Source organism: Ischnura elegans, chromosome 4, assembly GCF_921293095.1.
Source record: "Ischnura elegans chromosome 4, ioIscEleg1.1, whole genome shotgun sequence".
Classification (NCBI taxonomy): Eukaryota; Metazoa; Arthropoda; class Insecta; order Odonata; family Coenagrionidae; genus Ischnura; species Ischnura elegans.
The window spans coordinates 52,211,124-52,339,583 of record NC_060249.1 but is presented as its reverse complement, the minus strand read 5'-3'; the positions used below and the strand labels follow the sequence as shown (position 1 = coordinate 52,339,583).

General features: G+C 39.5%; 4 protein-coding genes across 6 annotated transcripts in view; 2 read left to right on the top strand and 2 right to left on the bottom strand.

Annotated features, from left to right (window-relative positions):
• Positions 1 to 9,942: 9,942 nt before the first annotated feature.
• LOC124157468 (trichohyalin-like) lies at positions 9,943 to 24,683 on the bottom strand. The gene is made up of 3 exons (XM_046532203.1): positions 24,361 to 24,683; positions 19,488 to 19,562; positions 9,943 to 13,131 (listed from the first exon to the last, which is right to left on the bottom strand). Exons 2-3 carry the CDS (start codon positions 19,559 to 19,561, stop codon positions 11,649 to 11,651), a joined length of 1,557 nt encoding a protein of 518 aa, XP_046388159.1. The 5' UTR covers position 19,562; positions 24,361 to 24,683; the 3' UTR covers positions 9,943 to 11,648.
• Positions 24,684 to 28,739: 4,056 nt separating this feature from the next.
• On the top strand, positions 28,740 to 54,322 carry LOC124157466 (golgin subfamily A member 6-like protein 22). Its single transcript, XM_046532202.1, has 6 exons — positions 28,740 to 28,872; positions 31,854 to 31,927; positions 35,772 to 35,840; positions 46,953 to 47,024; positions 47,137 to 47,205; positions 50,269 to 54,322. Exons 2-6 carry the CDS (start codon positions 31,854 to 31,856, stop codon positions 51,581 to 51,583), a joined length of 1,599 nt encoding a protein of 532 aa, XP_046388158.1. The 5' UTR covers positions 28,740 to 28,872; the 3' UTR covers positions 51,584 to 54,322.
• Positions 54,323 to 87,434: 33,112 nt separating this feature from the next.
• On the top strand, positions 87,435 to 109,866 carry LOC124157465 (caldesmon-like). 3 transcript variants are annotated; one of them, XM_046532199.1, is made up of 6 exons: positions 87,435 to 87,643; positions 93,055 to 93,152; positions 103,621 to 103,695; positions 104,532 to 104,606; positions 107,615 to 107,686; positions 108,153 to 109,866. In XM_046532199.1, exons 1-6 carry the CDS (start codon positions 87,599 to 87,601, stop codon positions 109,513 to 109,515), a joined length of 1,728 nt encoding a protein of 575 aa, XP_046388155.1. In that variant the 5' UTR covers positions 87,435 to 87,598; the 3' UTR covers positions 109,516 to 109,866. The 3 variants fall into 3 exon arrangements, with proteins under 3 accessions (XP_046388155.1, XP_046388157.1, XP_046388156.1); XM_046532200.1 differs by lacking the exon at positions 103,621 to 103,695 and having other exon boundaries at positions 87,436 to 87,643; XM_046532201.1 differs by lacking the exons at positions 103,621 to 103,695; positions 104,532 to 104,606.
• Positions 109,867 to 128,013: 18,147 nt separating this feature from the next.
• Positions 128,014 to 128,460, bottom strand: part of LOC124158136 (golgin subfamily A member 6-like protein 1) — a 4,340-nt gene continuing 3,893 nt past the window's right edge. The window contains exon 3 of the mRNA XM_046533320.1: positions 128,014 to 128,460. This exon is cut by the window's right edge and continues 990 nt beyond it. The gene's annotated coding sequence lies outside the window, so the exon portion shown is untranslated.

Below are 128,460 nucleotides of genomic sequence, written 5' to 3'. Positions count from 1 at the left end.
GCTGAGTCCAGAAGAATGAGGTTCAGGCTTCAGAAATTGTTTATTGCCAAGCCACACTTGAGCCTGATAGTTATACATGCGGTAGAAATATTGCTGAGCAGAAGCTGAGGTTGGAAGAAGACCAGCTAATTGCCCACGTTTTTTATTACGTGATTGTTTAGCAAAGGATAAGTAACGACACTTATAATTGTAGGTGATTTATGCTGGAGCTCTATTGACTGAGAGAAGAAAGCGGATTCCATGAGCGATTAGAGTATTAAAATTTCGTATGAGTCATTTTGAGGTAAACCATTGATGAAAAAATCTGCAAGACCCAATTGTAGCTTGTACTTGAAAGAGCGAGGCCTAACAGCAGTCATAATACTATGACAAATGTTTTTACATACTAATTTCAAATGTTATAAATTGAGCCATTTATCTCTTAAAATAATTTGCTCTAAAAATCTGTCAATGGCTCCAGAATAAGATTATTTATATCTTCAAACATATGTGACCTGGTGGATGATAATGGTAATTATTTATGGCTACTGATTGCATATCTTCTCGAATGACTGCTGCCGCAGCTTCCAGTATCTTAAATCACTCTTCTTTTCTAGATTTAATATACCAGGATGATTATCAATTAAGAAAACAATGTTAATTGCCTGGGTTTTTCAGTGACAATAACCTTATTACTATATTTATACTTAAATGGCAGTTTAACAGTTCAATTATTAATATTTGAATTTTTGCAAACATTTTAAATTCTTCCTGCGTATACTGACTGTTGTCACTACTTTCGATGTATGCAAATATTTCTTCCATGGGGAGATTCAATGCTTCATCTCAGACCATTTTTACTCCCTGAGGGCGGTTTTAAAAAAGACACATAAGAATCATAATGATAACTATATATAGGTCATAACCTCAGCAGCAACTAAATCATGTTTAAACCTCATGCCAGTGATAATAATTTTTGAATTATCATCAGAACGAGAATGAGCAATTTTCAGAAAAGATTCTTTGAATATAAAAGTAGTGGCTTTACATATTCTATGCCAAAATTTCTGAGCTCATTTCCTTTCACATTCTTCATTCCGTTCATCGCCACGAAAGAAGCAATGATTAAAACAAAAGCTGGAAGTTGATGATGCCACTAACTCTTGCATGTCTGCTTACTGCTTCTCTAACCTAACTTTTGTAACATGTAGTAATAATAATATTCATGATGCATATTGAAAAATCCTGTACCCTATAATTACATTATATGTAGCATAGTCAATTATAAAGCATGCAAATAGTTAAAAGTAATAATAATAATAACAACAGTTAAATAGTTAAAAAATAAACACTAAAATTTGTGAAAAAATGTAGTCAAAGTTTAGAATTTTTAAGTAGGTACACTATTTGGGGAATAATAAATAATATACATATTGACATTTTAAACAACATTATTAACATTTATTGTTATTTTATAAATATGAAGATTGATTATTTATATAATTTTTTGGTGCATTACTACATGTTGCAAAAAGTAAGGCTAGAGAAGCAGTAAGTTGCTAGGCAAGAGTTAGTGGCATCATCAACTTATATGTGGCAGGTTTGAGTCCATAGATTTGATTTTTCTTTACGAATTGCTTGGTAAGTAGGCAATGGATCAATAAATAGAAAAATTATCTCTTTAGTTTTAAAACTAAATCTCATTCGAAAATAATTCAGGATGTGTTGAGGAGCCTATTCTCTTGGGGTTGAAATCCTCCTCGAAATTCCACTACCTCCAGTATTCCACGATTCGTGTTTGAAGGAGTTGGATGTGAAGTGTCGCGAGAGGAAAGGATAAGAAACTGTACTTCTGGTAAAAGTGGGTAATTTATAAAGTCTCATCCTGAATAATCTAATCACTGCTACCTAGTACAATTTGAGTCACTTCCCCATACTTCTGCCCACCCCCTACAGGATGGATATTATGGATGGTAATTATCCTTGCTTCTAATAATGAATCCAAGTAAATGTGAACCACATTTTTTCGATGTGTTGCGATGGTCTCACAGTCTCAGGGTTTCCAGCACGAGAATGTGTGTTGAAGTTTGTCTTTCGAGGAAGGAAGTCCCTTCCCCCACCATGCCCAGCACTTCATCGTTCTCCACCTCGCCGTCCACTTCACCTTCTCCGTTCTTCTGTATACCCACATCCTGAATGCCTCCACTCTTTTCTCATTCTCCTTTCTAAGTGTCCAAGTTTCTGCAATGTAAAGTACTACACTCCAGATAAGACTCTTCACTAGCCCTCTATGAATACTCTTACGAAATGATCTTCTCATTCCAATTCTCTTCTTGATGTCTTTGCCACTGTATCCTTTGTCTCTAATTTGCAGCCCAAATAGTTGAATTGCCCTACCTGCTCAAGCTTTTGACCACCTACTTTTATATGAAGTCTTACATTAGTAGCTCAAAATGCTTTAGAAAATCACATTATCTTGGTCTTCTTGTGATTAATTCTCATGCCGTACTCCTCACAACACTAGTCTAACTCATCCACTGGAGGCTGCTACCCTCTCACTGGCTGGCTGATGAATGCCTGATCATCTACAAACCTCACCAATATAAACTCTATTCCCCCTACTTCACCTCCTGTTTCCAACTCATCCCATGTCTGCCTTACCATCTCCTCAGTGTACACATTAAAAAGCAGGGATGACAAGTGAAAAAACAAACAAAAATATTTTGTTTTGACCCTGAGGGAAACGAAAATACAAGGCGAAGTTTAGTTTCGTTCCTGCAAAAAATTTAAATCACCAAGGAGTTTAGTTTCAACCCGGGACGAAACTTTACTCCCAGGAACGAAACGGAATTGATCAAAGATCTGCTGCTCATTGTTAAGTTTCGATCCCAAAAGTTGAGTGGAGGGGCATAAGAGGGAATAGTTTCAACCCATTACGTTTGATAAACGTGTAGAGAGGTTAAAGCATTGAGCTCAAAAATCAAATGGCCAGTATGCATTCACTGCTCTCCTGTTAGTGGTAAAAATATGAGTGTCCCTTGTATCTAATGGTGGTAGACCGAGCCTCTACTTCATTCAATCATACTTCATACTCAGTGCGTGGGTCGAAACTTAGTTGTTCCAAGGGTAAGCACGTGGTCCCTCCAGTGCAAAACATTATCTGCGTTTCATTTTGTCTCAGAGTTTTAGTTTAGCTTCGACCCAAAGTAGTTTTGACTCCAATTTCATTTCAATCCTGAGTTTAGCTCCCCGGGGTCTAATCCATTTTGTTTCCTTTCTACATTTCACTCCCACGAACGACACTATTGAAATTTTACTGGTTCTGACTTTCGTTTGGTTGCTATTGCCATATCTGCCCACAAGCCTTTTTAGGCGGCTGACGCAGGGGGTGACTTTTGTTTAGTCTTGCTTGCCATCCCTGTTAAAAAGCAATGGTAGTACTGGACTGACTTGCCTCACTCCTTGGCCAATTTTGGCTCACTCAAATTCTCTGTTCGCTACCCTCACTTGCATAGTCAGGGCCATTAACAAATTATGAATGAGTTGCACATCTCCTCAATTTATGCCTATTTTCTTGAGAATATACATAAACTTTATCCAGTCCACTCTATAAAATGCTTTTTTAAAATCCACAAAGCAGGCATACATATTTATATTACAGGTCCTGTTCATATTCTAGGTTCCTCTCCACTGAGGACCTCATATCCACTTTTGCTGCTATATTAGGCTAATACATAGTCCTATAATCTCCACATCCTACAGCTTTCTTCTTTTTCCGTAGCGGAAACAGAACCATTTTCACAAAATCCTCCAGCCACCATCCCTCCTCATAGATCCTGCATATTAGTTCGATAAACCTTCTCTTACCATCCCTCCCTAGATTCCTCAGTTCACAAAGGATATTTTCTGCGCTCACTGCTATCCTCACCTTCATTTCCCAAAGGGCTCTCTCGATTTCCATGTCTAAAATCCCAAGCCCAACGTCATCCTCTTCCACTGTGCTTTCCTCCTGTGAAGTCAATCTCTCCAGCCTCTTCCTTCCGTCCAACAGATCTTCCACATATTCCATCCATCTACTCTGTATCTCATCTCACTCATTTAGCATCTTTCCATCTTTAGCCTTCATTTTTGACATGACCTCTTTTGGCCCCGGATGGTCACTTAACCTTGGTGTGCAATGCACCTACCTCTCCTTCCCCCTGAAACAGTACCATTTCCTCACACGGTCTTTTCCACCAAGTCTCCCTTGCCCTCTTAGTTTCGAGTCATAATCCATTACTTATTTCCCTATTTATCCTTTTGTCCTGCTCGGTGTCTGCATTCTTTCTCTTCCTACTCCCCTCCATTTCTTTTATCATTTCTTCCGTTATCCACGGTTTCTTTATCCTTCTACTGTCAACGTACCAATTCGAAATCTACTGATTCGATCGACGGATTTTTCTTCCTCATAGGAAAATCCACTAGGATCGGTAGAATATTAATTGCGTAAGCTTGGTTTCGTTAGTAGTAGGACCCGCCCGCCTTTGTGACGGTGCGGTATTCCTCATCCCCTCCCTTCCTTTCCTATCCTTCCCTTGGAGGCATCGTCGGGCTCTCATCGCGACGATGCCTCCCATCCTTATCCTTCCTCTGTCCTCCCCCTCTCGAGGTGGCACGGGCGTATAAGTCTTGGCACTTGGTTCCCGGCCCTCGAGAGTGTATCCTTTGCGGGGCCCACCCTGGGACCCCCGAATCCACTGTCAACGTAGCAAATTGGCTTTTTGGTCGCTTTAACTATTCCAGTTTTAATGCTATCCCACTCCTCCTTTGTAGCCTGTATATCTCCTATCTCTCAGATACTATCTCCAACAGCTGCTGGTAATCTCTCCTCATAGTGCCCTTCAGAGCTTCTATGGTCCGTTTCACCACTTTTGTAATTATCAGAAGTCTTTTGAATCTTTCTTTGCATTTCATAAACACTAGGTTGTGATCTGAATCCACATCTGCCACTGAAAAGCTGCACTGATTTTTTCACACAATTCCTAAACCTCTGTCTTATCATGATGTTGTATATCTGATACCTCCCTGTAACCCCTGGATTATTCCATGTGTACCTCATGTTGTCTCTGATGTAATTTGTTCACTGAAGATTGAAATGCTCTGGTAGTTCAGTTGTCAATGGCTAATTAGTTTGGAAAATACTGAATTATTCCCGGTTGAAGTACACATAGTATGCATTTGTATCTACAAAGGGAAGTTTTACCCTTCAGGATAGTAGATCTTTTTATTTTGTGGAGAAAATTTTCCTTTACATGAGTTATAGTTTCAATAAGTGTTAAAAAATCCTTTCTTTAACAGTTAACATGTTATTCTCTCAGTTGTGTTTGTCATTCAAAGTGAATTATTAGTTGCACATTCTTTTCATTCCAGGTGAGGCTATTTATTGTGATGACCAACCCCATTATGACAATGAATTATGCCTTGCACTCAAGCTGACCACCTGTGCACATGCAAAAATTGTTGATATTGGCCAGAGACCTGCTTTGTTGGTTCAAGGCGTTCATGCTGTTATCAGTACAGCAGATTAAGATCCTTCAAGAAACAGTTTCGGTCCAATTACTAGGGATAAAGAAATTTTTGTCACATCTATAGTATGTGTAAATCATTAAACACTCTCCCTTACGGAGTAGGTAGTCGTAATTATATCTTTCGCTAGAATTATGGTAAATTATATTCTACTGTTTAGCAAGTTTATGAGTAAAGGATTCCACATACAACTTATTTGTGCCCGTGTATGTATAAGGTTCACAGATTTTGGCCAATATTTACATGCTGTAAGCGTGGGGTTGCTGTTGGGCTGGCACTCCAGAGGAATTATGGGAACAAGTCATTTAGTGAAGGTATTTATTGACAACAACACACATTGCGTCGCGCACACGCCCTCTTTGCACGCCATTTGCACATGAGTACCTTCCGCCGACTGCCCGCTGCCTACGGCGTCATCCGCCGTCCTTTTCCCCCACGTGGCCACCAGCTTCCTGGAAGGTGCTGATGGCAGCATCGCTTCCCATGCAGACACTTCTCATGAGTGCCTATGCATGGGGATCAGAGTACCATTACCATCCGGTCTCACGTCTCCGCGAACATAAGTTGTTCCGCTTACAATGCAGATATAAATAATTCGAAAATCAATATCCTGAGAGATCTTTCCACTGGTCTTTCAATCTAAATGCTTCCATTGTGAATGTACAGTTGAATTCAAAAGTATTGCAACAAATGGAGTGGTACCACTGTTGCCACAGTTTGAAAATGGAGTTTTGGTATTTCTTATACTACCAGTGGGAGGGAAATTTGAACAAAATTCCTATCTCCCACAGTATTGTCATTGCTAGTTCATCAAAGGGAAATGTAAGCATGGATATGTGCAATGTTTAATGCCACATGAATTATGCAGCTCATGCTAGATAATAACTACATCTCCAGTGCTTTAATTTACTTTCTCTCATTAATTGACCGATCCATAGAAGTTTATTTTGCAACCAATGCTGTAGCCTTTTGATGAGACTTAACAAATATAAGATATATAAAAGATCTGCCTTAATATTTTTGCAAATAATGCCACTGTGCATTAAAATTCAGTTTGATTTAGTGACACTAGAAGACTAGTTCGATCCCGCTCATGATTTAAGAAAACTCCTAACGAGACACTAATTCTATCAGTGAGTGAATAGGCATAGTGGTAAAGCAGTGGATATTTCACTGTTGTAACACAAATGTGGTGGTTCGGATATGCCTGAGGGAATATTTTTATAAAAAATCTCTACAAGGTTGTTTTGCTGCTCAAATGGAAGTGGTTACCCAAGTTGTGCCAAATGGCTTTGTGGATGGTTACATAAGTTGTTAAGGCAACTGAATAAGGTTTGTAGCCATCTGCTTAGGCATTTCCTCTTGGGATGGCTATTTTGAATTTTATGTGATATCCAGTTAAGACCCTTTTACTAAAATATTAACTTTGATTAAACTTCAGCTTTGGACAAGCTATTAGAGCTGTTGTGGCAATAGCCACATATAAATAATGAGCTATATACATTGACCAAGTTACAGCTCAAAAAGCATCAAAATTGGTGAATGTTGTTTATGAAGATATAGAACCAATTATTGCAACCATTGAGGTGAGGAATAGTTAGTTTTTCCTATGCCTTTATCTCAAGCGTATGTCATGAATTCATACCGTATTCCTCTGAATATAGTCCCCCTCTGAATATAGTCCCCCCCCCCCCCTAATTTTGAGGCTTCAGTCTCGGGAAAAGTTAAAAAATTCGTTTGAATATAGTCCTCACCTTTACTTTTACCACAGGCATTTTTGGAAAAAAAGGGGGGACTATATTCAGACATATACGGTATTTTATGAATTAGATGAGCATTATTGTAAGTGTAAAAATTATGAATAGTCAATAATTATATCAGTGGACTGTTAGGCTGGTATCTCTTGCTAATAACACTAAAACCAGGAGAAGGTTTCATTTTTATCAATTTTTTAATTAGAAGATACTCTCTTTGTATTTATGGCTGCAATTGTTGTTTCCTCATATGAGTCATATATTCACCAAAAACATATAATTTTCCATTTGAAATGTGTATTGAATACTCACATTTTGAATTTCATTTTTCCATCAAACTAACTTGATAATTTGTTATAACACATTACATTTAAATGAATTACTCCTAGATAACCTAAAATACATCATAAGGTTTGGGCCATATTGTACATTTAAGCAACTTTGTTCCATCTTCATTTATTTCTTATCAAGCTATCTTTATTTAATGTGTAATTGTTGCAAACGGATGGAGATCCTAACATGATTGACCCATAATTTCTTATTTCCCAGTTGCAGCTGGTGAACCCCATCTAGCCTCGGCAATGTCCATCTTCTTTGCGATCAAGGATGCTATCACTTATGCACAAACAGAAGTTAGATAACCGGGACTATTTTGACTAGATTCCCCAGCTACATCTGCTCGCATACAAATGGCTTGTGAAGATCAGTTCACCATTAAGGTATTTTTGGAATTTGTATCCTCCCCAAGACTGAGAGAGTTACGCATATGTACAGCAATTAAACTGAACTGTTTTAGGCTCTTTGGTAGCTATTTTGTATGCTGAGCCTAGTCCTCACACAAGCTATATAGCTTATGGCCTGTGATATCACTTTATTTTTACAAAATCATAATTTCTAGGACTTCTAAAGAAAGGTAGGTTAATCTCACAACTGAAAGTTAAGTCCCTGACTTATGTTGGAATTCCAAATCCAGTTATATGTAGTTTTGAGGGGATCAAAGGGTTTTCTAGCTGGATAATCATGGATGACGTTATTTCTTTTATCAGATCCCAACAGAAGGAGGTCGTTGAGAAATCTGATTCAATTTTCATTGGAAGATTACAGTCGTCTGCAAATGGCTGATCTTAGTTGAAGGGTTGGTATAAAATATTTTTGTTTTAGTTGTAATCTCTTTCTCCTCCGTTTTCATCAAACTATGTTATGCATCTCTGTTCTGTTCTAACTAAGTATTTTTCCATAACTATCATTCCTAAAGCCTCAAACTTTTTGAGAGATGAGCAATGGACACCAATGTCAAAGAAAAGCGGTTGTATTTTTTTATATGAATATCATTAACCCTTAGACTGCAGAAATATTTTTATACGTTTTTATGCTGACTGCAGAAAAATGATTTTAACCCTTAACCCCTGACGTGCAATTCTTGTTACACTACCAGTGACGTGCAGTCTGGGAGACCGCAATAAATCAAAAATTCATAAAATATTGCTATGCCATTTTTATTATTTTGTTTAATTTTTCTTTGAATGCTTAAGTATTTTAAAACTTATATTAAAATTTTTACACTCCCAATACGAACCAATTTGTCATAAAAAATTGTGATTTGAAGCAGGGTCAAAAAACTGATGCCAAAAACACTTGAGTTATAATTATTATATTTATGTATCAATATTTTGCCAGATTCAAAAAAGGCCTTAAATGTTAAAGTTGGAAGGCTAAGTAGTAAGTAGCCATGAAATTCATCCCGCTTATTCCTTTTCTTGATGCATTCTTAGTAAGTGACGTGCGGTCTCACAGACCGCTAATCGAGTTCAATTGCAAATTTACAGAAATTAATAAAAGGAACGTTGAATTATAAGAGTGGGATGTCCTTGTTATGCAAAAATATGAAGCTAACGAGAATTATAGATATTTTGAAATCTTAATTTTGAAAATATTCACAATTTTAGAAATGCAGCGGTCTCTCAGACCGCACGTCACCGGTTAAGGGTTAAACATTCAACCATTGCTTGACTACCTTCTTCAGTTTCTCACAATTTTTATTGTTACCCAAGTGGAGCCCAAGTGCACTTTTCCACACTGTAGGGATTGCCATTGCAGCTTAGCACTCCCTGGCCATTCCAAAAATACAAAACGTTACCGCAGCCGGAGGGCTAAAGATTCTAATTTGTTAATTTTTTTCTTTGTTATTGGAAAAATTTGTTATCTATGTATTTCTATTAATAAAAGCATCAATTTTTAATGCTTGTATTTATCATTTTTGCATGCATATTTTCATTTCTTCTTCTGTCACATTTTTGATGTATTACATTTGTTGTGAACAGGCTTCTTATACATCAACATTTAGATTGACCTTTTCATATTTTTTTTAATTTTCAAAAACAACTCAAAGGTAAAGAAAGTGTTTCTATGAAGTTTTTGTGGACTTTATTATTTTTCCTTTTTACTCTTTTCATATTTTTTTTCAATCAGAGGCAATTCCTCAGGTATGAGTGGTTGTATCATGCAATTTCCACAATCAAGGGAAATTTACGAAAACAATATCTATTTTTATAATTAATTTCATAATTGCAGCATGATAGTTAGATGGTTTACTTTTAACTTTTTTCACTTTATATTCACACTAGTTTCAAATAAAAGATTTGGCTTGACTTTTTTAGGGCTGATATTTTATTAGCTAAACGCATTAAGGCAGAATACTACAGGTTTTGAGTACTGATAAAAAAATGAAAATACTGCTTTGAAGCCATATTTTACTTTATGAAAATGCACTTCTATAGTACATGAAGGGATTGATGGAGGTGATTTCTTAAGCACTCTTCAAATAAAAAATAGTCATAGAGGAGGCATGTGTATTTTGAATGTCAACTGAAAGAGAGTTATTATGTCCAAGTACGTGGTGGTTGGAGAATATATGTCATGCATGTCTTGACATGATCAATTGCACAAGGCACTGGTCGTAGTTGTCTGAGGTCTTTGAGCTTGAATGGTGCTTTTTCGTGGTGCTGGAGTCTTCTGTGCCCTGACTGCCTCAGCAGAGACCTAGGGCAGCAATCTCAGCGAGATGGTGGATAGTACTGGTGGAGCTTGGAATTGAAAGCTTAGCCACTGCAATATAAATATCTGTAGATGACTCATCTTTTGTAATATTACTAATACATAGGATTTTGAAAGCTTGAAATACGTTCAGTTGTGCATATACACACATAGTGGTCGACTCCTTATCTTCCACTTCATCTCTGAAGACAGTGGTTGGGTAAACAGCTGAAACCTACTGGATATAATGATTTTGACCTGAATATAAACCTGAGTAATATATGTGCATAGCATCTACCAAGGATGTGGATGGAAATTAACTCTTAGCATTCATCAGTAATTAAATTTTTCCTCCTCCTCTAATTCGTAACTACATATATCTTCAATATTTGAAGCAGGGGTGGTCTGGCCAGGTCGTCATTCGCCAAGGGCCCCGAGCTTACAGGGGCCCCAAAAACACTCATGTCTATCGTGAAGCATATATGAATGGTGTAATAAAAAAAGACTCAGATTACTTGAACCGAAGTTTTTTCTTGCCATTATAAAATTCTACGTTTTCATTAGTTGCTTCATTTACAGTATACTCATGTCAAAAGATGATATAAAAATTAATAAAATAAAGGTGTCAGAAGATGAAGGAGAACCTGGTGCATTCATGCAAGCATTTTTCGAAAAAGCTATTTTAGAGGTTTTTTTACATTTCAGTGACTTTTCAAGGAACAAAGTCACTAAATATATATAAATAGCACCATAATCCATCATTAAAATTTTACAAGCTGTGTACTTCTCTCTTGTCATAGTATTTTTTATTACGAAACTGCTATTTTTTAATTGACTTTTATCTAGTTTTTAAGTGCCAGAATAGCGTCAAAATCCATTTCTGGGTTTGCGATTTCGTAACATTTTCCCAGAAAGGACACCCAAATCGAAAGCGGTAAGAGGGGCCCCCTCATCAGCCCCAGCTGAGGGCCCCGAATCAACCCAGACTACCTCTGATTTGAACACCCCAATTCAATATTGTCATTTGTGGGGTAGAGCTTACCCCAGACTAAGCTACAAGGTTAGTGCATTTCACACATTCAGTTATGGGAGGGAAGGAATAAATGAACTCTTTTCCAGTTCAGCAGTGCAACAAGTACTCTCTCTTATTGCCTCCCACCTCTCTTTCTCCAGATGTTTCTATTGCACCCTGCAGCAACCCCTCTTAGGCATATTCCACACTGGCTTTCTTGTCCCTCTCTCCATTTATGCATCCGTTGATAGATCATGTAGCATTTCTTTGGTATTACAATGCCACATTAATACCTGGTAGCTAATCTACAGGTTGCCAATACCTGGATACCAATCTTGGTCATTATTTGAAAAATTACCAGATGTAGTCATGTTGTTGTCATAAGTTGTAGATGTACTGCTGTCACGTTGATTTTTCGATTTGTTTCCTCCCCATGGTACCCATGATTTCTTATTCTTTAATGATGATAATTCTTTTTCATTCTCTAATAAACGTTCTTTGAGGCGTTTAATTTCATCATCTCTATATTGAATTTCCAAATCACGAGTTTTTCGTATCGATGAACATTCATTCTCCAGATCCTCTATTTTGGACTGCTGCGATTTCATTTCACGCTGATGCTCTTCCTCCAATCGCTTCTTCTCCCTCTTGCTCTTTTTCTCTATATCATCCCTTTCCCATTCTGCATGCAACTTCTCCTCATCGAGTTGTTTCCGATACCTCTCCTCCAGCTCCTGCCTCTGCTTGGCGTAATCGGCCCTGGCTTTCTCGACCCTCTCCTCTGCCCCCCTCAACACTCGCTGCCTCTCCTCCTCAAGCTCCTTCCCCTTCCTCACCCTATCCGCCTCCCAACTCCTGCGCTCCTCCTCATGCTCCCTCTTCTCCCTCTCCATTAATTTCCTGCAATCAAAGTTCAACTCCTCCATCCTCTTCTTCCACTTGTTATTCATCTCTTCCTCCACAGTCCGCCTTACCTCATCCTCCACGTCGGCGGCGGTGGCCTTTCCGTATCTATTCCCTTCCGCCCGCAGCTTCTCCTCCATCCTCTCCACCCTCTCCTTCTCCCTCTCCAGGTCCGACCTTAGTCTCTCTAGCTCCTCCTTTTCCTTCCTGACCCGCGACCAATCCTCCTGCAGTGACGACTCCCGCTCTTTCAGCTCTCTCCATCTCGCTGCATCCTCTGCCCTCTTCCCGTCATCCACCTCCCTCTGCTTCTTCTCCTCTCTCTCCGCCATCTCCTGCCTCTCCCTCTCGTGTTTCTCCCTCTCTGCCCAGATTTCATCCTCCTTCCTCTTCAGCTGCATGGTGAGAGCCTTCAGCCTCTCATTCATCTGCTTGACCTCGGCCTCGGTCTCCTCCTTGAGACTCTCCATCTTCAGTTCCCTCCCCGCCAGCTCCTTTTCCCTCAATTCCAGTTTCCACTCCTTCCTCCTGACCTCCTCCTCTTTGGCCATGCACTCATCCACCTTCCTCATCGCTCTCTCCTCCCGCCCCCTCCTCTCCATTTCCATCTTCCTCCTCTCCTCGTTGGCGCTCTTCTCTTCTTCCTCTCGTTTCCTCTGCCTGTTCCTCCACTCGGTCTCCTGCTGCTCCACCATCTTCCTCGTGTTCTCTTGCATCTCCCTCAATTCCCTGTCTTTCATTTCCCTCTCTTGTCTCCTCATCTCCGTATTGGTTTGGAAGCGTTGAAACTCCCTCATGGCCTCCTCTGGATTTCTCGAGTGCAGGTGGTAGATGATTTGTCTGCCCCCAATTGAGCTCTGGTCATTGGATCTTGCCCAATCATACCTGCCAATGAGAAATCAAAGGAATAGTGCCTTTTGTCGATGCAGGAGCATTCAAAAATCTTGTGGATAGTGAACTCACTCTGTATTTATAAATTCACTCCCTCAATGATTTGAACCCAAGGATGCTTTAGATAGGTTAGGGCAGAACTCATCCTGTACTAATGTACAGATATGAAAGTTTCACATTTTTAGGGTAGGGGGGCCATTTCCTTTTCCTGGGCCTCCTCCCACTTCATGGATTTCATTTGGGACTGCCTGAAGGCTGCACCTGGGATTTGAACGCAAACAGCCAAGCACTGTACCCACTGGGCTATGATGCTTCCCTTAGAATAAAATATGGAAACATCATGATGCATTTAAAATTGATTCCTTCCATTTTTTAAACATTCCTTCAATGTCTCTTCTCCTAATCCAGGTATTAAAAAATTAACTATGTTCACAACCCACTGTATTCCCTATGCAAATTGAGTGATAAATGCTCTGTAAATGGGGACAAAACCCTGTAATCTTTCCTTCTTTGAATTCAGCATGGATGTTGGGATTAGCAGTAATACATTTTTTATATTCCTAGAAAATAGTACGGAAGAGCAGTTCCATGACCTTAGAAATTAGCTTAGACTCTCTGTGGCAGCCAACTTTCTCTGGCATTCAATGAACTACTTAAGACTTAGATATAGAGGTTAGCTGCGAGATAAGCGAGTTCTCTCGTCGAATAAGCAGTCGTGGACAAAAAGCGGCGGTATTCTAAGGGGGTATTGGGCTACCCTTGGGTAAGGTAGACCATTTAAAAGATACCAAAACCTGTGAAGATACCGTGACTTGGCGACTGGGGGCCACCAACAATTATGCCTCTCATCACCCGGGGGAGAGGGCAGCAGATCTTCTTCACATGTGCGAAGGTGGAGACCATACTGGTCGGTACAGCGACACACATTCCACTACGGGCGTGGTAACATTTACTTTAACGGCTGTAGTACTGCGATGTGGAAGGCAAGGGGAAACCACCACATTATCATTCCGAGGAGTCACAGCTACTCCACTCAATTTATATAATGACATGATGGAATTCTCTCGGGTAAAATATTCCGGAGGTAAACTAGTCCCCCATTCGGATCTCCGGGCGGGGACTACTCGAGAGGGTACATCGGTCAAACGAGATAGAATGTTACGGATAGGAACATGGAACGTCAGATCACTTCGTACCTGCGGTAAGCTAGAGAACTTGAAGGTGGAGATGCAAAGAATGAACCTCGATGTATTAGGCATCAGCGAAATGAAGTGGCCCCAGGAAGTAGACTTTTGGAGTGGAAGCTACAGAATGATACACACGGGATCGCTAAATGGTAATGCTGGAGTAGGCATAATGCTTAGAAAGAGCGCCGGGATGCTTGTTAAAAGCTACCTGCAGTTTAATGAAAGGATACTAATGGTGAAGATTGATACTAAACCCGTAGCTACTGTAGTGGTACAGGTTTACATGCCTATGTCAGATTATGAAGACGAAGAAGTAGAAGATGTCTACCAAGATATAGCGGAAGTTATCAAGCAGGTAAGAGGGGAAGAATATCTTATTATTTTAGGTGACTGGAACGCCGTCGTCGGCGAAGGTCAAGATGGAATAATAACTGGGAAATATGGGTTAGGTAACCGAAATGAAATAGGAGAAAGGCTACTTGAATTCTGCACGGAGCACAGACTAGTGGTTACCAACACTTTATTCAAAAATCCCCTGCGAAGAAGATACTCGTGGAAGATGCCAGGAGACCATAGAAGATTCCAAATCGACTACATTCTAGTGAAACAAAGATTCAGGAACCAGGTGAAGGACTGCAAAAGTTATCCAGGGGCAGACATCGATAGTGACCATAATTTAGTTATGATGAAATGCCACCTTAAATTTAAAAAGTTGAAGAAAGCCGTGAAAAACATATGGCAGGTCGAAAAATTGAAGGAGGTTCAGCATCAACTGGCTTTTAAAGAGGCTGTAGAAAATAAAATAGGGGAGGATACGACCAACAAACCAATGGAAGAGAGTTGGAAAACTATTAGAAGTGGTCTGCAGGCGGCAGCTGAGGAAGTTCTTGGTAAAAGAAGAGTCGTTATGAAAAAACCATGGATCACGCAGGAAGTATTAGATCTCATTGAAGAAAGAAGAAAATACAAGGCTGCGAAAACAGAGGAAGGACAGAATCGTTACAAGAGAATAAGGAACGAAATATGTCGTAAAGTGCGGAGGGCTAGAGAAACATGGATGAAAAGCATTTGCGAAGACGTGCATAACAATCTTAAACATGGAAAAGTAGAGGCCGCTTATAGGATTGTGAGGAACCACTTTAAGGAAAGGGGTAAGATGTAATACCCTAAGGGACAAAAACGGAGAAAAAGGGAAGAGATGGAAGGAATATCTGGAAGATTTGTACAAAGGAAGTCGCCTCAGAACGAATGCTATCGAAAACGAGAGGGAAGTGGATACCGATGACATGGGAGCCCCAATTTTAAGATCGGAATTTGATGCGGCTGTAAGAGACCTCAGGATAAATAAAGCGTCTGGCATTGATGACATTCCTGCAGAGCTAATTAAAAATTCAGGAGAGAAGACGTTGAACCAGCTATACAAAATCATTAGTGAAATGTATACGACAGGTGAGATACCAAAGGATTTTGAGAGGAACATTATAATCCCTATTCCTAAGAAGAAAAGAGCGGAGAAGTGCGAAGATTTTAGGACCATAAGCCTTACTACACATGCGTCAAAGATACTGACAAGGATTATCTATCGAAGAATAGAACGAAAAGCAGAAGAGTACTTGGATGAGGACCAATTTGGATTCAGAAAAAACAAAGGCACAAGGGAAGCAATATTAGCCCTAAGACTGCTCATAGAGAAGAGAATGGAAAAGAACCAGCCAACATTCGTTGCGTTTTTGGACTTAGAGAAAGCATTTGACAACGTGGATTGGAGCACAATGCTTGGAATCTTAAAGGAAATTGGGGTTCTCTATAATGACAGAAGAATCATCCACAGTTTATACAAAAACCAAGTAGCCGTGATAAAATCTGGGCCCAGCCGTGAAGAAGCAAGAATTAAGAAAGGAGTGCGACAAGGATGTACATTGTCACCCGTAATTTTCAACGTTTACATTGAGAAAGCCATTAATGAAATCAAAGAAAAAGAATTGGGAGTGAATATCCATGGAGAAAAAATTAGCATGCTAAGATTTGCCGATGACATAGCTGTTATAGCAGAAACAGAGAAGGATTTGAAAAATATTTTGGCTAATATGGGTAGGGTAATGAGTAGATATCAACTGAAAATGAGCACGAAGAAAACCAAGATCTTAGTATGCAGCAGAAGGGAAGAAGTCAAGACCAACATTAAAATAGGGAGGCAAAAACTGATAGAGTTGGATGAATTCTGTTATTTGGGAAGCAAGATAACCAGTGACGGGAGAAGCAAGAAAGAAATTATCAGCAGAATAGCCCAGGCGAAGAGAGCATTCCACCAAAAGAGAGACGTGCTTACAGCGGGAAACTTAAATATGGAAATAAAGAAACAATTCTTAAGAACCTACATCTGGAGTATGCTCCTATACGGAAGTGAGGCATGGACAATGACCGCAGCGGAGAAAGCAAGGATAGAGGCCTTTGAAATGTGGTGCTACAGAAGAATGATGAAAATCAAATGGATTGACCGAGTTAGTAACGAGGAAGTGCTAAGAAGGGTAGGAGAGAAGAGAAGCCTCATGAAAACCTTAATAAGAAGACGGAACAACCTTATGGGCCAGATCTTGAGACATGATGGCCTGATGAAGACAATCGTCGAAGGGCAAGTGGAAGGCAAGAATGGAAAAGGAAGACCTCGGACAAAATATATGGAACAAGTAAAGAGAGATGTGAAAGAGAAGAATTACGTAGGTGTGAAAAGATTAGCTGATAGGAGAACAGAGTGGAGAGCTGCGTCAAACCAATCCTAGGATTGTTGACCAGTGATGATGATCTTTCCTCATAAAATTTGATTTTTGTTTTGAAACAGATAGCATGGATAAGAGTATGGAATATTTATTAAAATGTCAATTACATATTTTGGTGAGTGGATCAGCTCTGAGAAATTAGGGGGAATTATGATTCTATGACAAATCTGGGAATGTTAGAAGTAGAGTGACTAGATGCTAAGAGATGAAATAGAGGACAGCACCTGGTAAAAAAGGAGGAAAAAGGCGGAACAAGTGGGGCAATTGAAAAATAGCGACAATTTCATAGGTTAAAATCATAATGACCAGAAAGGAGGACATTTTCAAATACTTAAAAAATTCACCCGGACACCTGACGGACGTCTAAAAAGGAGGAGATGTCTGGATTAATGCGGACATCTGGTCACTCTAGTTGAAAGTAATTTGATAACCCTGAAATTCTGTAATGGAGTAATTAGAAATACATATTTGTTGGTGACGAATTGTTGATTTCTTTAATTTCATCAAGGTAACCAAGGCAAAATTTTGCACTTCCGCACTATCAGGGATTAAGTACGTTAAGGAAATAGTGTAACTGGGTTTTACATAGAGAAGAAGATGTATCAACTGAAGTACTTCCTTATATTACCTGTTTTCTTGAAAAAATATCCAAAACGTATGAATACAATACAGGTATGAGTGTGTGATATCAGGAGGGATCAATCATGATGTCTGTTACTGAAAAATGTCTCACAATTTACAAAACTTTTTTCAAAGACTATATTAGAAGTAACAATGTTGTCAATCATAACTTCTTAGTTATGAGTTTCTTCAATTCAAACATAAATATGTACTATGGAAAGTGTGAACTCTAAAAAACGCTACGTACAAGTGAACATGCAAAAAAACAGGTTCTGGCTCGTAAAGATTTCTTGTTGTCAGTTCCCATTGATAATAATTCCTCAATACTTTCAAGACGATATTTTTATTTATTAGTGATAAATGTTATCTTTTAAGTTCTTTTTATGTATTTTTCAGGGAACATTGAACATTCTTCATTCTTCTTAGATTTTATTTAAATACTTGCGCCTGCTTATGTGACCTTCCTTTGGTCTAGTTATGGATTTAACAGGTTTTTAAACTTTTTTTTTTTGAAGTTTAGAATAAATGATGTGTGATGTCAATATACCTCAAGTGAGTATTTAAGGCATCGGAAAATCAAAACTTTTATGTCAAATTTATGGGTAAATAGTGAAATTTGAGATTGATATTGCATTTTTCATTAGAAGCCAGTGATTCAATGTTATTTGGAATGGCAGAAAAAGACCTTTCTGTAATAATATATTTTATTTAAAAATTGAAAATAAAATCCACAAGTCTAGATGCCTATGTTTCAACATGGTCTGCCATTAGTTAATGTTGGGCAGTATAACATGTGAACATTTAAAAAAAATTATATGCATATATTTCTATCCCATTGTTTGCCAGTACTTATTTAGTTATTCTGTTATTCTCAGGATGTTGTTGTAGTCATTGTAATAAAGACGCATTTTCAAGCAACACAAGGATGTGTCCCATGATTCAGAAAGATGTACGTAATAAACTGAGGTCCAACCAGCTCAAAAATAAGCAATATTATGACAGAGGTGCGGTAACCAGGCAAAACTTTCAGCCAGGTGATAATATTGTAATTAAAAATAAGAGAGTCTGGCTACCTGGTGTGGTAGTGGCCAAAGATAGAACACCAAGGTCTTACATAATAAAAAATCAGGAGGATCGGTTGTTGCGAAGGAATTCATTGAGAACTTTATCAAAATCCGACTTATCTTCTTCTACTAGGTCAAACATATTAAAGAGCTCAACTCCATCCTCACCAATTACATTCAGTAAAATGGCAGTCTTAACTTCCTTCGGTTTCGTTTTCAGTCCAGAAGCTAACATATATATCTCCAAGTTTTGCTTAAACTTCCGGAAATTATCACTTATATTGCCCGTTAAGACTAACGGATTTGGTGGTCTCACTTGTGGCATTCTCGAGAATTTTTCTTTTTCACTTAGCTTTGACCCTGTTTGACTACGTACTAGCAATCACATGGTCCTAACCGAGCACTGCCGACTGCACCATGTCATGTTCTCATGAATGTTTATTCAATACTGCGTTACATGAATACAGGGAGCTGTAGACAGCCTTAAAACAAATGACATACACGAAGCACAGTATCATGACATTCTTTTCACCCCAAACTCTGTTTTTCGTCAGTTAATTGTAAAACCTTGGTGAGCTGTGACAACTCTACTTTGAAGATGTATGAATTATAAGGCAATCTAGGGGACTCTGTTTTCACCTGGGGTAACTCATAGTTTAGTCATGCTGTGCTACATGACCGATGTCTGAAAGTTTTATTACCTCTCATCTTCATCACCCGTGGCCTTTTGGAAGTTCGAACCACTATTGTTGCTTTGCCAGTTGTAGCCAGCCATCCTGCAAGAAAGTTTTTTCTTCATTAAGTAATTGATTCATTCAATAAAAACATTTTGAGTAAGTTCTTTTCCTCCTTTTGAGCCTTAAAAAATATTTTAATACATAGTTATGTTCCTTCTGGTATCAAACATCATGAAAATGGATGTTAAAAACAAATGGTTGCTTTGATACTGACAAATTAGATATTTAAGGATTTTTGATATTATGACATCTAAAATATCTTTTTTGCATGAATTCCTTGTGCATCCTTCAGAATTCTTCAAGATATACCCAACAGTAGTTAGTTAATCAGTTATTTTACATTAATGATTTCTCATATTTTAATCAGAATAGTGTTGAGTCTATAACCTGATCGACGATATGTACCTATTTTACTGTAATGTTGTGTTCCTGTTTGTGGATATAATGATTTCTCAGTTATTCTATCAAAAATATTAGTACATATAACTAATTTAAAAAAAAGCATAACCATTCTAGCCCAGAGCCTCTGTTAGGGAGCATCTCAATATTAGCTAACATAGATGACTAGGTAGGTTAAATAAAATTTAACCCAATTCATGTAGAAAAAAAAATATAATGAAAAATAGCAACAACTTTTTCAATTTCTTTAATGGGTGGGCGTGACATAGTTAAGGTGATTGACTGTTTTGTACATTATTTTTCTTAGAAGAAGATTTTTCTAATTGTAATTTGACAGAGCTGTTTTAAGGTCATTAGCCTAACCTCACACTTGGGAATTTTTACACTAACATGTACGATTTAAAATATTCAGACCTAAATGAAGAAAAAAATTTGGGTAAATAATGAAAACATATGAATATTGATATTGGACATTCATGTTTTACGCAATAATATTATATGAGTGAATGTAAAGGCTACTGGTGAAATGCAGTGAGTCTTTATGAAAGCTGAACACCTAGTAACAAATTTTCCAGTGAATAAAAAATTTTTTTACAACTATAGGTGACTTGCTGGTGAAAATGCAAAGCATAATGTAGGTACCTACTATTTCCTCATGGCCGAAAGAAAATAAAATACCTACCAGGAGAAACGAACTTATTACATCTACATCTACATAATACCCTGCGAGCCACCTCTAGGGTGTTTGGCAGGGGGTGATCAATCACCAGCATGCAGCATGCATTTGGACTCCCACATGCACACCACACCGTCCAAAAAACGTCCCGCATAATAACAAACTAAACTACTATATGCTGTTAGAAATAGAATATAGAATAGAATTTCAGAAACATGCATTACGTTTTACATAGGTTAGTAGGCTACACTACAGGTCATGCAATCTATTTACGAGTTCTATTGCTGCCGTTATAATCTCTTATTGATCGTGGAAAAAATGACATTCGGAATCTGTCTGTTCTGCAATCTATCTCTCTTATTTTATTTATATAATCTGATCTTCCGTAGTACGTTGGCGTCCGCAAGATATGGTTAACTTCGTCAGAAAAGACACTGCTCTTGAATTTATCTAAAAGGTTTAGTCTATTTTTATTTTTCAATCTACGGTCCGACAGAGATTCCCATCCGAGTTTATCTAAGAGGTCAGTTACACTAACAAGACTATCGTAACGACCTTTCACATACCTGGCAGCTCTTCTTTGCACGCGACCCGTGGTATTACCCGTGGTTCCACAGCTGAACATGGTAACCACTACATTAATGTGTCAAATAATTGTGCCGTAAGTAAAAGTGTAAAATATGTATGTAAGTTTACCGGAAAACTTAGATGCTGTGTGCATGGAGCAAAATGAATAATTCAAGTTCCAAACAAACTGACATTCATGAATTTTGATTTTTATTCAGATAACGCGATAAATAAACCGTTGATATTGGAGTTTTTTCTCATCATCATCACTGGTCAACAATCCTAGGATTGGTTTGACGCAGCTCTCCTCTCAGTTCTCTTATCAGCTAATCTTTCCACACCTATGTATTTCTTCTCTTTCACATCTCTCTTTACTTGTTCCATATATTTTGTTCAGGGTCTTCCTTTTCCATTCTTGCCTTCCACTTGTCCTTCGACGATTGTCTTCATCAGGCCATCATGTCTCAAGATGTGGCCTATAAGGTTGTTCCGTCTTCTTATTAAGGTTTTCATGAGGCTTCTCTTCTCTCCTACCCTTCTTAGGACTTCCTCGTGACTAACTCGGTCGATCGAGTTTTTTCTAGCATTTTTATATCCTTTGCCGCAATTCATGTGAAAACATGATTCTTTCACCCGGCCGTGGTTTGCCGTCATTTTATAAATGTGAATGATTTTCAAATTATGGCCATATGATGTTATTTCTCCTCATAATGTAGAAGCACCTAAAGTGGAGACATTATTCTTATACGCAAATGCCTTAATTAATACTCTAGAACAATGGAATAATAACAACATCTTGGGAAATGCTGAAAGTTAGGCCTCCATTTTGTCATTACTCTAGATGTTTCTTGGCCCGGCCATGAGAAACCCACATGGAAAGGCTACCCCGTTTACTTTTAATCACTTTCCTAATTTTTTCCTTTCACCTCATCTCAATGACTTATGATGTGCTAGCTGAGGTACCTAGACCAATTATTTAATTATGTTATTGTACTTCAAAATAATTTGTAAATCATGCATCAAAGCAAAGAGAGCTAAAGAGGAGGGGGAAGGCGTGTCCCCGTTGATTCCCTCAAATCCTGCCATTTCGTGAGTACAGAGCGGCGTTGACCAAGTCACCAATTTCTATCCATTTCATTCATCTCTTTTTTTAAAAAATGACTTTGACGGGCACTAGTGGCTTATGAGCTGGAAAAAAGCAACTTTTTGTTAGTAAAAAAGTATTTCAGCCTTATGAAACCCTCAATATGTTGGTACTCCACAAAGTAACACCCCACACCATTCATAAGTTACCTCATCAACTACATTTTTGGTGCCTTTTGTTGCAAGTACACATGACATGGTGATCGTAAATCAAAGACGGAACTATAGTTCCAGCATATTATAATATGCTGAGTAGGTTTGGTTGTAGATGTAAGCCAGGTGTTCACGATTTAGATTCTAAAGGCTTTTCACCCATGGCTTGGGTCAATACCCCCACTTGATGGCAATTATGTGATTTCAAAACCTGAACTACTTAATATGCAGTTAGTATTTAAACAAAGGTTTTTATTTACTGCTATTTTGATCACACAATGCTTCATAAAAAACCACTGATCATCGGTGAAAGGTCTTGTTTCTCACCGTTTTATTATAAAAATGTAATTTAGTGAGCACAACATTTTTTGAACTTATGCAACCAACCTTTGTCGCCACATTAAAACTGTTTAAGCCAAGGGTCTTCAATCCCCGGCCCTCGGGCTAATTTCTTTCGGCATCTAGTGGCTAAAGAAAATACTATATCACGCCACACAATTGAAAACATAGATCGACACAATCATCAAAAATAAACAATGTCTAAAATCGCATTGATTTATTGAACTTTTTAACCAATAAAGATATCTTATCATTGCACTTTGAAAATACATGTTTTTTTATATATTTTATTGATGTGGTGGTAATGTGACGTGGAGTATTGTGTCCCTCCGGACGATGTGAAATGGATATTTTGCCCTTGCATTAAAAAAGGTAGATGACCCCTGATTCAAGCCGACGAGATATTTTTCCTTCCATCGAGGATGCATTATCCTGCTTACTTGAATGAGGGGCGCAGCTAAGAATCAAGGCTAGGGGGGGTTTTAGGCGCAACTAATATTTATGGGTGTGAGGAATTGCATACCCACCAGGGTAAGCAGGAGTTGCGGGGGCCCTCCTCCGGAAAAAAAATTAAGAATAATGGTTTAAAATGGCGAGTTTTACGGCTTTCTGAGGGATATTTGACTAATCCTAACACTATTCTGTAAGCACTAATGATCCAAATAAGTAAAATGGATTAAACTTAAAAATTTCTCAGAGCTCTGGGGGAGGGGGATTTATTCCTCAAAACCTGCTGCGTCACTGAATTGAATGGCCGCCCGTATAATATCCTCACAACTGATGCGGATTATAAAACACACGTCAGAGCGAGCCTCGGGATGGGTTTTACGGAATGAACAAAATGGCTTGGTGGTATAAATGGCCAGGGACGGCGCTAGCAGGTGCGGGGCTAGGGGCGATCCTTCAGTGCGGGGCCCTTCACTTAAAATATTAAACTCTATACCCCGTCTACAAACTCGAGCATTTTGAATCCATACCACTCTCTGGCTAAGTATGTGTTCCCCTCCCAAATTCAGACTTCGTAATTACGCCGTTATGATACCATCTCGCAGTTGAGTTCAAAATAGTATAATACAAATAAAATTTATAATTATATTTATTCATAAAATTATAACGTAAAATAAACATAAAAAGCGCGCTTTTTACTTTAAATTACTGCATTATTATTCCTTTTCCATAATATTATTTTTTGTCTAGCACGGACTTAGCAATACAGTAATAGTTGAAATTGCGTTTTCAAACTATCGTATATTTTAATTTTTTTTCACGAACGCGGGGCCCCCCAAAGCGCGGGGCCCGGGGCAGTCGCCCCGGTCGCCCCCCCCCTGAGGCCGGCTCTGTAAATGGCTAATACGCCTGACTGGCAAAGTGAAATAAAGTGAAAGACTGGCAAACCGCGGGGAGATCCGGGTTCGAATTCCGGCTAAGTGATGTATTTTTTGAGGGCGAACTTCATCCTTTGGTGTATTTAACTTTGCACTCGTGCGCGAGACTGCGTAAAAAGTCACTTGTTTCATGCATTGATCAGAATATATATTTTTAAAAGCTCATATATATTACCTTAAGTGGGGAGCAGTTCAAGGCAGCTATCGTCTGGGCGTCGCGCCGTTTCCTCTGCTGCTCTGTGGCGAACACGGACTGTTGAAGAGGATGTAGGAGCTCGGGCGGCCGATAAAATTTATGACGACACTAGTGTCTCCTGGTTTAAAATGGCCGAATCCTCGCCTCGGATAGGTTCTCGGTACCCCACGATAACACACTCTCCCTCAGCGACGTCTTCGTTCCCAGAATCGGCGTCTGTTCCTCGTAACTCGCCTCTATATCGCTCCCCCAAACGACTACGACTTCTCCGAGAGCGGCTCACGTCTCGCCTGACGTGTTTCATCACGCGCTCGCTCATGGTGCCGATTCTCGAGAAAGAGTTCTTCCCTAGAAATGAACGGATCACGTGAGGAACCGGTCCCGTGATGAACTGCTTTGGTGAGGAATCGGCCTCGCGATAAAGTTCTGCTTCTCTCATTACGTATTTGCATTCAGTAGCGGATTCAGTGGGCAGTGGCGTAGCCATGGGGGGGGGATCCGGGTTACAACCCCCCCTCTTTAAAAGAGGCGCAAAATCCAACTTATATACTTTATTTTAATAAATACACGTACATGGGCGTCCCCGGTGGGGGAGTGGGGGTAGGGGGAGCAACTGCCCCCCATAGAAGCGAAAATATATTTAGTTCAAAACAAAAGTTATGAACAAATTTTCCTTCTGAAGAAAAATTATATAAGTATTAGTAGTTTTTTGTCCCTACGAAGAAGAGGACCTGCACATTAGGGTGGGCCGAAAAAAGGTTTTTTTTCCTGATCAAATTTGCCCTGTGCGGGAAAGTTGCGAAATGATATAAGGATCTCGCACACAAAATTTTTTTCAAATCGGATAATATTAACCACTGCCGCCCGAGCTCTAAAGTTTAAAATTTTGCGAAAAATCAGGCTGATTTCAGAATCAAACGGCTATTAAGACGAATTTTATGAAAATATGGGATAATGGATAATATCAAAGAGTGGATACATGTTTATAGTTTATGAAAATGAAATTTGACGTTTCTTTGACAAAATCTATGGTTAAAAAAATGTCTATGAATTAACAACAAAAGTAGAGTATAGACCACCCGCACAACACAACTCATTTTTTTCCTACATTTCTAAAACTCCATTTTGGGGGCTAAATTGCAGGTAAAATAATATTTATTTCGATTGAATTTCATTTCTTATCAAATAAGTCATCATATGGTAGTAAATAATCCCACAAAAAGTATTAATAAGGTAAATTATTTGAAATTAACATCAATCATAATGACGATTAACGTACCTGTGGAGCTGTTTTCAACAAGAAATTCAGCCAAGGCTGAGAAAAAACAGAACCTGAACACCAAGCATTTCACTAAGTAGCTCTCTGCTAGTTTCGTAAAGAAACTACCCAGAACTCACCACGAGGAAGAGGCTACCATCGAATTCCACCCGTGTCCCCCCAACCAACCCTTCAAAGGGTTACGGTAGGATTGACGCAATAGTTAAAATAGAGGAAAAGCGTACCAGGTGTGGAGTGGAGTGCGTGATATTTGTTGCACCCGAAAATTTCATGGGTAATGATTTGCCCACTTATGAAGGGATGATGAAAATGTTTTTGTACTCTCGGTACATTGAGGAAGAAGAAGAATAAAGTTAAAATGCCATTACTTCTCTGACGGGAATCGCGGAGACAGTGGCTTATGCCATTGAAGGCATTTGGCATAGATCCTCTATCCCAGTTGTTCGATATAGGCAAATTGTTTGACGAATTATTCAATATCATGGAAATAATCGCAATATTCTTCGATCTGTCAACAAGAATGCTTTCATTGATCTGAAGCAAGACTTCCTTCGTCACGCACGTCAGCTTTTTGATGTTGCGGCATGTAAATTGCTTTAGTGAGACTGATTCTGTTTGTGATATTCTTTCGAAAATGCCTTGTTTAGAATGGGAATTCCCTAAGGACAGAGAAGTGGCAGGAAAATGAAGATAGGCGCCATCGATGTGCAGGAGACCAAAAATAGGAAGACGAGGCTTTGCAGGTTGGAAAGAAAAAAGGAACACCCGAATGTTCCACCCTATTTTGTCATAAGACTTCAGTTCGGAAGACTCAGGTGATGAAATGACATTGAACGGAGAGTTATGTAATGCAAGTGAAGGAGAGGATTTCATGGAAAAAGGTTAGTGTAAGTAATTTGAAATTACCTAGATTTGCATCATCCTGTGAATAATTCTGCATATCAAACCATACCTCTGCCGCGCTTGCATCTGCGCACCTAATAGATATCGGGTTGGTTACTCAAGGAGTCAATGTACTTTTTGTTGACAAGAACAAAGTTAGAAGGGAAAGAGAAAGATTGCGTACGTGTCTTCGGAGGAATGTGGGAACTGTTAAACTGCAAGCGCTTTACTTCGACGAGAGGAAAGACTCTGCTTTCGTTTATAGTCAATCAAAGTGAAAAACAATTGGTGAGGAACATGTAACTCTCGTTCAAGAGCCCGGTTCACGCTACTTATGGCATGTCACCTCATGTGTCGGCAAAGCTATTGGCCTCTAAGATTCCATCACGAATTTTCTAGGGGAGGAAATGATCATTACCGATGGACTCCAAACAATTGTGTGCGATGGAACTGAGGTTAACACCGGAAGCCATGCCGGAGTAATCAGGAGAATGGAAATGGCCCTAAGAAGACCTTTGCATTGGATTGTTTGCCTCCTTCATTGCAAGGAACTATCGTTCAGCACCGTCAAAAGAACTGATGACCCTGGCAAAATTTGTTATCGAACTTCGATGATTCTTCTTATGAAATATATAGATAGAGACATCAAATTACGCCGCTACTCTATGATTCAGGGAAATGTAATTCTGCTTGCAATGTTTGCCGATGAACGCAGACAAATTCATGCAATGGCCATCATAAATACATTGAAATCGAAAGAAACTCAGCAGGAGGAATCGAGGAAATTCGAATTTTCCAAAGCTAACCTTCGATGGAGTGAGTTCTCGGGATCGCCACCGGGTCAGGGAATCCATATCTGCCGACGTTTCGATGTCCCACTCGGTCATCGTCCTCAATGCTGTGAATGAACACTTCACAGCCCTGAGGACGATGACCGAGTTGGGCATCGAAACGTCGGCAGATATGGATTTCCTGACCCGGTGGCGATCCCGAGAACTCTTCACTCAGTCCATTCGCCGGGAAAGCACAAAATCTTTCTAACCGTCGATGCTCAAAATTGTATTGAATTGGTTGACTGGGAATCAAATGAGGTAAATCAACCACCAATAGTAGCTGGGATGACAAACAAAAACTTGGAAGACCTTGTTACGGAAAGACCTGAATTAGAAGTACCTTTTCCCTGCCATACACAAGCAGTTGAAAGGATGGTACATATGATAATGTTAGCATCAAAATCCGTGTGCAGTATAGAACGCAGGCATGGATGGGCATTATCGTGTATAAGAGACGGAGAAGTTCAGCCGAAATTTGAAAAAAATCACAAAATAATTTTGTCAGAGTAATTGATGTTCTTTCACAATCGTGTCCTTCGGAAGGTTGGCTGGGGGGGACACGGGTGGAATTCGATGGTAGCCTCTTCCTCGTGGTGAGTTCTGGGTAGTTTCTTTACGAAACTAGCAGAGAGCTACTTAGTGAAATGCTTGGTGTTCAGGTTCTGTTTTTTCTCAGCCTTGGCTGAATTTCTTGTTGAAAACAGCTCCACAGGTACGTTAATCGTCATTATGATTGATGTTAATTTCAAATAATTTACCTTATTAATACTTTTTGTGGGATTATTTACTACCATATGATGACTTATTTGATAAGAAATGAAATTCAATCGAAATAAATATTATTTTACCTGCAATTTAGCCCCCAAAATGGAGTTTTAGAAATGTAGGAAAAAAATGAGTTGTGTTGTGCGGGTGGTCTATACTCTACTTTTGTTGTTAATTCATAGACATTTTTTTAACCATAGATTTTGTCAAAGAAACGTCAAATTTCATTTTCATAAACTATAAACATGTATCCACTCTTTGATATTATCCATTATCCCATATTTTCATAAAATTCGTCTTAATAGCCGTTTGATTCTGAAATCAGCCTGATTTTTCGCAAAATTTTAAACTTTAGAGCTCGGGCGGCAGTGGTTAATATTATCCGATTTGAAAAAAATTTTGTGTGCGAGATCCTTATATCATTTCGCAACTTTCCCGCACAGGGCAAATTTGATCAGGAAAAAAAAACCTTTTTTCGGCCCACCCTACTGCACATCCCTCGTTTAATCTATCTGCGTAAGGAGTCGGCTCACTATGGTGAATGATCGGATCGGAAAAAAAGATTCGGTCACCCTCGAGATAAAGGGCTGTCTATTCGTCGCTATGCGGCTTCGTGTGAATCATTCGCTGCGGAGGAGTCGTCGGAACAGGAGGCTGGTCGCACCATAGGCCCTTGGTCACATCTCGTCAACAGGTTTGCCGGGCGAGGAAAGTCGTCTGACATATCACAGGGTGAGTTGAATCATTTATTATTAAAGATTGCTCCTGTGCACTTGCTGTGTTAGCCTTATTTATGTGTGACGATGGCATGGATAACTTGGAGAATCGAATTTCGTTATGTTCCATTTCGAGTGCAATGTATTAGGTTTTAGCAACAGTCTTCCGTGTTTAGCTATGTTGCAGTGGATCTAATTTCTACATCTATGTACCTTTTGTGATTTTGTTGATTGTTTCGGTAAATAGTTATATTGAGGTTAATTGGCAACACCAAGAGGCGACAGCGCTAAACATGTGTGATATGTATTATGGGGTAAGTCGCATTATTGAATATTGAGGATTGCTTAGGTAGACTGGCAATGTGCTCGTGTGTAGATATCTTTATGTTTGACAATGGAGTGGTGAGTCATCGTAGTATTCCACGAGAGCCCAGTTTTAAATTGTTTTGTAAGAGAATTTGAAGTCTGCAATGAAATTGTATTTCACCGCACCTCCTTTTGTTCTTCCTTTTATCTTTTACGAGTTTGCTCATTGTTCCGGTAAATTATGGACGGATTCCGAGTGTAAGATAAGGATTAATTGGCAGGTGCCGACGTGCCGAAACAAATATTGCATATTATAGTGAAAGTGATGTCATTAGTTGCTGAGGATTGATTTTGAATACCGGCAATGTCTCCGTTTGTAGACCTATGAATGTGTGGTCAAAGGGGTGAAAAATCTTCGCTATGTTTCATTTGAAGCCCACTTAGCATTTTTCTGGCGACTGGTTATGGGTTGAAAATGGAAATATATTTTATTCAATCTTCTTTATACTTCCTTGTACCTTTTACTAGTTCCATTATTGTTTGCTTAAGCATTAATTAGCGAGTGCCATCGAGGTGAAACAAATGTGATATAGGTGCCGACGTGTCGAAACAAATGTTGTAAGGGTGAGTGGAGTCATTGAATTTTGAGGATTGGTTATGCATACTGGCAATGTCTCCGTTTGTTGACCAATGAATGTGTTGTCAAAGGGGTGAAAAATCTACGCTGTGTTTCATTTGAAGCCCACTTAGCATTTTTCTGGCGATTGGTTATGGGTTGAAAATGGAAATATATTTTATTTAATCTTCTTTATACTTCCTTGTAAATTTTACTAGTTCCATTATTGTTTGCTTAAGCATTAATTAGCGAGTGCCAGCAAGGTGAAACAAATTTGTTATATTTGAGGGTGAGTTTAATAATTGTGTGTTGAGGGTTGCTATTGTGCGCAGGCTTTCTTCGTTTGTAGCCCTCTTGAGCGTGAGATGATGGGTTGGATGCTTGAAAGGCAAGGAACCTTCGTAATTTTCCATTTCAAGTGCAGTTTTTTACTCCGGTTTTAAGAGTTTCCTGTGAAAATATGTTGCACTGAATACCCTTAACCCTAGCATTTACCTTTAGAGAGTTTGGTTATAGTATCCGTGGATCGTTCACGAATCCTCAGAATTATAATAGGAGTTATTGGCTCCACGATAAGAGCCGATCACTCAACGAAATATTTTAAAGGACTGGTTTAGACAGAGTGGGAGGGACTGATTGTGAGTTATCAACTGTGCCTTCGCCTGATTGTTAAATAATAAGATCATAAGAAGATAAATTATCATGTTATCGGCAAATACAGAGATATCATATGAAAGAGCTTGATTAGAGCTTGAGACTGAATAATTTTATATATTGTGTTCTCTGTTTAAAGATCGAATGAGTGGCCTGTCATACATTGCTCTTCAAACTCTGGTAGCGGAATTTACCAACGGATGGTGGATGGTTAATGAACTAGTAAATAATCTGGTACCTGAATTTAATGAAAATTGTATTGAAACCGATCGTGATTCTCCATATTGGAAACTCTATCTATAAACTCTCCATATTGGTAATGAAGTTACAAACTGAGATTGAAATGGACTTTAGTACCTGTTATAATCGGAATTTCTTAAATATATCTCTGGCAATGTTAGCGGTTTAAGTTTTAATATCATAGGCAAATTATGATAAAGAATCGCATCATGTTCCCATAATGTCCAGTGACCGGGAAAACTGGGAGAATCGAAAATTATGCGTGAATATTCAGTCTCTGGAATTATGCATGATTAATGCTTGAATTTTTTCTCCAACGTGGAATTTCAAAATCATTTATTTCAAATTCATTTCACATGAAAATTTTTCAGTTCAACATTTTCTGGACTATTCTATGTACATGTGTGCCTTAAAATTTATTGCTTAAATTTTAAATTGCTGTTTTTGAAAATCGATTTTTATCTATACATCATGTATATCTGTTTAACTCTTTAAATTAAGGCGAACGTCTTCAGGTGCCAAGTGAGACATTCGTTAATTAAGTGTAAAATTTCTATTCATGAAGTGTAAGAGTTTCAACTAGGAACGTCAAAAATGACATAAATATAATGTCTTTAAAAAGCATTGAATTAATTGGGTGTTTTAAAATTCTTATATGTCGCCGTATTCTCGTGGGATTAACCTGGTATTTTGCAACAATTCCCTGGAACGCCTGAAATTATGCGCATGAATTTTTCCGCTTTGGTCGGCTGGGCACCTTGCATACTCATAGAATATTGTATCTTCAGCACGTATGAATACTCCCATTTTGGTTCTAGCGATTTGGTCGATGGATTTTTCTTCTTCATAGGAAAACCCACTAAAATCGCTGGCACATTAATTGCGTATGCTTGGTTTCGCTAATAGTAGGGCCCTCTTCGCTTCTATAGCGTTGAGGTGTTTTTCCCTCGTCCCGTCCCTTCCGTACCTATCCCTTCCCAGAGGCGTCGGCGGGCTCCTATCGCGGCGGCGCCTCCATCCTTTTTCCTTCCCTTCCTTCCCCTCCCCGGGTGTCTGGGCGTATAAGCCACTGGCTTGGTTCCCGGCCCCGGTGCGTTGTATCGTTCGAAGGGTTCGCCCAGAACCCTCATACTCTCTCTCTCCCATTTTGGTAAAATATTTTTTGTTTAATTTTTTTCAAGATGGAGGGACTCGATCGAAGCTCATCTAGTGGCACACCCAGTGCATTGGAATCTGGAGACGAGACCAGTGAAAGGTAAGCGTTGGAAATAACATAACCTGGTAAAATACCTGTATATCGGCAGGCTTGATTTTTGTGTTAGGTAATGAGCGTTATGATGCATTATTTCAGAAATCCAAAGCTTAATGATGGGGGTCAATTGCAACGAAATTAGGTTTTTCTCTGGTTCACAGCCAAATTGGATATTATCATCATCATCATAAGACAGCTATCCTAAGATTGGTTTGACGCAGCTCTCCATTCCTCTCTCCTATCCGCTAGCCTTTTCATAGTGACGTATTTCTTCCCTTTCATCCTTTAGAGAGTTTCTATTAATTACGTGAGGTGACGACTTTTTGTAAACCCCCCCCCCTATCCTCCTTTGTGAGATATCGTGAGATTTGGCTCGCCCCCCTCCTTCTAATCTATCGCGAGATTGTTCAAAATGTGTATTTTAAGTGTAAACACGTTAATCTATGGTTTATTGCGGTGGCTTTATTAAAAAATACGATTTGTTTGATCATTTTTATTTCAGATTTGCTAAGACTGCTATTTAAGATTACTAAGATTGCAATTTTACTCCGTTTCTTGCCGAAAAAAATTACTTGATATCTGCCGGGATCCCTCCCCTCCCCAACGTGAGATTGGGTGAGAATCGGCTTGACCCCTTCCCCCCCTAAACGCCTTACGTAATTAATGGATGACCCCTTAATAGCCGGCCACCCGGCATTGATTGGGAAGGATAGTAGATTTAGTAGATTCTTCTTATAGTGAAATGCCCTCTTCGACTGTGCCATTTTCCTTGCTATTTCTTTCTTGCTTCGTCCATCGTTGGTAATTCGGTTTCCTAGGTTACGAAACTTTCACTTCTTCAAGCTTTTAGTTCCCTAGCCTCCTCTCTTTTGTTGCATGTTATATATCTTTTCTTTTTTTGTCATTCTCAGTTAATATTTGTCCATTTCCTTTCTATAATTTAGTACCTTGACAGCCAAGGGGGATTAGAGCCATTGTTTATTTTTGGAGACTAATACAGATGATGGCTGGTAGGATACACAATATTGTTGTGACAAAGGGATACGTATATATAAATCACTGAATCTGTAATGTATATGCTTATCAGTAATTCACTTGTGTCCAAATTCAACAGCATTATTGTGTACTCCATCAACCATTACCTTTACTTATCGCCAAAAATAAAAAAAATGCACTTATCCTCCTTGGGTGTTAAGGTCCACAATTGTCTAATTCTTCTTCAAATCATTCCCTGTCCCGGCTTTGACTGTTATGCCATCAGCATGCCGTAGCATATTTATTCTTTCTCTGTAGGCATAGATACTTAAAACCATGTCTTTGATTTCGTTGATAGCTTTTTTGAAGTAAACATTAAAAATTATGTGAGACAGTGCACAGTGTGCACCCTTGTCTCACTCATTTTCCTATTCTTCCATCTGCGGAAATGGGTACACATTATACCACAGCTATTTTGTTTTTATAAAAACTATGCTTAATTCCACGGTCATTGTAGAACACTAATTTATTGCTGAATTATTGGCGTTGACTTCCAATCCACATTATCAAAGGCCTTCTCCAAGTTGATTAATGGCTCCGTTAGTTTCTCTAATTGCCCTGAGGTCTTCACTGATTTCTATAACTTCTTGTATTTCAAATGGAACTTCATCATAACTTAATTATGATCACTGTCGATACCTGCCCCTGCGCAGCTTTTGCGATAGTTTATGAGCTTCCTAAACCTGTGCTTCACTAAAATATAGTCTAGTTGAAATCTTCTTTTGTGGCTTGCATTTTCTTGTATATCATCTTCGCATGTGATTCATAAACCGTGCGTTGACAACCACTTATTTGTTTTCTGTACAGAATTCCAGAGGCTTTTCTTCCCTTTCATTTGTTCCTTATCCATATTTTTTTTGGTTATTCTTCACTTCTGCCCTTCGCCGGAGACATCATTCCAATCACCTAATACAATATGGTTTTCTTCACCCCATATCTATTTGATCACCTCCGTGATATCTCCGTAGACGTCTTCAAATTATTCACATTTGTATTAATTGGCATTTAAAACTGTACCACTACAGTATCGACTAGTTTAGTCTCTAACTTTACCGTATCTATCCTTTCATTGTACTATAGGAAGCATTTTCTTCACTCGCTTTCCGGATCTTTTTCTCAGCCGTATTCCAACTACAGCATTTGTTGTTTAGGGATCCCGGATGTATATTCCTGTAGCTTCCCTACAAAAGCCTCTTTAGGCCAATCCATTTCGCCGATTCCTAGCACGTCTAAGTCAAATATTTGCATTTCCACCTTAAGGTTTTTTAGTCTACCGTAATTCCTAAGCAACATCACGTTCCATTTTCCTAATTTCATTACTATATCAAGGTTGACCATTGTACTCTCTCGGGTAGTCCCCGCCCGGAGATACGAATAGGGTATTAGTTTAGCTCCGGAATATTTTACCTGAGAAAATTCCATCATATTTGATGTTAAAAAATTGAGTACCTTCGACTCGTGGGGATAGTAACGTGGTGGCTTCCCCGTACCTTCCACATCGCTGTACTACAGCCAATACATTGAATGTTACTACGCCTGCAGTGAAATGAGTGTCGCTGTACCGACCAATGTGGTGTCCACCTTCACTCACATGAAGAAGAGCTGCTGCCCTCTCCCCCGGGTGATGGGAGGCATAATTATTGGCGGCCTCCCGTCGCCAAGTCAGGTCATCTTCACAGGCTTAATGTGTCATTTAGATGGCCCAAGGATTTTACCCAAGATTAGACCCGTACTACCTCGGCATGTTGTCCTTTTTGGTCCACGGCCGCTTATTTGACTAGTAAACTCGCTTATATCACAGATAACCCCTATTTTTCGAAGTCGGCCTCCCATCATCAAACCGGTGGACGATTAAAAGCTGCCTATGTGCAGTCTTAGCCCCAATATTGATTCTCTTGTGCCTCTGATTTTTCTTAATCGAAATTGGCCCTCATCCAGGAATTCTTCCGATTTTTGTTCTAGTCTTCTGTAAACGAACCGTATTAGTATCTTCCACGTATTAGTCATCAAACTTGTGACCCTAAAATTTACATTTTGTCCCGCTCTATTTAATTGGGAATAGGAATGATGATATTTTGATGAAATTCGTTTGGTATCGAAGAGTACATACATTTTGTTAATTATTTTCTTACACCTGGGGCAAGATCATCCATCACAAATTTTTTATTTGTTCTGACAGAAAACGTCAATTTTATATGCGTTATCCATCCGAAAGCCCCTTACTGCTCTGTAAAATTCTGATCTTACAATTGGGGTGGAATTTCTATATTTTGAGCCAAATTTATTTTTATTGCGCTGCCAAGTGATGTGGCAAAGATAACAGTCGAACAGGACTTTAATTTAGCCAAAAAATGGCTTATGAATCACGAAGAAGTTGAATGTGTGCTTTGATAACGGTATAAACACGTAATCTGATACCAATAATCGGCAAATGACGATCATATCGCATGTATCGCTCAGTAATCACATTGATATTTTGTAATTTGAATTAGCGCGCCGAATAAAAACATTCATTTTTATCTGGGGACGTATTTAATGCCATCCGAAAAAGTTGCAAGAATGTGAGTCACTCTACATCACAATTACTATTTTGTCATTTCTCGCAAGGAATAAAAATGTTGTATGATAATATAATTGTCCAGCACTGCAGTATGGGACATGGCTATGATCTCTCTACGCTCGTGGAACAAAATTGCGGAATTCAGTTTAGAATATGTTTTGATATCTGCAGACCAGGCCCCTTTGCTATTTTTACTCGCTAACTAATTTTTCAAGTGCCCGAGCTAAAGAAATATCTTCTTTTTCCTTTCAGGATGCAAGACTTGTTAGATTACCAGGTCGATGAAGAAACGGCTCATAGTATTAACAGCTCTGGCTCAAGGTAATGACAATAATATATTTAATTCATAAGTTAATGTTTAATGGATGTCTAATCATGCTTTCGTGAATACTGGTTTGGATTAATTTTATTATCGTATTCTTATTGCGTTAGCCCTGTGTTTACCATCTAACGTTCTTCATATTTAATTGCAATGAAATCCAAATTGAATTAGACACATCTCATCCTCCAATAAGACGGCCCTGGGATATTTTTAATAAACTTGCGTGGTGAAGGGTCGTTCACCCCTGTGTAATAAAACGCGAACTAAGTTTCACCTCCAAACAAACATACCCCACCAGAAGCAGACATAAACCACCGAATCTTTCAATTGATCATCACGAATATCTTGTATGATGTTGGGCACGATATGGTGGAAGCTCATAATATTATTAAAATAAGACATTGCAATATTTCTACTAAGTTTTATTATTACACAATGCGTTTCGTCGTTACAAACTACATTATCAAGTGTGACAAGTCTTAAAGAGTTCCTCCTTATATATATCTTGGTTCTTGGGGTAAGGCTGAGGATGGGGTTTGGGTGACGAGAAGAGGGGATATTAAAGGTTGCGTGAGATAAAAAACGACCCTTCTTAATTCCTAAAATGTCATTTTGACTGCCGATACCGTTAGTACAGCAATAAGTAGCAGTATTTAAAACGGCGGATCCCAACGGGTGGTATGCGCACTCCTTAGGGGTACAAGATGAACCAGTTGGGGGTACGCCGCAAATAATCGGTAATGGCGGACGCCTGGAACTATTTATCTCATAGCCAGGAAATATGTATACACATTATGGTATGGTATGGTATTTGGAGGAGGCGACCGACAGCTGAGGTCATTTGCGCCATGAGGTTAGGGTAGGTAAGGAAGGCTGGAGAGAAACCCGGCGTCGGCATTAGCCTGCTCTTAACGAAAGGCGCCAAGGGGACCACGGCTTAACGTCCCATCCGACGGACGGAGTGTTACGCTTGAAATGTCCTCCACACAACACTCAAGCAGGGATCGGGCAATCTCTGAGAATTCTCTGCCACTGCCGGGATTTGAACCCGGGCCCACCGGGTGGGAAGCCAACACTCTAGCTACCACACCAACCCGATCCGTATACACATTATATGGGGTATTTAAAGCATATTTTATATTAATACAATTATTCATAACTAAAAGTGTCACCTACCCGTAGTGAAATTATGTAATGAAATGTGCACGTTACATTTTTGGGGATACCATATTAGTTATATTCATATAGAGGGGTACGGGTGTAAAAAAAAGGTTCGGGACCGCTGTTGTAAAGGCTGCTACATCCGACTACTTTGGAAATAGAGCGGGCCCCTTCCTTTTATTTCTTTTCCTTTCTTCGTCATCCTGTATTCTCTTGCACGGCCTCTGTTCGACTGCTTTACTTACTATTGCTTTATTTCCCGAAGAAAACTCACACTTGAAATGGTTACGGGAGGTCCTTATCAATTCTATTTAAAAAATTAGAAAGAGACTAAAAACATGATTTCGGGAAGAATCGTGCGTTAATTCGCGCAAGGAATATCTTATCTCCATTAATCACGTGAGGTGATTTTGGCGATCCCCGCTTAGTGAGATATGGTGAGATTTGGCTCGACCTGATCCCTCTAATTTCACGTGAGCTTGTTTAAAATGCGTATTTTCAGTGTAAATACGTAAATTTTTGCCTCGTTGCGTTGGATTTATTAATAAAAAAAGAAAATTATATTTACTTAAGATCAGTTAAGACTATTGCATAAGATTACTAGGGTAGTAGTCTTGATCGTAGAATCACATTTTAATGTGTTTCTTGCGGGAAAAAATTACGTGACACTTTCTAGGACTCTCCCTCGTGAGATTAGGTGAAAATCGCCATGACCCCACTAAATGCCTCACGCAATTAATGAATAACTAACTGCGAACCACGTGAGACCGATGCGAGCAAGGGAGAAAAAGTTGAGAAGCAGTGTTGAAACTAGACAAGTTGACTGCTGTAATTACCCTTTAAAAATAATTTTTTGACTTTTGAATCATTTTTTTACTATTGTGCTGAGGTACAAATTTGCACTCGCATTTTATTCATAATTGTTTTTGTTGTTTAAATTTTTTTTAATTAATTAAAATGTCACCCACTCGGTGGAGGTTTGTGACGTCACCACCTAATCGTTGGAAGAAGTTTTTCTCGAGAAGTGAGCTGCTAATTGAAAAACGGGAAAAACACTTTTCTTCTTACGTTGCAAACTCTATCACATTCGATAACTAGAAAATATATTGGTGAACTCTCTATGTATTTTATTTGTCAACTTTCTCCATTTCCGATTGTGGCATTGAAGTTGTGCATACCAATGTTGGCCTCAGTTATGTTTACCGTACTTCCACTTTGAGCGATCTTGTTCACGTTTTCTTTGGGCATTCATCCTGAGTCGAGAAACAGCCTGGAGTTCTGAAGCGTAAAGTGAGATAAGGCAGGTTCGCCAAGCTAGCAGACCAGGCAGATGGCGATGGAACTGTTTATGGCTCACGAATAGTTTACGTTGGCTCGAAACAACAGCGATGCGTCTACTGGCTTCGGTATCAGCCTTAGACGGCCAATTTCCTCCCTTATCTTTGCATTCGTCACCGCTACAACATCTTGAAGAGCAGAAAGAACGCGATAAGTTGGTGATATTTGACTGGGCGAATTTTCACGGGAACGCGTCATGTTATGAAAAAAATTGTCGCGGGAAGACGGCGTTGCGGCCTGCGCATTGGCTAGAGCACTCATTTCATATGCATAGATTACTCTTATCGTCATATGTTTCCGGTGAGGGTTATTTTTGCGACGAATTCCTCCTGCCGGAAACACTATGAGTACAGTAGAGAGCCGATTACCCGAAACAATTGGTGCAGAGGGGTGTTCGGATAATCGATTTTTCGGATAACTGAACATCACTGGAAATAACGTCTAGTTCTTTGTTGAGGATAAAAGGGAATGAAGTGGACACAAAAAAACACGTTTTTGTCTAGAAACACACAATACCTTTTAACAACTCACGAAAGTACAAAATATTATGTTTAGGTAACTCATAAAGTAGGGATTGCGCATGCAGTACATAAAATTTTGGCTTAGCTTACGTTTGTCTCTCGGTTAACTGTGAAATTGAAATTAAAAAAGGGATGATGGACGAAAAGACAGAAAACCTTCACTTTGTGAACTTTCTCCATTTCCAATTGTGGTACTGAAGTTGTGAATCTCAATGTTGGCCTCAGTTTGTTTACGACAATAGAAAATGGAGAAAGTTTACAAAATTAAAATTTTCCTTGTTTTTCGTAAAGTTTATAGTCAAATTGATGAAAAAACTTTCCAAAACGCAATCCCTTGTATTTCATTCTTACAATTTTCTTTAGAGCTAGCAGTACGTTAGTTTTCCGTGGCAAATAATATGAAAAGTTTCATTAGAGTAAGTCTGAGTTTTTTTCCACAAAGAATTTTAGATTGCGGTTGCAATCAGCATATGACATTGATTCTTCTCTCTAAGCTGTAAGAGTCCTTGTAAAAATTAGGATTAAAAAAAATTGCATTAAATTATCAATCATTTCTATCGACTCGAGTTGAATTGCCATTGAAGGAGAGTAGTATTTTTGGAATTTCCTTCTCTGTACGTCCGCAGAAAGTCTGGAATAATCAACCCGATGAAATAAAAATATTCGGTTTTTGAAATCGCTTAAGGCAAAGTTTTATAGTTTACGGCTTAGCGTCTCATTATAGTATATTGGTGACGTGAAGAAAAATGTACATTTTTTATATTTCTCTGAGTGTTTGTTCTTATCTTAAAGCTGTTCATGTAACTTCTTCCTCATTGGATCTTCTCTCAGTGATTAGTCGCTGGGTATTCGAATTGCTATAATGTTACACATAGATTCTCTAATGGAACTGATTATAATTTTTTTGGAACATTGTGCATTTTAGTTTTTTTTTATTTGTACAATGGAACTCCTTCGTTGTAGTGATTTCTTGGTTCATCGCTCACAACGAGTGAGTGACTTGATTCCATCATCCTATATTTATATTTATTCTATGTTAATTTTACTACATGATGTTTGTACAGTAAATCGTTTTTGTTCTTAGAGGTCCTAGAGCAATGACTATCGTTTTAAACTAAATCTGAATTCGGCACTATCTATGGGGCGTGTCCATCTGCGCTTTCTCCTTCGCCATTTGTAATGTGTCTGCTCTCCTTCCTGCGGCTGTTTACACTTCAATCGTCAGCGCAGCTATCCTCACGAATTCCCTCGCCGGAAATTCTCAAAAACTCCCTGGTGGTTCTCAGACGGCACGCAAGACTTTCAAGAAAGTTGGTGCGTGGAACGAATCATATTTCATTTCAATGAAATTTTCAACTTGTGCTCAGGCACGTATCGAAAGGGGGTTCTTTGAGGGCTGGAATCCTCATTTTTATCCTCTGTGAAATTCGAGGAATCTAGCGAGATGGAGTGGAATTGATTCATAATGAAAGATGATTTGCAATTTTCAACAAAAATAAATTTAATCCGACCCGAGTTTCGATGTTACTACATCATTTTCAAGGTACAAATGGTGGTAAGTACAGATAATTTATACATATTTAGGAGGCGGGAGTGGGAGAACTGAGGGAGAGAGAGAGGAGAAATGAGATGGAAAATCCTCAAGGAGGTGGCTGGAATGGGTAGAAGTGGAAAACATGGGGGGGGGAGGGGAGAGTGGAGAGGTGTTGCTTGAAAAAACCGGAGGAGGTAAAAAGGGTGGAAATTAAAGGATTTTTTCCAGGGCTAACAAACTTTGAACATAGAAACGAAAGCATTTAAATACACGTGGCGGTCTTCTTATCCTCGGGTGTTGTTTCCGAGGGCCATGGGTGAATGTTGTGGAAGGGGGAAGACATCTTCTGATTATCATCTGATTTCTGGCCATTTCTTTCCATCTACCATAGTGCCATTGTCCTCGTCCTTTTTCTTCTATGCGATCCTATCCCTGTTTTTCCTATCCTATGACCCATTGGCATATACTTTCCCTTTTTGGGGGACATGCATATGTTCCGTTGGTAATCTGAGGGTTAAGACATATGTTCGCGCCTGCGTGATGCAATACATTTACTTTCTCGCAAATTCATGTGTTATATATTGGTATTTAAACAACCACATCCACTAGCAATGAGCCATCACGCTTTAGGTTGTGATATTGGTAGAGGGCATCTAATTTGTTAATGTACGGTCCAATGTGGTCGTAATCTAATTTAGGGCTATCATATTTTGTCTTACATCATAGAGTAAGTATGTATACTTACTCTATGCTTATATTTAAGAAAAAGTTGAAATATCAATGTTTAAAGCTTCAGTATAACGGTAGATAATGAAATAAAAAGCATTATTTACTTCCTTTTGAGCCAATCCTGTATGTTTGCATACCTAAGCTTCCCTCAAACAAACACAAATTCAAAATCGCCAGGGTACTGACGCTTCCACGCAAAGAAAATCCAACACCTTCAGATTTTTCTGCGACGCCGCAACGAGCTGCCGACATGGCGTCATCAATAGGGTAGTTTCCATCATCAAAGAAAACGAAAGGCGTTGATTGTGATTCGTTACCCACCATTGGTGTATTCATAATATACAAATTATTTCTTTTTAGAAATCCCAGTTTAGACGAATGTTAATGGTCAATTTTAACCTCATTTGAAAAAGGCCAGATTGGCGCCCATGCGATGTCACTCCACGTGACGTCACAGGGACCTAGATGCTATACGAGTGGATAGGAGTTTTAGATCGCCTGAGATTACCAATGCATGCATGAGGCTCAGATCTCACGGAAACATGGTTAAGTGTTCCCGCGCAGCGTCGGCAGATCCACTTTCCTCACCCCGACTCCACCTCGGCGTGCCCTTATCGCTGCCCGCCCTCCACTCCGGAATTCTAACGACTCTCCGGGGTGGTCCGCTTTCTTGCCACAGCTGCAACCTAAATGCTCACCTCTCGAGGCGACAAATCTGTCAGCACACCCATGCACAGGGCGCTTCAAGCCTTTTGTTCTGTCAACGCCGTACATCAGCTCGTAAAAGTTAATTTCTAGATGCACGAACGCGAGAATGTACGCCAAAATGCGCCGTGTAACCACCCAACTTGTGCGAATGCATGTTCAGAAAATAGAAACAGTTCTTATTTGGAACATGCATTCGTATGTTATTCTGTTCCGGTAGAACAAAATCATTCTTGTTATTAGAAATTAACTCGCAAGTGTTAATTTATTTTGTAATGCCAGGCCTTACGACTATATCTGTGGATACCGATGTCTCCATTCTTCCGGTGCTACCGCATCGGTTGTTGGTTTAAGGCAATGGTTTCAAGTTATCATCAAAGAAGAATATCATCTTCGATCTGAAGACGCTGGCAGCAGTGCCAGCGAAACTGTTGTCTTAAACCAACAACCGACAGGGTAGCACCGAAAGAATGGAGACATTAGAACCTCAACACCGCAGAAACCTACGTAGTGGTGATATCTTTAGATATGCTATGCGAGGGTGAACGCAAGAGGTCGAGCAGAGAGTCTGGGTTTTTTCCCTTACACCAATTACTCAATGCATGTACTTAATTAAATTTTCACATTGGAGATACAGGTAACACATTTCTGCAAAAAAATAGTTCAAAAATTGCCTCGCTACAATTTAGGGTGTGTCTGGCTAATTTTGGGTCGCTGAATCCGAAAATGACCTCCATTTTTTTCTATCACCCTCCATTTTTACGCAACCCATAAATTGGGGAAAACAAGCCCTTATCTAAACTTATCGCTTTTCAAGGGACTTTTACTAATGCTATCTGCTTCTGATTGAAAAAAACTGACGTTTAAGGGCTATCAGGGTTAAGATAGAGACTAACTTTACCAGGTCTGAAAAGATTTAGGGGGTGAAAATTGAAAAAAAAACTTTAAAAAACATTAAAATAACCATTTTTCTTCGTTTTTTATGACATATGATATGGTAGCTAATGGAAAAGTTTTCAAGGGATGAATACACTGTTCACCCCCTCTATTTTGTGAAGGATTAATGTAACAAAAAATATAAGAGGGGAATTATAATTATTGACTACGGTTTTAATTTATTTACCCTGAAAACTTCCAGTTCATATAATGATTTTAGCAATCTGCCACGAAAGAAGACCGGTCGAGCTGAAGGGATACATACGTTCTCTTGAGCGGAGAAGGATGTGTGTGGATAGTCAGCCGTGACGCTTTTTCTTAAGTAGATAACCCCTTTTTGGGAGCTTTGAATTGGGTTCTTATGCTCGCTACGTAGTCGTGGTGTCTGCCCTTCCCCACTTTAACACTTGGGTGGCCCCTGATTTGACTCCTGCGCGAGCACAAATGAAAACTTGCGCTTGAATGACTGTGTTGTTCTTTTGGCTTCGGATGCCCCGTGTGGCGTTCCCATCCAACAGGGAGGGGGGACTTGTGGTGGAGAGATTAGCAATTGGCGACTTTGCACAGCGATATGATCCCAGTGGAGCAGCGAAGTCGAGTAAACATCAGACGGGAGTACCCAAGCAGACCCCAGTCCGTCTCGTGGAAGCTTGACTAGTGCTGCCATATTGCAATTCTAGAGGAAAATCTCTGGGTCACCCTCTCATAGGATTTAAGCGTCGTGGCTACGATCAAAAATCACAATGCATCAATTCTCTGATGCACGTAGTTTCATCTATATGTACATAATGCCCTGCGAGCGTTCTCTGGGGTGTTTGGTGGGGGGTGATCAATTAACCATCATGCAATAGGATTCCCACATGCTCACCACGAAAACATTACCACCTGGCCTTCTATCTGCCTATCCCTCCCCAGATTTTATACTTTTATGTTTTGACCCTCCCTCTAATACCACCCATAATAATCCCCTTTCACTCATCTGGTCTTCCTCCCCGTACTGTTGTCGGATGTATAAGGCTCGAAATTATAGTGCTCTTTATGTTTGTCTTGATAATGACACTATAGCCGTCGAAACTAGTCGGCAAACAAAAGTTTGTGGAACAGTAATGGGTTTTCGATTCACCATGAAGGTCCAAAAAACGTTACGCATAGTAACAAGCTATACTATCTCCCTCATGTAAAGGCAAAACTAGCCAACTACTCATCAAGGTAATCTGCCAATAAACATAACACAAAACATGCTGTTAGAAACGATATGAAATTATAAGAAAATTCAGAAGCATGAATTTACGTATTCATAAGTTAGTAAGCTGCACTACAAATCATCTAATCTAAATCTTTTTGAAATCATAGCTTCCCCGGCTCGAAAAATCCGTCCCTGCTACGAAAAATGAACTCCTAACAACTCTTTGAGATTGTACCCCATCACCATGTACGCCAAGCACAAAGTCCCCAAGACTGCCCTAATCCCCTCCCACATTCCCACCCTCACTAAATCTAGCCTACGACACTATACCATGATCACACCGCGAAAATAAAACACTAAAAACAATCAAAAGTGCAGAACTTCTCAGTAGACAGCTAAATCAGCTGGGAACTTGAGCTACAATCGAAGCCCGCGAAATTTTAGCGTAGCGTAGCGTATCTAATATAAATGGGAGTTAAAACGCTGCCGCTATAGTCCCTTATTGATCGTGAAAAAACGACATTCTGAATCCTTCTATTCTACAGTCTATCCCTCTTATTTTATTTGTTTAATTTGTGTTCACAATTTCAGAGAAAGAGAGTGAGAGCAAAACTTTATCCGATTAAAATGGGCACTCTGTTAACATGGGTTTATGGGCACTTAAAAGAGGCGCTATAAATATGCTTTGCATTCCGGAATATTCCGTCGTGACCTGGTATTGCAAAAGGCTAAAATTTTAATTAGGTTTTCCAGGGACTTGACTTACAGAACATGGCATACATCTACGCCTTGGGCTGTGAAATACCCCCCTCTGGGACTCAAGCCCATAACTAAACCCAAGGCGAAGACTTTACCCCGCCGCCATGGGGGAGGAAGACGACCCAACAGAGGTTGTTCGTCGCGATATTTACTCCTGAAACATTTATGTGCACGTTGTAGTGATACGACTCGCGATAGATCAAGTGGTAAAGTCGAGGAAGGTGACGAGGAAGGTTTTTTCGTCTCTTAGTTGTAATCGTGGGGTCGTCGGAGGAGATTGATGTAGCTTACCGTTATTTGGGAACAGCACACTAGTAAAATCGATGGTTGGCAAGCTTACTTACTTAGTGGAATTTAGACTGAGTAATACAAAAATTACTTGTTCGATTCCACAAATTAATTTTCACTCGACCGGTTTCAACCGTCACAGGCTATCCTCCTGAGTATTGTTGAGTGAAAATAAATCTGTGGAATCAACTCAGTATTTATTTTATTACCATACATTGGAGAGTAGTGACTGAAAGTCGTGCTGTACCGGGAATTGTGAATGCGGGGTCAAGAATGGGATGAGGCTCATGGTGAAATTGAAGAGCCTGGCGCTTATACCAACTAAGTTATACTGTTCATTTAGACGTAAAATAAATTTACATTTAAAAGTCCTTACGCGCCGGTCGAAAAGAAAAAGGGGTAACAATGCGACGAATTAAAAAAATTAAATAACTTTTGTAGACGCGAAAATAAAAAGTCTGGAACGGTTAGCAATTCTTGCAAATATAAGACCTTTGCATCGGCAATATGAGCATAAAAAGACGCAAAGCGGTAAACTTGGCATTTAAATGCAGTTAAAAATTGATGTTTTTCGATAAAAATAGCCCTTAATGGATTTCTTGCTTCGTAAAATTTATTTCTATAATAAGAAACTTTAAAATTTTTTTGTAATATACATTGGTGTCTATCCATTTGCTATAAAGACGCCATCGAGTAGACAAAGAGTGGTCGGTATCTTTCACTTTTCCATTAATTTATGAGAGAAATCTGCAAGAATTTCAAGTCGAGGATAATGAAAGGTGGCCGGAGAAACATGTTAATCGTCGTAATTTATTTTCCCCGTCCATCAACGCGATACATTCTTGGAATTGTACTTTTAGGTTTGAGTGAATGAATTCATTGAGATGCTTTATCAATAGAGATGGGTACCTCGAAAATACGAAACGTTTAAAACGTTTAAAAAAACCTTCATTCGACCTGAATAAAGAAAGAAAAAACTTTTTCCTTGAAATATAGTGATTCAATTATACTGATATTTCCCGATTAATTTACCATATTGATTGATTATTTTTGCCTCTGTATCGTCACAATGGCTCATAAAGAATGTGTTTTTCATTGTTAAAACAATTTTATAGAGATGTTACTCTTTGTTATGTCGTCTTTATTCTTGGCTGACACAATGGTCTAAAGGTTTAGTGAAGTTTCTTCGGATAATAGGATTATGGTCTTCTCGCCTAAGGAGAGTCGAAATGATCATATCGCTCTTCTATTCATATTTTTTTGCGGTTCGGCCTTAGAGTATAAAGTTCAAGTAGTGCTTTGATAACTCTGTTGTTTCGGCCGCGCTAGCAGCGCTGACCAACGTGGGCATACCCAGCGAGGGGCAAGCAGCTGCCTCCCCCCCTTGAAGCCAAAATCGTTTTAGTCTTTAAGGAAAATCAAGACTGGATTGAATCAAACGTTTTCAGCTATTTTTCTTTAATATTAATTTAGGACAAGTATGTAAAATGTTTTTTTTAGCAAATAATGTTAAAAACTAATAAAATTCCGTTGCAATAGTCTTAAAATGTTGGTTTCATTCATCTTTTCCGTGCTAAAATGTAAAATGTTACAGCTAGAAAGACCATGGCTTGCCACCTTGTTTTGATCCTGGGTACACTCTTGCTGGCCAAATTAAGTGGCAGCGTTAAGAACAATTGATGTCTTGGTAACCAACGTTGGTTAACCAGACAATGGTTATGGGCTAAGATACTCTATTAAAGGAGGCCCAGAACATGGCGGTTGAACGTTATATCTGTTGCCGTTTCGCGCGCGCTGAAACTACCTGTTGATGTGTTAACCACTACTACTTAAAGGTTTTCAAAAGAGTTGACCCATGGTGCAAACTTGTCATCTTATGTAATGTATCGCTGATTCACCATATTGAAGTTGAAAGGCGGCTCATTATCATAATGTTCTTACCTTTTTCTTGTAGGAATCCAGCAAATTTGGGTAATCAGCGCGCAAGTGAACCAGTTGGCGATTCTGATAACAGCTCTAATTCTAGGTGAGATCTTAATAAAAGAGGTTAAATTACTCGTAAATATTGCTATGCTTTTTATCTGTGAGTATTTAAGTTTTACTTATTTCGGACTGAATTTTTTCATTCACTCTTGCAGTGCGCAGAGGTTGCAGGAAGCTGTGCGACTGGCCCAATTGTCTCCTGGGTATAGCGGAGGATCTGGAGGGTAAGATCCCGTAATTAGTCATGCCAGATAAACCTAGTGATCACTAGATACTCTCTTGGCAGTCAAAAGGGTGGTTTCCGTCATCAAAGAAAACGAAAGGCATTGATTGCGATTCGTTACCCACCATTAGTGTATTCATAATATAAAAATTATTTCGTTTTAGAAATACCGGTTTAGACGAATGGCAAGGGTCAATTTTATCCTCATTTGAAAAAGGCCAGATTGGCGCCCATGGGATGCCACTCCACGTGACGTCACAGGAACCTAGTTTCTATACGAGTGGATAGGAGTTTTATATCGTCTGAGGTTACCAATGCATGCATGAGGCAGAGAGCTCAGGGAAACATGTCTTAATAATCACCTATTAAAACTGGCTGAGGTCGGAAAGTTATCTTCGTTTGATGAGGTATTAAAAATTCTTATTTAAGCCAAGCGCTACCAGCTAGCATGGTACTCTGCTACCTGCTAGCATCCTGCGTCGTATCAGCGCTCAGAGCCTCGCCCCAAGGTCACCTTAGTTGCGGCAGCGGAAACCAGAACGACGTCACACGGACTTTTTCCCGGCATTCATACTTACCCGTCGCGTTTTTGCGCGCTTGAAATTTTTTACTTTTCATTTAATCGCGAAAAATAGATATCGTCATTTAAAAATCTAAAAACTTGAAATTCGTACTCCAGGAGTAAAAACCTTTCGATTTAGGCAATAAAAAAATAATAGGAAACCACCCTATTGTCGTCCAAGCTGGAAAAAAATAAAACTCATTCTGTGCTTCAACCCGAAGGCTGGTTTGGACTTGTCTTTGACACTAGAAACGCCACAGCGGTCATTTTGACCGCTATCAACACTTTCAACAGTCGCAGATTAAACGAGGACATTATTTTAAATCTTTGAGGTAAATCCCTAGTAAGGACAGCTACTTGTCTTTAGGAATCGCGTGTACTTTTATGATTCAATCAAGAATCAAGGCTGAGCAGAAACGTCGCAGCGGTCAAAATGGCCGCGGTGGCGGATCTACGTAGAGGTATTGCTTCGGCGGTTCTAGTGTTGATGTTTTCTTTGTGTCAGGGGAATATTTCCCAACATCCATCTATTTCCGAAAAATTTTCACTGGAGAAAAAAACTATAAGGAAATAACAATTTACTATAGACTAATTCTCAGAAGACTATAAGATTAAAAGGTTATCGAGAAAAAACTATTTCAAAACACCCAAGCACCTATATCACGGAATCATTGAATAAAAAAATACAGTTGAAAACATCATATCGTTTTATAAGTTACCGCAAATGATAACTTGAAACTTCAGCTTACCATACTCGATGAAACAGATTACTCTTGTTCTGAAAAGTAGCATACCGTATTTATGGTGAAAATGGTGTAGCTTTGAACTTATTTTAGAATAATGTTTTTCTGTGTAGATAAAGTGGACCTAATTATTGATTTTCCTTTAAAAATCATGGGAAGGAGTGTTTCATTTTTTATTTTGCTACAAATCAGCAATTTACCCATCTTGCAGAAGCATAAAATTCATCTTAAAAATGCTTCTACATTAATATCATTATCAATACTGTAAAGTGAAGTTTAAACGACAGGTTTCGATACAACTGACGATTTAAAAAGTTACATTTCTAACGTACATTAGCATTTAAAGTGGAAAGTTCCGTGAATACAGGTAATTTTTACATGAATGAGGCTTTTTATTGGGTAAGGCATGCCACATTAATTCCTTAATATGAAATTTGCAGGGTGAGAGTAGAGTAAAAGTTTACTTAAAGCCATTTGGTATCGTAATGTGGTGGCATATATATTTTACCTTATTCACTTTAATGAGCATAATAATATTTGAAGCAAAATAATAGTATTCTAAAGCAAATTAAGTGAGAATGATTTGTCTTTTCTTCCTTGCGAAAAAATAAACTATCTCAAATTTGAAGGCATAATTCTAGGCTTGATCGAATATTTTGAAAATTCCTCCGCCCATTATTGTTTCTGTCACTAGTCAAAAAAATACCTTTTTTGCGCATAAAATATAATAACAGATCTCTTAAGTGGCTCTACAAATGGTGGATACCCACATTTTAATGCATACTGCTGCGTATGATCGCATACTTTAAAAATTCCTCCTCCCATTACCATTTTCGTTTTGCACGTTTGGCTTAGGAAGTATGGTCCTTAATTATTAACCCATTTATGCCTAGTGTTCCATTTTTGGAACACCTGACGCGACTTTCTAATTTAATGTCTACGACTTATTATACGCCAATATGCCACGGATTTTCTTTCATTAACTCTTTATAAAGAAATATTTCATTATGGGGCGCAAAGATTTAGTCAGTTTTGCCCATCCATCGCAGCCAGTGTCGAAAAATATCGGTCTTTTTTTTAAGGCAGTTTTTCTGAGACCTACTCTAATGTTATATTAATAACTATTTGTTATTACGCCCAAATGTTATAAATTGTTTCCTGTATGTTTAGTAATAGTTAACCTATACTGCTTAATGAAGAAAACGATGAAACACTATTTTTTTGTCATGAGCTTTCATTTAGCAGTGCTCCATTTTTGGAACACTAGGCAAATCCACCACTGTTATGCGTGAATTCACTCATTCATTTTATTCACCTACAATAATTTTCAAACCTTCGGCATAAATGGGTTAACTTTTACATGATGAATTTATTTAAATAGGTATTTTTATCGTGCAGTATGGACCAAACCTAAAAACTACCATCGTATTTCGCCGAAAAGAAAAGGTAAAATGTAAAAAAAAACTGGGACAGGAGGAAAAAGGGACAGAGTGGAGATATCTCTCGTACAATGGCTTCGTGAGCACGACCTCCGTTTCCTATGTCATTGTATGGATTAGAGACATCTACACATTGTTCCGGAAATCTGGTTTGAAATCCGCATCGTACAAATATTGGTGGAGTAACTGGTGGTAAATTGAACTTTTCACTATTCCCGCGACCACAAGAAAAGTAACTTCTTTCATTCAATACCCTGAGGCTGTAAGACATATTTTCTCTCTCGCAATTTGTCACTAATATTTCGTTAATTTTTTTTCAGGCGGAACGTGGGAGCATTGTCAAGGACTGGAGCAACGAGCACGGTGCTAATGACGGGCAGCGGCGTAAATGCCACTCACGTCCATGTGGACAACGCCGTGGAACTGCTGAAGCAATACGACATCGTGGAGCGTGAGCGCGAACTTAGAGTCGCGGAAAGGGATATGGTAAACATGCAGTTGTCGTTCGTGGAGAAAATGATGCAGCGCATGGACCAGAGGTCGGAAGCTGAACGCGAGGAGAGGAGGCAGATGGCAGAGCGGGATCAGAAGGAACGGGAGAGGAGAGACAAAGAGCAAATGGAGTGGGAGGAAAGGAGGAGGAAGGAAATAGCCGAGACGGTGGAGAGGAGGGAGAAAGAGGCGAGGGAGACGAGGGAGGAGCTCCTGAGGAGAGAGGAGAAGATGCGCGCGGAGTTGAATGAGGCGTCTAAGGAATTGGAAGAGAAGCGAGAGCAGGTTCACGAAGACAGGCTGAAAATGGAGGAAGAGGTGAAGAAGATGGAGGAGGATAGGCTGAAGAAACTGGAGGAGAAGGAGAAGAGTATTGCGGAGGAGAAACGCAAGAAGGAGGCTTTTCTAAAGGAGGAAGAGGAAAGGATAAGAGTGGAGGAGGAGAAGGTGAGGAAGGAACTGGAGACGAAGCGGAAGGAAGAAGAGAAGAGGTCGGAGGAACGGGAGGAGAAACGGAGGCAGAGAGAGGTCGAAGAGATGAAGAGAGTGGAAGCGGTGAGGTTGAGGAAGGAGGAGCAAATAAAGGAAGAGGAGAAGGAGATGAGAAAGAGGATGGACAAGGAGGAGGAATTGAGGAGGCAGAGAGCGGTTGAGGAGGAACAGTGGAAGAGGGACAGGCAGACGGCGGAGGAGGAGGAAAGGCGGAGGCAGGCCCAGGAGAAAAGGGCGAAGGAGGAAAAGGATAGGGAAGACAAGGAGAGGGAGTTCAAAGAGGCTCGAGAGAGGCGCGAGGCTGCGCTGACGGAATCTGAGATGAGGGCCAAGGAGGAAAGGAAGAGGAGGGAGGAAGAGCAGAAGGAGAGAGAGAGAATGTGGCGTGAGGAAGCGGAGAGGCAGGAGAGGATGATGAGGGAGCGGTGGGAGCGGGAGGGGAGGGATATGGCAGAAGCGACGAAGATGGCCAAGGAGATGCAAGAGGCTTACTTCAGGAACCAGAGGGACTTGGAAGAGCTGAGGAGGCAGAGGGAGAGGGAGGAGGCGCAGATGTCTGCCCAGAGGAGGGCCCAACTGGACCAGAGGCAGAGAGACTTGGAGGCCAAGCGGAGAGAGATGGAAGAAAAAAATAAATGTGCCATACAATAATGGACATGCATATACTTTCCGATGCAATGATTCGAGGTGAGGTGGTGGAGCTCTGTTAAGTCCTGGTTGCCGGTACATCAACACGTGCGAGTTAATGGCGAAACGTATGGACGTCGGAATGAACGCATCAGTGTACCATGTATCCACCCAACTTGTGGAAAGGCATGAACAGAAAATAGAACCTCTTTCAATTCGGATCATGCATTCGTGAATTTTCCGTTCCGGTCTACCGAAATCGTTCATGAATTGGCATGCAAGCTCGAACGTGTTCATGTACCGTGTAACCAGGCCTCTTAAGTTCCTCGCAGATAAATGCTCAGAATTCAGGGATAATGCAAGAAAGTGGCCGAGGAGGAAGTTGCTTGTACAGGGAAGGTTGCATTTCCCCTGTGCTCTAGATCTCAAGGAGAAAGCGGGGACATTTTGCGGGCCACCAAAATTGTGTTTAATTAAAGCAGTTGATCTGGTATCACTAATGTCGGTTGGTTTGCACTTTTGGCAGCCAGCACAAGAGTCGTCAACGAAGTCCCGCTATCACTCCACACTCTCCTTGAAATCTTTTAAAGAGCATAAATTTAATTGGAATATGTCTTTATTTTGCTCATTTCTTACCTCTTTATTCTATTCAAACGTAGCTGGATTGTTCGCTATTTATTTCAATCGTCGATTGCACTAGAATGTGGAGAATTAAGAGACACGTATATTTCCATTTTAATTCTATCTGTTGCATACTTCTTAAGCTATTCGCGATGAAAAATCCGAAGTTCACAAAAAGAAATATGACGTCACGTGCTTGTTCCGAGCGGTCACCGCTTCTCGGATATTCCTGGTAAACACGCATCGGTTTCTCGAACTTAATTGTTGTTTTTAGTTCCTCCAATAATGAGCGGTGGCCACTGGACATTATTGCGAAGTTTAACTCCGATGACGTCTCAAACTCAGGCGATGCGGACGGAAACTTTGGCATTTTTTTCCATTAACCTTACGAAAGAATAGCTTGGCGATGAAGATGTTTCTTCGATATGATTTCCATTTACCGAAGTGATTGAATTAATTGCTATTTCTGGTCCTAGTGAACGTGCCAGCGATTTTCGAAATATCCTCGAAAATGATAATCATTGTATGGACCGTGGCTGGTCGATAAAACTTAAAAAGTGGCCCTTACTCTCGGGACAATGATCGGTCAGAATTAAGAGGTGAAAAATATGCTCACTAAACTATGTCTTCCAATATTTAGAAATTAATAGGTAAACGAATGCCAGATTAGTTTGGGAATTATGTTTCCGAAACTAGTTTTTCGGTTGACTTTGATGAAAATTCTCTGGGAATTGAGTTATTGTTATTCTTCAGAAGGTAAGCTCAGAATTTTAGATATTGTGAATACAAACTTGGATGGCATTCGAATGTTCATCTCTAAATTCACTATTATCTTAATATGGTTAATTGGGGAGTATCAGTTAATCGAGGTGCCAATCCGTATTGAAGTTACTCCCCTAAGGGGTTATAGTCCTGCATTGAGGACAGGCTGTGATATCGATATTTTTGCAGGGAATTTTTGTAAGTCGCCACTTTAATAAAAAAAACGTGAAAATTAATGGCGACTGTAATTATTTTGTGGTCATATCTTGTTTAAGCTAGCAAGTATTAGGCGTTATGTGCTTTCCCCATCTTGGTTGCATTTTTTTTTTCACCAATTTTAGGCATTCGCTGATATTAATCTGGTTGAAAGAACAATTTTTGTTCCAATTGATTGTTTTGAATGTCATAATGATAGGCTTAAGTCAATAGATTTTAGTTGAAAACTGATAGGAGTGTGGATTTGTGATAAGAGGCTTGTTTTGATTTAAGAAGTGATGCTATAAAGACAAGATGAGTGTGTACAAAACTTTTCCTTTCTATAAACCTGTTCAGGAGTGGTAAATATGCCCTTTGTGACGAAAAATCCACCTTATCCCTCCCCTTCACCTGTAGTGAATGTAAACAAAGTAAAATAACGGCGTTTTCAGTTTTTCATTTCATACCTCTCTCAATGTACTCATTCAGTCCATAATTATTTGAATGTTTTGTGTGGCACCACATTCATAACTATATTTGCGAAGTCCCCGATTGCTTTCCAAGTGCATATCAACGACATACTTAGTAAACCATACTTTCTTTTAGCCATGCCATGCATTATTTGGTACACTTAACCGTTCTTTCTACCTCATTTTACTCAGGAAATTTTACAATTCATCTCTTCTGCAATGGCATAGACTCGCTTTGCATTCCGTAGTACTTCATCAGATTATGCAAGCATTCTCTTCTTTTGTGATCCTCCTTCCTAGTTTTTTAAAGTGTTAATTGTGGCTTGTGGATTTTTTTGCTCATTTTTGTACTTACAATTAGTTGTATTTTTTCTACATCATAAGTACAACCCCAATGTTGGGATTGTCAACATTTCAGATTTCTCTTTGAGGGTTCCCAAGTCGCCCTTGATACGGGATAACCTGAATGATGATCACGAAGTTATTTGTTCAAATGATATCATCTCGTGTTTTAATTATTATATTTTCAGTTGACATGATAATATTTGGATGTGAATTTCCCGGCTTTTGCGTTAATTGCTCTCCGGGAAAGCACTATTTTATGTACCACTGGTGCAATTTTTTTACGCTTTAATTCTGCATATTATATGTATGAATGTGAAATAATTTGTTGACTTTTTGAGACTTTTCATGCTTTAATTAATAAAGAATGATACAAATATACTCCTATCTCATTTAATTCCGTAATGACTCGCCTTTATCATGAGACTGTATGCAACACATAATAAGTGGCCAGTAAAGTAAGCAGCTAGGTGAATTAAAAATAAGGTGCTCCGAAAAACGGCTTTTTTCAGGATTAAATAAGCCGTATGAGGTAAAGTCACCAACTTATATCAGGGTCTTAGAACCGAATTATTTTTAAAATCGGATATCGTTAAGGTAGTCAGAACGCTTTGGTAAAAGTGATAAGGATTTGAAGAATCTTTGGTCACATGTTCTATGAAAGATGCACTTTCATTGTCCGATGAAAAATCGATTCCCATGTGCCGTTTTTTTAGATATTTGACGGTGACATTAGGGTAATTTAACATGGGCTCTTATGTAGAAATACGGTTTTTTGGAGCTAGCGACGCTGTTCGTAACAAGAGGTTGTTGAGACGGCACTCATTAGGAACAAACTTTCGTGACAAATCCATACGGTACGGTAAAGTATAAGTTAAGGTAAAACAAGAAAGATATTTGCGAAAACCTGCCTGAAACTGGCAAGATAGAATGGTACCTACCTCGCAAAACGAAAACCACTACACCGACTTCGGCTAAATTCCGAAAATATATTTAGTTATCGTCTTTTCCATGCGTCTTACATATATTTTGTTTAAAAATAATTATATTTATTTTGGGTTTACCACTTAGATTGTGAATATTTAGTCAAGGTGTGTCGTCAACAATTCAGTGTGCAAGGGTTATGGTTTTACGAAGGGCGAAAATGATCAAGGAATGTTGAGTGTATGCAACCACTATGCCACCCAAAATGTATGGCAGCGTCTGAAATCACTTCAGATGAAGCCTCTTGGGAGACGAATTTGCGGTTTCTAAGAAAGTATTCTACCGAATAAGGTATGTTCTCATGGGGTACTTAAGAAGCGTTCTGGCAGCTTCCCTTCCTTCATATACTTCCCTCGTCAATTTACAGTAAGATCTCCTAACTATCATTCTATCTATAATTCCCTATAGTCCGGCCCTAAGAGTCACACTTGGAAAGCAGTGTGCGGGTTGCAACTACAAAAATAGAGCGAAATATTGACAAACTTGTGAAAAATAAACAGTGTCAAAAATCGAATTGATTGATTGAAGTATTTCACTTATAGAGATTATTGCACTTTTCAATTAAGTTTAAAAAAAATTTATTGATGTGGTGGTAAAGTGAAGTAGAGTATTGTGGCCTACGGATGATGCGAAATCGATTTTAGGCCCTTGCATAAAAAAAGGTTGAAGAAGGCCCCTGGACTAGAACCTGCAGATTTATCGCTGATTGGCTATTGAACGCCTGATCATCCGCGAACCTCACCGATTTTTAACACCTTTCCTCCCGCTTTTACTCCCGCTTCCAACTCATCCTACTCTTCTCTTACCATGTACTCAGTGTAAATGTTAAAAAGCAGCGGCGAACGAGGATTGGAGGAGATGAGGACAGGAGGAGAGGAGAGCATTGGCGACGATTCCAAATTTTTTAAAATATAGTGTGGGAGTGGAAATGTTAGAGGTTTATTTATGACCACGGATACTACACTACGAAGGAATTTTTAAAAAGCATTTAAAAGCTGTAAGAAATGGCTTGCGGATCTTTAATGTCTTAAGTATCGAAATAGCAGGCCAATGAGGGACATAGCTATGGATTTAACCGTTTAGATGTGCTCCGGGACACTTATTTTACTATCTGTTAATACACCAAGATCTTTATATAATGACTGACGGTACAGCACTATTGAGGTGGTATTTCTTGGTATGAAGAAATCATTGTCTAGTTCTCACAGAGATGGGAACCCAATGGGGGTCCTCTGAGGGTTAAAACACACCGGGACGGGGACCCAGTAACTTACTGATACGACCGCGCTCCCGGGGAGGGGTTTGGAAAGGAAGGATAAAGGAAAGAGGCGCCGCCGCGATAGCCCGACGATGCCTCTGGGATAGTGATAAGGTAAGAAGGGCGGGACGGGAAAGCCCTCGCCGCAAAAGAAGCGGCCAGGGCCCGCTACTAGCGAAACCTGGCATCAGCCACTAATGTGCCAACGATTTTGGAGGATTTTCCTATAAATAAGAAAATCCCATCGATCAAATCATTGGATTGTCTAGTTCTCACAGTGGGAACGAAACCCTTAGGACGGGCTCGCGGGATACACTCAGCAGGGACTATAAGCGATCAGCTTTTTTCCTCCGCCACCAGAAGGGGAAGGACGGGAAGGAACAAGGAAAGGAGGCGCCGCCGCGATGAGAGCCCGACGACGCCTCCAGGGGAAGGACGGGGAAGGAAGGGAGGGGACGAGGAATCCTGCACCGTCACAAAGGCGGGCAGGTCCTACTACTAACGAAACCAAGCAATACGCAATTAATATGCTACCAATTTTAGTAGATTTTCCTATAAGGAAGAAATATCTATCGATCAAATCGGTAGATTGTCTAGTTCTCACAATTCCAATACTTCCCCTTGCCGGTTATCTCACTTCTTTCTGTTGTATTTTATGCATATTCTTTATAGTTATGTTTTGTTATTGGGCCACTGAAAATTAGCAGTGTTACTGTTCGTTGACATTTAAAAAAATAAATAAAAAATAAAAATGAAATCACGATCAAAATCTTTTAATAGAAATTGGCTATAAGGATTGCATAGTTCTATTATGTATACTTTTCATTCCATTCTGGGTAGGCACTGTATTTTCGAAAATACACTAAATCATGGTTTGATTCAAAAAGGGACTCTTTCGTGGTGTTACCAACGTTGACAAGTAACAGAGCAGCGCTTAGTGGAAGAGAATGCCTTGAAATTGGTCATAAATGGATAAAAAGTGTAGTCGAGTAGAACTATTACCGAATAGTCCATTGAAAGAGAAAATAGGACCCCTACATAACAGTACGTGAAAAAGACCTCATAGTTTTAGTATGTAGATATTCGAACCTAATATCCCCATTTAGATGTATAAAGAATAATGATTCTTATGCCAACATTTTAGTGTCATCATCGATTACTGGTTCCTTCCTTATTTTTTTGTAGCTAAAATAAAAAAAATATCTATAAACGATACTTTCCCGATAACCCTAACAATTCATGCATGCATGTAGACTTAGTCCAATGTAACCATGTCTTATATCAGTGGAGAACTTGCACATTTTTTGAAAAAAATAGAGGAGATAGAGGACGTTAAATCTTGCACAACGCAAAAAACCCGAGGGCTAGGTAACGCTTCGTTCCCGAGATAAAAATTCTCAAAGTTGTTGAAAATCCAATGGCGCGAAAAACGGCGTTCGAGAGGGGGCGTGGTTGTTTCCAAGGGTCTGACGTCATATATGCCGTTCCGAGTACTCCGAGGTAGTACTGCAGCGGGGGCCGCCGTTCCGGCCGCTTCCTCCGGGACTCTGGGCGGCACTAACGGGGAAAAGGTGCACGGGCGGAGTTTTGGGGAGGGCAGCGGAGTCTTATATGGTAATGAAATTTAACTTAAATGGCAAATTGTCAGAAAAATTGCGTAAAATTTATGTCAATAAAACAGCTACAGGATTGATAAATTTAGAAAATAAGATAATTAAGAAGTGTGATTAGTTATTGAAATTTAATGAGTCAGTGAGAGCTTGTCTATTATTATAGCAATACTTGTAAATAAAAGCATTAAAAACATTCCACAAACCTTTGAAATCAGTATTTTACCATAATTTTAGAAGCACCTCATATTTTCTCAGGTAACTCATATTTTCATATTCACATTACTTATATTTTGCCATCCAGAATCCAACCATTCCAATTATGGAATACAGAGATAGGTTGTTAACATAGACAGTTGACTTCTGGTGAAATTAAAATGGATTAAGGTTTTAAAATAAATTGCAAAGCAAAATCCATTAAAACATTTTATTGAAATCAAATCAATTTTTTAACAGTGGGAATATATTTTTTCTCCAGAGTTCTCTGGCCCAGTCAACCAGTGTCTTCGCTAAATTTGTATCATAATTCACAATTTTAATTTCAATTTTGGAAATGACTTCGTACTTAGGGTTAGCAACGCACAATATTCCTTTTTCCTTCCCATAAAACAACATTTGGAGTTGCAGTTGTGCATTCCCACATTTGCTAATATAATTCTTGCATGTTTCAGATGTGGGACACTTCACCTTAACCACATATTCAGAACTAATCAGGCGATGCCACAAATTCAGGGAGTTCAGTTTTCAATAAAAGTCCTGTATTTTCAAAACTAACACCCAACTCTCGTCTTAATGACTTAATTACATCACCTTCTAGGTCTTTCCCCCTCTTTATTGGCCCTGTGATTTTAAAGGGTCGAGCACCCAACAGCTGCTCTGCCAGGGCACCACCACCATCCATCGCACAGTTAGCCTCTGTATAAATCATTGAGGCACCCACTCGTGCGTACCTCAACTTATGCCACAGGTGACATGATACCTGCCCAACAGTCAATGATGATGCTCGTAAACAAAGGGGCAGGGTCATTTTTGACTTAGCAAATTGAATGAAGTCCTCATAGAGCTCCTTGTGTAGGCTTTCACGGTGTGGTGAGGATTCAGCAGACAGGTTTTCGGAGTTACTACCGCGTAGATTCATCTCTGCAGACGACAGTTTCGCTGGCATTGCAGCAGGCTTCTTGCACCGGCCTTCGACGGGGTATTTAAGAGACGGGCGATACCACGGATCTCCACTTCATTGACCTGAAGAAGCCTGCTGTAATGCCGGTGAAATTGTCGCCTGCAGAGATGAATCTACGCGGTAGTTAACTCCGAAAACCTGTCTGCTGAATCCTCATAGAGCTTATGGGTCAAATTTTGAGTTTTAAATAAAATGCCCAAATGAAATAAGTCCAACTGCTCAAGGGAGTGAGAGGGAGAGTTGTAAGCCAACAGAACACATTGATCGTTATTTTCCCTGCAGTCCATCTATACCCGGTCCTTGATATCACCAATTCCAAGAATTGGGTCCACAGGCTTCAAATTTCCTAGATCAGTGGCCATAAGGAGTTGGTTTCTCACACCAGACAAAGGTGGTTTGCGCCAATAGCACTCAACTTCAGTTGGGGAAGGCTCTAAGCTCTTCTTGTGGAGCCACACTAGGAAAGCCAAGGAAGGCATGCTTGCATCCCCCTTAAAACATGAAGTGGTAAACATTGCATCGTTAGTCATCTTCCAGAAAAATAATTTATTCATTTTATTTTTTACAAATTATTATTTTACATATTACCATCGATTCTACTTGCATATTGCGTCTATAAAAACGTCGGTATACGTCTAAACTTTGATGAAATTACAATAAATTTAAGAGTTACTGGAAACCATTACAAATAAACATCATAACATAAAGGTACTTATAAAGCCATTAACTGTGGTATTAGCTACTAATAAAGATATGCATGAATTAGTTAATAACTAGTACTAATGAATCATTACGCCGAAGCATTATAATCACCCGACGACGCTGTGCAATCGTGACAGGCAATGCTCAAAATCGTCTTCGACGTTTCGTCGAACACCATGGTGGCATTATAATTTTTGGCCGTAACTTTACGTTCCAGAAAAACACTTCACCCGGCATAAATTATTAGATCTTTGTAATGGCACACGTCAAGTCGCCCTCTCAATGTATTCTTTTTTCATAGATCTGAAATAGAGATTCATAATGTAAACATTGCGAAAAAGTCACATGTATTATCACAACTTTGCCAATAATGACGACCTACAGCAACAGAATTCACATGAAAACAATTTATATATTCATTTATCTTGTAAACAACATAAAATACTTACCGCAAAGCCTTTCCATTTCGTATTTCAGCTGATGTTTACTTGTCACAGCTCATTAAGTACTCCATCATTATGGGAGAATCGACTTCGGGCAGATTTCCGGACTCCGCACGAATATATCCAGCTTCCATGCCGATAATTCTCTTACGTGTAAAATAAAAACAGATAGCGTACTTCTTTAAACTTGTACTACAGCGCAGGAGATGTATATCTCAAGGTAAATCCACTTTCCAGCGTCTCAAACTGATAAACACTTTGTTATGCCTGGTTACCATGCCACGGAACGGCATATATGACGTCACGCGTCATTAATGCCGTAAAACGATTTCATTATTTTCAGGGCGCTATTGTTCAGTTAATATGCGCCACTCAGGTTAAAGAGAAGTATACATGTTAAAGATTTTTGATGTTCTATACGATGCATGAGTTAAATTGCCTGTACAAAATCCTTGCAAGTTCTCCATTATCTTGGGATGAGGTCGCAATTGGATTGAAATGCATTCTACAATAAGAACAAATACGAGTTTTAAACTGAGGTGAATTTTGAGACTCGAGGAGAGTGGGCGACCAATCATTATGTGAGGTTATTTTGGTGATTTTTGAACCCCACTCCAGTGAGATATCGTGAGAGTTGGCTCGACCCCCTCCGCCCCTGTAATCTCTCGTGACATTGTTCAAAATGCGTATTTTCAGCGTAAATACGTTACTCTATGCTTCTTTACGTTTGATTTATTAAAAGAAAACAATTTGTACATATTTTTAATTTTTGATTAGTTAAGACTAGTATTTAAGATTACTAAGATCGTAGCCTCGAATAAAATTTTACTCTGTTTCTTGTGGAAAAAAATTGATTGTTATTTGCCAGGATCACCCTCCCTCCGACGTGAGATAGGTTGAGAATCGGCTTAACCCCCGCCCCCCCCCCTAAACGCCTCACGTAATTAATGGATGCCACCTGAGCGATGAATGACTTCCGGAACAGATATTTTATTCTAGTTGAGAATGATTGTTGAATGGTAAAATTGAAATTTACCGGTGCATATCTAAACACGGTGCATATCTATCATATACTAAACGTCGCAATTTTATGCATGAATGCAGACATACTTCAAACATTATTACGACACCTGAGACCAAAATCAAATGAGAAATCAACGTTGCTGCGTTGGACACAGCGTCTTTTGGATTTGCATTCACTCCGATGAGGTTTCCACGCCGCGCTTCATTTCCTCCGGCTAAATTTGGCTCCAGTTTAAACCTCGTAAACCTCCCGCGCTTCTTGGAAGTCGGTCATTGTTGCGAGGCCGGTCCTCTTCGGAGCGCGGTGACGCCACGCAACAGACACGAGCTGAGCAAACCGTCGCAGACACAGCAGCTCAAGGTCTGGGTCGGGGACTACGACTCGCCAATCCCTTTGCATGCCACGGTATGGAGTGGGAGTTTGAAAAAAATTCATTCCACACCATTTTTCAAAGCATAATCCAATCAGCAAAAAGGCTTCGTTTACAGAATTTTTAAAAACTGTTGATGGTGATTTTGAGAAATGAAGTATGAAGCATTTTTCTGTTTTTCAATCCTAGTTCAATAGCTATTCTCCACGAAAAATCGACAGTCTAGACCAGTGGCGTAACTAGTAATTTTCTAAAGGGGGTGAGTAAAGGCAAGGGGGAGGGGACCCCCCCGAGGCATCTTCGGGATAACCCATAGTTACGCCACTGGTCTGGACCATATAATGACGCCGTCAAACACTTCTGCCAAGCTTGCTACGGCTATTCTACTTCTCTACATTTTTATAACTTAGAAAACCCAATTATAAACGGATAACTTCAAAATAAAATCTAACTTAACAACCGTTAATCAGTCACTGCTATTCGTTAGTTCGAGAAATGAAGTGTCAAGCAATTTTTCTGTGTTTCCATCCTAGTACAATAGCTATTCTCCACGAAAATTCGACAGCCTTGGCCATAATTTTATGACGTCACGCACTCCTGCCGAGCAGGGTCTGTCTGGCCAGGTCTTCTCGTCGGCAATCGCCGAGGGCCTCGAGCTTAGGGGGCCCCACAATATTCGCGTCTATCCTGAAGCGCAAATGAAGGGTGTAATAAGAATATATTCTAAGAGCCCGAAGATAAAAAAAGTGGAACCTGATGCTTTTTTGAACCGGTTATTCTTAAAGGTTCTTTTTGAGGTTTTTTTAGATTTCGATGCAGTTTCAAGGAAAAAATTCACTAAATATATATAGCACCATAATAAGCTATTAAATTTTATAATACGTGAAATTTTTACTTTTCCCTTTTAGTGCGGCGCGCCGATACATCGGATTTTACGTAGTTGTTGTTAAATTTGAGGACATTGTAATAAAAAAAAACTAATACATCAGTAAACGTATAAAAATGTTGTGATTGTTGTCCAATATAATCTCATTAACTAAAAAAACTGCTTAAAGATACCTAAAAAATTAACTATAAAATGTTTATTTTTCCTAGTTGCCACATTTTATTAAAATACCCTCCCCATTTTTCGACTGTACCCCGGGAAGAAGGGTAGCACTAAAAGGGTAGTATCTTTGGTTACGAAATTGCTATTTTTATTTCCTTTTGTGTAGTTTTTAAGTGCCATAATAAGGTCAAATCCATTTCCGAGTATGTGAATTTCTAAATTTTTCCACGGGAGGACCACCGCATTCCCCGATAAGGAGGGCCCCATCATGAGCCTAGGCGTAGGGTCCCCAATCACCCCAGAAAGCCCCTGCTACCGAGCACGCTACGGCCATTCTTAGACTCCTAATCTTTAAGCTTCGTGTCTTCGAGCAGATCTCATGGCTGCGGCCCAAACAGCTTCCCATTTCCTTCATTTCAGCTCCCTTCCTCTGGTTCTTCCTTAATTAAAGTGATAACCTTAGGCCATCAAGGCGCCGTGCTATCGGTGGACATGCTGCGCTGTCATTCTGGGACGGAAGCGTACCCAGATCGCAGACGGTGACCTCATTCGCAGCGAAGGAGTCTAAACGCTCCTTTCACACAGCACGGTTTCGCCCGTACGGGGGAAAACCGTACGGTTGTAAGTGGTTTAAAAGTAGTTTTCACTCAGCACGGTCACGTCGTACGGTGAGAGACTTCAGTTGAGCATTGGCTTGAGTCGGATGTGCACCTGTCTGTGTGCACCGCTTAGCTAAAATGGATCGAGAACAAGCAATTTTTTAAATTAATTATTACCTATCGATGACATCAAAATCAGGCTTCGGCGCCAAACAAACTCCAAGCATTTCACGTCGCATTTCTATATTCAAATACTGTAAGAGTCTTGTCCCACAACACAGGCTTAGATTCTATCAAAGATATAAGCACCTGAGCGTCAATTTCATACATTTTTCCACAGTGAACTGAGCAGCGTGCACTCGCTAGCGAACCAACCGTACGACTGAAACCGGGCTGTGTGAAAGGGGCTGTTTACTCCAATGCGCTACTACGCAGTTCGACGGGGACGGCGACCGTATGGTTCTAGTGGCAGACGGCAGCTGTATCACGGCGATAAACCGTCGCCGTATCAGTGTGAAAGCTCTTATCTGATTCTTTGCGCCACTATTGGAATGTGCCCCGTACGGTTTTCTCCCGTACGGGCGAAACCGTGCTGTGTGAAAGGAGCATAAGCCGTTCGAATCGGTCAAGTCAGGGCATAATACAGAAGGCCGGGCTTATTTTTTCAAAATGATCCGATTTAAAAATTAGTGGATTTAAAAATCCGACTTCGCACCAACCTGAAAATTTGTTATATTTTTTTCCCTCACCATTTCGCACATTTTGATGCCACGAATTTTTAAATCGGACCATTTTGAAAAAATAAGCGCCGGCCTGATAGGACAGGGGTCTTCTAACTTTTTTTTATGCAAGGGCCGTCGATTCGAAAAATAGATCACACATCATCCGGAGGGCTAAAATGGTCCGCTTACATTTACCACCACACCATTAAAATTAAAATAGAAGGAATGTAATTTCAAAGTGCGACAACCTTTATTGGCCAATAAGTTCAGTCAATCAATGCGATTTTTATTTTTAAGTTAAGACTAGTATTTAAGATTTCTAAGATCGTAGTCTACAATAAACTTTCGATCAAATTTCAATCAAACAATTCAAAAAGCGAGCCCACTAGTGTATCTCTTGTAACTAGGTGTCGCTAGCGTCCTTGGAGTGTCGTTCGCGGGAGCGGCGCTATACAATAATTTCTTTAGCCTTTGGGGGTTGCAAGAAATTAGCCGACGGGCCGCATGCGGCCCTAAGCATGAATATTGAATACCCTAGAATACTCTAGCCGTAGGAAATCCTTGTCGCATCTCAACCCTCCGATCTCCACTGTGAATAAAAGGGAAAGGATTTCCACTTCGAGTCAGACGGCTGGGTGATGTTCGGGTGACTCTTTGGTGCTGGTAAGCGGGTATCCATTAACCATATACAGACAAATGTTCCCATTTGGGAACAGGTTTATAAAAATTCATGAAAATGTCATTTAGTATCTGTGATTATTTTTATATATATAGTTATGTAAATAAAGCATGAATGTATTTTTTTTAAAGTGAATTGCATGGCTTGTGTGCATACATTGGTCGTTAATTGTACCTTTTCAAAATTGGTTATTTTTATCACCTCTGTAATGAGCATGCGGTTATTCGATATTTTTCCCTACATTAGCTTTCCAGAAGCGGATTCCCATTTATTCAAAAGATAAATATATATTTCGTAGTTGAAATCAGTTTTTTGGTCAAGTGGACATTTATTTTCCAAGCAATAGCAAAATTTATTGGCGTGTTCCCCTTTGAGAACATGCTTGAAAACCCATTAAAAATTTTCTGTTCGGGTTTTGTGTTATAATATCTCTTAATTAGTTGCTAAATAAGTAGGATATGCAAAAAATAATAATAAAATCAGTTGGTGAGTTAGTTCGGCCTTCAAAGGGTTAATTACATGAGGCGTTTAGGGAGGGGGGGGGGGTGAAACCGATTCACACCCAATCTCAGTTGGAGGAAGGGGTGGTCCTCGCAAGTATCACGTGACATCGTTCCTCAAGAAACAGTGCAAAACGTGATTCCGGACTAAGATCTTAGTAATCTAAAATACTAGTCTCAATTATTGCTAAATGAAATTAATAAAACAATTATTTAAAAATTAGCCAGCACAATGAAGCATAGATTAACGTATTTAGTGTGAAAATACGCATTTTTAAAATGTCACGAGAGTTTGGGGAGGAGAGGCTATTTTCACCATATCTCATTATGGGGGTTAGAGGGGTCCAAAATATCATAATAAAATAATTTAGAATAATATAAAAATATAATAATTTAGTCCTGATCCTGCATTGCATCACTACATACACTTAGCATGAATGTCACTATTTTGATGAGTTTCTTGGTAGGTTCCTCAGTCGAAACATTTGGCCTAAGTGTTCAGTAAGATGTGGTCAACCAACGTGCTTCATTTAGTTTTCCAAGCATCATAGTAACGAGCCCTTCTGGACATGTTCTTGACGCAATGGCGTGGGACAAGGTGCGTATAATAAGAGGTGGTCTCAGCTGAAACTCCGTGCGGGCGTGACGTCACGAAGTTCCCAACGTAGACGTATGCCAGGGAATAACAAGCAGGAACCGGGTCGTGATATCGCCTTTCCGCATCAAATTCTTATGAGTTACAACAAAAATATCGTTATTAGCCATCAGATTACGTTGTTTACTCTTCCGGAATGACCCTGTTTCCTTTTCAATCGCATCGTAAGACTAGCAAAGTAAGCAGAATTACCGTATTTTACATCCTATAGTTTCACCCGTAAATATCGTAATGATCATGCTATTTGGAATTCTAAACTCACAAGAGGAATAAGCTACCGTAAAAAATAGATAAACTCGTTTATTTTATTCAAGTATTTCCAGCTTTAAAATTTAAACTGAAAACCACGGCTGCAGATTTGTAGCCACTTCAAAATTGCAAATGGAATTCTATTGCTATCAAGATAAAACATCTACATGTAATGTAAATATGTATCACAACTATCATTTTGGCTAAAAATAAATATCCTCTGATAGTTGAAGACTGTAATCTGAGCTAAATAAGCACCAGTAGCAGTTAATTCGCCACAAAAAATTAATAAAGTGAAAACTACAAGCCTGCCTCAGCCAAGTTTGGATGCTTTAACAGGACATTTTTCCGGGTATGGAACTTACATATTTACATGGTGAATCATATCTGAAAGTACTAATATTAACCTTATGCCCATAAGCAATGCTATGGAATAATTTGATCTTTAGGAAAGTAAAATATAGGCTGAGAAACAAGATCGAAGGGATTCCGCACATAATTTCCATGTAACCTTCCATTAGGGTAGTGCAATGAGCAGAATAGAGGACGAATATTCCCCAAAATATGACAAGAAAAACTACAGAAACCACGACCTAACATGCAGTACATGTGCTTTTCATGAGAGTTGCATCATGGAAAACAGCTGCATGAAATGAAATCACCGACAGAAGTATTAAAAGGGAAAACAATTTTCATTTTTCAAACTTATGTAATGTACACACACGTCAAATGATACATTTTCAGATTTCCAGAATGATATAAGAACTCCATTGAAACTATAAAATTATTTATACAATCAATGCAAAGTACGCAAATTAAAAATAAATCTTAAGTACAAATGATGGAATATTTATATTGAAATGGTTTCAAATTAGTGAGAGAATCATGAATAGGAGATGAAAGCCGTAACGCATATTCCACATTGTCACTGGAATAGCTGAACCTGTTATTGAAAATGTGTATAAATTGCCGAGCTTAATTAGACGAAAAAATGGAATTTAACAATTTCAATGAATATCATAAGAATGATATGTACATCAAATGGTCAGTATCATCAATCATCATACATTCTAAAACCTATGGATCTTTATCAAACAAGCTATCACTCAAGTTTTCTATTTCATCTTTCAAGGTTTGTGCTACGAGAGGACTATATAATTAAGCACTTTCAATTTGCACACAATTTTCTGAAAATTAATTCTAATGCTAAGATGGTGATCTTCCTGCTTTCAGTGTCTTTCTGCTGGACTTCTCCCTTCTTCAGCTTAGGAGCTGCAAAGTACTTATCCAATAATTCCACGAAAAAGACATTAGTCCATTGGACATAGAAGATCTTCTGGCATCCAGCATTACTATAAGAAGACATTAGAAAACCGATATTAGAATTACATACAATAATAACAGTCAAATGAAACTATAAAACATAGTAATATGATGTAAGCATTACACAACAACCATCATTCCTCGACACAAAGATTTCAACATTTACCAAAATATCTGCATTTATAATTACATTTAATAACTACGGTCATAAAAAACGATTACATTGCTTAATCATGAACATTGCATTTGTCATGACTATTGAAAATAATAAGGTATAAAACCTGACAACTTACCAAACAGCAGAATAGATAGATGAATTTCACATTCAATAGGCATTTCCAATCATACCCTCTACATTAATCTTTCTCACCATGAAGATATAAAAAAAGAAAAAATCCACATAAAGCCTTAACGGAATGTTAAGTACCTATATATCCTTCAATCACTAACAAAACATACTAATTCTCTAGATAGGCTGAAACAATTTACATTTGTGTAAATAAGTGAAATTAAAAAGGATCCTCAGAATTTATCTTTAGCAAAACAATACTTACCTGTTCAAAGAAATATTCTCAATTGTTATAAAGTTACTTGAACCTCATATTCCAGTTCCCGAAAGATTTCAGCCAAAGTACATAGTAGCCTCAAATTGCTGAGCCACGACGCCAGGAACCTAGGAACTCTGAGGAACCGAAAGGCAATGTGGTACTTCGTGACGTCACGCACTTCCTCCCCCACTTTCAGCTGAGACCACCTCCTATTATACGCACCTTGGGCGTGGGATACCTTGATTAAGTACTTCAGGTCCTTATTAAGGTTTGAGATTTCATCTGGGCTGTGGTTTGGTACGTCACAATTTATGGGATGAAATGATACCACTGGGAGCTTTCCACATTCTGGCAGTTTTGAACCAGTCTGGCAGATGTCACCAGTGTAGGTATGCATACGGCCTTGAACAAGCACCGTCAATGTGTTTGAAGAGAGCTTGAAACCACTTGAAACGGCTACTCGATGGAATGCAAAAAGCATATAGCTCAATACATAGATTTTCCCTACATTTCTCCTAATTTTCGCAGGATGCCTCTTGGTTTGGTGAATGCAAATCTTCAGTGCAACATTCCTCATGATTTTCCTCATATACTTAACTTCCTCTCGCGTTCGTACATAAAGACATGAACTTGTACGAGCTAATGCACCGTGTAGTGCACTCGGAGGCTAGACTAAGATTGCTTTGACAATTGAAAATAGATATCTTTAAGGGCGACACCGAGAACATCATCTTAGAGCCCCAATATATTTCCTTGTACGACGGAAGCGATAAATTAAGAGAAGTATTGTGTTTTCCCCCAAACCATAAAGGACTCTAATGATTGATAGTCGTAATTTTGTTTCAGCATTTGCCTTTTACATGTAGACGGTTGGTATCCTAACACTCCCTGCCACGCGCCTTTTTAGGCCGCTTGCGGGGTAGTATGTAGATGTGTTAACAGACCAAAAGGCTGAAGCGTCCTGTGCATGGGTGTGTTGGCAGCTTTGTCGCTTCGAGTGGTGAGCAATGAGGTTGCAGATGCGGCAAGTGGGGTTATAGACCCAATCCGAGAGTCGTTAGAATTCCTGAGCGGAGGGCGGGCAGCGATAAGGGCACGATGACGTGGTTTCGGGGTGAGGAAAGCGAATCTGCCGACGCTGCATAGGAACGCTTAAGATTCTGAGATTGAGAAGGTAAGTTGGCTAATTTTATCTTGATCATATATTAACGAGCGTGCTGCGCCCGCTCCCAGCGGGCTTCCCCCGATCTTTTCAATGCAGATCCACAGAGGGATAGGCGCGTTTCTAATTTTAAAATGTAGAAAAAAAGGCAGGGTCTTATGTGCAAATTTAATTGGAATGTTCATGTAAAAATTGAGGTCAGAGGACCTCTTTAAACACAACATTGGAAGTAATTACACTATCCTCTGATAAACGCACATGATGACTCATACTTACGTATCAACAGGAGGCTTGAATGTGGAATCAGCCGCATTTTGATAAAAGTTATTTAAAGAATGCGAGATATTGTTGCAAATGAACAAATGTATCAGTTTGTGCGCCGTTAACGTCAGGAATATTTACCGGTTTTTCTTTTCTTTTGTTTTTTTTTCAATTGTTTAAAAACCAATTTTAGGAAACAATAGCAATATTTAAGTAGTAAGGTATGCCGTCGCATGTTCTCTGATAAATTCTGTGCATTTTGGTACCTCATTTGTAGAGTTTGGTTGCGTATAAGTTGAGAAAAAGGTATCTATACAGTTGCGATAATATAGAAGATTTGTATTTGTTTCTATAAGCTTTCTATAAATATTCTATTCTCTAATGTTGTTGTCGTATATATTTAAGAATTGTAAGACATACTACGAAGACGAATAATTTCAAGACGCCTACAAAGATGTCACGGAAGTAATCAAACAGGTACGGGGTGAAGAAAACTGTATTTATTAGGTGATGGGAATGCTGTCGTCAGCGAAGGCCAAGATGAGAGAATAACAGGAAAATATGGAATAGGAAATCGAAATGAGGGAGGTTATAGGCTCCTGGAATTCCGCAACGGAACATTAAGTAATGATTGCCCTCACAATGTTTATAGATCACATGCAAAGAAGATATGCATGGATAATGCCAGGGGACAAAATAATACTTCAACTAGATAATAATATTAGATATATATATTTTAGTGAAGCACATATTTAGACGGCAAAAGCTACTCAGGGGCCGGCAGTGATCATAATCTAGTTATGATGACGTGCTGTTTGAAAGTCAAGAAGTTAAAGAAATCAGTGAAGAACTCATGTCGACTAGAGAAACTAACGGAGTCATTAATCGCCTTGTAGAAGGCCATTGATAATGTGGTTTGGAAGTCAATACCAAGGATTCTGAAAGTAATTGAATTGCCCTACAATAACCGTGGAATTGTCCGAAGTTTGTATAAAAACAAAGTAGCTGTGATAAAATGTGGACCCAGTTGTGCAGATGAAAGAATGAAAAAGGAGTAAGACAAGGGTGTACGTTGTCCCTCATAATTTTTAATCTTCACATCGAAAAAGCCATCAGTGAAATAAATGGATGACTTTGGAAGTCAATATGTGTAGAGAATGAATAAATTTGCTGCGGTCTACTGATGGCATAAAAGTCAAAGCCGAGGCAGAGAATGATTTGAAGACTAATTTGACAATTACGGAGAGGATAATCGACAGACATTAGCTGGCAATAAAAAAAGAAGGATATGAAATATGTAAGCGTGCAGCAAAATAGAGGTGGCTTAGGCAAAAATAAAATTAGGAAACGAAAAGTTTGAAGAAGTGAAAGCATTTCGATACCTAGGAAACCGGATTGCCAACGATGGACAAAGCAAAAAAGAAATCGTAAGTAGAAAGCACAGGCGAAGAAGGTATAAGAATAATCTACTTACAGGTGAAAATGCAAGCATAGACAATCATAGATATAGGGAAAAATTATGAGCATGATCGAGTAAAAATGTTCTGCCAAAATTCACCAAGATATATTTCACAATGACTTATCAAGTACAAAATTAACAAAAATTTCCTGAAGAGGATGAGAATGAATGTATGATAATGAAAATTCATGAGAAGATGAGGAAGGCGAAAAAATACATGAAACAAAAAAGTGAAAAGCAAAACGACCTTTACCACCCACCAAATTTTGATATAAGTTACAGAAAAGTGAAATAATTAGTGGTGGGGGTTTCCCGGTGAGGTAGGGTTACGGTTCGGGTACGGGGAAAAGTGGGCCCTCAGGTGGCCTAAGAAAAACTAGTTCAAAATTGATTGATAGTCATTCCCTCAAGTTATACTTTTGGAATGCAGGGTGTTAGACCTTAAGTGACGCGACTCATAATACGGGGAAAATGATTTCCGCGAGCCGTTTGCTCTTGGATTAGCCGGCCGCGTGGCTTTGCGAAAAGCGTTAGGGGGGGGGGGGGTTCGCGGAAGATTACGCTCTCTTGTTTTCTTTCTTCGGAACGGTCTTTGGCTCTTTATCAAATCTACACTGCCAGCCTTCGAGGAAGTCGGTCGTTGCTCTAAGTACCGTCTTCCAAGTTGAGGAGTGAGACCATTTGAATCGCGAGATCACGTAATTCTCGTTGGTGGCAATTACAAAGCGCAAATATTTCTTTGAAACGGATTTTAAACCTCTAATATTAAAATAAAAAATGACTAAGCTATTCAGGCAGGTCGCCTGATTATTACGTAGGGGATAGCCAAGGTTCTTAAGGCCGTTTTACGCGGTACACGGAATTGCGCAATCTGACGTGCGAAGGCGCAAATAAAATTGCGTCGTGTAAAGCGTTGAATTGCTAGAACACATGCGAGAATGCGTCCATGCGAGACGGCAAAATAGCCCCTGTTCTAATTTCGTTCATGCATTCGCGCAATTCCACGCCATTTTAGAAATTAATGCAGCTCTAACCTGCGCAATTCCGTGCCCCGTGTAAAATGGCCTTTAGACTGTTTTTGGTGCCATGAAACATTTTCTTGTAGGTTTTCTGGCCAAATGCTACTGCGGAAACTTTCTATGGGATTTAAGATAGAGAAGAGTCCACCAATTTGAAATGATTTGAAGGCTATTCTCCACTCAAGCGAGAAACTATGTTACTGTTATTATCACGGCAATTGTTGATAGTAAATTTTCCATTTCTAGAAATTATTTTAAAGGACAATGTACTTCTTATTTCTTTCAGCATAATAGTGAAGTTAGTTTAATTTCATCTGTATGGTTAATTGCTTAACGTATGATCACTTTGAATTTCTATTTTGGATGATATTAAAAAGGTTATAACGTAAAATTTTTAGTTATTTTCACTATGTACGCTAATTTTTTCTTCCCAATGAAAGAAAGGGTTTCAATGTCCTCTTGGCGTAATTTTCCTCGCCCCTGTTTTGCTTTTGAAAGCCCGGCGAGGAATGAAAACGAGCGTAATTTATATTTGAAATGTGGTGGAAATGTAATTTTTTGAATTAACTAATTAGTATTTATTCGTTATTTGCGTATATACTCTTAGCCATTTTAATGTAAGATTAAATAATATTGCGGAAGTAGCCAGGAGGGAATGTTTTGAGATTTACTGGATGGGAGTGCGGACACGGAATTAACGAAAACGTCTTGCCTTTGGTGTCGGGAAGCGAATAATCACATCAAAATATTTCTCTACCCAAATTTTATTCCATTTTGAATCCCAATTGCAAATCAATTCAAGGATAAAATTTCAAGTTATGATTTTCTGCGTCTAATATAGCCAAAATTTAAGGTATTACCTCGGGAAGGAGAGGGGCTGCTGGTGAAGACACGGGTGGATAGCGAGGCGCTTTGGTAGTCTTGCTTGGCAGGAGTGCGTGACGGCATCAAATTATGGTCCAGACCGTCTATTTTTCGTGGAGAATAGCTATTGAACTAGGATCGAAAAACAGAAAAATGCTTGATACTTCATTTCTCAAAATCACCATCAAAAGTTTGCAGAATTCGGCGAACGAAGCTTTTTCGCTGAAAAAATAGGATTATGCTTGTGTGGTGTGGAATGGATTTGAATGAAAAATCTCCCCCTCCGTACCGTGGCATGTAAAGCGATTGGAGTGTCGTAGTCCCCGACCCAGACCTTGAGCTGCTGTGTCTGCGGCTGTTTGCTGAGCTCGTGTCTGTTGCGTGGCGTCACCGCGATCCGAAGAGGACCGGCCTTCGCAACAATGACCGACTTCCAAGAAGCGCGGGAGGTTTACGAGGTTTGAGCTGGAGCCAAATTTAGTCGGAGGAAATGAAGCGCGGTGTGGAAACCTCATCGGAGTGAATGCAAATCCACAAGACGTTGTGTCCAACGCAGTAACGTTGATTTCTCATTTGCTGTTGATCTCAGGTGTCGTAATAATGTTGAAAGTATGTTTGCATTCATGCATAAAGTTGCGAGGTTTAGTACATCATATGCATCGGTAAATTTCAATTTTACCATTCAGCAATCATTCTCAAGAAGAATAAAATATCTCTTCCGGAAGTCATTCCTCGATTACCTCCTGTCTCTAAATTCACCTTAGTATAAACTCGTATGTGTGATTATTGTAAATTGCAATTCATCCCTATTAAGACACTTTACCAAGATAAATATCTCATTTGCCTCTGATCTTAAGCATGATTGCATTAAGTTAAGTATCGAAGGCTTTAGAACTTGAATGAACCTCGTAGTATGCTTGCATCCAATGTTAGGGTTATCGAGAAAGTATCTTATTGTTGACAATGTTTTTTTTTAGCTTTGAAAAAAGGAACAAAGAAGGAAAAATTAATTGCTGACGAAATAAAATCTTGAAATAAGTGTTTTTTTCTTTAATGATCTAATTGGGAAAATTAGGTCCGAATATCCGAAGTGGAAATAAATTCAAAAAGAAAAACTTTGCAGGAATTCTTATGTTTTTCTTATTGGATCAAAAACTATCGGGCCTTTTTCACGTGCTGTAATGTAGGCGTCTTGTTTTCAATATTCATTAATAGATCTACTCGACTCAAACTTATAAATTTTACCCAATCGTGACCATGTTAAGGGATTCTCTTCTACTGTGCGCTGCCCGATAACTTTAAATGCCGGTAACACCACGAAAGGGTCCCTTTTCCACTTAAACCATGATTTTGTGTATTTTTGCCAGTACTGTACTTATTCAGTATAGAATGAAAGGAACTTAAAACAGGACTGAGTAATGCTTATAGCCTATCTCTAAGAATACATTTTTCTATAGTTAATTCTTTTTTATTTTGTTGAAAATATCCGCACACACGAATATGAAACTTCACTGTTAAATGAAAATGCAAGGGAATCTGAACAATGGTTACAAAATATATAGTAAATGATGCTAGTAATTATCAGTAATGTGAGGTATAGCCTAATTTGTGAGCATATCTTAGACAGAGAAAATGTTCAACTCCCCACTCTTCCCGAGGAAGTCCGAGAAACGGTTGAAAATTTAAATCTTCACGTGTGAGTGTTTGTTTCATCTGTTTTAATTTTTTATTTAAATTGTCAAATAAATGCCCCATGTAGCCATTTGCAAAGAGCAGGATAATTCGGACACAGGGATTCTCTCCGACCTTCCTTGCATATCCTTTCCTATGGCGCAGATAACTTTAGCTTTTATTCGCGTCCTCCAAAAACCACCACCTCCAGAAACGGTGAATTTGGTTTCGACGGTAACTTCGCCCAAATGACGACGCGGAATTCTTCTGGCATGGTCATAATTGATTTTGTGTCAACTGTTGTCCACCTCCAACCACATTTACAGAGACTAGACCCATGGGATCAGCATGAAATTCCTCCGAAATAGACTTCATCTTTACGAAAAGCTTTACCTTGCCCACACTCCTCCCGTGGACATCCGTATTGCATTCCCCAGCCAGGCCCCGAACTAGGACGGTGCAGAGGGCTCTGAGGGTTCTTCGGGCTGCAGATTTTAGGAGACGGCAAAATTTGAAAAGCTTTTTAAAAAGGTATTTAATTTTTCTTATCACATTATTCAACATGAATTATCAATTAAGAAATTATTAAACGATAATGTAAGGAAAAATTCTTGTTATCAAACATACAGAGTGTAATTTCAATTACCTCATCTAAAAAAATGGCTTACGGATATATAATACAGAGTGTATGATACATCCGTGATATATCCGAAAGTAAAAAGAATATGCGTATTTCTAATGCATATATTTATTAAACTTTAAGGCAAACGAATATGAAACTTCACTGTTAAATGAAAAAAAATGTGGACATACACAAAGATTTTTCATTTATCATTGCAGTATGTTCTACAACATCTCGCCGAACACCGTTGAATACATGTTAAACTTCACACTCATATTTACGAACCTCTCAAATTTAGATAACAGGTTTTTAATATTTTAGAGGGCATTTGGGCTCCCTTCTTTTCGGGTGTATAACCCTACCAGAGGCATTGGTTCGCGGTCAACTCATGCTTTGTTTATATGAATTAGTTGTATGGATAATTGTTGCTTGCACATAAATTGCAGGCTTGAAATTGAATTCATCGTTTTATTCTGAGAATTGTAAAATTTTGAGCGAAGGTCTACGGTCAATGTTAACGGATTTAATGCATCAACAATTTCCATGTTGATGTTTATACTGAAATCGAGATATGAGTTAATATTTATGGTAGAATTTCGTTTGAAAGTTATAAATGCTGCCTAAAAGACAAAGAATTCAATTCTAAGTTTATTATTTTTTTCCTCTTATCCTGACCTCGTTTAATTCATGGTAAAGTAGTTCTTGGAGTATAGGTCAATTTAGAATTCAGTTCAATCATATTTTATAATTAATTTTTCAATTTCATTCTTAGCTTATATTTTTTTGAGAAAGGAACAAATATTTATTTCGCAAACTGACTGATTTAACAATTGTATGTCTGCGGTCACTTACCACAAATATGGGTAATATAAGATGAGGGGTCCGGGTAACTGCTCACGGATTTCGAGGGTACGGCTGAGCCCCGCTGCATTGGGTAAAACTAAGACTTCGATAACTTCGATAAATCGCGATGCCATAAAAGGGGGAGAGCTAGGAAACGTATATTTTCGTCATTCGTTCGCCTGCGTAATAAAATCTCCGACGTAAATTTTCAGCTTTCGTTTCCCGGGCCAGGAATTATTATTATTGTTATTATTATTATTATTTATTATTATTATTATTATCATCATTATCCAACAAGAGTAAAATTTATGATTTACCAAGGACTTGCTGAAGCCATATTGAGGTGCGGAATAACAATATGGGGAACAACAAAGAAATGTTTATTAAGAATGGGAAAATTTTCAAAATAAAATGGTATTATGGTTGGATCCATCTCAGAAAAGTGTGTATAAAATTTATAAAACCGTGTATATTCTTCCCTTAGCGGATTTGTTTCAATACATCACGATATGTTACAACCACATTAGCAATAAATTTAAAACAATAAGGAATTCTCTGAATGATATAGGAGTCCTAAATTATGAGAAATATATTGTACTCAAGTACTACAAGTGAAACAATGGTAAGAGAACTCTGGGACATACCGTTCCAAAATTGTTAAATAGCCTTCCCCAATCCATAGAATTAACAGAAAAAATATAGTGCTAAAGCTACAACAAAAAAAGTGGTTTTATAAAAAATATGATGAAATGGTGATGTGAAATCCTTGGGATATATTCCCTTATTTAAATATATTTCTGATTTTTGTTTCTTTTTTACATTCATTGCTATACATATTTATATTTTGTGTTACTGATTTTGCAAAAGAAATTATGTAAATAAATGGAAAAAATGTACATTTTTTGTATTGCAACCAGTCTTTCGCATTGCCATCCGGTATTCGGCAAGTTTTTGTGAATGCGTGAAATACTTGTATTCGTAGTCTTGAATCCGATGCATGTGAAATACTTGGGATTACATTGTGCATACGGATGTGACAGTATATTTATCTTCTAGAGTGAAAAACCATTTATGTTAATGTGGTATAATATCTTCATTACATGTATAGGCATATTTGTTATTATTTTTCTCTTGATATGATGTTATTGGTTTTTTTTTATGGAAAATATGTTAAAAACGTTTAAAAAAGCTGCTGTAAACTTTCTTTGGAATTGAAATTTGCTTCGGAGTGTTATCTTCGTAACCTTTACATATACATACTATTATCGTTATTCCTTCCTCATTCCGAGCAATTTGTTTCACAGAAGTAAGATCACTAAATTAGTTTTAAAACGGCACCTGCTGACAAGAAGACACTTAAATAGCTTAGCATGATACATTTATTATCATAATACTGTTTTGACTTCGCATTAATTGTTGTTCTCCTTGTATTTCTTTTGTTAATATTAACAAGTATTAATAATATAATTTTTTAAATATATTACATTTGTATGTATTAAAATTTCCCATAACTTTGCTCTTTTTAAAGAAACTTACATTATATCGTTATTTGTTCAATGAAAAAATATATTACTTTTTAAATTATTATTATTAATACTACTGTAATAATAATAATATCAAAAATATCAAGACCTCGCAAGGTAAATAAAAACTATCTGGAAACAGGACGTGGTCACCATCATCCTCATTGTAATATCATCAACTGGAATAATACATTCATCACTTAAATTTGGAATTGAACAATTAAAAATTAAATGAAATACAATATATAACATTAAAAAATCTGTAATGCTGGATACATGTAGAACAGTTAGATTGTTTTTAAACGAATTGTAACTTGAGGCAGCGTCTTGGCAAGGCCCGACACTGGCAGACCTCCAAGTAAATCTTGTGGAAAAATAAGGAATAATAATAATAATAATTTTTTTTAAATTAATATTTATAATATAATATAATTTATTTATTACAATGATAAAAATTGTTTAAATAATACATTTGATAGTTAAAAAGTTTTTCAAACAATAGTTCCATACCTATAAAATATTAACCATTCGTTAACATCCATTCAAATAAGTAGTCACATTGCATAGCATATTACAAATTTTTTTAAAAAATGTTACAAAATATAAAATACTATCTGAAAAATATGATATTGTCATTATATAATTCAATTCAGTTAAGTATATCTTCCAATAAAACATTTAAGTTCTCTAAATATTTACATTTGAATGAAGTCTACATTATTTTTGCATTTTAATGGTTCTGCTAAGCATTAAGCTAATCAGCAGGTTCCATTATTATCTTTACTCTTACAAAGCATTTATTAAGTTTTTACACACAGACAATATATATATACCCCATCATACATATGAGCACTAAAGTATTCCTAAACTCCCTAGCCACATAGTAGTAGTAATAATAATAATAATGTGGACTTCGGTATCCTGGGATCATCGACCTGTGTCTATACCCATTCGCTTCCTCTTGTCTCTCAATTTCGCACCGCATGCTCTGAGTGCTGAAGCTCACAGCTCAGGCTGTGTTTACAAAACCCCGTTTCGGTTTGTTCCTACAGCACTATAAGCGCTGCCGGCCTTCGCCGAACGGAAGTTCTTGCCATAACACTTGGTAAGTTATTGCTACTTGAGTAGCCATTTGAATGCGTGGCCAAGGTCTAGGGGCCAAGAAATGAAGCAGGCGTCGCCAAGTCAGAGTAGGACCTCCCTTTCTTCTAGAGATCCGACCACTGGTTGGATTGTAGCTATTATTTAGTTTCACCGGTCTGCCACGTCTTCACCCATCCTTTTCTTTAGAAGTTAATTTATTTTTTTGTAGTGTCTGATCTTTTTAATGGTGAAAGTAACTTACACACTCGTTTTGGCGCATAACGTCATCATCAGCTAAAATTAGTAAGTTAATAATTTTATAATTTTTATATATTGTTAACGTAAGAGGATCTAAGGGGGGAATGGGAGCACGTGCCTTCTCCCCTATACGCTTAAAAAAGACAAGATTTTTAATACGGTCCCGTTATTATTACTGTCGTTTTGTTTTGTGTTACGGAGAATGGAGATTAATACCAATATTTCGTATAGTAACTATTATATGCTGCTCTTAATCTCAAATATTAGAGGGCCGATTGCCTTTCAGACCCGTTTGCCCATCAGAAAAAAATCCTGTATCCGCCCTTGGTTGTTAGTATAACCTGATGTTAACGCAATGAGTCGCATCACGTTTTAAGTTTAGCTAAAGAGACGTTATGTTTCTCTATTAGAAAGATAGGACATTTAAAGATATAATTATTTCAAATCATTGTATTGTACCGACCAAGGGGACAGCATAGAGGAAGTCCAACTCCATCTCATAGACGGCTGATTTTTGTGATCACTTCGGTCAGAGTTTAGTCGGTTTTCTAAAATGTCCGCGCCGCGGTGATAAGTGCGATGCGATCCGCTTTTTCCCAATACTTTGCGGCACAACTAGTTTTTAATTGCGAGGAATACCACTGAGCTTTTTTGACTATGAATAATCACATCATCATGTTTTTAAATTTCGGTTGACACCCCTAATTATACCTTATTTCTCCGTGAAACTCGGATCACTTTGTCCGTCAGCGACGCGAGTGGCGACTCTTGCAAACCCATTTTAATGCGCCAATGCACTAAACTCAAAAACCTGGCCAAATTGAGGATCCTATTTTGTAATATTCGTGATATCTACATACCTCAGCCAATATAGTTGAGCCTTAGCCGCTGTAGGTTGACGGGTAGACTGATAGTCTTGTGGGTATGGAACTTGGCTGCTGTTCGAAGTGGTCCCGGGTGAAGCCTTGGGAAATGCCTAATAAAAAGTTGTTAAAGTGCGAGGATGTCCAGGGACGATATGGGAGTTATTCCCAGGCGTGGATTACGGTCTCTCGAGTAAATTTAGCGACAACTGCTTCAATCCTGTTTGTTCATTCGGAAAAGTTAATTAATAGTGAAGACACGGATGCCACCTGATCACTTGGAGGATCATGGATCATAATCAAACTTAATATGGAACGCACGTTGTACAGTGACTACAGATTCCGTCTGTAAAATGAGAAACTCGAATAAAATTTTCTTTTTCCTTGTCACCACCTTTTTTACTACGGCTCTCTAACGGATGGCGGGGGAAAAATACGCACTCCATACCTCCACTGCGAAAACGCTCTACAATCGCCCACCGAATCAAATCCGCTCATCTATTTCATGGAATTTTATCATCTGCATGTACTACTTTAGTTCTTAGAATTGACTCCGGAAGTCTCGCCTTTGATTTTTGTTATCTTAATCTACTACTTTTATTTTCCTATCTCCAGGTAAGTTGCTGAGGAGGTATTATAGCTGAAGGTGAATACATCTTAGAAAATATCATTGCGTGGATATATCTGATTGCATTAAAGATTATAGTCTAGGAGAAACAAAAACATGTTTTGTCTTTACTTATCGAGCTATTCAATCAAACCTTGAGTCCATCGATTAAGTATGTGTTCTTAGAACTGAGTTAAATCTCATTTCATCAAATTTTGTTATCGGCATGTACTACTTTTGTTCTTAGAACCGACTTAAGTCTCTCGCCTTTGAATTTTGTTATCTTACTATACTACTTTTATTTTGCTGTCTCCAGGCAAGGTGCTAAGGAGGTATTTTAGTTGATTGGGAAGTGATATAGTTGTTGGGTATATGACCAAATATTATGACGTTTAGTACAATTGCTACAATGACTTTGATAACAATACTAAGAAACAAGAAATCATCTCCGATTTTTTTGTGAAGAAATAGTAAGCAAAATGGGAGAAAAATTTTGTTTTTTACCCTTGTGTAGCATACTAATTCCATGAGACGAGTCTAGTCCTTATCACGAATATGACCGATAAATTAACTTAAACGTTAGGCGCAAATGGTCGGGCAGCACTCATATTAATCTATTGCTCTGTTTATGAATTCCCGGATTTTTGAAGCAAGATAAAACAATCTAATGCAACATTCTTCCATAACTATTCAAGAGCCATTTCATTTATCGCATCATATTGATAATATTGGCAAGTGATAATGAATCCCATAGTTATATCTTTGCACTTTGTGTTAGTATGAACTGTAAATAGCAAATTGCGACCATTCACCCTTTTAACAATTCCTATATATAAGATATCCTCCTTGAATGTACCAGTCTGAGTTTCTATTGACTCTGTTTTTTTCAATTTTATGTGAGTAAAACTAGTGTCTATTGATAAATTTCAAAAATATTATATTCGTTTTTTCTCATTGCATGGAGACAGTTTAGTAGTAAGTAAAGGACAATTTGTGCTCCCTATAGAAAACTTCAAGGGCAAAAACTGTCATCGACAATCAAATACATACTACGCTAGGGAATCGCCAAATTAGATAAATGCTTGCAGAATGTGTTTGGCCGTCATATTTGCGGTAGTTCGGTCTAACTTCAATGCACTAGAATGGCATCCAACGTTGAAAAGACTTAGTTGAAAGAGGTTAGTTGATGTGATTATCTCAGAGAGAAAGAGAGGTAATGCAAACATTTATGGATAGCTTTGCGATAACTGTTGTTATCCCTATAGTAAATGAACGTATTTTCTCGACTAGTTACAGGGCAAGAAGATAAACTTTCTCATTCTGAAGCAAGGACTTAAGTGATACGCTTACTGCAAAATCCCCTTAACCGTACTAAGAATTTATTTCATGGACGTTTGTTACCAGGATGTATTCATCTTTGTATGTATTCACTTCACAAGTCTCACAGTCAGACCAAATTCGTGCGGATTCCGAGGACACATCTGTAAACATTTGCGGTTGCGGATCGGCTGGGTTTACGTGTGTTTACTGGCTCGAGCCAACACATTCGCTCAAACTGTTTTCTTTCCAGAACCAAGGGGAAGTTCTGTGGAAAATTCGTTGATAGTAGTGCCAATGGACGTATCCATAATAGTCATTACCACATATTTCAAGAGAACCTCTAGAATTCTTTCCAGGAATTTCCTCACGCGAGCAGTTTAGAAAAATGATCGACTTATCGCACGCCGTAATACTTTTGAACTACAATGAGTCATAGATTTAACTCCGCTCGATATTTTTTCTTGACGAAGAATATTTAATGGTTTCCGATCATCTATGGATAAGAACGATAGTTTAAAGTTTGCTGCAATTGGGTTTCAAGAAATATAAATGAATTCGCAATCTCAGGCGTGACTTCGTGTAAGGGCTTCATTAACGGCGGAATTTTAAAAAAGCTGTTTGATTCCACGTAAATTTATTTCTGATTCTAAGATCAGACGGATCTGTCTTCGATACAAGTGCACCAGATGATGACGCGCCACGTCGAAACCTAGGACTTACATTAACGCTTTCTAACTCTGACCTACTTCTGGGAGAAAAAATTTCAAGACTTCTGATTCTAAAAATGTTTAAAAAAAATTCCAAGAATGGAGAAGGGTGGGAGAAGTCAGAATTGAATTAACAGACAACGAATATTAGAACAATAATTATGGGGCGAGTACGCTATAAAATATCGCACAGGAAATGGAGAAGGGAAGTGTCTATGTTGGGAAAGAGTACGGGAGCAGACTACTTAATATTTCACGTCTTTATTTAGATTCCACCAATATTAATAACATGATTAGTTACACCATGAGCTCGAATGCAAGGCTTAGATACATTCCGCCCGGAAATTGTATAAAAAAAAACATAAAATTCACACTTACCATGTTCTTATTATAGGAGAAATTGGGTTCTCAAGGTCTATGATTGAACTAAGATCTAATAATTCAGCTCCTAAGGAGCAAATGACCATCCGTGAACCCGAAGGAATTTCAGCCTTTCATTCATTAATATGCAGAATATTGTACATCTATGAAATTTTAGATGCATTGTGGAATATTGGAAGCATAATAAAATTTGAAAATTAGAAAAAGTAGATAAGCTTCTTTATTCAACTTTTCAAATATTGCCGCCCACTGAAATATGCAGTCGGGGGCACATGGCCCTCCTGCCCCGCGCTACTTAGTTCTGGGCGTCGCGCCATTTCCGGCCCTTAACGAAGTTTGACTTTCTCTATCGCTGTTAGTTAATCTAAGGCCACTTACAAGGGTACAGCATGAAGGAGGCCCAATTCCATCCCATTGAAGACTGATTTCTGTTGCCAATTCGGTCGCATTTTAATTGGTTTTAAAATGTGCCTGCGACGCGGTGATGAGTGCAATGCGATCCACTTTCTTTCCAATATTTTGCAGCATGTAATGTTTGTAATTGCGAGGAATGTGTAAGTCTCTAGATTACCTGTGTTCGTCGAGGGGTCATCAGGGAACCTAATTAAGACGCAAACACAAGGGTTTTAATGACTCTTGCTTTATTCACCCATACTGTACAATGTGCCGACCAAAGACTCCCTCCCGCTCTCGAGCGCACTACACTCCCGCCGGCGCGGCGTCACCGCGAGACTTCCCCGTTGGCCCTCGCTTATCCCTCCTCTCCTAGTCACCTCATGCATAGGCGACCTGAGTTCATCTGCTGACCATGCACTGGCAATGCTTGGTGCGTGGGTAGGAGAGTGGGGAAGAGCTAATAAAGCGATATGGGGCAGGCAAGGAATGGGGTAGGCGGATGACATCATCATGCATATGAATTCCGGTTAATCATACCTTATTTTCTCGTGAAATTCGGATCAAATTGTCCGTCAGTGACGCGTGGCGAGTGGCGACTTTCGTAAACCCTTATAAATACGCGGTGGGTGATAACACATTTAGAGGAAAATTTGAGGATCCTCTTTTGTAATCTTCGTAGCCACTAACATGAAAATAAAAATACTAGCATACCGTGATATCGGATGTTTGCCAAGCACGGCGCGACAACTTCTTTTGAATTGTCGAACTGTGAAGGGGGCAAATAGGATTGAAGGTGAACATAAGGGTGGGTCATAAAACTCACTTTTTATTTCGAAGTTGTACTAGCGTGGAAAAGTTAACTGAAATATTCAAGCTTTTTTAATATAGAGTATTTCAAAGAGCATCGTGCCCGTTGTTGCTGCTATCACCCATTATGCCATAGGCCAAACTATCTGCTTTCAGGTACTGTTTTTCAATTGCATTGAGGTCATCAAGCCACCGAAAGTTATTCATTCACACTATAATAATGCACAATGTTCTAATGCTTACAACTGAAAGAGTTTTTTATCAGGCCACCATAGTAAGCATATTACTCGTTTCGAATTTTCGATTTTGTGCAAAACGGCATAGTTACTTTTTCTAACAATACTGTCTTAGGAATGCACAGCATATAATGGTTAAAACAACTATTGAGTTCCTGTTGGATCTTTACTTTTTAGGGTGTAAGTGGGAATGATTTATAATAATAACTCCATCAAAGAGAGGCTCATTGCGATATAAGTCGTTTTAATTTAACAATAACTAAAAACCTTATGCTACCGCACTACCGCGACAGTAAAGCAAAATAGGATAGTTTCATGGAGTCTATTATAAACTTAGCGTGAACGATAACGTCCCTTGTTAACATGACGGGCCTTGTGAAATAAACTATTGGTTTGGGGATTTTCATGTCGTTGAGTCAGTGGCGGCTTGCCCATAAGGACTCTCGGACGCCGCCCCTCCCAAATATTTTAAAAAGTAAAAAAAAATTAATATCCATTATTTATAATTATACATCTAATTAATTAGATTGTTTTTTCAGTCGCATACATCGAAAGTGTAGGAAAAACACGAAAAGAAATAGCGCGAGAAGTTCGTATTTGTAGCCGTGGGGCGCTGGCCAGAACGTCCCAATCCATCCCCATGCAGTTATATGGAGAGTGGTAGTGGTGGGGGCCGCTGGTGCTATGACGCGTCTAACGTTGTGTCTTATGGAAGTCTTGGGACGTCGTCCGAGAATGCGCAGAGCGACGTGTGAGTTGACATCGCTGCGCAGGCCGGCGGGCGTATAATCTGGCGTCTACTTGGTGCTGCCACAGAAAAGGGACCTACGGAATCAGAATGGTCACTGTACTGGGTGTAGCTATACGATTTTAATTTTTAATTAGTGGTAGGTATTGCTACAGAAAATAAATTATCTCATTATGCTTGCGTTTTTGTGTGTTTGAATTCCGGAACACATAAAATCCAACCAGTTAAAGGCCGTATTGACGAAGGAAAACTATTCTCGAGTATTTGCCACAGTTTTGTTATGATTACGAATTTCAAGAACCTTGGGGAAACTAATATTATAATATTTAGGCCTTAACAATGTATTCATATCTTCCCGATGATTAGAAATGCGGAACCTATTTTTCAGACGAATTTATCAAAAGGCCTGCAGTATTGGGAAAAATCAGTTAACATTCCCCACTGATTTATAATTTAAGAAATAGGTGCGTGCGTGATAGGGTGAAGGATTGAACATGATTTAACCCGTAAAACGTGACTTTAAATAGAGTCATTCAATGAATGCCAAAAAGTGCCGCGTACAATGCACCTTTTGTGTGTAGATTCATCATTTTTCTAGCCGTCCTTGTTCTATTAGTTCATGTTCACCTAATTCCTCAGCGGCAGAGCGGTAGCTGTCTGACGGAAAATGTCCACTTGGATCTGATTTAAGTGGCTTCGAAGAGTTCATATCATGGTGCGGAGATACTTACAGCTCCCATATGTGGCTCAGAGTCGTCTTCTTTTACGATCTAGAATTTATTTTCTATTATATCATGGCAATTATTTCGAAGACATGGTTATTCCAAGTGCGACCCGTTGGCGTTTCGTGTGTTTACCACATATGAATCTTAGACTCAAGGAGATGGTCCGTGACGTCTTCTGTTTGCTTGAATGCCTTTGCTGACCTTAAATTCGTCCCTCAGCTGAATCAGCATTGGTGGACCTCGACTTCTATCTCCCTTGAGTCGTCCTTATAGTATGATAGTAACGGCAAGACTCGGAAAGAACGGAGTGAAATGAGTTCAGACATCATTTTCGAGGAGTTAACTGTGTGTAATTGCCGATTAAGAAGTTTCTTAGTGCTGTGTGTACATTCAAGAAGACAATTTTAATTAATCAACAGTGCTCGTTTTTGATTTAGGGAAATATAGGGAAAAATTGTCCCAATTCTGTGTCCAGCCACCTTGTTCTTTTTGATCGTATTTTTCGTCGGCTTATTTTGTGTCGTCCCTTGTTTATTAAGTCCCTTGTTTATTATAGACTAGTACCTTTTCCATGTGTTCAATCGGAAAGAAATTGTTGTCCGGCGCTGGTTTCAACGAACGTGTAATTGATCACTTTGCTGGACAAAAGGAAAGAAGGATGGACTTCTGCAATATAACTAAAGGAATGTGAGTATTTCAGATTTTGTTAAAATTGTGTGTTTAATTTTTGATTTTAAATCGTATTGTATTCAAGAAGCAACGCGAACACCTCAATCAAAGTTTACATCTGCCATAGCAAAGCGCGTGCTTTCTAGTAGTGTTTGTTGCCTAGTGGAAGTCAGTGACACTCCCCTCCCTCCTCAGGTGTTACAAGTGTCATTGCTACATAAATCATTGCAAATATTGTATAGATTTGACAAATAACGCATTATGATTGCAAAACGAACAACAGAAGTGAATTGCGGGCATATTCGCACAAAGAATGTAGGCGCTAAAACCGAAAGTTACATATTTTCGTTTGTATTTGCAAAACATCGCAGCAAATATATTTTTATCCTTCAAGATCATTGATCAGTATAATCGAGAGTCCGGACTAAGCCGATCCGTATGACCGAGAGTCTTCTGCATTAAGTATTTATTAATCAAGCTATATTTGGAAAACTAGGTATTTTTGTTGAAAAAAACGGAACATATGGCATCACAAAATTTAATTCCTAGATTGCCGTAAAAACTTAATAAAATACACGAAATATTAAAAAATTATGACCCCCCGGTGGAGTGACTCGCGCCCCCCCTAGCATTTGACTCACGAGCCGCCACTGCGTTGAGTGTTAAACGGAAGCGGACATGAAATCCATATAAATTAATAAAAATGGTCGATAAAATTCGCAGTGCAATAAGGCCTTAAAATACTGCGGTAAAATCAAGGTGCTTATTCATAACGAAAATAACAATAACATAAAATAACATTTTGATGTCCTTAGTGTATCCTCTGTGAAATTTTGGATATAATGTATCAAAACAGCTCAGTTGATATTAATATAAATAAAAAATGTCCAATTAAATGAAATGTTACATAAAACAGCAGCGAGGGGTTGGCTTGACAGTAAATTTACGAATTTTGACGACGAAAAGTCAAATATGCGGTTAAAATATCATAAAAGTCCACTCATCGCGCCTGTGTCGCATTTATTCACGTGTATCGCATCTATATCGTATTTATCGCTTATGCGATTTTCACGTATCACAAGTTTTACAATGATCTCACAATATCTAGTCCTATACCCAATGCATCACAATGATTTATTGGGTATAGGACTGGATAGCTGACTAATTAGGCATATTATCAATTTAGATATTGGAAGAGCTTTTTCTTGCATACGTTTAATAACTAAGAGTCTTTAATATCTGGCCCGTTGTCGAGAGGAAACCGCTTGAGAGGCGGAGATGACAAGGAAAGAGGGGTAAAGGGGAGGTCCAGTTACGGGGAGGAGTGGCTCATCAAATCGCGCGGCAGTTGTCTGTTGCGAATTTCGGCCGCTCAGCCAAGGGGCGCGCTGCCTCCGAGCCGCGAAGATCGGACATCGGAGCAGTTACCGGCGTGACTTCGCCCCCTGAGCATCTGTTCGAGTGTGTCTCTCTACTACACTGGGTTTTGTGCGTTGACGGTGTCTTTGTAATCGAGGACGATCACTTCGCGATGACTGGCGGCGAAATCGGCACGTCTGGATTTGGAAGCGTGAAGGTAACATCCCCTGTAACTGACGGTAGATTCTCATTTCCGAAGGGTGCTCTGGGATTATACTCGAGGACCTAAGGCAACTACCCATGGGGACCTGTCCGTCCCGTTGAAGCTTGAGTTGATTTGTTTAGTCGTGCATGAGCCGCATGTGGTTCGTAATTTTTAACCTTTTATGAGCCATTCCTTCCCAAGCAGCAAATAAGGTTGTGATTACACGATGCATAATTTGGAAACTTTACATCATAGATACCCTTTTTGTAACATCCACGATGAGTTGTTAAAATAACGTTACATAAATACATATATAAGTTGTAATATTAAAAAATAGTTATTCCAAACAGTATGCACAGGTAGCATATGTTGTGTATAGAATTGAAGAGAACAGATGTTTTTTTTTTATATTTGGGGATTACCAAAAACCATAACAAGCACTCCCATTATCAGCTTATGAGATGCTGTAAATTTATCTTAGAACTGTTGTAATATGGAACTCAATGTCCACTGTTGAACATCGCTTTAACGTTGCTTGGCGGGTCCTTTGTATATTTGACAGATATATATACAATGCTAATTTGATAAAAATGTATATTTCACGGATGTCATATTTTATCGCCGACAATGTTGTGTGGATGTTATTGGGACATTTATAGGTGCTTGGGCAATGATAGGTTCTTTCTGAACAAGGAAATGAACCAGGCCTCTAAAGATGTCACCAACTTATGAAGAGTGGATGGAAACTTTCTCATTTTTAACTTGCGAGTTAAGGCATATATTGGGAAGGTCTTTTTCCTTCCCTTTTGTTTTTATCACTCTCACTTTTGAAAATTGTCTTTTTTTCCTTCTATGTAATTCTTAAATTAAATGCGGTTTCTGGTGTGACTTAACGATCCGATTCCGGAGGTTCTTGTCTTCTAATTATCACTAGGTTTGGTGGTCATCGCATCGACGGTTTAGTTGATACAGTGGACGATGTTGATGGAATCTAGAGTTGATATCAGGAAGGTTACATCACCGAGTAATTTCTATACATAGGGTTGTCGCTTTCTTCGCTCTATCTCTCATAGCTACCACAAGAATGCACTAAAATATCTAAGCACTAACTATTGTCATTCTGTGGAATTTTGCATCACTTTGTGTCTTCTGAACAGGACCATTGTGCACGAATGGCGTTCGTGAACGACTGAATCACGAGATCCACTTCTTTTGAATGACCGCTTCATTTACCGGATCTGTATGATAACCGAACGAATCATTTTGACACATGTCTGTCGAAACTGGTGATCCAAGATAGCTTGCTGTATTCTAAATTAGGTGTTGGGTGAAATATTTTTGCTTTGACTTTTATTTTATTGTGTCTTGTAATTGTAAGAATCGTAGAAGATGTTTGTAAAAATATGAATGAATTTTGGTATGTATTTCACGTAAATTCTTGTCTCTATTTGCAACTGTGTTCATCAAGTGACACGATTAGTTGGAATTAGGTTCGAAAAATGCTAGTTTATTTATTTAAAAATTGTAATAATTTTTCAAAAATAATGTGATACTTTTCTAAAAAAATCCTTCGTTGCATTTAGCTGATACAATTTTTATGATAAGATTCGTAATACTTTTAGTCATTCCTCAATATTTGCACTGGGCTGACATGGATATCGACAAGTTTTTTTTGTAGTTAAGGTCTTTCTTAAAGCAGTTTATCAGGTTAAATTTACGATCATTCATAGTTTATTTGTAAGGAAGCTTTTCCATTGAATTGTAAACCAAATAATGGTTCGGCCCTAACGGAAAACTAAGTTATCTCAATGAAATCAGAAGATTGCTTTTGTGTTCGATTTGGATTTTTCGAAAGCCGACTTTTTATGTTATTTCTGCTTTTCTGCCATCCTATCTAACATCGTGATGTGTGAGTTGGTTTTACTCTTACCCGGGTGTCCACACGAACCCCGGTTGGTTTTTCTTCGCACCAAAAATCAACTTCCATTTTTTCCTGGGTGGTTTTCATTCATCAAATTTCCTGTTTGGACATTATATACGGTACCATTTCCCTTTGAATTCCTTCATTTGGAAATTTTTTAATGACTTCTGTGACAAAAAGAGGGTATCTTGTGGCTTTAAATGTTGACGTGATAGACAAAAACGGAGGTGATGTTCTTATTCAGGAGGCTAAAGTTAGTCAAAAATAAGTCACCGATCTAAGACAACGAAATGCCTGTTCCGCGGAGTAATTAATCATAGCTGAAGAGGTGGTGGAGTACTCAACGAGGAAGGGACGAGACTCTGCACACAAAAAGAGAGGTCACTCAAATAGCTCAGTTCTTTCGTCTTTACGGTTTAGCTACAGCCAATATTAGGTAGCCACTAGAAGCTAGCAACAACTTTCCACAAGGTGCAGAAAAAAGTCGGGGAGGAAAGAATATTATTGAGAACTGCACTAAGGAGACAGGGGAATTGGATCGGGATTATTTTAAGAGGGAAGGGGATTATAAATACAGCAGTCGAGGGAACAGTGGAAGGAGAAAAGAGGAGAGGAAGAACAAGACTGAAAATGAAAAACGCTGTGAGCTTAGGAAGAAGGTGTAAGGAAACTAAGGAGGAGGCCTAGGACAGAGGAAGGTAGAGCCGACTTTGGTCTAATACTAACTTCCAAATAAGATTACTCGAGTATCAAATGCACTCAAGCTTCTTCGGAGGTGGAGTATGATATCTCTGTTCATTTTCAATTTATTGTTCAAAGTTTGTCCAAAAGTAGACTGCGGTATTTATTATATATGTACTTGAAAATTACTCTATTCAGTTTGATCGGATATATAATTCGTATTTACTTATGTGAAACTAGCCTCAAACTTCATTTTTATTTCTGAAATAATTCGTTGAACAAAGGCTTGATTAAAAAGTATTGAAGGTACATGAAAGTAAATTAAAATTTTGAATCATCGGATAAAAAACTATGGTATTTCAGCGATGAATATAATATATTTAAAAGTAGCAATAACGAAGTAATTAATTGTTGCGAGTTATTTTTGAGTATTTGGGACCTCTGCGGGCAGTGACTTTGTTGTAGTGCTTGACTTCACTGCACTTTCAGGGCCGCCTATGCAATTTTCAAACTATAGCATTATATGCATTTTACGGAATATTCCACCGTACGGGAGATAAAAAAGTGATTCAAGGTATTAAAAGCGAAAACCCTTTGAACAATTTCATTGAATTCAGGGAATATAAATGAGTTAAAACCTTAATGGAGCTCCATTTGAATAGAATATTGAGGATGCGTTGTTCAAATATCGAAGATATATCTGTGGGTAAGAAAATGGGGAACCCATTGCCCCTCCTGTAGGTCAATTTATTTTTTTAATCGAAAGACCACATTTCTGTTATGCGGAAAAGTGGTGTTTATTTGAAATGATGTGATGATGACGTATTCGGGACAAGCAGGAAGAGACATCAGGAAGAGACTAAAGTGAAAATAATAATTCTGTCAATGATAATGACACCACATCCATGTATGCCAAGCAGTTGATAGAGACCGCCCGTGGAGGAAACTTCTGCTCACTAATACATATTACTGATGACAACAGAAGTTTTGAGCTGGATTTATTTTATCCATTATCATCACTGGCTAAACATCCTAAAATTAGTTTGGTGCAGCTCTCCACTCAATCATCTTGTAAGCAAATCCAATCACACGCACGTATTTCTCCTCTTTCACGTCATTCTGAACCTGTTCCATGAATTTTATTCATCAAGGTTGAGGCATGTTCATCATCATCACTGGTCGACAATCCAAAGATTGGTTTTTTATCAATTAATTTATAATTAATTAACAAATAATAAAATAAAAATAAAATAATATTATTAAAATAAAATAAATAATATTCTTTTTTAATAAATTTTTCATTAATTATTTATTTATTTAAGACGCAGTTTGACGCACATCTCAGCTCAATTCTCCTATCAACTAATCTTTTACACCCACGTATTTCTTCTCCTTCACATCCTTATTTACTTGTTCCGTGTATTTTATTCCTCCTTTTCCGTTCTTGCCATCTACTCGCCCTTCATCAGGCCATCTTATCTCAGGATATGGCCGATACGTTTGATCTGACCTCTTATTAAAGTTTTTACGAGGCTTCTTTTCTCTACTACTCTTCTCAGAACTTCCTCATTAATTACTCGGTCGATCTATTTGATTCTCATCATTCTTTTGTGGCAAATCATTTCGAAAGCCTCCACTCTAAATTTCTCAGGTGGTGTCATGATCCATGTTTTACTCCTTTATAGAAGCATATTCCTGATAAAGTTTTCCCTTGTTTCCATCTTTTAATATCCCGCTGTATGCTGATCTTGCTCTTTCGGTAGGATGCCCTCTTCGCCTGGGCTATTGAACCGGTAATTACTTTTTTGCATCTTCCATCGCCAGATATTCTGCTTCTCAAATAGCAGAATTGATGCACTTTTTCCAGTTTTTGTTTCCCTATTTTAATAGTAATGTTTTTACATACCCATTTCGTTAAGGTATTCCCATGTATCCCAGAGTTATGCGTACTGAAATATTTACAGGGTGGAGAAAAATTGTTTTGCGAAGTTTTAAACCTGGATAGCTGATTCCCTTAGGAACCAAAATTACTGAGGATATTTACGTCGGAAAAGCACCACTTTTAAACCCAGGAAACTTTTTATCAAAGGGTTCCGCGAGTTTTCTCTGTATTTGGAGGGCAGGCAAAGCATTAAATGTCATGAGTTGTGCAGAGAATCCGGCAACAGGGCAAACTCTCGGCCAATCGGAGCGCTTGGCTCAGTTTCTTTTGCTTAAAAATGGTGCGTTTTCGACCTTAAAGTTAATGGAAATTTTGGTTCCTATTGGCATCAGCTAATAAATGGTTAAAAATTCGTGACGCAATTTTCCTTCACCCAGTATATTCCAGCTGCCGTCTTTCAATGTCTGCATTCCTCCAGTTATTTTTGGATTGTTTTTGGCGTCCTAGCAGCCCAGTGATGATTCCTAGTTACAAATCAAGATCGTATCATGCTACTCCAGACATTGATGAGTGCAACATGCCCGCAGACAGAACGAATTTTTCCATCTCTTGATTTTGCAGTTAATTTATCATTTCCCTTCCTTTTGTGATATTTTGTACCTTTTTGCGTCCATAATCGCGATATCCTCGTCATACCCTTTTATAACAATTATGCTCCAAATTTTCTTATAGAGTTAAAACTAGGTTTTGTTCCTTGTTCAAGTAAATATTTCCTGCAAAAATTACCTAACAGCGTGTTAACTCCGAATAATAATGATTATAAATTTCACCATCAATTCAAAGGAGCGCTCGAAAATACGTGATCATGATAAACCATTGAGTCAATTTGACTGTATTTTTATAAAGCCGATGTATGACTTACTGTCTTTCTATTTATAGGAATCACGGGATACTGTGAACGACGCCATGTCTGAAAGCTCAAACAATGCCAAACCGATGCGGGAATCAAGCTCCAATGCTGGAAAATCAGAGGAAATGTAAGTACAAATTACCCAACCAATTGTTTTGGCTAGTTGCATTCTCCCATGAATCCGTATCTTTAGGTTCAAGATAAAGTGCTACCCACCAAGGATCAATGTGACAAAGTTTTCTGTTTTCATCCATTTCTGCTTAACGTAGCCATATGGCTACACCCTACCACTCTGATCATGTAAAGCTATTGAAGGAAACCCGCTCTTCTTTTGCCTCCGATATGTTTTCGAGGCTTGGAATAAATTATTCCACTTATTAGTGTATTTTTGAAAGCCCGTCGATATAAGCCCGCTGACGTTAAGAGTCGGCGCGAAACGGAAGATCTATATGGAAGTCTACTGTCTGTAAGTTTACATACAAATATCGTTAAAGTAAACACGAAATGGCGTCGTATAGATATTTTAACTTCCCTTCATTCAAAAATATGCTTTCCCTGAATCCTTTCTTTCCAGATCACTCATCAGATTTTAACAACATTAGATTCTGACCTCGTTACTACACATTGTAGCGATGAGGCTCCGAGACATTATGAAGGAACGAGTTCATGTATCACCAAAGTATTTTGCTGGATTGATGAGTATGGCCATAGGAGCAACGTATTCAAATATCTTCCCTTCGAAAGCATATCTTTTTCTTGGCGGAAATGGATTAAAAGGACTACACTTGACTGGAACATTTACCAGCAACAATTCTTGAGCCTTTCCCTAAAAATAAATGTATATTATATATTAGGTTAAGGAAGAAGACGGGAATGAAGTCCCTTTTTACTAAATGTTCTGAATAGTATTTTGTTTCTGTTATCAGTGGAACCTTTGCGTACTTTTAACCGTATTCATTATAATGATAACTTTTTTCACCGTTTTCCGCCATACAGCTTCCGAGAAATACCGTCACATCATAACTCTTATAAAAATATGTGAACATATTTCCAAGAATTGCAGACGCCGTTATTTTTTCCCGGAAAGCTCTTTGGCTTCCGCTGTAATCTCTTCCACCGACTGCGGGATAGAGTTAACGCAATTGGCGGAATTAGAGGGAGAGGGGGAGTGGCCAGCACGTGTCCCCTGCAGACGCTTAAAAAATAGAGAATATTTTCAATACGGTTATCATTACGTTCTTTTTTGTTTTGTGTATTACGGAGCCTCAATCATTTAATATCATATTAACAGCTTTCATATCAGAATAAAGAAAATTTTTCGTACAGTAATTTTTGCATGTTGTTAATCTCAATTATGAGAAGATCGTTTGTCTGTAAGACCCTTGAGCCCCCAGAATAAAATCCTGGATCTGCCATTGAGAGACGAAGGCCTTGATGACACAGCCATTGAACTTTAGTGATGGAGGTTTTCCTTCTTCGTACTCATCAGGCCGCGCCTGGCCGAAACCCCACTACGCGGCAACGACATGGAATCCGACGCTGACAGATATAATCCGTGAACCAAGTATAAAACGAAGGAAAAATGGATCGACAAAAACCGCTACCAGCGAAAAGAGAGCGTTTCACGAGGCCAGAGCGCACGCAGCAATGATCGACAAGGAACGTTTAAGGACGATTAATAAATAAATTATTATATTATAAGATATAATTAGATACTCGGAGGTCAGGGGGCATCCATTGGTTACATGAGGCGTTTAAGGGGGGGTAGCGGTTAAGCCGATTCTAACGTAATCTCACGTGTGGGAAAGGGCGGGGTCCTATGGTGCTAGAAAGTGTCACGTAGTAGTAGTAGAGATGCGTTTTTTGGGGTGCGTCGACAGCAAGGTCATTTGCACCTCTCATAGTTCGCTAACCTTAAGGAAGCTTATTGGGTTCTATTAAGCGCTTTCAACAAAAATAGGGTATCCCATTGTATGAGGTCACAAGAGTTTAATTATTCCGGTGTTGACGATATATTGCATTACATTATTAATATTATCCAAATTATTACCCAGAATGGTTCGTATATCTTGGTTTCCAACTAGTTCCCTGCGTTCAAGAGAGTATTTTGTACATTCCTCCAGAACGTGTCTCACAGTAAGGATGCAATCACAACTATCACAGCGGGGAGGTTGTGTCTCTTCGGTGAAGAGGTATGCATGTGTGAGCGCAGTATGACCAATTCTAAGCCTAGTGAGGGCGACCTCTTCCCTACGACTATTCCTGGCTGAGGTGGACCAAGCGGTCGTCTCTACTTTGATGTTTCTTAGTTTATTGCCAGCGATATTATTCCACACCTCTTGCCATTGCTCCATGCATATTCTCTTCAGTGCGGCTCTTAGATCGTCCGAGGAGATCCTATCGAAATCGATGTCGGTTTTACTAAGTGCCTTCTTCGCTGCTGCATCCGCTATCTCATTGCCTCGAATTCCGACATGCCCCGGGATCCACATGAAAGAAATTGCAATGCCCTTCCTGCTCAAAGAGTAAAGGGTATCTTGTATGGACTGCACCAAGGGATGAGAGGGGTAGTAATCTGAAATGGCACGGAGTGCACTTAAGGAGTCTGAGCAGATTAAATAGGACTTGCGTAAAGATATATTTTCCAGAGCATATTTTATGGCAAGAAGTTCTGCGTTGTATATACTGCAGAGCGGGTTGAGTTTAGCTAGGATCGTGCCGCCATAATAAGGAATGACGGCGCAGGCACAAGCTGATTCGGATTTTGAGCCGTCAGTATAAATGGGTATGAGCCGCGGTTTGCGTTCGAGGACTTCTTTAAAAAGGAGCTTGTACTCCAAATCCAAAGTGGAGGACTTAGCTCCCCGCGCTAAAGAAAGAATAACGTCTGGTCGTGGAATGACCCACGGTGGGTTAGCTGAGCATCCTTGGAGGATGATGTCGGGTAGCCGAAACTCAGCTTCATTCATGAAATTACGAAATCGCACGCCTAAAGGCTTCGTAGATCTTGTCCTACGGTTAAAAACATCCATAAATCTAGGTTTAAAAATTGCATTAAAACAAGGGTGATCTTTTAGTGATAAAATTTTGGCAGCATAATTGCACATTAAAATATTTCTCCGGATGGATAACGGTGGTTCTCCACAGTCAGCGTAAATACTAGTAATCGGGCTGGTCCTGAACGCACCAGTGGCCAACCGGAGGCCAGCATTGTGTACTGTCGTCAAAGGTCTTAAATAGGACTCTCGGGTCGAAGAGTAGGCAACCGAACCATACTCAAGTTTAGACCTCACCAAAGCTCTATACAACATGAGCATCGTGGTTCGGTCAGCACCCCATGTCGTACTTGCTAAAACTCTCATTACGTTCAAATTTTTAAAACATTTGTCCCGGACAATAGAGATGTGTTCGCGCCAATTCAACCGAAAGTCGAATGTCAGCCCTAAAAAACGAGTCGTCTGCACAAAAGGTAGCTTCTGTCTGCCGAGGAACAGGGATGGTATAGGGAATATTCCACGTAATCGGTAAAAGTGCATGCATTTTGTCTTCTCAGTCGAGAATCGAAGACCATTGCAGTTGGACCACTTCTCGATCCGATTTAGGGTCATCTGAATTTGCCTCGTAGCGGAATGGAGCGTGGATGCCCGGCAAAATACTGCCAAGTCGTCAACAAATAATGATCCAATTACCGGAGGTATTATGCATTCCTCAATGCTGTTAATTGCGATAGCAAACAGCGTGACGCTTAAAATACAACCTTGAGGGACCCCGTTTTCTTGGGTGCGGGAACTTGACGGGATGTTGTGGATTCTAACTCTAAAGACCCGTTCTTCTAGGAAATTCCTAATAAAAGTTAAAAGGTTGCCCCTAAAACCCCATTCATGCAGAGTTTTAAAAACTTTGTGTCGCCATAATCGGTCATAGGCTTTTTCTATATCGAAAAATACTGCTATGACGTGCTGTCGGAGCAAAAAGGCTTCGTGTATGAAGTTGGTGCTTCTGACGAGATGATCCGTTGTCGATCGGTTGCGGCGAAAGCCACATTGAATTTTGGAGAGAAGGTCTCGGCTTTCAAGATACCAAACCAGGCGTCGGTTAACCATTCTCTCCATTATTTTACAGAGGCTACTTGTTAGTGATATGGGGCGGTAGCTCCCAGGATCGCTGCGATCCTTACCCTGTTTAAGGACAGGGATGACTACAGATTCCCGCCATGCATCCGGGAAAGATCCATCATACCAGATCTGGTTGAACGTTGACAATATATCAGCAAAAGCCTTAACGGGGAGATTCCGTATAAAGGCATAGTGGATGTTATCGCCACCTGGAGCTGTATTCTTTGAGCATGCGATTGCGGCTTCGAGTTCCCATAGACTAAAGGGCTCATTATATGGAAAGTCCGCTTTATTGTCAAAATTCATAGGGGCTGCCTCAGCTATCCGTCTCATTGATATGAATGCCTGATCATAATTTTTGGAAGAGCTTACTTCAGCGAAGTGCTCCACAAATGCTTCCGCGACTTCCTGTCTGGAAGTTGCAATTTTGGGTCCCGCTTTTAGGCCAGCGATAGCAGTGGACGTTCGGCTTCCTGTGATTTTATTCACCTTTTCCCATACCTTGGATATAGGAGTCCGACAGTTTATTTGGGACGCATAGGAAATCCACGAAGCCTTTTTGGCTTCCTTGATTATCCGCCTAGCTTTGGCCCGGAGTCGACGGAAACCTGCCAGGTTCATTGAAGTTGGGTATTTTTGAAAGTTCTTAAGTGCTCTTTTCCTTGCGGCAATAGCTTCTGCGCACTCCTTGTTCCACCATGGGACGGGTGGACGCCTTGTAGCTATCGATGTCCTAGGGACGCTAGCTTCGGCAGCATCCAATATAGCTTTCGTAAGGGTTAAAACATTTTCAGCTCCATTTCGGTCGTCAGTAAATGTAAAATTGAAAAGATTTCTAAAAAGCGGCCAGTCCCCTTTTTTAATCGTCCAAGTACGGGGTCCGTTAAAATCGCAAGTTCGTCTACTCGGTTTTGAAATAAAAATCGGGAAATGGTCGCTCCCGCAGAGGTCGTTATGTACTGACAGCTGTAATCTAGCTCCTAAACTACAACTATAAAAACACAAGTCAATAACCGAGAACTCTCCATTATGACTATTGAAACGAGTGTGTTCGCCGTTGTTGAGTAAAATAAAATTAAAATCATTAATAAAATTAGCTATTAGCTTTCCTCTACTATTAGCTTGTGCTCTGTTGCTTCCCCAAAGGGAGTCATGAGCATTAAAATCCCCCAACAGCACGTGTGGTTTTGGAAGCTGAGCGACTAGCGACTCTAGGGCATTCTTGTTTACAGGTGCCCACTGGGGCAAGTAAACGTTACAAAAGGTAACTAACTCTGGGGTGGCTACAGAAACTGCAATTGCCTGTAGGGGGGTTCTTAAAATGATCTGTGAGGAGTAAATGCTCTCCCGGACAGCTATTGCAACCCCTCCCTGGGCTCTATTGCCACTAATATCATCGGCCCGGTAAACGCAATAGCCCTGTAGTGACATTCTGTCGGATGGTTTCAGATGGGTTTCCTGCAGACATACGCAGGATGGGTTGGAATTCTTAACTAGAGCATACAGTTCCTCCTTGTGTCTGTAAATACCGTTACAGTTCCACTGTAAGGTTTTAAACATAAAATTCATGATTAATAAAAAGAGATAAAGGTATTAAAAACTTATACGGTCGACTACGATCGTCGTAGTCTCGTCTTCCCCTTTCCTGGAGGATTTGTCAAGCATTTAAATTGTTTAGCTACCTCGGAGGGATCGGCGTCCATCATATCGTCTGATACTGCGTCCTCCTCGAGGTCTGATTTTTTTAAATGAGTTTTTCGTAAGAGTGTTTTGGCCTTCTTTGATGAAGGCGAGTTTTCGCCCGAAGAGTCACTCTCCGCAGTAGCCTTAGCTTTATCCTTCGTGATGCTGATACTTGTTAAGTTCTTAGGCTTGGCGGGCAGGAACACGCCTTTGCATGGCGCGCATACAGAGGGCGTGTGTGTCTGCACGGCAGCGTCCACATATTTTTTGGCCGTCACCTGGCTGTAGGATTTTCCAGAGAAAACAGGGTTCAGAGCTCTGAATTCTTTCTTGGCTTCTCCGTAAGTTATTTTCTTTGAGGTTTTAATTTCTTGTATTTTCTTTTCTTCTGCAAATATTGGGCAGGATGCTGACCACGCTGGATGGTCTCTATGGCAGTCACACATTTTTCCTTTTCACTACAGTCTCCTTCGTGCTTCTTCAGAGAGCATCTACCACAGAGTTCCTCTCCTTTACAGTTGCCTGATGTGTGTCCATATCTTTGGCAACGGAAGCATCGGATAGGCTTAGGAATATACGGTCGAACTTGGATAGCGCTGTAGCATACATAGATGGACGCGGGAAGCTTCGGAAGGGCGAAGGTGAGGACAAAGCTGTTCGTGTCCTTGAGAGTGCCGCTTCGCCTCGTTTTCAAGCGGCGGACCGATATCACCTTTTGGTCTTTCAGACCTTCTTTGATTTCCTCCTCGGTGCAGTCTGAAAGATCCCAAGATGTTACGACGCCATCACAAGTGTTAAGTGATCGGTGGGGATCAATTTTCACTGGGACTTGGAAGAACTCTTTCACCTCAAGCAGTCTCTTTGCTTGTCTTGAATTGTTGACCTGTATGAGGAGAGAACCTGATCGCAGTCTCTTCGCTGTTTTTACATCGCCAACCAAGCCCTGGATCACTTTCGCGATTACGAACGGAGACACTTTTTTCAGAGCTCCTTCTTCTATGCTGCTCATTACTACGTAAGAAGGGTAATCATTCTGTAGTATATTTTCCGTACATAGCCTTTTGCTGGGATTAGCCTCCCTAGAGGCAATGGGTGTTGGGTTTTGGATATCCATAGACATTGATTATATTCATCTCCGGGGCCCCACCCACCATGGAGTCCGACAAGGGGACGATGCACCGCGGGCCGGTGCAGAGCGCCAGGTTCCCCCGAAGATATAGACGTGCCCCTCCGAGAATTCTCTTGGCAGTGTCCCTTTGGATCACGCTCACCCTTCCTGGCGTACGCTCGAAAGGAGCCGCCAAGCTCCCCAGCCGCCAGGAGCCGATTGACCGGGAATGGGTTAGTTCCCGGCCGCCCGTCTAGGAGAGTCAGGGGCCAAAGTGGAGTGTTGGGGATTCTCCCCTCCCACAGAGGAGGTCCCCTCAGCCACCAGGATCCCCGTTCCCTGCGACACGGGTCGCCACGCACGGCAAACACGTGGGTGGGCTAAGGCAGGATGGTATCGCCTTACACGGACAGTCGGGCCCACATGACTGTCCGGACGCTACCCTAGTCGTACCGGGGGTTTTCACGTTTTCAAGTGTCACGTAATTTTTTTCCCGCAAGAAACAGAGTAAAATTGCTATCGTAGTAATCTTAAATACTTAGTCTTAACTAATCTTAAATAAAAATTATCACACAAATTTTTTATGTCGATAAATCCAACGCAATTAACGCATTTACACTGAAAATACGCATTTGGAACAATCTCACGTGAGATCAGCGGGAGGGAGTCGAGCCAAATGTCAAAGATATCATGTCATATCAAGTGTGTGCAAGGGGCCTAAGGGACGGAGGGGGAGTCCCACATATATATTATATGCGCTGGGAGTCCCACACCATCCAAAATCATCATTCACCTGAGCGTCGGGCTCCAGTCGATGGCTTTCTCTGGGCAGCTTCGGCTACAAGATCCTTCCTACATGACGACACATTCACAATCCAAATGCTCACGGCCAACAGCCACAAAAACAATATCTTTAAACTATTAAGCTCTTGCCCACACGGCCGCCCAACAAACAACAAAGCAAGCGAGTGTCGATTAAAGCATAGGGCTCCCTATGGCGCGAACAGACTCATCAGCAGATTTACACGTATCACGTATTCGAAAAAAATTAAAATAATAGTAATTTCACTCAATATCATTTAACTCCTTAAGATATTCTCATATATTTTCTACTTCTACGACGCAATTAATAATCATGCATGACTTATCGGCTCAGCCTATTATCGAAATGAAAAACGTGTTCGCATATGTGGTCCCATCATCATGCGAATATTGGCGGATTGTTGATTGTGCATGTGCGGCTGACTATGTATTGAAGTTTTTGTGTGCACGCTAGAATAAATTTTCAATGGCCCGATGACCGTCCATTTGATAACCTTTAGGCCCCTTTCAGACGCAACGGCTTTTCGCCGGCCGCCGTCCACGGCACCGCGCCGTGAAATTCAGGCAGCTTTCAGACGAGACGACTTTCCGCCGGTCGCCGTTCACGGCGCGGCGCGCCGTTAAATACAGAGAACAGTACGGAAAGCAATCGGCACGGCCATCAGCGACATTTATTCAATAGTTCTTGAGTCGTTATCATGAATAGGAGCGAATTTTAAAATAATAATATAAATTATTATTTTAATTGTTTATCTATAGTGCTGATATAAATTTTATCTATGCTGCTTATATATAAAATTTAGTTTAGGGAACCTCGATACAAATATGAAATCTGTAACTAGCCAATGAGTAACTCATTTGATAGGTTATTATTATTTAATTTCTTTTTAAAATTATTTATTTAAGCATTATTTTTCATAAAATTGTTTTTAGACAAAGGAAATATAAAATTTCATTACTAAAAAAGATAATGTAATGGATCTTAACACTTTCATGTGAGCTGGGGAGTGCATCATAGTGATTTTTTCATTCAGTCCGATTTTCGAATTTTTTATTGTTTACTTCTCAAAACATTATCTATCAGAAATTCTTTCCAGTACTTTCAAATAATTAAAAAAAATCAAACAGGAAGAAAAAAATACAAAGAATTTTTACAAAATACATAAAATATTGATAAAGTTGAAACCTTTCGCTGCATCCCAAATCCCAAAACACTATACCACTTCTCTCACAGAATAAGTTGACTGGTTTGACGGCGTAGAATTAAGTGATGTCGGAGAATGAATTGATCCTGCTAGAGGAGAAGAAACTGCTCGCAACTGCTGTATCCTCTCCAGAATGTTCAATACCTCGATTTGGTAGTTAACTGTTTCCGCATCCTTGAGGTTATGCATGCTTGGTAGAGTTCCTTTAAAAAAGTTTAAATTACTAGGCTCCTCTTTTCTTCAGGCTCCACTTTTATGTCCATGTAGGATTATAAAAAAAGGATCACCGAGTTACCTCGAGATATTTACACCACATATGCAACAAAACCTATAGAGAGTGATACCAAAAGGAGAAAGCGACCACCCGCAACGCCGAAATTAAGATCGATTTTTCGAACGTGCGGCACAGTTCGGAGCTTTCAGCTGTCCACGGGGCATACCGTGCTCGACGGACGTTGGAAAGTGAATTTTTTGCAAGTTAATTACGTATAAGATATAATTTATTTAGTGCCACCTTCAATTTACATTTCATATAACCTAATTTCTTCGTTATAATTATCGATATTTATCGTCGATACGATACAAATTGTAGGACTGTTTTTCGTCGAAATTTTGTGTTTATTTGGGATTATAAGAAAAGGATCACCGTGCTACCTCAAGATATTTACATTAAATTACATCAAACGTTTTAGAGTGTCCATCAAAAGAAATCAAATACGACCATTAGAATCAACTAAAACTAAAAATCGATGTTTTTGCCGCGCGCTCAGTCCGCGGCAGCTCCCCGATCGTATGGAATGTCTAGACTCGGTGTAATTTACAATTGATATGTACATAAAGTCATATAGACTATTTTTGCGTACATCTTTAGTCTTATTATTTACTTAATAGAATACACATATTTTAGCCTTTTTTCTCTATTTCTCCATTTAAATAAATGATTAGCTCTAGATAGGTTGATAGCTGTTGGACATATCGCAAACGTAATTGCATGACTTGGATTTGGTAGAAAAGCGTCAACGTCCACTATAAAATCTCCCATCTCGCTCAAAAACACAATTTAAAATATGGGAAAGATGAAATATTATTTATGTCCGCATTTCTTCGCCGATCACGCTACTCTGAATTCTATAGAACTACGCGGCGGACGGCATAAGTCGACGCGTCTGAACAGTCCAATACAACACAGTGTTTATTTCACGCCGTGGACGGCGTACGCCGGGCCGGATTGAAATGGGAGCCGTGGATACCACGGCGGCCGTCTACGGCGTCGTGTCGTCCACGGCGTGATTCGACTCGTCTGAAGACACCCATTGCTATGGTTATTTAAAGGCATTGTGCCGTGCCGTGGACGGCGGCCGGCGAAAAGCCGTCACGTCTGAAAGGGGCCTTATAGTCATTAATATGGAAATACCGTGCTATGGAAAATTATAGAATTTACAAAATACACATTAAAAAATACAATTTTTTGACTTTAAATCTGCTAATATTTTTTAAATTTACTGAATTCATTTTTTCTCGTACAAAATTCCCACAAACATTATGACCAGTTAACTTACGATCAAGTCTTTTAAGCGTTCCTAAGTTCTCTTCCAGACTTTTTTTTTCCAAGATGTCAAATTAGTGCACTGATTTTTGCTCTCTTGAACCATTTTCACTCAGGAATAATTGCCAAAAGAATGCTCGTGAGATTTCCCGTCCGATTATTACCGATTGTGAAGAGGACGACGAACAAGGGTATGGAATACTATGTGTGACTTTTGGCTCTCAAGCAGCAAATGCCTGTTAAGTGAGCACGTGTCTGAAAACTGTTGATCTTAGTTTTTTGGAGTAAGAACATACAATGGGATGATTATTACCCTTGAAATGTAATAATAGTCTCTCTGGAGATACTCCCGCTAGGTTTTCACAAGAAAATAGCTAATTTAATCTTGAACTATTAAATTTTTCATTGCCATATGTGTGTATCTGCCCTATGTTCTTAAAGATTTGATCCATTTTTCCAGGCCTCAATACCGAAGGTAAAAATTTGTTCTTGTGTTTATACATGAAGTCAGTATTTAAAAAAAAATTACTTGCGATATAGAATTACAAATATATATGAGGGCCTGAGAAGCCTAGGGGTACATGTGATTTTTTTCTCAGCAGAGTTTGGTAACGTTAACTGCTACAAGTAATACACAAAAGCTTGGTTGCCAAGGGATACGAGTAGGTCTCTGGTATGTGCTGACATTGAGTGGAAAATCAAAGGCAGTACTAAACATCAAATTGATTTTGTTTGGTATCTTTACCTTATTTCTGTAACTAAATCTGTTTGGAAAAAGGAAATCACTTCTACCCTTGGTTTTTCACCCACTCATATGGTACAGAGTTATTCATTTTTTTACTTTTTACTCTGGGTAAAATTTATTCACGTTCTAATTTCATTTTTCTTTTACAAAAATCCCACAAATATTGTGGCCACTTTACTTAAAATCCAGTCTTTTAAGTGTCCCAATGTTTGTGTTCCAGTTTTTTTCGAAACCTTCAATTTTATGCACTGATTTCCGTTTTCTTGAACCATATTCCCTCAGGAATAATGGCCACAAGAATGCTCCTGAGTCTTCCCGGCCGACTTTTACCGATAGTGAAGAGATCGACGAGAAGAGGTATGAAATACTATGTGAGACTGAAACATCAAAATGTCCTTATTGTATCTTTGAGTTATTTTCTTAAATTATTCGCCACCCGCCGAAATAGATATTTTCAGGTCATATTTTTTAAGCATCACGTGTGGAATAATTTCTAAGACTATACCATCTTTTGCACTGATATATCATGCATGAATTATTTCATCAACTGGCTAAACTAAGTTTTTGCCATAATAAAGTTCAGTGACGAAGAGGAACTCAATGCTTCAATACCGTATTCAGAAGCTGGTCATAAAGAACAATAGCAAATTATAATTTGACACAGTCCTCTAGAGCACCCATATTTTTTATAATATACTTAAATTCGACTCACATGACCTGTATTACATAAAATGGCCACTTTGCATTGTTTGGTTAAGAGGTAACTCACAATACCCCTTAGAAAACAGCGATACGAGGTTTAGCACAAGCGAATGAAACAAATTGCGTATTCGCATGGTCAAAACTCTGAAAGGATTGACAAATTACTTCTGAGTAAACAGAGGGAACATATTGCCATCGACGGTTTCTTATACCATAGCGATAAGAAATCAAGGGCCTGTGAGATTTCACTTCAGTTGTATCCGTAGCTCGCGAAAGGCTAGCAAAAGATATTTGAACAAGTTGCAACGGAAGTAGTTGGATTTAGCATCCAAAACACACCCAAAAAAATAAGACTCCTCTTTTGCAGATGCCAGGAATTAAACGGGTTAAATATAGTACGTGTGATCACTCGTAGATGGCCCGAGCGAAATGTAGTCCGACTATTATGTTAAATCAAACGGCAAAGTTCTGATGAAGTGGAAGATTCAGTTTGATATGTGGTCGTGGAGTGCATACTTGAATCAGGTTACCAAAGCATTACCGTTTTCTTACTTCATTTTCTCAGTGTTTTTCTTGTTCTTCATCTTAACATTTTTGAGCATTGTTTGATCTGTATTTGTTCGCAGTAAACACTATGAATTATTTTAACCTTGAACAGATGTATAATATTAATTACTGACCGATGTAAAATGTAGGCTTTCCAATTGGGGGGGTGGGGTGTATTTGTTCTGTGGTCTAGGATTACATGGAGCGATTCGTGCTTGGTAGAATCTCACACCCCCTCCATGAGTATTCACGTATTTTGTTTGTTAATGAGTGTTTGTTATGACTTCTTCGGCAATCTCAAGGCGCAAGTTCAGTGGAGTTTCCCTGCAGAGGTGATTCAAAATGTCCCGAATAAAACTCAAATTCAAAATGTCCTTCCCCGACAATGAACCTTATGCCAGCGCGGACTTGGGATTTCTCACCGACGTATTTCATAAGAAGCGGCCAGGGCCGCAACAAGGGATTTTGTCGGGGGGGGGGATCGTTTTGCTCCCCCCCTTTCAACCTCCCACCAGGAAAACATAATACCTCCGTTAGCTGTTTTTTGAGAACCGGTAGTTGAAATTACACACCTCGTGCATGGTTTTAGAAGTTTTATTTATGAAAAACAAACTTGTTAGTTACACTTATGCCTGACAAATACAAATAATTTGTTTGTATCGTAACCAATTTAAAATAATTCGTTATACGGTGGCGTCGTAATGAGGTTGATAAATTGTGCAACAAAATTAAATAATGTCAAACGATACTAATTGTTGCTTTATAATTTTTTAAATAAATAAATACATTTTCATTAAACTTTTAAACTTTTCCGCCCCCTGAAATCTGCCGACCGAAGCACGTGCCCGGGGCTGTAAGGGGCGACTACGACGTGAGTTTCGGTACTGATGAATGTCGCTGTTGTCCTTTGTGTTCAGAGACTACCCCCACGATCACTCATTGTCAGTGTTACCAACTATTGGATAAATTCGCACGGCGCGAGAGCTTAGCTGTATAGAACTGGCAGAGAGCAGGTTGCGGTTAATCACCCCTTATTTACAACGGGATTGTTGGTAGTAATTACAAAGGATTTGCCGTTAATGCTGCACCCTAAATAATCTACCTCTCCCGTTCATAAGCATTTAGAGTGTGACGTGCAAGGGAATCCATTAAAGGAGGGCTCAAGAACATGGCGGTAAAGGGTTACATCCGCTGCCGTTTCGCGCGCATTTTATTCGGCGGCGCCACTAAGCAGCTGTATCTCGTTCAGTGTGACTTTCGCCGTTCAACGTAGTGAAAGTGATCGTTTTTGTTGAAATTTGTCTCGTTTGATTTATTGGCTCAGTTACACATTACCGCCATGTATTTCCTCATGTAAAGTGGATTTAAATTACCGGTGGCGCCACTAGTGGCGATAATGACATCTGATTTTAATGCGCGCGGAGCGGCAACAGTTCTAGCGCGGACTTGAGAATCCTCTACGTGGCCACAGCCCCAAGATAGCGCAGCGCCACGATCTTTTCCCAGAGCTCTTATTTTCTTGGCATACCTCGCAGACCCCTTCGAATACACGCACAATGCCAATAGTAATGGTGAATTTTGTGAACCCATTTCAATGTGCGGTGGTCAAGAGAGAATTTAGTGGCCGATTAGAGAGCCCTCTGTTGTAACAATCGTGGTTTTTCCAATTGCAGTTATATCAACTTGTAATCTCTGAGTTTTGGAGCTGTTCTTTTGGCTTCCTTAGTTACAGTGTCCTGCGAACATGTCCGGAAGCGAAGCTTTCCGCATAGGATAACTCTTCCAATGAGGGAGAAATGTCTTTAAAAACGTGAGGAGGGGAGGCATAAAAATCAAATTCTATGCCAGCTGCTAAAAACAGGTACACGGTCGTGGAAGAGCAGTATTCTTAGAATTTTGTAATTGGCATTAAAAGTGACTTTAAAGTTTTAAATTTAATGTGTAACCGGAGCAATACCAGAAACCTTGAATGCAATACTGTTAAGCTTGGATTGCAAGTATACTTGATGTCCGTTGGCCCTCTCATTTGTATTTATTTATGCTATGCTTTTCGTTCTTGATATCAATAAGCTTCGTGAGAGACAACCAATGACTTGGGTATTTTTGTTTTATTTTAGGGCGCCAGACTCTACGGAAGAGGCGGGCTACAACGTTTCTCATCCTTCAAGTGACACTGATGGAGAATCATGGTATGTTTTTAATTTTGAATTGCGATGTATAGACTGTAGTTAGGGCAAGAAATAACTTTTAAGTGGCGTCGTGATAAAATGGTTTCATTTTATAGAGAAAAACTCATCTTTCGAATAAATCAAAAATATTGTGCTCATTAGAGCCAAATACATTTTTATTTTCTGTATCCTCAGTACCTGAAGGGTATATAAATTGTCCAAACCTAAAAACTTAATCCGTCATATTGAAATTTGGTATAGATATTCACATTATTATATTATTGTCACAATGTTGAAATATTATAAAATTTCACCTCAGATTATACTTTTTATTTATGTGACGGTTATTTTTCTTCGGAACAGCTTTGTGAAATATGGGTTGGAATACTTATAAAAAATACGACATTTGAAACTGTATATTCCGTAAATTTGCTCTTATTCATCAGCCTGAATTACTATTGCCCAGCCTCTCTTCATTTCTACCTAGCGCTGGAAGCATTTCATCAGCCGGAGGAAGTGCAGCCGCGGGCACCCTTGCCGAGGTTGCTTCTGCGGAACTCGTCAGGAAAGATCAGGCGGAGAGGGATAATAAGTTAACCGAGCAGGAGATTTCTCTTCGCAATACGTCCTACCAGTGGCACAAAGACATGACTGAGATGGTGTCCAAGATGTGCAGTGAATACCACGCCGAGAATATGAAGCGGATGGAACTAGACTACGAGAACAGAGCGAAAAAGAGGGAGGAATTCATGGCCACGCAGACGGCGAAAATGAAGGCGGTGCAGGAGTCGGAGATGAGAATGCTGGATGAAGACAGGGAGAGGAGAGAGGAATTGAGTCAGGAGGAAGAGAAGGTCCGGGAGAGGACAGCGGCGGCTATGAGGGAAGTGGAGAAGAAGAAGGAGACGGTGGAGGAGGAGCGGAAGAGGGTCGCGGCGGAGGCGAAGGAAGAGGAGGAAAAGGTGAGGAAGGCGCTGGAGGAGAAGGAAATGAAGGTGATGGAGGAAGCGAAGCGGAAGGAAGAGGCGCTTGCCAAGGAGAAGGCGAAGCTGCGAGCGGAAGAGGAGGAGAAGCGGAAGAAGGCGAAGGAGGAGAGGGAAGAAGCGGAGAGGGAGATGGAGGAGAGGGAAGCGGAGAGGAAGGCCAAAGAAGCGGAGGAGGAGGAGAAGCAGAGAAAGAGGGTGGGGGAGGAGAGGCAGAGGATTGCAGCGGATGATAGGGAGGCGAAGAGGGAGATGAGGGAGAGACTGGAGAAGGAGGAGGCGAAGAACTGGCAGAGGGCGGTTGAGGGTGAGCAGCGGAAGAGGGACATGCTGAAGGCTGAAGAGGAGGAAAGGCGGAGGCAGGCCGAGGAGAAGAGGGCGAGGGAGGATAGGGGGAGGGAAGCTAAGGAGAGGGAGTTAAAAGAGGCTCGGGAGAAGAGCGAAGCTGCGTTGAAGGAGTTACGGATAAGGGCCGAGGAGGATAGGAAGAGGAGGGAGGAGGCGCAGAGGGAGAGGGAGAGGATGTGGCGTGCGGATGAGGAGAGGAGGGAGGCTCGGAGAACGAAGACGATGGAGATGCAGTCGGAGGAGAGGCGCGAGAACGCGAGGCTGCTGGCGGATTTGCAGCAAGAGTACCGGAAGGTGCTGTTGCGCATGGAGGAGCTGAGGAGAGCGGCGGACAAGGAACAAGACGAGACGATGGCTGCGCAGAGGAGAGAGGAGATGGAGAACCTGAGGCAACATCAGAAGTTATTGGAGGAAAAAGCCAAAAAGGAAGGTGCTGGCTTTTTTAAAAAATTTGTGACAGGCATAGCGGACGCGACAGAGGCCGTTGGGAGATTGTTTGGATACGGTAAGAAAGAATAGGGAAACCGAGTCGGGGCCATCCAGGGTAGGTGTCGCTTTTCTCCGGGCAACCGCCGTTAAATGCTCTCAAATGGATCCCCATTAGCCTTTTTCGCGAATCTATCAGCCAATGGTAGCAGCACCTTATATTTTGACATAGAAGTGTGAAGAGACATGTGATTTTGGTGATTACGACCGGTGTTTGTTCATTAAAAATAAGCGATGGCCACGATGATCGAAGTCTATGAGGTTGTAAAATGCGAGGTAAAACTTGTGCCACGTTATGATTTATTTAATCGAACAGGATTTACGTCGGAAAATAGTGTAAGAGTGGTTGAGATTTAAGCAATAAATTTATTTGAAGTATCTTTACTTGCTATTCTTTAATTTCAAAACGGAACTTACTTTCTGGAGGTTCCTCTGACGCTTACATCGTCTAGCAGCCTTTAACTGAAGGAACGAAATAGTTCAATTCAGACAAGTAATAATTTACCTATGGTATAAGTGACAGCTTATCTGCTGGAGCATCTGTCGGCGGATATGTGATCTATGCAAATAAATTAGAAAAATTCACGTGGTTAAAATTATATTTTTTGGAAAGGTCTCAGCATTATCTGTTTTTTCCCTGGACGGTCGCCTTCAATGCTCTTGCACTGAGTGAGTGCTATTGAGACTTAACTTTCGTCAATGTAAACTTATTTCAGTCAACATTAATTTATTTGGGAATATTTATTGGAAGCCATGCCATAAAAATATTGATAACCCAAATCCTAACTTCCCCGAAATCATAAATAGATCGCGTAAACAGGGCCGGATTTAGGATGTGGGTGGCCCTGGTCTGTTTTGGTGGGAGGCCTAAATACGCAAAGAGCTCCGCGCGCAATTCGTGTTTCTGACGAAACCGTTTGGCGTGCCACTGGTTGCGTTCAGAGCTACATTCACGACGTGCTTAAGTATTTATCAGCGGCATCAACTATTTATTAACGTCAATGTAGACGATTACATGTTAAAAAAAGAATAACCCAGCTTCACTTCGAATCCTCACATACATTACGATTTTTTCTGTTTCTTTCTTCGATTTTTTGAGATGGACATCTATAATGGCGGAAAGGTCATACTAGGTGGGTGGCCTAGGGCCCACCTTTTGATCCGGCCCTACACGTAAACCACAAGCGTTCTAACAGGTTAATTTAGGCGATACATTTCTCAAAGCCTTGATTTTTGGCCGTCAGGTGCTTAACACTTCGTTTGGATTCGCGAATACGGCTTTTCTGGAAGTAACAAGACGCGACTGTGGGCTCACGTTGTTATGACTGTGTGTCATATTGTGTATTTATTTTTTGTAATGTGTATGACGAAGTGTCAGACATTTTCAATGTGCATGGTGTGTTTTGTCCCAAGGTTGCGAGACGATCCTTTGAGCTCATTTCTGTCGTCTCGTCACCATATTTGTCGAAGGCAAGGGTTCCCGCTCATAAATTTGGGTCATCGGTCGTCGAGGCATATGTAGTCAGCGTCTTCTCGACCAGTCATAAATATCTAAATTTTCTGGACATATGGTCATTGTCTCGCTGACGAAGATGAGTTGCTCATTTACTAGGGTGGGTCGAATGAAGCCACCCTTCCCCTGGCCTTGGAGGTGTTGACCTGTGCCCTGACGACACGAGCGCGGGAATTTGGGGAGTCTGTGGGTAGACACGAGAGCGACGGGGTGTGCCTACCCGTCGCAGTAACATTTGTAAACTCATCACCAACCTCAGTCATTCTCTGAGATCTGATTCGCGTGGATTTCAATTCTCTGGTGCCCTAAACTCGATTCCGGGTGACGCAGCCACTCGAGTCTCCCTCCTTGATCGTGTCCGTCACGACACTCTTTTTAATTGGGTTTACAGAGGTCGTCGCTCGCATCGCTGGCGAACAAATTGATCCGAGTTCCACGGGGAAATAATAAGATATTATTGGGGGTATTAATCGAAATTTATGCGCACCATGATGTGATATGACCAATTCATTTAATTTTCAATGCTATTCCCTCACCCCTCCCGGCAGAGCATCATGGCCGACGCAGAGGTTGGAAATCGGAACAACGCAGATTAAAATTAGGAAATAGCTTTTTTTGTTAAATACTTAAAACTTCGCAGGTAAGCTGAAAAATGAGTGAACCTTATGGAAATTTATTTTATTTTACATATCTCTTACCCGTTACCGAGATACAGGGAAACAAACTTGAGCAGATTTTCCCGTCCTCAATTTTCTCTGAAAATCTTCCAAATTAAGTGGATGGATTCTTACGGAATAAAGATGGTGTCTATCACGACAACGTGACTCGAGACGTGTGTGGCTCTCGCAAAATAACTTGGCGCAGTCCTGCGCGAGGTAGTGTGGGACGGGTAGCTTCATAGAGATGGTCATTTTTTTAAATACTACTGTATTGTTTCCATTTTCCATGAGAACCAGTGTAAACTTGAGACAAGCAATTTTTGGGTTATCTTTTAAAACTTCTATGCTACGTAGCTGAAAAAACACTAAATTTTCTGCTTCAGAATCTAAAATAATCACGTAAAGGTGGCAGAAGTATACAAAACTACTTTTCGCACAATACATTAATTGTAACAATAAAATGTTGACGAAATCTTGTAGTATTCTCTATGAAGCAATGAAAACTTTTCAATGCTGACCCAATATCCAGTTTTAAACAAAGACCACCTACTTCCTCAATTCAATTCATCCAAATGAAATTTAAGGTCATCGTTGATGGAAAATAAAATAGATTAAGACGGCCTAACATTGGATACAAGCCAATTCCTTTCGTCGTGATTGTTTCCATAGTCCGCTTCAAAAATTTTGATCAATTTGCCCGACTGTTGGGAATGAAACCATGGAGGCTGATAATTGGAGGATGTATATGTCGGTTGCCCAATGAGAACTATCAGTCGTCCAAAAATATCTAACCCTCCAGACCTTGGCCTTCCCTATTCCATTCCAATTTCGAGTTTCCTTTCTAGTTCATAATTTGAATAATTACTAAGGATGGAACGCTCGAATAGTCGAATCACCGAATACCTCGAATGATGAGCTTTTTCAATGTGCAATATTCGATGACATAAAGTTATCAATTATTCGAATTTCGAATACACAGCACAGATCGTACGTGACTATAATTAAATCCGTTGACAATGGTTGGGCCTGATATGAAGGTTTGTACATTAGCTTGTGTAGTGATCCGGAAATGGAAGATTTCCATTTCCAAAATGTGCATAAATATGTTGTTGTGTGACGTCTCAGAATAGTTAGCTGTGACAAACTATGCCTTGGGATTTGCACCTTTTCACTTTCAAGAACGCCTAACCTTCCTCTTCCCCTTCCTTTCCCCTTCCTCTTGGACGAAAACATCCTGGTTCCTCTTACCTATATAATGGCACGGTGTAGATGCAATTGGGACTCAACACGGACGCACTCAGGAACTCACTCAGTAACTCACAGTTGGAGTCGAAGCACGGGCCGTATGGCCCGTGCGACCTAAGCGCCTCGCTATCCACCCGTGCCATCACCAGCAGCTCCTCTCCTTCCCGAGACTTTTGGTAATGTTCTAAATTTCGGCTATTCTGGACGCATAAATTCATAATTACTTCATGCCTTTTGCTTGAATGGACTTTGATATTGGGTTTTTAAAAGGAAATAAACTTTGGGTTAAAACTTCAAATACTTGTGTGTGATTATTCGCTTCCCGACACCAAGGGCAAGAACCCGTACCCTTACAATGGTGACAGCGGTGGGATTGTTTTGCCATAGCCCCCCCTGTGGGAGGGAGTGGTAATTACATCCCAAAATACTGTGGGATTATTGCCTAGGTAGCGTAAGGCTCATTTATGATCACCTTATACGCGTCGGAACGATAATCACACTCACTTTACACTCTTTGTGTCTCTAGAGTTAATTTTTGGGGTAATAAATTCCGCGGAATACTTTAAATTGCCAGAAAAACTATATTTTATGTGTCAGGAAAAACTTTCTCGGGAAGTAGAGCTTGGTGGTAAACGGTGGATGCGAGTGGCAATTGCTCGCCCATCTATTTCACGAGTAACGGTAAAGTCCGGGAGCGCTGAAACCAAAATATCTGTCATAACAATGCGGTATTTCGGAGGAGGCACCTTTTCAGACGGACAACGACCGCTGACCAACGCCTTCAGAGCCGGAGGCATCGCAGAGACAAACTGTCGCCGGGATACTTTCACTTCGCTTCCAGAGCGGTGGTGTCACCAAGGAAGCAGTTGGCGCAAAGAAGAAAGAAGATCATCACCGACAACGAAGGACAATGGTGATTACGACATTTGATAAGAACTTTGAATAGAAAATATCAAGGAAATGATTGCTATGCCTCTTTATGAATTTTCTTGGCCGGTAATTAGATATTAGTTTTCTGAATTTTCTTAGTCGATAGTTAGTATTAGTAATTTTGAAGCCCCTGTTTGTCCCGAGGAGTATGGGAATCCTCATCAAGTGGAGTAATTGGTCCCTCTGAAACCCGTAAGAGATAGGGCTCGGGTAATGAGCGAAATCTGGGTAGTTGTTGCTCTAATAATTGTTTCCGATTAAAGTAATATTGGGAATTGAGCATATTGAAACTAAGGTTTGGAACTTAAATGGTCTAAAGAAGCCGTCGCTGCGGTTGCGACATTGAGGGACTTCTAGAGTGATTGACCTGTACTTCGGTACCTCAATTTCATTGAACCTTTTTTTGCATTCGAAATCAGTCATGCTTTAAAAGCAAGTATTGGCTCATTAGAATGCCACATGCCATATGTAGTCACTTGCGCCAGCCGGCAATTAAAAAATGCGGGGTGAGACTACGGCGCCACCTAAGGGAATGCCTCTTGCTAGTGTTCTAAATATAGTATCTCGTTACGTATTTAGTTTAAAGGCTTTAATGGGTTAGCTGATAATTGAAATTGGAATTGATATTGTCGCTGAAGGACCGATCTGCAATCGTGAGGCGCGGGTACCTTCCATTGAGCGAGTACAATTTTCCAAATCCCACACATGCCTGTAAAAACACTATAATGCAGACGCACTGTCTCGTAACCTTTCGGGAGTTGTTAACCTACGCTTGATTTTTGGGGGAATCAAACGTTGATATGGTACGAACAGGAAAACGATCCCGGGTGGAAAAATGAAAAGAGAGAGAGAGAGGATAGATAGTTGTGATTTTAAAGAGGGAATATGTTTAAAATAAAAAAGGGTTATTAACAAAGGATGGGTCCCAAGAGTGTGAGGAATTTTACAAGTAGACCGGGATTATCATAAGGGGTAATTGAAACCATAAGTTTAATGACATAATATAGCATACGCCGGCTAGGGAAAAGATTAAGGCATTAGTAAAACATATCCTTGAAAATTTTATTGAGTGTAAAAGAGTGAAAAATAACACAAACAATTGGTGTTTAGCGTGTAATGAGTGAAAGAAAACAAAGTGAAGTGTGCCCATGTTGTCCTCATCTTATCCCCCCTAAATTCCCCAAGAAAACAGTGAACTGATATTCGCTACGGCGACGAATAGTCACTTTGGATCTGTGTGAATTAACAATGGACTTAAAGCACAGTAAAGGAGGGTGATAAAAAGTGGAAAAGTGAAGTGAACATGTGGAATACAAGGGATATTGAAAAATTGTAGGTATTTGTACGCATTTTTTTTTAATCAATAGGACTTGACATCTTTGTCATTTACAAACTTTTTCTTTCCAATTTACTCTGAATTATTTCTTTTTGTGTTGTTCCGATTTTAGTGATAATAAAAAAAAAGGATTGAAAATATAGAAGTAAACAAAATTAGGGATACGGACGGTTTATTGGTATTTCTTTGTTTCCTTGTGCATGAATACTTTATTTTTTATTGAATATTGCAAATTAACATGTTTTAAATTTATTTAATTAGTAGTGAATTATTTTGGTGTATAGGGGAATTTAAATGGTTAATTGTTTTTATGATTGCTTTTCCATTTGTATAAATGTGATCGATCTCGTGAGAGATCAATCAATTTTAATAAAGAATGGAGTATTGTAGTGATCCGGAAATGGAAGATTTCCATTTCCAAAATGTGCATAAATATGTTGTTGTGTGACGTCTCAGAATAGTTAGCTGTGACAAACTATGCCTTGGGATTTGCACCTTTTCACTTTCAAGAACGCCTAACCTTCCTCTTCCCCTTCCTTTCCCCTTCCTCTTGGACGAAAACATCCTGGTTCCTCTTACCTATATAATGGCACGGTGTAGATGCAATTGGGACTCAACACGGACGCACTCAGGAACTCACTCAGTAACTCACAGTTGGAGTCGAAGCACGGGCCGTATGGCCCGTGCGACCTAAGCGCCTCGCTATCCACCCGTGCCATCACCAGCAGCTCCTCTCCTTCCCGAGACTTTTGGTAATGTTCTAAATTTCGGCTATTCTGGACGCATAAATTCATAATTACTTCATGCCTTTTGCTTGAATGGACTTTGATATTGGGTTTTTAAAAGGAAATAAACTTTGGGTTAAAACTTCAAATACTTGTGTGTGATTATTCGCTTCCCGACACCAAGGGCAAGAACCCGCACCCTTACACTTGGTTCCAGTGGCGTAGCAGTTGGGGAGGTCCGGGGGGTCCGGACCTCTATCCCCCCAAAATATAAAAACAAATTTACTTTCTTTCATTGAGGAAAACAAAATATTGAAAAATAATAAGTTTAAAAAAGATTTTTTGACGAATGAAGTTTTTTCGATTGTGAAAAGCATTAAAATTAGTTAAAAACCCTATACTTAGTGCCCTTTTTTTGTATTTTCCCCCTTAGTTTTGGACCTCCCCCCCCCCCCGAACTAAAGTCCTTGCTACCCCACTCTTGGTTCAATTCTTTAATGATATTTTTGCAAAACTTATTATTAAAATTAAGCTTTAAAATATGCATAATGCTAATGACTCCTCGAGAACAACATTAAGAAGATTGTATGTATACTTTCAGACGCACACGAGATTGGCTTTTCATTTTATGACACCCTGTGGCATAATGAAATTTACGTTTTGCATATTATAATTTTGATGCAATTGTCAATTCTTTATTTAATATAAGGTTTGCAATAAATATAAAACAACATCACTAATAATACAACCCTTGATATGAATCTAAAAAAAAAAATTAACTGCGGTGCTCGACATGCGCGCAAGTTTGATGTATCTGTGGAAGATTTAGGAAGACATTAGGATTTAGGCGCCGTATTGAAGTAGTACTGTAAAAGTGTTCAGCACTTTTTAAAAATTTTATTGATGCTTGTTTTTAGAATTGGTGGAGAATACATATTCAGCCTTCGATATTTGAGTGAGGTAGACGGGAATAAAATAAGGTACTTGTATTCGATATTCGAATTCGAGAAAAATGGAATTCGACCATCTCTACAGTAATTACCTCATTAAGTCCCATTTTCTCCCTTTCTCATCCTCGCTTACCTAACATTCTTCCCGCTAACAGGAATTCTAACTTCCCCTTCACTTTCAGATCACATGTAGCGTGGAGACTGATTTGTAAGTCAGTCTGCCTTTCTGAACTCTGTCGGTTATTGATGGTTTTCACAGGAGTGAAACGCAGCGGATGTCATTGATGCCCGTGGTGTTGGTTATACTAGAGGAGTTCAATTAGTACTACACTCCATTTTTATAATGGAACAGGGTTGGTTTTATTCAGCATTCAAATACACCATGTTATTCCCCAATCTTTTAGCCAGTGGCGGCGCGTGTATATACGCTTGTTAGCAACTGCACACCCAGAGATGAATGAATTATAAAAGAAAACTACGTATTCCTTTTGAAAGAGAAAGATAAAAATCCTATTCCTACAGAGTTGGGATATGAAGCACCAAACGCTACTGCTATCTCCTTGGCAAATTCACCGCTCTACAGGTGTGCGATTCCGTGGCATCGCACCGGCCGCGTATTCGGTCTACGCGATCGCTTGTGATGGGTGCTCGGGTGGGACAGGGTAAGCGGGCGAGAGGCATTCTATCTTCAAATGGGTGCTGGGAGCAGACTCAACACGACGCGGGTGCGCACGCGCATAGTATTTGGTGAGTAATTAGCTGGTAATGTAGCGGTGTAGCTGCCACCTACACTACCTGCGCTCAGGATCCTAGTCCGTCAATGCATTCGGTGCCATTTAGCAGCATTCATTTGAACTTCATGCCCTTTTTCATCGTCTTCTATATCTTCTCTGATGCACACCCTGGATCAGGGGCGGATCCAAGATTTCTTTCTGGGGGGAGGGCTCAAACAAGGCCGTATCCAGGAATTTGTTCTGGGGGTGGGGCACAAGGGTGCCTCGTAATACAAAACGTACGCAATGATAATGGGACCATATTAAAAATCTTGCATATTTTTTAAGGGTCTTGAGGGGCACGTGCCTCCGTGCCCCCTCCCCCCCTAGATCCGCCTGTGCCCTGGATATATAACCACCAGCTGGTGCCATTGCTTTTACTTCGTTCGAATTTTCTCGGTAGCTGGTATAGATGTGCTGTAAAAAAAAAGTGAATAAAAATATATTATTTTCATGGCATATCAAAATCGGTCTTGTTTTCGGCTGAATATTTTAATGCATTTTCCTACGCCGGAATTGCGTTGCTGCGAGGAAGAAAAATAAACACTCATTCTACTAAAGATGGCGGATTGAGGGGAGCGGCCGCACCCCCTCACTCCTATCCCCGTAATTTCTGCAAAAATGGAAAAAAATGGTAAGGTTTACGGTGGCTCTGCAATTAATGTTTTTACTTCACCATCTTTAAAAACAATTAAAGAAAATAATTGATGAATTCACAAAATCCACATGCCTTCGAAAAACGGACTTGAAACGTATTATCGCTGAGAGAAATTGTATTACACATCGGCATCCTTTCATCCAATTTGCAAGTTACTGGGATAAAAAATATGGGAATGCCAAGCGCTCAAAGTTGGGCAAATTGATTTTACGCGATCTTAGTAGTCTTAAATAAAAATTATTTTAAAAATTGTTTTTTTTTAAATATATAAATTCAACGCAATGAAGCTTACGCATACGTATTTACACTGAAAATGCGCATTTTGAACAATCTCACGTGAGATTAGAGGGAGGAGGTCGAGTCAAATCTCACGATATCTCAATAAGGGGGAAGAGGAGGAGGTGGTCCAAAAAGCACCAACATCACCGCACGTAGTTAATGGACGCCCCCTTACCTATCACCTCCACTGTGCAACTCAAGCTTGTAAAGCAGGGTAAACACAGGCAGTATCCCAAGTAAATAAGAAAATTTTCCACCCTATGTGGCGGCGAGGTGAAGTACTCGCCTGCCAAATAATAGGTCGCGGGTTCGGGTCCCGCCTGGGAAGGTTATCCCAGTTCAGGTCATGGTTGCTCGCACACTTGTTATTGTTAAATTTGTTGGAAACTCCGATGTCATAGGCCAATATGTGCTGATTTCGGTGGTGTGGGATTAAGAAATGAAATACATTATGCATGAGGAGAGCTTGGTGGGATAAAATAATTATTATTAAGGTTAGGTTGACACTTTGTTCGGTTAAAGATTCGCAGATGATCAATGAAAGATTCGTGGTATCACATCCTATTAGATATGTTAATTCCTCAACGACTCCCGTTACTAAATATTGTACGCAAAAAAAATCATTTGTTAAATAGCTAGCAAAACGTAAAATTTCTAACGAAGTGAGGCGAAGGCCTTGACGCATGGTTCACAAACGGAATAGGCAACTAACGGCCATGCTAATCCGATCTTAATCGTCATAGTATATTCGTATCGATCCTTAATTTAGGTATCTTCCTGATGTTCGCTGCGCCCGCCTATCCTAATAAAATATTTGAAAACGTTTAAGTCCTCGGTACGCGAGGTGGAGAGGGAAGAAATCAGAAGAAATATGAAAGTGTAAATTCTGTGTAAAAATGAACAAGAACGGCTTTCTGCAGTTAACGGGAAATCTAATCAGTGCTTACTTTTGATGTATGTTTCTCGTTGATTTTGGTAGCAAAGCAGCAATCAATATCCCAGCAAGAAATCAAGTCATTACTGTGACTCGCAATACTGTCAGAATATTGCTTCATATGAAGAGAGAATTTGTATTTAATACAATGGAAACTTACTTCCTTTGGCAGTGACTTTTTGTTAACTTTTCAATTTAATCCTGTGGATCTATGGAAATCATGTTATTGAAAGGTCATCATCTTACTGAATATATTACATAAAGATGGGTACAAAATTACTTGCCATCTGGAGCTCTCACATTAAAATATTAAAGTAAAATTAGTACAGACAATGGCCGTTTTCCAATTCGCAATTATTCACCCTTCGTGCACTTTTCGATCGTCAACTTACGGATGTGACGACAGCAAGGGTGGATCCAATCGGCGAGGGCGCAAGGGAACGAAGGGTAAGTGAGCAAGGGAGCGCGGATGCTCCCTCACTACCTTCCCCTCGTAGGAAGTGGACGTCAAAATGGCGGCAATGGAAAACTCGGAAATCTTGAACTGGAGTTGTAAGTCATTTTTTGCTTATTATGTGAAGAGAGAGGGTCCAATCGGTGCCAGAAAAGTCAAAATACGAAGCAATCTAAATTACAAACGTAAACAAACCGAGTAGTAGGGTGAAATTAATTCTTAAATCAACCACAAGATGTCCTAACCCGACCCTGCGCTTCACATTTCGTTACTGCCAATAGTTCGCATTATTTCCGTTCACACTTTATAGCGCCAGTAGAGCATTTGTAAGGGAGCAGGGTGCAAGGGAGAAAGGGGACGAGGGAATGAGTGCATACTACGTGGATTGGAAAACGGCCAATGACTAATTCTTTCGCTTGTATGTACTATCAGGGGTTCACTGCAAAGATAAGTAAGTATAGAAAAAGCCTACGGTTGCCAAGAATTTTTGCTTCGAAGTCAAATCGTTAATGTGAGATAAATTCAATCAAGAACCCAGTCCATCATGAATCATCTAACGCCCGCTATGCGCGCGACCGCCAGATATTTGTGCTGCTAAATCACTTCACATTCACGGTTTAAAGATAAGTTCATGGTCTATCGAATGTGTGGTCTCGGGTCTCATCCCTCGGCTGACGTCACTCTGCGAGGAAAGCGATGAGACGGAAACAATGGAAGAAATGGCCGACTTCCGAGAAGCGAGTGCGGAGGAACTTAATCGTCAAGGCTTTTGAGGCGATATCGAAGCGGAGGCGTGAACCCATCACGTCACGCCACACTTTTATCTAAATCTACACCAGTGGGGTGGCCAGGAATTTCGTTCGGGGGTGGAGGGGGGGGGGTCCTAAACCAGGATGGAGAATTTTAAATATTGGGTAATAAGTAGAGGGTTTTAAACTATGTAAAATTTTAGGTTTTTCCGGCGTATAGATTGATGTCGGAATGACATAATTAATCGCTACATCCGCACAATAATAATAAAGGCAACCAAGGATATGAATAAATAAATAAGTACCGTGAAAAGTACCATAAAGAGTAAACCCCTGAAGACGATGGCAGACTCAGCCGTTGAAACGTTGGGAGAATTAACCCAATACCACACCCGGTGGGAATCCCGAGAAATTTTTCATCGGTTTTATACTAATTTTAACGCTCTACATGATCGAAATAATTTCATTTTCCAAAGAAATCCTTTGTGAATTCATTATTTTTCAAAATTTGTTTTCTTTTATGAAGGAATTAAATTGTGTTTTTATATTTCGGAAGGGTGGGGGTCTGGATTACCCAGGACCTCTCTCCTCGCTACGCCACTGATCTGCACACTATTCCCCCATAGCCGCCTCAAAAGGCGCGTGGCAGAGGGTGTTAGGACACCAGCCGTTTACATGTGAAAAGTAAATGCCCTGACGAAACTGCAGCAAGCATTTATTGATGTCCTGTATTATTCGTGGATAAAACGAATTCCCATGCCCATTTTTTCTGCAAAATATCTCTCTTGGTTTACCGTTTCTGTCGGACGTATTCTGTATTTCGTCGGTACCGCACCGGTCGGTTTCACTTTCAAGCCCACCGACTGGACATCATTCCGTACCGACGACGGTACTTCCAGCGATTCTGTACGGTCGTCGGTTTCAAACCAGTCGGTACGGTTCCCCCTCCCGTTCCCGGCAAACCTTATATTTAAATAAAAATATCTTATTTCTATGTCGAGAGAAACGCCAAATGCTGATTGAGTGAAATATAGTTGCTTATTCAGTGTGAGATAAAGTGATAACATTGCGGCAAAACTCATATTTAATCAAAAATATCTTTTTATGTCAAGGGAGTAAATAAATGATGATAGAGTGAAAGAAAGCCTATTGCAAGCGAGTGAAAGTGATAACATAAATGAGAAAAAGTCATAACATGGTGGCAAACCTCATGTTTATTAACGATTATCATATATTTATGTCAAGGTAATCAAAAGTTGATGACACAGTGAATTATAGTGGTATATTCTAAGGGGGAGGAAGAGATAACATTGCGGCAAACCTCATATTTACTCGTTGATGAGGTAAAAACAAAATAAAACATATAATGCGCACGGGAGAATTCATGAAACCCCCTATTCGGTGGCCGTACTGACACCTTTTTGGTGTCGGTACGGCTACCGACGATCTCTCGTTTTCTTGTCGGTGCCGCACCGATCGGGTGCATGCAGAATCGCACGACTGTTTACCTGGAGTCGGTGTGACGTCCCACCCGACGAGTCGGTGTCGCACCGATCGGTTTGGAGATACAGAATACGGTCCCTGGAAGTATAGTGGGGTTCAGTAGAACTTAAATTACTCCATGCGAAGTTTTAATTCCTTAGAAATAAATGTCCCAACCCATAAGAGCGATTTATAATGCGTTATTACAATCAAAATTAACCTACGGAAATATCTGCAGGGAAGGTGTCTGTAATAATTCGTTGAATCCGTTGCAGATTCTACCAAAATGCAATAGTGAGACTGATTGCTAAAAAACGTAAACTTGAACCGTACTTCCCCATATTTGCTGGTTGTTCTTTTTACGCTATCTTGACGTTTATTAAGTTTTGAAATTTTTTCACCTTAGAAGTGGTGATCAATCTATAGAAGGAGCAAAACCAATGAATACACTTTGAGATCTACAAGTAAGTATAGCTTCCCCCAGCCAAATTTAACCCTATTCAAGCGCTCATATATCTATATAGGGCCAACATTATGTCCTAAATTGTTACATAGTGTAAGAGGTTCTAATAATTTAACATCAACTATAGTAAAATTAATACTAAGTGCATATTTTTGCTCGACAAATTTCGACTGAACGACAAATTGTTGAATTTCAAATATTTATTTGTGGTTCGTATCACTGTCTCAGTCTAGTTATATTTTTCAATTATTATTATAATTAATTTTGAGTTATCCCAACGCAGGCAACGCCCAAAAAGGATTTCTAATTTAATCCTTTTCTATTTGAAACATAAAAATTCTTGTTATGTTGATTGTTCGGATTAAACTAAATTTATTATAAATTATATATTATTATCAAATTTATATTATGATGTCATCCTTTACTCACCCGGTAGCGACCGATGCGACCGAATGTTGCATGAATAGATGCATTAGATTCATATTTAACTTACAATTATCGGACCATATAACCCATTATATTAATGAAATGTCATGGCTGAAGCTCCACTCTCGACGCCGGATGCATACTCTTCCTTCTTCCTCTCCCGTATCAAATTCTAAACACAAAAACACCTCCTTACCTATTATGCGAGTTTAGGAGTCTTGACACTGTCTAAATTACAAATGCACAAGGGAATCAAAATATTGTTATACCTCTTCACCGAAATTTCATTTAAAACAATTCATTACCGTTACTGTATGTATGGAATGGAATGATCTTAACCTTTAAACTAGAAACTCATCATCATTGGCATTCTTTGAGATGAGGCTAAACAAAGCACTTTTCACTTCACAACTAGCTGGTTAATATAAAGGACCCTGACCAGCGTCTAAGACTAAGTGATATGTATCGTTGAGTTTTTATGTTATGTGTGTTATATTTTGTCTTAATTGCATGAGAAAATTTTTTTTGTATACAATGTACCTCATTAACTATGCTGTATTTTGAGTGTAACATGACATTGGTCTTCACTCAGTAGGTATTCGCAGGTTTTTTAGATGTGTTTTTTAGATGTGGTGGATTGTGATGTTTTCTTTCTTGTGTGGGAATTTCCTGCAGTGGGTTTTTACGCTGAAGGATACGTCTCCCTCATCCTCATGTTTTTTCTCACAAGCAGAAATTTTTTTACACAAAATTTCCACATACTTTTTATCTTGTTTTAAATTTCATTCATAGTATATATTGTATATATTTGTGTTGTAAACTTTTATTTACTGTTTTAAAAATGAAGAAAGTTCTGAACCTTTCCCGGCGTATGATGATGTCGAGAGAAAGGTTGGGTGAAAGAAAGGTGGAAAATAGGCGTGCAGAGTTGAGACAGTGAGAAAAGATATAATTCTCCCACACCCCTTTCTCAAGTGTATAAAGGTGGTGTATATATGTAAGACAGTGTCTCGTACCAGATGATCCCGCCGTATGCCTTTGTATTAGAGGATCACGTGCCACGTCGAAACCTAGGTCGTGGATTAAATATTTATGTGGAATTACAAAGTTTTCTTAATTTTCACTATGTTTACTCCACCATCCCTCGACTTCTCCAGGGTGTCAATCGCTGCCTTAGTTTACTTTACCTCCTTACCATCCATTTAACTTTTAATCTTGGAGCCTCCTCGTCTCTCATGTGGTCGATTCCCTGTCCGTGGTCGGCCTTCAGAATCATCCTTACCTGTCAATGTCATTCCTCCATCGACTTGTCCAGGGTCTTAATTAGAATTAATAATAAAAAGAGCTGGAGTAATTTTCCAAAATTTTTAATTAGCCAGAGCTGTCTATTACAGTGATAATAATGTGAAAGCCTTGAAACCGGTTGAGAAAATGAAAATGTGTGGGAAATTACGGCTGCTGTTTGTATTATTACTATTGCTGAAATCCCACAAAGTGAAATCGTCGACTATCAGTCTGAATAAGAGGCGAAGTGAGAGTGGGGGCCAGGGTTCCAGTTCCCCCCCCCCCACCCCCCGAAATATAAAATCGCAATTACTCTGCTTAATTAACGATTTTAAAAAATATTGAATAATCGTACATTTACAAAAGATTTACTTGAAAAATGAACTTCATGAATCAGTTAAAAACCTACACTTAGTACCCTATTTTTCAAAAATCTCCCCACTGCTTTTGGACCCGCCCTCATACTTACCGAACGAAATCCTTGGCTACCCCATTGGTCTCGATTTTACTCATTTCTTTCCCTACCCACATACCATATATTCAGTTTCTTTTCATGGAACCTCCTAATATCTCATGTGGTTATTTGATATAAGTTAATCAAACTTTAAATCATACTTCATAATATTCATGCTTGAATTATATCCGTCGTCCAAAACCAAACTCATTGCGACATTCCTAAGCAATATGTAATGAAGCAACACGTACAATAGATCTCCTCTCGCAATGCGCCTCATAGAATTATACGACTCGGGTCCAAAGCCTCGTCATATGAACATATATCGTTAAAACCCATGAAGTCCTTATATAAATGGTTTCATTGAAACCGACATGTGAAACATAAGTTTTTTTCGTCTTCCTCAAATAATATGCTGAGCATATACAAAATAATAAAATATTTCACCAGAAATACTAGTACGATACTTCTTAATGAAGTGTGACTGTTACAGTAACTATTTATTTGAAAGTGTGACGTCGAATTAGATTTTTTTATATCCAACATACAACAAATCACTCATCCTGCTGAGACATCCCCTCAACTCCTCTCAGGATTTGTCCACACTTTTTCATTCTCCGACATTTTTATGTATTTTCTTTATCATCAGGTCCTATTTCCATTTGATTCTCCTCAAGGGTAACTCACTCGTTCTACAGTAGTTATTTTGTTTGTTCTTTTACCTCCGCTTCTTTCCAATGCCTCTCCCACGATTAATATATAAGAGGATCTTGAAGTCGGCCTCCAAATGTGTTATCGACCATCGCTCATTTAAATTGGTTTACAGAAGTCGCCACTCGCGTCGCTGACGGACAAATTGATCCGACTTTCACGGCGAAATAAGGCATTATTGGGTGGGGGGGGGAATTCACATCATCACGAATGTCAACCGAAATTGACATTCATGATGATGTCACTCATCAAATTCATATTGCTTCAATGGCATTCCTCGCAATTGCAAACATTATAAAGCAAATTATTGGAAAAAAGTGGATCGCATTGCATTCATCACCGCACCGCGGACATTTTTTAAATCTGATTAAAATGCGACCGAATTGGCAACAGAAATCAGTCTTCTACTGGATGGTGTTGGGCCTCCGCTATCCAGTCTCCATGGCCTGTCCTTTTTTTTTTAACATTCCTAGCACTCGCCCAAGCTTTGCCTCTTCTTCACTTCTATCTTCCCATCGGCGCTTTCGTCCTTCCTACTTCTGTAACTGTTTTTCTCCCGCGTCTCTCCTTTCTTCCGTGTAGTTAATATATCTCCTTCTTGTCTCGGAATAGTTACAATATTGATCTACATCTTGGATGCGACCCCTTTCGCAATCTTCTAAATTCTCGTTAAATACGATTCAGGTTCAATTCCTACGATTTCTTCCTCTGTCTCTTCCTCTGCTGACTGAGTGACTTTTTAGCCCCAATTTGAATTCATTCCGTCCATTGAAATACTTTGGTTACAATCATGGTTTACCTTCATGTCTGCTCCTTTTACTAGGTAAGTACAATAAGTAATGCTTTAGATTTTTTCACGGTAAATTTTGGTTGAAAAGCTTAGAATTTTTTCTGGAACTTTTTCAAATTTCTCGATTCGTCTCATGTAGTTGCATTGACTTCCGATAGGTGACCGCGCTATACGGAGCTGTTAAAATGGCGCCTGTAACCGAAGTGCGTTCCTAACAAGGAGGTTGTAAATACACTGGAGGCGCTGATTAAAGGTTTTTAAGCGTGGTCGGAATTCCGCCATCTTGGTTTGACCATTTTCGGACGTCTCAAACAGTGTACGTATATAATCAAGTATTATATTCCTTATATCGCCTCTGATTTATAAAATGAAAATTCAACAATTACTTCTTTATTGTCTTCGAAGTTTTCCGATCGTTCGTCATACTACTGTGTATGTTAAACTGTCCATATGGTCATATCGTGGCGATAATATATCGTCGTGAACATGCTTTCGCACTATTATTGCGACCGGTCCGCTATCGTAAGATTTCCATTGGATGTAATCTTAGTAATTACCCGTAGAAGTGCAGGGGAATGGATATTTTACACTTTTAAAATTCTATTCTCAGCTAAGCTAGATACTTAGCGGAATCGTGGTGATTGATAATAATTATTCCTTGGGAAAAGGTATTCGAGGAATATTTTCACGAAGCCTTCGACAAAAGGTTTACTGCGTTCGATTGCCTTTGTTTATTTCAACGTAACAACGATCATGACCGAATATTTCACCAAATAGTTTGCATTGGCTCTTATGGGATTATCAGTGTTTTGGTCAAAGTAGGCGTGGCTTTCCTACCCAAGCACCCCCGTTCCTGCCACACTGCGTTCAACGCTCGGAACCAGTGGTGCACCCTACAGCCTCCTAAGGTTTAAGGTTCCTCCTTTACAACCTCCTTGGTTCCAAGCAGCGGGCAGTGATTGAGTTTCTTTTGCCGGGATATCAGGGATTCTCGCATGGTGATAGGCGCTTGCAGTATGTCTACAGCGATCCGGCAGTAGGCGAGAGCACGGTCGACGCTGGGTAATGTGTGATTCATGATCGTCGCTGCGGGGATGATGAAGAAGTTATTGATGCACTACGACGTTACCTCCGACATCAACCAGTAAAATGGTACCGTGCCGGCATGTAGACCATCCATTCAAGGTGGCGTGAAGCCGTATCTTTGAATGGAGTTAACGTTGAAAAATAGAGTTGTCTACCTACAAGATTGGGGAATAACATGGTATAGTTGAGTGCTGAATGAAACAACCCCTGTTTTAGAAAAAAATGTTTAGCATTAATTATTGAACTCCCCTCGAACGCATACAATCGCTCCAGTTTTGCTTTTGTGGAAGCTCGATATATCCAATATAACAGAACACAAATACTGATTTCCACACATGGTTGGCTATTGAGTTTTGAATGAAAGTGTGGAAATTACCATTTGTGGAATTTAATCGTGGATCAGCACTTTTTTTCCAGGTTGCCTTCATCCGGTCCTGCAATTTAGATTTCTCACGGAAAGATGTCAAGGGAGCGTATTTTTTCATTTTTTTAGAGTAAGGCAACTGCTAATTAACCATGAATGCAGAAATATCCTTTCCAGATCAATACACCTTGGTGATGAATGATCGCATGCAGAGAAATTTGGAAATGGTGCTAAGTGCTAATGAAGATAGAAAAACAGCGTGCGTGTTCATTTCATAACTTTTATTTCTCCAATGCCTGCGATAACATCAACATTACTCTTCAAATATGAAATGCATTACCAAACAATGTAAGAATGCAGGTAGATTATACACAGAGGTAGGCGCATGTGTGAAGACAACGTAGCGTAGGAGCTACGTATTCTCCGTAGTTTACGAGAAGATCTTCCCTCCAGGTTTATGTTTGTAATCCTTCGGGTGCCATCGCTGCGGTGCGCGAATTAACGATGAAATGACAACGGCTCGCTGCCTGATGAAATGAAAAATCGCTGCCTGTAACAAGGCGGCTCCCGCCTTGGTGACTTATCGTGAGATTTTGCTGGATCCCCTCCTTCTATTCTCACGTTCAAACTGCGTATTTTCAGTTTTAAAATGCAATCTGTGCTTCATTGGGTTAAATTTATTAAAAAAATAGTTTTTTAAAATTAGTTTTATT

Bases quoted from the DNA above. Each gene is read 5' to 3' on its own strand.
- LOC124157468 (XM_046532203.1), bottom strand. From the start codon at position 19,561: ATGGCTGGCTACAACTGGCAAAGCAACAATAGTGGTTCGAACTTCCAA. The intron at 13,132-19,487 runs GTAATAAAACTT...TCTCATTGGCAG, and splicing joins ACGGGTGATGAAGATGAGAG to GTATGATTGGGCAAGATCCA.
- LOC124157465 (XM_046532199.1), top strand. From the start codon at position 87,599: ATGACTGGCGGCGAAATCGGCACGTCTGGATTTGGAAGCGTGAAG. The intron at 93,153-103,620 runs GTAAGTACAAAT...ATTTTCACTCAG, and splicing joins GCTGGAAAATCAGAGGAAAT to GAATAATTGCCAAAAGAATG. The intron at 103,696-104,531 runs GTATGGAATACT...ATATTCCCTCAG, and splicing joins GAAGAGGACGACGAACAAGG to GAATAATGGCCACAAGAATG.
- LOC124157466 (XM_046532202.1), top strand. From the start codon at position 31,854: ATGGAGGGACTCGATCGAAGCTCATCTAGTGGCACACCCAGTGCATTG. The intron at 35,841-46,952 runs GTAATGACAATA...TTTTTCTTGTAG, and splicing joins ATTAACAGCTCTGGCTCAAG to GAATCCAGCAAATTTGGGTA. The intron at 47,206-50,268 runs GTAAGATCCCGT...ATTTTTTTTCAG, and splicing joins TATAGCGGAGGATCTGGAGG to GCGGAACGTGGGAGCATTGT.